This window comes from Cornus florida, unplaced genomic scaffold (assembly GCF_030987335.1).
Source record: "Cornus florida cultivar Cherokee Brave unplaced genomic scaffold, ASM3098733v1 CherokeeBrave_3.0.0_Hap2_Chr04, whole genome shotgun sequence".
Lineage (NCBI taxonomy): Eukaryota > Viridiplantae > Streptophyta > Magnoliopsida > Cornales > Cornaceae > Cornus > Cornus florida.
In genome coordinates this window covers 41,017,031-41,161,209 of record NW_026775574.1, presented here as the reverse complement: position 1 = coordinate 41,161,209, position 144,179 = coordinate 41,017,031, and the positions used below count along the sequence as shown (strand labels likewise).

Below are 144,179 nucleotides of genomic sequence, written 5' to 3'. Positions count from 1 at the left end.
GCGCATTGCTATTTGTTTATGTTGAACCAATAGGCGGGTGAATTGGTTAAACTTTCTTTTTACAAGTCAGCAAAGTAGGTAGATAATACACATTCAAGCATTAACACGAGATTTACAAAAAAAACCCTTCCAACAAGGGAAAACCTTGGTTCTTGGCTTTAGCCAATAAAGTCCAGTACTAGCTGTATGTATTTTGTTACGCACTCAGCTGTCTCACCCTCTACACACACCCAAGCACAAGAATGAAAGCTAGTTTTCACAACCAATACATACACTAGATGATTTCAGCACACATACACACTCCCCCTGTCCTAAGCACCCTTGCTAGGACCAACAAAGCTCTTACAGCTCATCTCATACATCATTACAAGTTATAAATACAATGTTCAATACCTTCTATAAGTGAAAACAAATCATTCAGCACAAAACACCAAGTTACTGCCTCAAAAACACTCTACTGCTGCAGCTAGGGTTTGAGGGGTAAAGTTAGAATTTCCCTTCGAGATCAATTCACCAGTAGTTTCCATAGTCTTGACTCACTGAATTATCCATGTTCATAACTTTAAACAATCAAGCATAGCATGAATATATAAATCAAGGTTCAGTCTAAGGTCTTAAGCAACACACTACTATGCTGAAATAGGGGTTTTGCAAGGTCACAATCAGGCACTGTCTAACTTTTGCATCATGGTCAATTTCAACAACTGAGATTCATCAAAATAGACTTGGTAGCACATAAATAGTCCATAACATAGCTAGCCTTAACCATTTTGTACTTGAATCACAGCAAACAGCAGAAAATTAAGCTTAACAACTGATCAAAAGTCCAAAATCCAATTTCGCATGTTTCAGTTCAAAAACAGGTAGTGAGCAAACGTGAAAACATTAATTATACCTGTAAGAGTCTTCAAAACTGACAACAGCAGCAGGGAACAAAATCTCACTACTCACACCAGCTCTTTCATCAGTAATTTCAACAGCAGCAGTATTGCAATAGGAGGAATTCACACAGAAGATGAGTTAATCAATTTTCTTAGCTTGGAATCGTCATCAATTAGCTCAAAAAATATTAATCAACATTTGATCTTGAGAGTTCTTGGATGCAATGACAATCTCAGTAATATATTTTGGCTTCTCAACACTAGAGACTCTTTTAACAGCATATATATAGAACAATGCAAATCATTGGCTACATTTCATCTCAGCTCTAGCTGTCACCTCTCAACCAATGATTATGCATGGGCCCTACTAACATTCTCTCAGTGAAAGGACAATATTACCCTTGATTTCTTACCATACAGTGACACCTTATGCACCAGCAGAAAAACACTATATAGGTGAGGTACACTGAAGACCATTTCTTTGCTTAGCCTCTAAGTTCTGCAGCATCATTGGAGGACAATATTTTAGGACCACTACCACGTGTCACGCTCTTGAATATATCAGATCAGCTCACAAACCACCCATGCACCAGCTGTATATACCATACAGTACACTACATATGCTGAGGCTGTATTAATCACAATGTAGACTAAGGTACTGCTCTTCAGTGCAATGCAGCTGAATAGGCAAACGAGACTTAATGGAATACATCTGAGAAAGTACTAAACTACCCCTGTAAGCACCTGTTACAGAATCCTTATATACTGAATTCTGCTGTAAACATCTAATTTAGCTAAATGAGGAGAAAAGAGTCTGTTACAATCATGTAAATGACACTGCTGCCTCATAACATATGATAACCCACAATTCTGATGGACAAGCATTTAAACTTACTGAACCAACACCTTTTTATTGCTTTTTGACATTAACAGGTAAACAAGTCTTTAGAGAACCATAGGACCAACAATCTCCCCCTTTTGCCTTTAATGACAAAAACTTGATGTGAAATGAAATAAGACCTCAACCATGGAAGATTAGATAATAAAGACAATAAACATAATACCACCCAAAACTTATAAACTGATAAGAATAGCCTAACACTATCCTTATTTCAATCCTTGTCTCCCCCTTTTTGACATTGAAAAGGAAAAAGGGAGGAGGACCAACAATGTGAGGTTCAAAAAGGCGGGGGAATAACCCTGAGAAGAGTTCTAAGGGTTGAGAATTTGTGAGGAAGAAGTGGTTTGGTCATGATATCTACAATTTGATCCTCAGTGGGAAGATAAGTAATATCAAGTAAGCCTTTTTGAACTTTATCTCTGAGAAAATGATACCTGATATCTATATGCTTGCTCTTCTAATGCAAGGTGGGGCTTTTACTGATGGCAATGGCACTTTGATTATCACAAAAGAGCTTGGGAGGCATAGAGAAGTGAAGTCCAAGGTTTATCAAGGTAGACTGCATCCAAAGCAATTGTGAGCCAGCCTGAGAAGCATCTATATACTCAGTGTTGACCTTAAGGATTTCATCCAATGACAATCTAGATGTTTTGATGATAACAAACCATTAATGGTGTTTAAGGACTAATGTTTTCATTGAGTGATATATAGTTGATCAATATTCAATCCTCAATGTTGAGCTAGAAGATCCATTCCAAGCATTACAAATACTCAAGCTATGGATTCAAGGAAGCCTTAAAAGTTGCAAGAGATCAAAGGCATATTCAATCAAAGAAAAACTCGAACTTCAAAGATCATTCAAGCATTTCAAAGAAAGAAAACAAGTCTTCATCAAGCCTAAACGATCATGGTCAAGAATGAAGAAAAGGGGTAGATAAAATGGTGAGAGCTTAAGATTTAATGTCAAAGTATTTTTGAATTCATTTGAAGCTCATCTCTATAGGACCATGCATATCATACATCATATGCTCCTACATCATTAGCAATAGACTTTGAACTTCAACACACATATATTTAACATATGAAGTCTTTGCTAAGAATGAGTTAGTTCAAGCTTGCATAAGCTTTGAAAGAACTCAACTTAAGCTAGAAATGCTAGGACCATGCACATTAATCACAATACTTATTTTGGTCTCTAGAAAGAAAAGGAAAAGGCATTGAATTTTGTATTTCATCTTTAAAGCCTTTATTGCCATAATTTGGTAAATGACTCTAGGACACAATGCACTTGAAATTTAACATCTTCATATGTCCCTAGACTCCTAGAAACAGGCCTTAAACTAAATTGAATCATTCATCAAAGTCCTAGGTGCTAGAAAAATGAATATCTCAAAAGAAGCAATTTTCAGCCTAGAAAATTTTCAGACCAGCTTGCACTCAAAATGCTATAACTATTTGTGTAGATGGAATTTTTACATAAGGCCAATGGAATTAGAAAGCTGACTTCGAGCTCTTGAGTTTAGACTCAAATTTCACCTAAAAAGGATTTGAATTGAGAGAGATATAACCATCACAAGATGACTGATTCTGCTCTGCAAAAATTCTGACCAGGTTGCACTAAAATGGCCATAACCATTTCTGTGTTTAGAATTTTTGAACAAGGCTAGTGGCATTAGAAAGCTTACTTCAAGGTAATAAATTTAGACTCAAATTTCACCTCATTTGGAGTTTCATGGACTGAGTTATGTCCATCTGAAGTCATGAACTTTTTCTGTCCAAACCAATTCAGCAGCAGCCTTCATGAAGCAAGAGCCACCTCTATAAGAAATAGAGCCAGCTCTTTCAAGGCTAATAGAGCCTACTCAATGAAATTTAGAGAAGGCTCAATGGGAATTAGAGAAGGCTCAAAAAATAGAGAAGGCTCCATGAAAAATTAGAGAATGCTCAATGAGATGGAGAAGGCTCCATAAAATAAAAGAGAAGGCTCTTTTCAATTCCAGTAGGCTTTTTTTAACGAAGGACTAATGTTTCCAACCAAAGAGAAAGCTCCAAAGAAATATAGAGCAGGCTCTCAAAGCTAGGGAGCCGCCTCTCTTGTTTTATAAGAGACGGCTCTTTCTAAGGAATAAATGAACAAAGAGACGGCTCACTTGTTTTAAGAGCAGGCTCTTTCTGGGTTTTGAACTGCAACGGAATTATTTTCATTAAATGTTTCCCAACAACCTGTAACAGCTATATTGAGTCTCAAAATTCTATAAATACAGAGGGCTAGCATGCTAAATAGACTACCATTATTTTTGAGAGACATAATATTACATTTCAAGAGAGCTTTTGTTCTCTCATCTTCTCATCTCTCTCATTCACTCTTATTCTATCTTGAGAGATTCTAGCAAAGATTAAAAGGGCTTTTGCTCTTTCTTTAATCTTCATAGAGTTTTTGCTCTATTATTTACTTGAGAGATTATAAAAGCTTACATTCTTCACTTATATTATCTTCTCTCATTCATATCATTTATAGAGTTTGAGCTTCACTTATATTCATATATACTCTAGTTGAGAGCTAAAGTTTGTACATCAATCTTTGAGAGATATTTCTTGTGAGCTTGCACTTGTATATCTATCTTGAGAGAGATTCAATCTTGTATTTCAATTACAATTTTTTCTACAAACTTGTAAGGGTTGGTGTGACCCAAAAGAAGCCTAGGAGAAGGGTGTTCTCCTAGCAAGGAAAACAAGCAAGGTCTTGCTTCATGTAAAGGTTTGCTCTCCACCCGCAAGGAGAAGCGATATTGGATTGCGAAGTCTCAAGAGGGATCTTGAGCCGAGGAGTAGGAGTTTCCGAACCTCGCAAAAATCGCCGTGTTGTAGTTTACAATTTCTCTTCCCTTTTCTCTTTTATAATTATGCTTTAATTGCTTATTCCATATCTTGATCTCATAACTTGATTATTGCATAATTACTTAAATTGTTGAATAGAAATTGTATTTCTATATATTGCGAAAATTGTCCATTGTTTGGCATTGACTCTATTCACCCCCCTCTAGAGTCAATTCTTGGGCAACAATTGGTATCAGAGCCTAACTCTAATTAAAGGACTTAATCGTCTTAGAGTACGATCATGGCCAACAATAGTAGTATCACACACTTAAAAGGACAATCCAATGATCAACCTCCTTGTTTTGATGGAAATGATTATATCTATTGGAAAATTAGAATGAAAGTCTTTCTAAAAAGTATTGATATTGATTTATGGAAAGTTATTGAAATTGGTGATCATATCCCAACCAAAGTTATTGAAGGGAATGAAAATCCTAAATCAAAAAGTGAATGGGATGAAAATGATCATAGATTAGTTCAATGTAATGCTTTAGCCACATGTTATCTTTATTGTGCATTAAGCAAAAATGAGTTCAACAAAATTATCTTTCGTAAAACGGCTAAAGAAATTTGGAACTCACTTGAATTAGCATATGGAGGATCAATTCGTGGTAAGGAATCATATATGCCTATGCTTATTGAAAAAGACGTGTCTTCCATCATAAATGAAAATGAATCAAATAGTGAGATGCATTCTAGTTCTACTAACATTACTAATCATTTGAACTTTCTTAGTAGAACTTACTCTTCTTCCTATAGTGAAGAAAATGAAGCAACTCAAAAGATGAGTATAGTTCTCCAAGCGTCTAGCAGAGAAGCAAATGGCATCAAAGAGTTGGACAAACTTTGTCTCATGGCCAATGAAGATGAGGTAGATTCTAATCAGAAATTTTTTGATTTAGAAGCCTCTTATAATGAACTAGTTGATGCACACAATGAATTACTTAATGCATTTAAAGAGTTACAAAGTGTGCTAGAAAAGGTGCTTGTTAAATGTGCTTCATTTAAAAAGGAAAACCTTGATCTCTCTCAAAGACATGAAAAAGTTCAAATGGAAAATGACTCTCTGAAAAAGGAAAATCATTATCTTGTGCAAGAATTAGAAAAGATTCAAATTAAAAATGAGTCTTTAAATAAAATCATTGATGATCAAAATGACATTTTAGTAAAGTGTACCAAAGAAAAGGAACACTTGAGTACTATGCCTAGTAATCAAAGAAGTGTCTTTTACAAAAATGAGATTGTATATGATCCTCATATTAAAGATGCATATTTATTGAAAAAGAGAAAGTTCTTAAATGATTCATTGGACAAAAGTTCTTTTCAATATCCTACATGCAATTATTTTGGACATATAATTCAAAATTATCCATTTAGAAAGAGGATAAAGACTAAGAGGATTTGGGTTCCAAAAGGAACTTATGTTCCATTGCCTAACTTATATGGACCCAAAAAGATTTGGGTACCAAAAGGAGAATATGTAACCTTTCCTTGTAGGGTTACTTGATTAAAGGATTATGAAGGAAGCATCTCTCCTTAGAAGAACTCCAAAGGCAAGGTAATCGGTAAATGCTAAAGGATATTTTCATACTCAAAATTGCTTGTCTATATACTTCCATGATATGTTGAAATCATCTATGAGCATCAAAAATGAAAATGTATTCTATATAAAGAATCCTTGAAATGAGAATTATACTAGACCATTGAAGATGATGTGCATTATCGAATTTTTATCTTCTTGGTACAATTACTCATTATTTATGCAATTTGTCTTTATACATGCCCTCATTGACTGTAAAATAATTGTTCATGTATTACATTATTTGAAATTGCATTTGAAGATTTTCACTTGAATTCAAAGAAAATCACTTTAAAAAGTGTGAATCTTAAGAAGGAACTTACCTTCCCATGAGCTAACACTCTCTGAAAATGAAATTTATTTTTGGAAAGGAAAGCTCTTCTTTAATTGTTGAATCCTTCAAGGATTTCAAAAATGGGGCACTTAATTCATTTTTGCCTACTTAAGAAGAATCTTATTCTTCATATCAATTCTTAAATTTGATCATGGATAATGCACATGGAATTACGTTATGATCCATTTATGAAATTATGCCTTCCACTCAAATGTTACTCATTTCATATACGTTCTTTGGATTGTATTTTGCCATAAGCATACATACATATTGAATTGACAAATGCACTAGCATGCAAAATGATTTAAATTAGCATGTTGAGTTAACATGAACTCTTCTAAGGATTAAAACTCCTTAAGCATCATAAAAATAAAATTCATATATCTATTTGACAATTTAGTCTCGGGAATAAGATTATTCAAATAACATTTTGTTCTAGCTTAGATGACAAATGTGATAATTCAAGTGTAATATGCATTTCTAAAAATCTTATTCAGTATTTAAGGTCAAAGCATATAGAAATTAGGTACCATTTTCTCAGTGATCATGTTTCTAAGGGCGACATTGATCTTATAGTTGTGAATACGAAAAACAATTGGCTGACATCTTCACAAAACCACTCCAAGAGGATAGATTTTGTTTACTCAGAAGGGAAATTGGTATGATCACAGAGCAGAATGTCATGCAGTGAAGTAGCAGTAGCAGAGCCGACTCTAATCTAAATAAGAGCCGCCTCTATAAAGAATAAGAGCCGGATCAACTCATTCAAGAGCCGCCTCTCCAACCTGCATCCAAGAAAATCACAAATTTCATGCTCTCGGCATCTCTAGAGCCGGATCAACAAAATTCATGAGCCGGCTCCCCAAACCTGCATACAAATATTATGTCTCGGGATCTCTCAAAAAACTCCAAGAGCCGGCTCCAAAAGAAAATCAAGAGCCGGCTCCAATTTTCCTTGAGCCGGCTCCAAAAACTAAGAGCCGGCTCCAATTTTCCTTGAGCCGGCTCCAATCAACTAAATCTCTTTATATTACTCTCGGCACTTCATCATGTGAGTTCTCACCTAAAATTCTAGAGAGCAAAACTGACTTGGGGCTTCTTCTTGTTTTGAGCATTTCAATTGAAAGTGAGCTGACATAAAGAACACTCAAGGGACCAAAGAAAGATATTTTTCTGAGTGTTTAATCTGCCAAGAGAGATGAATTTGATCTGCCTATAGCTCTAGCATGCGTGTACAGTTTGAAGATGAATAGTAATGTTGATTGGTGCTGATTTTCTTGTGAAAAGAGAGGCTGAGGTGATTCAAATTTTGCTGTGGACACTTCTAAAGGTTGAACAAAGTCTGAGCACACATAACTTGGTGATATACAACTGCTGGAGGGGCTTAGGACTACATATTGCAGCTGGTATTTTCTATATCTCAAACCTCAAGCTTTGGTTATTTTCTGGTTTAAGTTTCTAGAGCTGAGTATATATTGTCATAATCTTGCTATGCTATGATTTTTAAACATCTGAGCATGATTAAAATGTTGTTTTAAGGCTATCAATGTTGAGTTTTAAACTAAGGAGTGACCTACACTAGTTTTGTACCTTGAACCACACATGTTTTAGCTTGTAGTAGTTTTGCAAGGCTGGTTTGGATGTTGAAAATGCATTATATTACTGTGATTGTTGTGCTACTCATTTGAGCATGAATATATAGTTAATATACACTTGAGAGAACCATAACCCAAAATTTTGAAGTGGTGAAAAACCAAAAATACCCTTATAATAGTGCTGCAGCAAAAATCTGGTATATATGCTGATTTTGGGCTTTATAGTGATGAAACCTTGCTATAATCTGAGAGGCAATGATGTGAGCAAGTGTTATATGATGAAATTCAGCTGTGGGAGCTAAATTCAAGAAGGACCAGCCACGAAATTATAGATTTGCCCTCTAAAACCTAAAGGAAACAGGTGCAGCAAATTCACCTGCTGCAAGCTGTTGTTTGCTGCCCTTTTTGTGCTATAAATTGTTGATTCATTGATCCTAAATTATGTCCAAGCTTCAGTATAAGTGTATTTCATCTATGTCAAGCTGAGGGAACCTTTGACAAAAGAGAAGTTGACTATTTTACCCCTCAAACCATAAAGTTATAGGTGTAGCAAATTGCACCTGCTGTGAGTTATTATTTTATTAGCTGCAGTGTTAAGCCCTTGTTGATATAATTTGTCTTAGCTAGAGAAAAATTTTAATTCATTATTTTCAAGCTGAGGGAGTCCTTGGTTGTTGAAGTGTTTGTGTCTTCTAAGGCAGTGCTTGATAAAACTAAGATTTGTGGTTTTTGGTTCTAATAGTGCTGCTGTGAGCTTAATATATATCATACCTTGCTATATAATTTGTTCTGAATTTATAAGCAAGTGTATTTGGCATATTGAAGATTGGAGGAGCAGTGTTTGGGTGGTCCTAGAGGCTAAATTACAAACTTACCCTTGAGAGGTGAAGTTGAGGGTTTTGAAGAAGAAAAGGCTATTGTGCACTTATTTTGAAACACATTGCTTCATTGTTCAATTAGTTGCATAATCTTTGAATAATATATGATGTAAATGGAAGCATATTGATAGGGGGAGATTATTAGTAATCTCTTGTGAATGAATATTACATGTTATACTAAGCTTAAAGGACTTATCTTGTTTTTTGTTAAACATGTCTTAAAATGACTTATTGGTCATCATATTCATTCCCTATGAACTTTCATGATTTTGATGATATTTACCTCTTTCTTGAGGATATCAAATGTGAAGAAATATATTAGGGTAGAAGTAGTCTTGAGTTCTAAAATTTGCCTCTAAAAGGTTGTTTGCCTTTAGGCTTATTCTAGTTTATGCTTCATTTTTGTTTCACGTTTGATTATGTATACTTTTGCATATGACATGAACCTTAAATGATGATTCGAACTCATGTTGTCAATGAAATTGGCCATCTTATGATATAATTTCTTATATGTTTCATCCTAAAACATATTATAGTAACAACTACTATTGCCAATTCTTGATTATCATTACGTCACCATGTCAATTCTCTATGCTAAATGATCAATACTAAAAGAAGATGTCTTGACCTCCCACCTTTTTGAGATGCCAAAGGGGGAGAGAAATGTGATGTGTTAAATGATCTAAAATGATTTATGATATATCAAGGTGTGATGTGTTAAATTATCTAAAATGATTTATGATATATCAAGCATGCCATTTTATAACATTATGTTCAATTAATGCACTTTGATAGGGGGAGCATTTTTCAAATGCTACTCCATTTGCTTATGAATACATCAATGTTTTGTCATCATCAAAAAGGGGGAGATTGTTGACCTTAAGGATTTCATCCAATGACAATCTAGGTGTTTTGATGATAACAAACCTTTAATGGTGTTTAAGGACTAATGTTTTCATTGAATGATATATAGTTTATCAATATTCAATCCTCAATGTTGAGCTAGAAGATCCATTCCAAGCATTACAAATACTCAAGCTATGGATTCAAGGAAGCCTTAAAAGTTGCAAGAGATCAAAGGCATATTCAATTAAAGAAAAACTCAAACTTCAAAGATCATTCAAGCATTTCAAAGAAAGAAAACAAGTCTTCATCAAGCCTAAACGATCATGGTCAAGAATGAAGAAAAGGGGTAGATAAGATGGTGAGAGCTTAAGATTTAATGTCAAAGTATTTTTGAATTCATTTGAAGCTCATCTCTATAGGACCATGCATATCATACATCATATGCTCCTACATCACTAGCAATAGATTTTGAACTTCAATACACATATATTTAACATATGAAGTCTTTGCTAAGAATGAGTTAGTTCAAGCTTGCATATGCTTTGAAAGAACTCAACTTAAGCTAGAAATGCTAGGACCATGCACATTAATCACAATACTTATTTTGGTCTCTAGAAAGAAAAGGAAAAGGCATTGAATTTTATATTTCATCTTTAAAGCCTTTATTGCCATAATTTGGTAAATGACTCTAGGACACAATGCACTTGAAATTTAACATCTTCATATGTCCCTAGACTCCTAGAAATAGGCCTTGAACTAAATTGAATCATTCATCAAAGTCCTAGGTGCTAGAAAAATGAATATCTCAAAAGAAGCAATTTTCAGCCTAGAAAATTTCCAGACCAGCTTGCACTCAAAATGCTATAACTATTTGTGTAGTTGGAATTTTTACATAAAGCCAATGGAATTAGAAAGCTGACTTCGAGCTCTTGAGTTTAGACTCAAATTTCACCTAAAAAGGATTTGAATTGAGAGAGATATAACCATCACAAGATGACTGATTCTGCTCTGCGAAAATTCTAACCAGGTTGCACTAAAATGGCCATAACCATTTCTGTGTTTAGAATTTTTGAACAAGGCTAGTGGCATTAGAAAGCTTACTTCAAGGTAATAAATTTAGACTTAAATTTCACCTCATTTGGAGTTTCATGGAATAAGTTATGTCCATCTGAAGTCATGAACTTTTTCTGTCCAAACCAATTCAGCAGCAGCCTTCATGAAGCAAGAGCCACCTCTATAAGAAATAGAGCCAGCTCTCTCAAGGCTAATAGAGCCTGCTCAATGAAATTTAGAGAAGGCTCAATGGGAATTAGAGAAGGCTCAAAGAATAGAGAAGGCTCCATGAAAAATTAGAGAAGGCTCAATGAGATGGAGAAGGCTCCATGAAATAAAAGAGAAGGCTCTTTTCAATTCCAGTAGGCTTTTTTAACGAAGGACTAATGTTTCCAACCAAAGAGCAGGCTCCAAAGAAATATAGAGCAGGCTCTCAAAGCTAGGGAGCTGCCTCTCTTGTTTTACAAGAGACGGCTCTTTCTAAGGAATAAATGAACAAAGAAACGGCTCACTTGTTTTAAGAGCAGGCTCTTTCTGGGTTTTGAACTGCAACGGAATTATTTTCATTAAATGTTTCCCAACAACCTGTAACAGCTATATTGAGTCTCAAAATTCTATAAATACAGAGGGCTAGCATGCTAAATAGACTACCATTATTTTTGAGAGACATAATATTACATTTCAAGAGAGCTTTTGTTCTCTCATCTTCTCATCTCTCTCATTCACTCTTATTCTATCTTGAGAGATTCTAGCAAAGATTAAAAGGGCTTTTGCTCTTGCTTTAATCTTCATAGAGTTTTTGCTCTATTATTTACTTGAGAGATTATAAAAGCTTACATTCTTCACTTATATCATCTTCTCTCATTCATATCATTTATAGAGTTTGAGCTTCACTTATATTCATATATACTCTAGTTAAGAGCTAAAGTTTGTACATCAATCTTTGAGAGATATTTCTTGTGAGCTTGCACTTGTATATCTATCTTGAGAGAGATTCAAACTTGTATTTCAATTACAATCTTTTCTACAAACTTGTAAGGGTTGGTGTGACCCAAAAGAAGCCTAGGAAAAGGATGTTCTCCTAGCAAGGAAAAGAAACAAGGTCTTGCTTCATGTAAAGGTTTGCTCTCCACCCGCAAGGAGAAGCTATATTGGATTGGGAAGTCTCAAGAGGGATCTTGAGCCGAGGAGTAGGAGTTTCCGAACCTCGCAAAAATCGCCGTGTTGTAGTTTGCACTTTCTCTTCCCTTTTCTCTTTTATAATTATGCTTTAATTGCTTATTCCATATCTTGATCTCATATCTTGATTATTGCATAATTACTTAAATTGTTGAATAGAAATTGTATTTCTATATATTGCGAAAATTGTCCATTGTTTGGCATTGACTCTATTCACCCCCCTTCTAGAGTCAATTCTTGGGCAACACTCAGCTTCTGAAGTAGATAAAGAGACTGTGTCTTGTTTTTTACTGAGCCAAGAGACAACATTAGAACCAAGAGTGTAACAGCAACCAGATGTACTCTTCCTATCAGGTAAGGATCCACCCCAATCAGCATCTAAAAAGGCAGCTATAGACATTGTACGTGAGTAAGTGTAGTGTAAACCATAAGAGATTGTACCCTTAACATATCTGAGAATTCGTTTGGCAGCTTGAAGATGAGACATTTTTAGATTATTTTGAAACCTTGCTACCAAGCCCACTGAGCACATTATGTCAGGTCTTGAGGCTGTGAGATATAGTAGACTCCCAATGATAGATCTGTATAGTGTTGAAGGAACTGGCTCTGAAGTACACTGAAGTGACAGCTTGATGTTGGGACATAATGGTGCTGAAACAGACTTGCTATCACTCATATTGAATTTCTTAAGTAGCTCTGAGGCATAATTCTGTTGTGAAATGAAGATCCCTTTGAGTGTTTGAGCAATTTACAGCCCTAAGAAATATCTAAGAGTACCCAAGAGTGACATTTCAAACCTGGTTTTCATAAGATTGGCAAATTCTGATGCTAAAGAAGTGTGTGATCCACAAAACATGATGTCATCTACATAGATTTGTAGAATCAGAAATTGTTCTTGATGAATTCTGACATACAATGTGTTATCAACCTTGCCTCTATGAAAGCCTTGTTCAATTAGGAACTGATGAAGTTTTTCATACCAGGCCCTAGGAACTTATTTGAGGCCATATAAAGCCTTACTCAGTTTGAATACATGTGAAGGATATCTAGAATCTTCAAAACCTTCAGGTTGCTCTAGATTAACTTCTTTATTTAGATCTCCATTCAGAAAAGCAGATTTGACATCCATTTGGTACACTTTGACTTGTTTGTGACATGCAAAGGACAATAGCATTCTTATAGACTCCATTCTGGCCACAGGAGCAAAGGTTTCATCATAGTCAATACCAGCTTGCTGTGAATAGCCTTTACAGACCAACCTTACTTTATTCCTGATAACAGACCCTTTTTCATTCAGCTTGTTTCTGTAAATCCATTTAGTGCCAATTACATTCTTATCTGCAAGCCTAGGAACAAGTGTCCAAGTATCATTCCTGTTAATCTGATCAAGCTCTTCTTGCATGGCTACAACCCAATCCTTAAACTTCTGAGCTTCAAAATAGGATTTAGGTTCAATAGAAGACAACATTGCAAAGTGACTGTATTCTTTACCATCTTCAGCTTCTAACTCAGTAAGTAGCTTCTTACTCCTTGTTTGAACTCCAGCCTTTTGTGAGCCAATTATGTTTTCAGCTTGAACTTGCTTCTGCAACACTAGATAAGTAACTTCCCTTAAATCCTCAGGGTGAGTTACAGAAGAACTGGTTTCACTTGAGCCAATTGAATTACAACTATCCTCAGATATAGTCAGTTGAGGATTCTCATCAAATTTCACATGGATTGATTCGACCACCTTAGAGGACCTAAGATTATAGCATCTATAGGCTTTGCTTTTTGTAGAGTAACCCAAAAATATACCTTCATCAGCTTTTGAGTCAAACTTCCCCAGGCTATCAATGTGATTAAGTACATAGCACTAATATCCTGAAATAGTGTACTGTTCCAGGCCTTCCAAACCGCAGCTCAAAAGGTGTCTTTGTTAAGTTTGGTCTAAGAAGAACTCTGTTTATAATATATACAGCAGTGTTCACAGCTTCTGCCCAAAATTCCTTTGTTAAACCTTTTTTAAGCAACATTATTCTCCCCATTTCTTGTACAGTCTTGTTCTTTCTCTCCACAACTCCATTCTGTTGAGGTGTAGCAACAGCAGAGAATTCCTTCTTGATCCCCTTGTCATCACAATAGTGTTCAAATTCTTTCATAGTAAACTCTTAGCCAAAATCAGACCTGAGTTTCTTCACAGTACAGTTTCTTTCACACTCCACAAGATTAATAAACTTGATGAAATGAGTAATTGCCTCAGACTTTTCTTTTAAAAAATAAACCCACACCATTCTGCTGAAATCATCAATAAGGAGCATGAAATACTTACTTCCACCAATACTGGTGGTTCTGGTAGGACCACACAGGTCCATGTGTATCAAATCAAGAGCCCTTGAGGTGTTAATCTCTTTAGAGGGAAATGAAACTTTGGTTTGCTTACCTTGCTGACATGCCTTGCAGAGATGATCATCCTTGAAACTGACCTTAGGCACCCCTTTGACAGCTTTCAGCTTCAGAATCTTGGATAGGTTTTTTGAGTGAAGATGTCCTAGCCTTTTATGCCACAGTTTAGCTTCATCATAAGTTGTTAAGTTGCATTGAGTGGGCTGTCTTTCGTCAGTGACAGTATACACATTCCCTGAAGATCTACATGCTGAGAATAGAACTTGTTTTGATTTAAGATCAACTACCTTGCATCTTTCTTTATTGAAGCATACTTCCTTTCCACTGTCACACAATTGACTCACACTGAGAAGATTATGTTTAAGTCCTTCAACCAGTAGAACTTCTTGCATTTCAGGTAATTCTTCAGTCTTGGTCACAGTACCAATACCCACAATTTTAGCCTTTTAATTGTCTCCAAATATTACATTTCCACCATTAAACTGCTTTAGAGAATTAAACTTTAAACTGTCACCAGTCATGTGTCTTGAACAACCACTGTTAACATACTATTTATCCTGTGAATTACAAGCTTTAAAAGTTGTGTACACAAGAAGACTCACAGAGTTCCACTTCTTAGGGATCCACGTCATTTTAGACTTTACCAATGACCCTTTATCCTTGGCTTTCTGAGCAAGAGTTAAGTCAGACTTCTTCACATACATCTTAGTGACCTTGTAGTTTCTCATGGCTGAGGTGACAAAATCTCCTTGATTGAAACTTACCTTGTTGTCAAGAGGATCAAGTTTATATCTTAGGGTTTTTAAGATAGGGAACTTGGCATACACTTCACCTGTTGTAGCTTTAACAAAAACAGAATGATTTTATTTGATCTTTGCTGCTGAATCACACACATAACCAATTCCAGTCTTCCCAATTTGCTTGGTAGATTGCTTCCAAATTTCAGCCATCTTTAAAGACCTTCCTTCAAGTATAAGAGACAATTCTTCTCTGCACCTTTTAGTAGACCACTGAGTGTTAACCTGAGACTTAAGCAGACCTAGAAAGATAAGAGAGATTGAGCACAGGGTTGACAGCTTTAGTTTGAAGTGCTTAATGAGAATTTGTCTTGACTTTAGCAGTTCTGAATTGAGCTTTCTAATTTGAGACTTCTGTTGATTGCACTTCACTGTAAGTCTTTCACATTCTTCCAGAATCTCTTCAATCTCTGCATCACTGTCTTCTTCAACTTTAATTGCATCTTGTGGTGCTTCAAGAATAGCCATGAACAAGCATTCATCTTCTTGAGTTTCTTTAACTGTTTCTTCCTCTGGAGTTGTTTCCCAATCAGACAACAATGCTTTCCTTCCAAATCTTCTCTTGTTGTTTGGTCCTTCAAACCTTTTCTGAGGTTGTCCCTTAGAAACAGGACAATTGGACATAACATGACCAAGTTTTCCATAGCCATAACATGTAAGATTTTGAACCTAAGACTTCTTTTTAAACCTGAATTTTCTGAATTTCTTAGCAAGGTAAGCCACTTCATCATCTTCAAGATCATCTTCAGATTTAGAATCCACTTCCTCAACAGCTTCTTTGGCCTTGAGAACTACTTCTCTTCTGTGTAGAGATGGAGGACCAATTCTCATCTCATAAGTTGTGAGTGAAGCTTGAAGTTCATCAATCTTCATGTTAGATAAGTCTTTATCTTCGAGAATAGTAACCTTAGCATTGAATCTAGAAGTAAGAGACCTGAGAATCTTCTTGCACACATCAGAATCTTTAATGTCTTCACTAAGGGCTTTCATGTTGTTCACAAGATCATTAATTCTGAACATATATTCTGCAACAGTCTCTTTTTCTTCCATTTTACAAACTTCATATTGCACCTTGAAGAGTTGAATCTTGTTCTCTTTTATAACATTATTTCCTTCATGAGCAGCTTGAAGAGAGTCCCACATTTCCTTAGCTGTTTTGCAATTTTTAACTCTTGTAAACTCCTGTTGCTTTAAGGCACAAAAAAGAACATGTTTGGCCTTCCCATCATTAGCTACAGCTAGCTTATCTTCAGTAGTTGGATTCTCAAGATTCAGAATAACGACACCATGTATAGTAGCATGCCACACATTATAGGATTGAGACATCAAAAAGGCTTTCATTCTAGTTTTCCATGAGTCATAGTTAGAACCTTCAAATCTCGGAGCTTTATTAATAACTTGGCCTTCATCCATAGCTAGGATCAGCTGCAGGCTTGTTAGAACCTTCCAATGCAGACCAAGCTCTAATACCAATTGTTGAACCAAGAGGGGGGTGAATTGGTTAAACTTTCTTTTTACAAGTCAGCAAAGTAGGTAGATAATACACATTCAAGCATTAGCACAAGATTTACAAGGAAACCCTTCCAACAAGGGAAAACCTTGGTTCTTGGCTTTAGCCAATAAAGTCCACTACTAGCTGTATGTATTTTGTTACGCACTCAACTGTCTCACCCTCTACACACACCCAAGCACAAGAATGAAAGCTAGTTTTCACAACCAATACATACACTAGATGATTTCAGCACACATACACACTCCCCATATCCTAAGCACCCTTGATAGGACCAACAAAGCTCTTACAACTCATCTCATACATCATTACAAGTTGTAAATACAATGTTCAATACCTTCTACAAGTGAAAACAAATCATTCAGCACAAAACACCAAGTTACTGCCTCAAAAACACTCTACTTCTGCAGCTAGGGTTTGAGGGGTAAAGTTGGAATTTCCCTTCGAGATCAATTCACCAGTAGTTTCCACAGTCTTGACTCACTGAATTATTCATGTTCATAACTTTAAACAATCAAGCATAGCATGAATATATAAATCAAGGTTCAGTCTCAGGTCTTGAGCAACACACTACTATGCTGAAATAGGGGTTTTGCAAGGTCACAATCAGGCACTGTCTAACTTTTACATCATGGTCAATTTCAACAACTGAGATTCATCAAAATAGACTTGGTAGCACATAAATAGTCCATAACATAGCTAGCCCTAACCATTTTGTACTTGAATCACAACAAATAGCAGAAAATTATGCTTAACAACTGATCAAAATTCCAAAATCCATTTCAGCATGTTTCAGTTCAAAAACAGGTAGTGAGCAAACGTGAAAACATTAATTATACCTATAAGAGTCTTCAAAATAGACAACAGCAGTAGGGAACAAAATCTCACTACTCACACCAACTTTTTCATCAGTAATTTCAACAGCAGCAGTATTGTAGTAGGAGGAATTCACACAGAAGATGAGTTCATCAATTTTCCTAGCTTAGAATCATCATCAATTAGCTCAAAAAATACTGATCAACATTTGTTATCGAGAGTTCTTGTATGCAATGACAATCTCAGTAATATATTTTGGCTTCTCAACACTAAAGACTCTTTTAACAGCATATATATAGAACAATGCAAATCATTGGCTACATTTCATCTCAGCTCTAGCTGTCACCTCTCAACCGATGATTATGCATGGGCCCTACTAACATTCTCTCAGTGAAAGGACAATATTACCCTTGATTTCTTACCATACAGTGACACCTTATGCACCAGCAGAAAAACACTATATAGGTGAGGTACACTGAAGACCATTTTTTTGCTTAGCCTCTAAGTTCTGCAGCATCATTGGAGGACAATATTTCAGGACCACTACCACGTGTCACGCTCTTGAATATATCAGATCAGCTCACAAACCACCCATGCACCAGCTGTATATACCATGCAGTACACTACATATGCTGAGGCTGTATTAATCACAATGTAGACTAAGGTACTGCTCTTCAGTGCAATGCAGCTGAATAGGCAAATGAGACTTAATGGAATACATCTAAGAAAGTACTAAACTGCCCCTGTAAGCACCTGTAGTAGAATCCTTATATACTGAATTCTGCTGTAGACATCCAATTTAGCTAAATGAGGGGAGAAGAGTCTGCCACAATCATGTAAATGACACTACTGCCTTATAACATATGATAACCCACAATTCTGATGGACAAGCATCTAAACTCACTGAACCAACACCTTTTTATTGCTTTTTGACATTAACAGGCAAACAAGTCTTTAGAGAATCATAGGACCAACAGTTTAACCTCTATGTGATAGGTGGTTTATTTGGTTTACCTTATATGTATTGTGCTTAGTACCATGATATTGTTTGATTTATGTCATTTAAATTTTGTGAGCATATACTATATGAGTATTTGGTTTATACTGTTTCATCTTTCCTGCACTTATGTTGGGGTTTTATGACCTTGGTTGTCGAGATTGTCATGAGTGAGTTACGTAGTAGACTTGTGTTTTGAGGTTTTAGTTGTCCACTATAGGGATTTTAACCCAACGTTTTGTCTTCTGTATGTAGCCTTACGGTAGGTCTATTACAGATCTGTACTTAGGTTTTTAGTTTTGTGGGTCCGATCCATTGGCTTGAGGGCACAAACTTGTCAGGCTGTGGATTCGAGACTGGTGTTGTTGTTGTTGTAGTGCTTTCAAATGTGGGGGTCGTTAGTACTCCAGTGTTAGGGATCTAAGGCCTTAAGCGTAACGGCACCAGTGACATTGTTGTTAGTGTTTTGGGATTAGCTACCCCAATCTTCGCAGATGCCTGGTTTCCGTAGTACTTTTGGTAATAATCATTTCTAACATTAATGTCATTGGTATCGAAAAAAATTTCTTTCTGTGGTATATTATGAACTAGTGCCTTATACCGTCATGCTACCTTACTGACGAGTAAGTATGGGCGGGTTATGGTCATTGTTCGTGCTGCCATATCATTTTTAGCCATTTGTCATGATTCGACTTGTCGTTGTCTTGGGGATCCTCTCAGTGATTGACTTTGAGTTGATATGTCGATTCGTTTGGGGAGTGTCACTCAGTCTTTGGTTTTCGCATTCTTTCGGAAGACCAAGCAATGAAGTTGTCTTTTCACACCTTAGGGGTTGTCCTTTGGTTTGATCTTGTTTCGATCTTGTTCAGTTCTTTTGTCTGTTCTGGATTTCGGGGATGAAATCCCTTTAAGGAGGGTAGGTTGTAATGACCCGGTCATTTTTCTTTCTTTCCTTTTCTCTGATTTTCACGGATATTTTTCTTCCGTTGATCTTTTCCTTTTTGAGTTCAGTTTCTCATCACTTAGTGTCATCTCGAGTGCTCAAAAATAGTTTCTGAGACTCTTTTCTTAGGATTGACAACTTCCTTTAAGGACCGAGTCATTTCCGTATTTTTAATTTTTCGACACTATTCTCTTTTCGTCCTTTTCCCTATTTCGTCTTTTCCCCATTCGTCATTTTTTGGCAAAACCTCACTTCTTGTGTTCGGAGTTGGTTTCTGACTTCATGTCTCTTCATTCTTAGTGGTTTCCACAAAATACGTATATTTACTTTTGCAGTAAAGTACTCTGGTTGCTCCCGGTGTCCATAGGGGCATGGATGCATAATTTTTCAGAATCTTTTTCTTTTCTTGGGGTGTTTTTCATAAATATCTTTTGAAGATATTTTATTTCAAGGGTTTTTAAGAAAATATTTTTGAAAGATATTTTCATTCTGGGCCATTAGTGTAGTTTTCACTTTTGGGGGGGCCATTGTGCAATTAATGAAAGTTATTGCTAAATGTCTTGTTTTAAGCCTGGACCCTCGTACGAGATTCATTTTCACTTTTCGTCGAATCGTGTACTCTTAGAATTTCCTTCTGGTCGTTTTTCTCCAGTTCTAGGTTTTCCGGCCCTAGTTAGTGCCAAACTTATTTGGGGCATATCACTCTGCTTGGGACTCAGTTTTCGACGTCGTTTCTTCCATTGTTCATATTTTCTCATTTTGAATCTTTTTTATTCATAGAGTTTTGTCGTTTGAGCGTGTCTGCTCAAATTTCACTTTTCCGGACCCGGCGGGACCCATTCGGGACACTTTTAGGGTTTTTCTATAAATAGGAGGTCTTAAGATGAAAAATTAGATTTTTCTCTCTCTGTCCTCTCTCTTGGCCAGCAGCCATGGCAACCAAGTGCCACCCTTCTTCTTCATTTTTCGGCCACTTCCCTTTAGTAAAAAGGTGTAGTGCCTTAGCATTTTATGTTCGTCTTGCCGTGCTCTACCTTTCCCCCTTATTAGAATTCGTTTTTGGCCATTTCTTAAGTTCGAGTTTGAGGCCAAGTTGGGATTTTCATGGTACCTCCTTGGTGTTTAATGATCACCTTGTTGTCCCCGACAAAACCTAGAAGTTTCGTCGGATTTGGAGCGATATCATTTCGGTGGGGATTTGAGATTTCATCTCAAATAGAGGTAGGGGATGTTTTAGGATTTTATATGTGTTGTATTAAGTGTTTTCCATGGTTATACAACTTGTTTGTATGCCTTGTATCAAATCTAGAATATTAGTAATATTTAATTCTTTGCATGAGATTTAATCTACAATGATGTATATAGCTTAGAATTGAATTGTGGCATGATGATAAATTATGATTTGATATGCTTGTTAACATATATTAAATTGGAATTATTTGAATAAGAATTGCACTTTTTATTTAATAATTATCTTTTGTGGAAGTTTAATTCTCATTGACGTACCTTGCATGAAATTAACTTATAACATGCTTTTAAATTAAGTCTCGGCATGTTCTTTAACATACTTTAATTTGAGAGCATTTGGATAAGTATAAAAATCTAAAGATTTTGATTAAAATGATTAATTAAAATCTATTTTAAAGGTTCCATTGGCTTAATTAAGTTTTAACTTGATATTTGAGATGACTAGGACTTATATACTAGCATATGTTGTTTTGGGACCATTTGATGTTGTTTTACAATTTAGGGATTTGATTAGCATGATTTAATTAAATTTCATTTTGTTGTTCAAATGGCCTAATTGAGCTTTTGAATTGATTTATACAATGATCACGCTATGTTGTCTAACATGTGTTAATTAGGGGTCATTTGATTGAGATTTGAAACCTAGATAAATTAATTAAGCTATGTAATTAATTTCCGTTTCTATTGCATTAAAAATTTAATCATGTGTTGACATTGATAGTATTTTTAAAGCATGATTTTTTACTTGTAATGGATTTATGAGTTTATGTTTTTAATATTGGATTATATTGTTATAACGTGTAACGAATCGCACACTGAAGATTTGACATGTAATGTTATTATAGCGCGTAACGAATCGCGCTCTGAAGATTCGACATTGTCATCCTATAGTAGTTATGGATTTAGAGCATGTGTTGTGTGGTTTCAACCTACTTGTGCATGAAGGTAGTTTCATGTACTATTTTAGACGTATATAAGTTGTTAACTTATTTATTTTGGAGTCACTTTGGACATTGTTACTGTGATATGGCTAGAGTTTGGCTCTAGTGCAGGAGGTATGAGTTCTCCCCATTTGAGATAGTGCGCACTAGGGTGGTCTTCCCAGCGGGTTAATGCTCGGAATAACCGTTGAGGTCTCGGCAGAATTACGAGCGTGATGTCCAAGTCTTCCACTAATTAATTTCACACTTTTAGATTTCTAGTTAATAATCTAGAGAATCTATGTCTTGATGTGTGGTATTCTATATTATAATTATACTAAATTGCTATATTTAGTTGATTTCGCACTTTTAAATTTCAAGTTGATAACTTTGAGAATCTATATCTTGTTGCTTGGTATAACATGTTTCTATGTTGGTTAAATTGCATAGATATTGTGATTCGCGTTTTGTTGTTCAAATGTAGCTTAGGAATGATCCTATAGATTCATTTGGAACATAGACGTTAGGTGGCATAACCCACTTTGGTTGTTTTCGCATTTTAGATTTCAAGTTCATAACTTTGAGAATCTATATCTTAATACCTTGAATAACATGTTCTTATGTTATTGAAATTGCATGAGTGATGTGATTTATGCTAGCAATGATCTAAGGTAACTTAAGATACTCCCTGAGTCTCATCTTGATATAGACGTTAGGTGGCATGAGCCCCTTAACATGTTTCACCTTAAGGTGATAAAATTGTAAAATGCTAGATTGATGCATGCGCATTTCCTACAAGTAGCTTTATGTTACTCACCCACGTAGTAGGGACATTTTTCAGGTACAAGAATTAAAGTTGAGACTTGGATGGTTTGTGGACTTGAAGGTTTCCATTCGTGTGGAGGTTGGCTTGAAATACCACTTGTAGCTTTATATGTCAAAATGTGTATATTTGATTCTAATCATGTAAAGTGTACATAATTACGCTCTTTCCAATGTATTTGATATGTATGACAAGAGGCCAAGGGCCAAGCATGTTTAAATTTAGTACTTGTACTCATTTGGCACCACATTCTAATTAAAGATGTATTTTTATCAACTTTGGAGGTTTGGCATGTCAAATTTTGTAAACGTTGTGTAATTAGGCCATAGGCCATTGTAACATGTTTCAATGTATAAAGTACACTTGTGAACATGCTTGTATAGCTTAAAATCATCTTTTTGGTCCACATTCATGTTGGGGTTTGAGGCTTGGGTGAAGCCTCAACAATTCATGTGCTTAGCAGGTCATTCAACAGCTTTTCAAGGAGTTTCGGTCGACCGAAACTCCAGTTCGGTCAACCAATGGCTCATTTTGGTCTATCAAACCAACCAAGCCTTAAAACCATTTTTTTAGAAAGTATTCTGTGAGTTTTGGTCGACTGAAACTCTATTTCGGTTGACCGAAATATCCCTCATTTGTGCAGTTCTTCAGTTCAGTTTTAGCATAGTTGTTCCGACTTCAAACGGCCATAACTTCTTCATTTCTAACCCAAATGGGGTGATTATTGAGCCTAAATTCATGAATTTTGAGTCAAATTTCCAATGGTATTAATTTCATTCCCATATTCAAATCACAGTGAGAGTTATTCATGTTTTAGTAAGAGGGTGTCAGTTTTTGCTTAAACCGGGAAGGGGCATTTTTGTGGAATTCTTGTCCAATGTTCTTAGATACTCTTGGAATGTTGTGAAATGATACAATTAGGTTGTATTAACCTTGTTTGACTTGTTTAGAGTCAAGTTCCTCATTTTAATTGTGAATTGACCATTTTACCCCTTGGTTCACAGATTTACCCGTTTTGACCCTTATTTCCACTTTTGTTCTCTTTAAGTTCCGTGACTTCATGGAAGGTTACATTGGTGTCTTAGAGATGGTTTATATCTCTAAATACTTTAGTCTATCTTTTCCTTCCGCATTTTGGGTGCGTTATCGGATCAACTTTCAGTTCATCACTGACACCGGGTTGAAAAACTTGGGCCGTCACACCTATTACACATCAAAATGCATATAACTAAAATACACGTATATCATATGTAAATAAATTAATATATTAGTAATATATATATATATATATATATATATATATATATATATATATATATAATATTATATAAACACTTTCATAGGCCTTAAGCCTAAGTAGCCCCTCAAGGCTCTCTCTAATAGGTTAAAACTAACTTTTAAAGTCTAACCTTTAAACCCAGTTCATTAACATTAAAATAAAATAAAAACAAATAAATACACAACTAATCAAAGAACCACAAAATGCCTTCTAACAAACACAACAAGGTTCATATAGCATATAATTGTATAGACACGTAAATAAACAATTCAATCACAAAATACACAATTTAATTAGATAAACAGTACAACTTAATTAAGCAAATATTAAACTAATAAAAACAATTTTGTTAAACAAATAATAAATTAATAAAACAATTTAATCAAACAAATATACAATTTAATTAATCAACCCAATAAATGAATTAAAATAATTTCTTTGAAATATAGTGGTATTACAGATCATGTATGTTCTTGAGAAGGAAAATGGCTCGGGAACTCATCTCCATCTTTTGGAGTTCTCAAATGATTTTCACTTCTTATTTCCTTCTTGTAAATTTGGACAAGTGATGTAATGAGGCCATTTTAATGTCAATGTATGTTTTTCATCATTAATTGCACACCTTATATGTATTTTCACGCATATCTTTGTTCACTATGTCCATGCTTTGGTTTATGTCTGCATGAGGGTTGGGATGGACTTTGGACTTAGTTCACAACCTTATTAGGTACCAAGGAGGTTCCCAAGACCTTAAGTACCTTTTTTAGGGCTATTTTGCACTTTTGGGGGTTTTGAGCTCGAGTATTTCTTTTGTGCTTGAGCACAAGCCTGGGGAGCTTGAGCACAGGCGTTGGTGAGCTCGGGCATTTCTCATTCTAAAAAATCATCTCTCGGAATCTCCATTTATGCTCAAGCAATCCATAAAAGCTCAAACTTTCCATGAAAAGCTTGAGCATTTCATGAAAGCTCGAGCACACCCTATAACACTTATCACATTTGCTACACTATCTTTAAACGACCATATCTCCTTCATTGTAAACCCAAATTAGGTCATTTTTGTGCTTAAATTGTAGAGTGTTGAGCTAGCTTTCCAGTGGTACAACCCCATCCACCATATTTGACATAAAATGACCATTTTACCCTTCATTTTTGCATATGACCGTTTTAATCTTAGCTTCCGTATTTGTTACCTGGAATTCTCAGGCCGAGTTTGGATCTACTTAATTAATGCACTGGAACATGGGATTTGGGGCATTACAATAATTTCTTAGTAATTTTCCCCTTTTTACACCATTATAATTTCTTATTTTCACATGTTACTTCAAACCACACGAGTGGAATATTGGGTGTGGAGTGTCGCGTGGGGACCAAACCATTCCTATCGCCATAATGCAGGCCATTATCCAAATGGACATGTGTTGTGGATGCTCTAAAACACCCTTTTTTTTTTCTTTTTTTTTAAGTTCTATAATTTTGTAAGGGTTTTGACATTGGTCCCCTTTTTTAAAAATATTAGAGATTGGTCATATTTTTAAATCTCTCTATTAGCCAACAAACGGTCTACCGTACACTAAATAAACTTAAGAGTATTATTTTATAAAATTCCAAAACTACCCCTTTGCTAAGATATCATCTATCTCTTCTCAACCTATTACCACCGCTCTTGATTGAGTTATGAGAAAAACATAGAGAATTCATGCCCTTGCACTTCCACATGTAAAGTTAATTTTATGAATATTGTTCTTAGATTTCAATGAATCAGTGGATCAATTTTTCTCAATTCTTTTATAAAAAAATCAAAACCTTTGTTCCACACATAATCATATTCAACAACATAGTGACAATGTCTTTGTTTCTCCTTTTCAATCCTTAATTTTAGGTACATGTATCTTATACCCAAAAAGAGAGAGAAAAAAAATAAAGGAAAGAAATTAGCACTTTTATTTATGATGGTGAATAGTCTGTTAGATATTAATACGGTGATGATATGATTATTCTTTTGGTTCAGAGGATTCTATGGTGTTTGCAATGTCTATTACTAGCCAAGAAAAGAAAGAAAAAAAAAAAATCAAATTTATCGTCTTTCATAAGGTCATAATTGAAAGAAAAAAAAAAATCACCAAATATATAATGAAGCAATGAGGTCGTGGGGAAGAGGTTGAGAAAGAGAAAGAAGGGGTAGGGTTCTGATCATCCTCTTTAGAATAGTTTGGTGGAAGCAAATTATGGTTAGTTTTGGAATTTTATTAATTTTTTTTCTTTTAATGTTAACATTATTTATAAGAAAATGATATTATTGACGACTTTAATACCCCGATTTAAAACTGACATAGATAAAATATGATGTGGTTATTCTAAAATTTCAACTTAAATAGGTATCATTATTATTGTTATTTGTTTCCATAAAATACGTCTCTTTTCCCTTCCTTATTTTTTAGTTTTCCATAACCCCTTTTCTTCTCTTTTTAGTTTTCCATTTATGGTTGCATCATCATCATCATCATCTTTTTTTTTTTTTTTTTTTTTTTTTTTTTTCACATCAAATTTCATGGTACTCAAAATATAAGAATTTTATTTGTACAAAATCTACAACAAAAATTACAATGTTTCTTTACAATTTTATACTTTGTAATTTTTTAAAAAAAATTGCTCTCCTTATTTTTGTTTTTGGGAGTCAGATAGATTATTAGTTTTGATCAATATAGCAATTAACAAATGCCTATCAAAGTAATTGATGTATATTAATGATCAAAGATTCAGTGTTTTATCTCAAGAGTTCTTACAGAGATGCAATGTGATGTATAAAGATAATAGATACACAATTTGATAAACATAGTGATTGAAACTTTAATTGCCAACAAATATACTAGATTAAGATGAAATGTGGGACTGAAACTTTCTAAATAGTTAATTACCTTATATTTTAATATGAGTACCATTATATTTGACATATAAATAGCACACAGACTTGGTGAAGTAGTAGGTTTTTATTTGTCGGGCTAAATAGCGGTACTCTTATTTATATGGACTATTTGTTGAGCAACAAAAATATCTAAAAATAGGACATATTTTTAATATTTTTTAGGGTAAAGTGCAAAAACTCCCCTTGAAGTATTGGTCATTTGCAATTAACCCCCCTGAACTATAATTTGCCCCTTTAAACTATTGAATTTTTGCAATTAACCCCCCTGAACTACAATGTGACATCTTCGGCCAATTGGTTATAATGGAAATAGTGAAAGATAATTTTACCCCTATATAAAACTACGTTGTTTCACTAAAAATTTCAGCAACCACTAATTTTATTTTATTTATTTATTTTATTTATTTATTTATTTTTTCCGGAAGGTAAATTTTTGTATATATGTAAAGAACTGTACAAGAGCCTTAGCCCTAAAATCGAGTCCAAGTCCGAACCCTGGGAAAACAACCCAAGCCCAAACAGGGCCAATTAAGCCACATGACCTAAATACAGCCACTCAAACATATGACCTAATTAAGGCCATTCATTTTGCTGAACAAAGACCATCAAGCTCTTCGCCGATGTTAAAGCGAACCCCAATCCGGTGATAAACGTTGAGGGTGTAATCTAAGCATCCACTGAAAAATTGACAACGTGCCATCACGTCGCAAACCACCCTATCACCGTTGAGTTCACTCCACCGTCTTTTCCACCGCTGGCCACCATCATTCAAAGCCAAACACCGGCCGCCATCAAACCCAATCACGGCCGAGCTTCTTCATAACAGCCCATAACTGAAATCGCGACTTCTTTAGTCGCTGATTCGCAGTCGTCCTGAACCAGCCGTCTCCCCGGCCAAGCACACCGCCATCTATGTTCCGAGCACCGCCGCAAGTTCAGCGCCGAGCTTTGCCTCATCTGCTGGCCTCCCCATTTCGAGCTTACCGTGACTTCCATCACAGCCGACACCATCAAAGCCGAGCTAGTTGCCGCGAATTCACCATTATAGCCCGCTACTCACCTCTCCAAGCTCTCCACCGCCGAGCCAACAACCAAGTTCTCCATAGCCGGCCGATTCTTGCCCGCCGTCCATCTCCACTAACAACCAAGGAATTCTGGGGCACAATGATTCAGAAATTTTCAATTTTGTTTATATTTTATACAATTGACAGTGTTTTATGTTTTCATGTGTCCATGGAGTGATTTTTTTTGGGATTTTCTCAATTTATGGTTCTAAAAAATTAGGAATTTTTAGGTGTATATAAAAGCATATAAATTTGATTTGTCTTCAAGAATTTCCTTCAAATCAGAAGCTGTTCAGTCAAGAAAGCATTGACCCAACTTTTGATTTTATTTATTTATTATTATTATTTTTGGGAGAAATTAAGATCATGAAGTAGTAAAAGTAGACTCATTTGGGGTCATGTTTAACCGTTCTTGCGGTTTGGGTTGAAGATGATGATGGGGGTGATGGTTGACGATGAGGGTGTGTGTGTATATATATATGTGTGTATTCATGATGGATATAATATAGAAAGAGAAAGAATCAAAAACTTTCACGAGCACGGGAGTTGCTGATGTAGGTGGTTGATGATAGGGGTGTGTATATATACGTATATACATGCTGGATATAATATAGAGAGAATCATAACCTTGATGATAGGGATGAAGAATGAGGAATTTAAGAGTTCTGACCTATTTGGGATTTAACGGTAATAAAAGGGGCATTGTGATCTTTTAGTTTCATAAAGGATTGTATGGTCATTTAAATAAATTTGGGTTGTTACATGACCCATTATGTGCTTCTTCACGGTCAAATTCAAACGGCGGATCACCAGACTGGTTAATTGCAACAAAATGGTCAGTTTATATGTTAAATTATTAGATCAGGTTTTCTGCTAAATAGCCAATAGTTCAAGTTGTAGCTGCCCTTTTTTTTTTTTTTTTTATCCTATTTTTTATAAAAAATTACAGGACAAAGTAAAAAAAGGCCTCTTTTAATTTTCTTTTCTTTTTTTTTTTTTTTGTTTTTTTTTTTTTAAACCATCTTTTACCGGTTTACATTCCAGGGATTTGTTGTCTGCAGATATATATACTGGTCCTCTCATCTCAATTCTGATTTTAGGAATACATAAACACACTTTTATATAGGAAAAAACACACCTATTTCTGTATGAAGGTAAGGATGAGCAATGGCAACAACAATAGAGGCATTTCAGGCAACAGCAATAGACCTGAATGGCTACAACAGTACGATTTGATCGGCAAGATTGGCGAGGGCACGTATGGTCTCGTCTTTCTTGCCAAGGTCAAGTCAAATCGGAGCAAGTCCATAGCCATCAAGAAGTTCAAGCAATCCAAAGACGGCGACGGCGTCTCCCCCACCGCCATCCGTGAAATCATGGTTCCCCTCTCTCCTCTAGATTTTACGTTTAGGGTTGTTATTTTATGGGGATATGAAAATTCTAATATCTGAAGTTGTAAATTTTAAAAGGTTTGCTGACCAGCTGTGGGGGACATTGATTAAACAGAAGAATTTATTCAAGAACCCTCTGTTTGGTTCCATTTAATTGTGTTTTTTTACTGAGAAAATACAAGAAAATGAAGCTAAGAACTTCTCATTTATTGTGTTTCCAAAGTTCAGCTGTAATTGTTGTTTCATGATTTTTATCCGGATATGAAAATTCTTAAATCCGAAGTTGGAAATTTTAGAAGGGTTGCTGACCGGCCGTGGGGAACACATTTATTAAAGAATGCTCTGTTTGGTTGCTCATAAACCCTGAGGACAAACTAAACTAATAGTGTTGAAATCATTTTGTTTCATGCTGCTTTAGCCAACGATTATCTTTTTTTTTTGCTGGGGAACAGAATCTTAGGTTTTCATCCAAATTAGGATGTTATTGATAAAAAATAAATTAATGTTGGGTTTGGGAGCACCGAATTGGCGTCTTAGAATTGGAAATGGAATTGGAATTTTGAACTAAATTTCCTCCAATTCCAAATCCATAATTGGCGTCCTGGATTCGTTGCTCCCAAACATAGCATAAACTTTTAGTTAGGTATACAATTAACTACTTTTGTGTAGATAAGTCGATAATTGGAACCATTTGCAAGCTTATGGGTTATAATTAGGATAATGTTAGTCTATCTATTTTAATTAGGATAAGGCTATGTTGGTTGGTTTTTGTTCAATCAAGAACCTAGTTATGAAATTTTAAGCGGCAAATATCTGCTTACTTTTCTCTTGCTTTTCCTTTGTATTATTTGCTCACCAAATGGAGAATAATTGTGAATTGAAAATCTTAGAAGGAATGTTCGATTCCATTTTTGTAACTTTGAGAACAAATGATGCAGTTACTTCGGGAGATATCCCAGGAGAATGTGGTAAAGCTTGTGAATGTGCACATTAATCACATGGACATGTCACTATATCTGGCTTTTGACTATGCGGAGCATGACCTCTATGTAAGTATATTTGTCCATCTCTTGTTTTCCATTTGATTCCAAGCAAGGTTCGAACATCACGGAATGGGCATATATTTTTTTTTGTGGAGTTCCAATGTAGTATACGTTCTAATAACCATTTTTTCTTTTTGCATATATTACGAGGGAGTTGATATGCTAATATTGAAATCTTGCACACAAACACACACATTATGGAATTATTAAAAAAAGATGTGGGAAGTTTTGGTTGGGGTTATTTTAGAGTCCCAGGGTGCTTTTGTTGGAGGGGCGGCAGATTCTTGACTCTGCTCTTTTTGCTAGCGAGTGTGTGGATTCCAGACTTAGGAGTGGTGTTCGTGGAGTTTTATGCAAACTTGATATTGAGAAAGCTTATGATCATGTCACTTGGAGCTCTTTGTTATACTTGCTTGAGTTGGGTTGCATTTATAAGCTTATTGCCAAAGTTCTTGCTTTGAGGTTGAGGGAGGTTTTGGATGGGGATATTCCCAGAATGCTTTTGTTGGAGGGCAGCAGATTCTTGAGTCTGCTCTTTTTGCCGGCGAGTGTGTGGATCCTAGACTGACGAGTGGTGTCCCTGGAGTTTTATGCAAACTTGATATTGAGAAAGCTTATGATCACGTTAGTTGGAGCTTCCTGTTATATTTGCTTGAGAGAATGGATTTTGGAGATAGATGGAGGGGGTAGACAGATACTTGTATCTCTTCAGTCAAATTTTCCATTCTAGTGAACGGGTCTCTTGTTGGCTTTTTTGGCAGTTCTCGGGGATTGAGACAAGGGGATCCTCTTTCATTATTTCTCTTCCTTATCGTTATGGAGACCCTACATAGGTTGATGAAGAGGGCAAAGGACAAGGGATTCAGGGTGGGTAGAGATTCTGCTTATCTGATGGAGATTTCACATTTATTGTTTGTGGATGATACTCTGGGTTTCTGTGATGATGTTGTGTCCCAGTTGAGATATTTGAGGTGCATTTTTGTTTGTTTTTAGGCGGCCTCCGGTTTGAAAGTTAATATGGGAAAGAGTGTGCTTGTCCCGGTAGGGGAAGTTCAGGACATTGTATCTCTTGCCGCGGTCCTTGGGTGCGGGGTGATCTCTTTCCTTATCTCCTATTTGGATTTGTGATGTTGTGGCCCGAATTTGGTGCCGGGTCGCACTCGTTGGATGAGCTTTGTGTGGGCCCGAGGAAAAATTTTAACCCCCTTTTGCTCATGGGTCGGGGACCCTAATTAGTCTCTTGTAGCCCGATATATAAGGGCGCTTAGGGTTTGGAGTGGGGTAAGAGAGACTTTGAAATTCGTATAGAAATAGAGTGAGGGGCTGAAACTTGTAATCTCCGATTTTACACATAGTGAAAACTTTTGCCAGATCCCAACCGTGGACGTAGGCTGTTGCCGAACCACTTATAAATTTTTATGTTCTTTATTTGGTATTTTTACTTTTTTGTCGTGATTCTTGGTTTTATCTTGAGTTCGTTGCGTTTGTCATAACAGGTTTGCCTTTGGGGGCTTTGTCGAGGAGGGTGGGAAGTTGGGATCGCGGGGGGGGGGGGGGGGGGGGGGGGGGGAGGTTCTAGATTCCATCTTCTGTTGCTGAAAGGATTGAGATGATTCAACAGAATTTCTTTTGGGGTGGACAGGGCGAGGAGTTCGAGTATCATCTTGTCCGTTGGGAACAAATTTGCAGGCTTATTAAGTTGAGCGGCCTAGGTATTAGGAGGTTGGTTCCCTTTAATATAGCTCTCCTTGGTAAGTGGTTGTGGAGATTTGGTAGTGAACGACATCGTCTTTGGAGGAGGGTTATTTCATGCCGTTTTGGGGAGGAGAGAGGTGGGTGGCCCTTTGGTCTTTAGTCTCTATCGCTGGAGGTGTGGGCGTGTGGAAATTTATTCATAAGGGATGGGACATTTTCTCTAATCATATTAGATTCAGAGTCCTGGATGGTAGATGGGTTCGGTTTTGGGAGGACTTATGGTGTGGTGATCCCCCGTTGTCTTGTTCTTTTCCCAGACTTTATAGAATTGCTGATGATAGACATGCCTATGTGGTTGACTGTTACCGGCTTGATAGCGGTAGGCTTACGTGGGATGTGTGGTTTAGGCGTTCTTTTCAGGATTGGGAGGTGGATGAGGTTTGTAGCCTTTTGGATATTTTATATGCCCAGCCGCGCTTTTCGCCTAGATCAGGTGAACAAAATAGTTACGGCTTACAATCATAAAAGGCAGCCCTCTTTTGTACGGGCCCTACGGGACCAAGGAACGTGTACGACTGGCGGCGAAGGGACTTTCTAAGGATGGACTTGCCTCTTCACCGAACCCGCAATCCTACAACGAGGCCGCCCCTTATGAACAAGCGGCTACTCAACAAGCGGAAGGGAGTTAACAACTTGACAGTTCGGCCGATAGGTGTTGATTGTAATAAACAAGTGGGAGAAGGAGATTGTGAAATGGGAAGGGAAGATTGTGGGCCAGCCGAAATTCAGATGGACGTCCGGCCAACTAATGTGGAAGTAGGTCAATGGGGTGCGTTGCTTAAGTTTGTGTCGTGACGGCAATCTTGTTGGAAAGATGACCATGAATCGTCTTCTTGAGCTCAACCCATGATTGTTTTTCTATTGATTGTGTGTGTGTTCGTAGTGTCTCGCCAAACCGCGCCTTTGCTTAAGAAGTAATCCAGTCTTCTAAGTCCAACTCCGGCAAGGAAAGCTAGCTTCAAGTGTGTGGTTCATGAGTGTAATCAAAGACCAATAAGTGGGATTCTCAATCTTCCACTACCAGTGATGTTAGTCAATTTGAGGTTGCTTGTCGGTTCAGTGATAGTCTCAAACACAGCAATCAGTCTTGAGGTACCTTGTTATGTATTGGAAAAGCGTAGCGTTTGGAAGGCAGTTATGGGAGTGTGGGAAGACTCAAGCTAGACGTTCGTATCCCATTGGTTTAAAAGTATGGGCTCTTCTCAAACATGAAAAGTTCAGTCGTCTATAGCAGTCAAATGAGTCAAATCGGAGTCGCTTGCTTTGTTTTGTTTTCCTCAGGGTGAAGCCCTTCCTTACCCATAGATAGTAACAATAAGCTTTTCTACAAGAATGTTAGGAAAGATATACCCATACAGACTGAGTTGCCCTACTGATTGAAAGCGTCAAACCTTTCAAGTTCTGTACTTACCTCGGTTAGAAGGTGAACAAAATAGCAGAAAGGTAGGTCGGGAAGAGAAAAACAAGCAGGAGACGCTTACCCGTTGAGGTCGTTCCTTGGAAACTTGTTTAGTAAATAAAATGCACTCAGAAAATGATTTGAATTTCCACTCCTTTTTGCTAGGTCATCTCAGTCAGCTGGGCTAAAGCCCTAAACGGCCCTTATCCGGTTAGGCTACAACGCCAGAAAAGGACTCTCCTATTCACAGCTAGCCTTTTGGATATTTTATATCAACAGGAGGCGGTTGGTGAAGGCAATGACGCTTTACTTTGGGTACCCTCTACCTAGGGAAGATTTGAAGTCTGGTCCATGTTTTTGTGCCTCTCCAATTTTGTTGGTTCTGATTTCCCCTGGAAAGATAATTTGGCGCTCTAAGGCTCACTTTAAAGTGGCTTTCTTTGTCATTTCTTGGGTAAGATCTTGACTTTGGATAACTTGAGAAAGAAAAGAGAAGACACATTATTGTTAATTGGTGTTGCCTATGCAAAAGGGACGGAGAGTCCGTGGATCACCTCCTTTTGCATTGTCCTGTAGCTCACGACTGCTGGAATCTTATCTTCGGCTTATTTGGTATCCATTGGGTCATGCCTTGGTCCTTGAGGGGTTTGCTTAACGCATGGAGAGGACGCTTCGTGGGCAGGCATGGAAGTGTTGTGGGCTCAGTGGGGGCACTCTGCCCCCACTGAAATTTTTTGTTATTGTATTTTATACCCCTAAATTTGTACTTTTTTGCATTTATATCCATAAAATTTTAAAATTGCCCCCACTGAAATTATGAAAAAACCTCTCTATATAAATTTGGCCCCCCTCATATGAATTCTAGATCCGTCCCTGTTCGTGGGGGTCCTTGCTCAGGATTTTTGGATGATGGTTCCCCATTGCGTGTGGTGGTGCATTTGGAGGAGCGGAAAATAGATCTTTTGCAGGGAAGGAATCATCCGTTGCGGCTTTGAAACTTCATATAATTAGCTCTCTCTTTAGTTGGGTGATGGGGAGAAATTGTACTTCAATTGATGAATTTGTAGATTTTTTGGGCTCTTTGGGTCCGTAGATCTAGATTCGGCTTTTGGTTGTTTTTGGGATGCATTTCCCTTTTGAACGCTTGCTTTCTAATACATTCTTACTTACCAAAAAATAAATAAGAATTGTTGGTTACACAGCCTGTGAGGTTACCCATATAAACATTAGTATGCCCATTGTTTCGCCCTTTTATGTCCTTTTGTGGGTTACAGTTGTTAATTTGTTTCCCACACATATGATATATTTGATAAGGTTACATGCGTGTTTGGTCATCAGTAAAAAAAAGAAGTTATAATATGCAAATGAATAACACGCTCCGGCAGGTCCTTTATTTTATGCATAATATGCGTGAGAAGGAAGCGTCTTCTTCCTTTCAAAGCCCTATTTCCAAACTCCAACCACCATTTTTGATTAAGAGCTTCTTAACACCCTGCGTTGTCAACAGCCGTGTCCAATAGACAACATGAAAGGTTCGACCCATATCCCGTGTTCATGTCCGTCTCGTGTTGTGTCAACATGGACACCCTCGCGGGTGACGACAAGTCCAGGTAACACAGATTATAGGGTTAAGTGCACTAAACCCTCTGGAACTTTCTTCGCTTTCTCAAGAACCCCCCTGAACTATGGAAAAGACACTTAACCCCCTGAACTATGGTGCTTGTTGCAAAAAATTCCAAACCGTTAACTTGCGGTCTCGTTTTAAACGTTAAATGGAGGCACGTGACCATGTGCCTTTGCCAAAATTTGGAATCCTAGATATACCCTTATGACTGTTAGACCATATATATATACACACACGCGCGCCATATATATGTATATATATATTTGAACGAAAATCTCCGAATTGAAGAAACCATAAAATCATTCTCAGCAAAGAATTGTGAGGCCATATTGAAGAAACCCCAAATCGAACCATTGATGATCTCTCTTTCTTCATCTTTAGCTCTCTCTCTCTATCTCTTTCTGCATCTTCATTTTCATTTGCAAGAACCAAATTTAGATTTTGTGTACATGTTTTCAGCTCATTTGCAGCACATTCTCTTTCTTCCCGTGACACAATCAAACACACAACCACACTGCTGACTCTATCTCATCCAAGCTACTGATCGGAATGTCTGCAGAGGCGATCCCTCTCTGAGCAGAGTGTTCTCTTTCTTAGTACTCTTCAAAACATCAGAGCTATCTTTTCTACCACCTCAATGCTCTATCCTGTTAGAAATTCAAGACTCTCACCAACAAAGTGTTCTATTTTCTGTCATTTTATTGGTCAACAAACCATCCGCAAGATGATGGATATATATATATACCCACCATATATATATATGCAGAAAATTAAAAATCCCTAATTGATGACAAGAACTCTCCAAGTGAATATGGGAATGCTCTTTCCATCCCACAAATTTTGTAGTGCTTCTCTCTTTCTCTCTGGTCTTTCACTTAACGCCCACCTCTGCCACTCCGCCACCACCATTCAACCTTTAATTTAGGTTAGAAAAATTAAAACCCTCATGGGATAATATTTTGTATAAGATGAAAAAAATTAAAACTCTAATTTTTCTATTCCAATACAAACTTTTCCATGAGAGAAACAATAAAATCTGAAGAAAAGAAAAATGAATGGATGAAATCGATCTTGACAGTAAAAGAGTTTTGGGGAAGAGTCGAATGGCTGTGACAGAATCCTCTTTGCAAGTTAGCAAGGAACAATTTGGTATATATATATATATATATAAATACAGTTTGTGAGAGCTTCGCGCGAATAACAGAAGGGAAGGATTGTTTGGCTCCAGAAATAGAGACAACCGCAAGTATTGTATACATTCTCTGTTTTATGATAAGATTATGATGTGCTGTCATTTTTTAATTGGTTAGTAGGATTGCTTTGCCACATCAGCATATCAAGTTGGAAAATAAAAGAGACGTTGTAGTTCAAATTAAGGGCAAAAAGGTAAATTACTTTTTCTGTTACGTTAACCGATTGTCCTAAAGTGCAACAATCATATAGTTCATGGGGTTATTTTTAGTTCAAGGGGGTTTATTGCAATCGGGTCATAGTTTAGTGTTTAGTGCACTTAGCTCCAGATTATAACTTAGAGCGTTAGTAAACATATCATCTTCAGGTTTAACAAATAGTGTAGAGATGCCTCCACTCAATATTTTAGCTCGAATAAAGTGAGAGTTGACTTCGATATGCTTGGTCCTCTTGTCACACACAGGATTGGAGGCAATGTGAAGAGCTGCTTGGTTATTACAGAACAACGGATAGGAGTTTTGACTATTAAACCAAGTTCGTCAAGAAAATGTTGCAACTATGTTAACTCACTAAGGTAAGGGCCATCGCCCTATACTCAGCTTCAGTATTAGACCGAGCTATCACCATCTGTTTCTTGCTTTTCCATGTAACAAGATTATCTCCCACAAAAGTGCAATATCCCGTAGTAGATCTCCTATCGAAGGAAGAACCAGTCCAATTAGCAGCTGTAAAACCTTCCATCATGAGATGTCCATTCGATCTATACAATAACCCGAGACCTGGAGCTCGCTTGAGATATCGGATAATCTGAAAACAGCATTCCAATGAGGCACCCTAGGAATTCCCATAAATTGACTGACAACACTAACTGCATCAGGCCGAGTAATGGTGAGATAAATCGATTTACCAACCAGTCGCTGGTATCTGCCATGGGAATAAAATAAATCACTCTCATCAACCAAGAGTTTTGTGGATCCGCAGGAACATCAACTTGATGACCACCTAACAAACCCGTTTCTTCTAATAAGTCCAACACATTTTCTTTGAGACAAAATTATACCTTTTTTAAATCTAGCAACTTCAATGCCCAAAAAATATCTGAGTTTACTCAAGTCTTTAGTGCGAAACCGATGCTGCAGAAACAACTTCAGCTTAGTAATGCCCTCAGAGTCATAACCTATGATAACAATGTCATCCACATACACCACAAGAAAAATGAAACTTGCTTCAGTTTGTTGGTGAAATACTGAATGATCTGTTTGGCGTCTGCTAAGACCAAATTTTAATGCTGCCTCAGAGAATTTTCTGAACCAAGCCCTTTGGGATTGTTTCAATCCGTACAGGGCCATATTTAGGCGACAAACATTGTGACGATACTCCCCCTGAGCAACAAACCCAGGTGGTTGCTCCTATAGACCTCTTCAGCTAAGTCGCTGTGTAAGGGAAGACGTACAGAAACAGCCACATAGGGTGAAGAATACTCTGCAACAGGGTATATGAAGGCAACTCTTTAACTTTTGCTGCTGCCAGAGGATTTGCTGCTGCAAATAGGGATTACTGCTGTATTTCAGACCTGAAATGCAATGCATATTATTGAATAAGCTAGAGCAAACAGATGGGTATATCCTCGTATCAATGAGACAGTCCGGAGGTTGGGAGTCTGGTAGAAGAGCAGGATTTATTGGAGGAGCCTGCAGGAATACTGTTATTGTTTGTTGGCAGCACTTGCCTGCCATCTCAAGAACACAGGGATATTGGCAAATTGGCTGGTCAGATTGATAGGTACGGAATGCCTGAGTGTAAATGATAACTCTCAGTAAAGCCCCAGGATCTGAGAACGTGTCTAGAGGACTCCCCGGAAACGTTAATGTCTGTTTTGTGTTTCTCATCTTTAATGCACTCTTCCTTATTCTTGTATGCTTGAAATTTTCTTTTAGCAATCTCAAGTTGTATTGCTGATGCGTACTCATTAAAAAAATTGTTTTGTTGATGCGAAGTCTCATTGAGGCTCACTATTCAATGGAGGCAACATTTTCAACCACTAGAAAGTGTGTTTGAATATGGCAAGAAAAAGAACTTAGGATACTATAACTTTTTTTTTTTTGTCCTTCATGCATTTGACAAGTTCTTGGCATTGAGTGGCTTTATTTCCAAAAGTTATGCAGAAGCACTGTAGATGTAGCCATGCTTTTAATCTACTGAAAGTAACTTGACCAATTCTTCCTTCTCGGGCATGTCAGGAAATCATCAGACATCACAGAGACAAGGTTAACCATGCTATCAATCAGTATACCGTCAAATCATTGCTATGGCAGTTGCTTAATGGGCTGAATTACCTCCACAGGTAAAGTTTACTTTTTGCAATCCTGATGGTTCTTTTCAGTTTTATTGTGCCAGTATTATCATTAACTTACATTTGTGTTTACGGGACTTCTGTGCAGTAACTGGATTATACATAGAGATCTAAAGCCGTCAAATATCTTGGTCCAGTTCTGATATCATTGCCCAATTGTTGTCATTCTTATATATCAAATATCTCTATAAATTTTCATTAAATATAATGCAGTAAATTTTCCTTTTCCTTGATTAAACCCATGCACATTGTCCTGTTCTTGTGAACTTTCACTGACCAGGTTATGGGAGAGGGAGAAGAACAAGGAGTTACTAAAATTGCTGATTTTGGTCTTGCTAGAATATATCAAGCTCCATTGAAGCCATTATCTGAAAATGGGGTAGGATGGATATTTTTATTTTATTTTATGTTCTTTAGCTCATCTGCTATTTTGCATCATGGTCTCATTTTTTATATATTTAGATGATGTAGGAAGATAGAATTTGTTTGAGCATTGTTGCATAATATACATCATGTAATACTAGTTTTTCAAATGCTTCAAATTTCACTAATTAGGTTGATCTTTGACTTGCATTTTATGATCCATATAGTTTTCTTTTGAATACCATGCAATGACAACTGTTCATTGGTGTGTTGTTTTGTTACATGTGATGCTATATCCCTTTGTCACTATGCAAGATAATTTTCCAATATTATTGTATTGCTTGCTATTACAGCCTTAGGATTTGTCTTTTTAATTTATCATAAATCATTTCATCTATTAGTACTGCTTCTTTTTTATTATTTATTTATTTTACACACAATATTTAATTTAGTGCACCAAAAGCAGTGTAATATGTGAATGGGATATGATTTTCCTCTTTTTTTGCATATATGTGTGTATATATATATATATATATATATATATGTATATATACTTCTTTTGGTCTTAAACATGAAACGAATTCCTTTTATAAAATGTATTTTCCAGAACTGTACCGATGAACTTCTATTTTTCTTTTTAAGGATATCTGAGAACATATCACTAATTCAACTGATTTTTTCATTCTTCTTCAAAACCGATCAAAACCAGTCGGGACCCCATTCACCAACACCGAGAATCTCGCTGAAGAAATGCAGAACTCAATCGAATTCCTCCATTTCTCCCCAAAACCCATCCTTGCCATCAAGTATAACAAAAAACTCCAACTAACATGATTATAAGCTTTCTCCACATCCAGCTTACACAAAACCCCTGGAACCCCACTCCTCAATCTATCATCCACACACTCCCTTGCAATAAGGACATAATCCAAAATCTGACGCCCCCCTATGAAGGCATTCTGAGATTCCGAAATTACCTCATCCAAAACACCCCTCATCCTCAAAGAAAGAACTTTGGCTATTAGTTTATAAATGCATCCCAACAAACTAATAGGTCTAAAGTCCTTACAGTTCCACCCTTCTTCGGAATAAGCGCTATAAAAGATGCATTCAAAGATTTCTCAAATCTCCCCTGAATATGAAAAGCATGAAATGTTCCCATCACCTCACCCCTGACCACATCCCAACTCTCCAACAAAAACCTCATAGTGAACCATCCGGACTCAGAGCTTTATCCCCACTACAATTTCTCAACGCCTTCAGCACTTCCTCCTCAAAAAACGGAATCTCCAACCCCTCCCTGTTCACCTCAGAAATCCTATCAAAATACAGTCCATCCAGTCGGGGTCTCGCAGACACAGGCTCCGTAAATAACCTCTGATAGAATCGGGCAATCCCCCTACAAACATCTTCCTCCCTACTCAAAACCACCCCATCCACAGTAAGCCTCCCTATGTGATTGCCCCTCGTATGAGCATTGGCCAATGTATGGAAGAACTTAGTATTCTTGTCCCCCTCCTTAAGCCATAATGCTCTAGTTTTCTGTCGCCACGAAATCTCCTCCGACACAGCAATCTCACCCTGGCACACCGCTTTCCTACTTCTCTGCTCATCATCAATACCACCCATGCTTTCCCGGCGATCAATCTCTGCAATCTCCGCCAAAGCCCTACTCTTCCTCCACTCGAGATTCCCGAATACCTCCTCATTCCACCTTTTTATCTATTTTTTCAGCACCCCAAGCTTTCTAGTAAGAATAAAACTCGGGTTCTCAGACACTAGACTCCCTTCCCACCAAGACCTCACACACCCCTGGAAATCATCCGCCCTAAGCCACACATTTTCTCAACAAAAATGAGTCATTCTAGACCTTAATCCACCACAATCCAACCCTAAAGGAATATAATCCGATGTCGGTCTAGCCAAGGCTGCCTGAGTTGCATCCGGAAACTTCTCCTCCCAATCTCCTGAAATAAGAAACCTATCCTGGCGTGATAACGTAGGAGACTCTCTGCCATTCACCCATGTGAAAGAAGCACCCTCCAACGGTAAATCATGAATATGCTGGCCATCAATGAATTCTGAAAACTGTACCTGAGTCCATCTTCTTCCTGTTGCTCTCTCCAAAGGGGATCTAACCATGTTAAAATCTCCCCCCACACACCAAGGAAGACTCCACTGATCCCCAACAGATCCCAATTCCTCCCATAAAAGATACCTCTCCCCATCATCCACTGGACCATACACACCCGAGAACATCCACTGAAACCGATCCTCTTCCATACTAAAACTGCAAGATATGGAAAATCTCCCTCGCCACACATCCGCTTTTGACACCCATCTCTTATCCCACATCACTAAAATACCCCCAGACGTCCCAACAGCATCCAACGCCTCCCATTCAATAAACCTCCCACCCCACAAACTCCTAACCATCCTATCCGAAATAGACGCCATCTTCGTCTCCTGTAAGCATGCCACATGAACACCCCATTTCCTCACTGCCAATCTGACCACCTTTCTTTTGTCCAAATCATTAAGCCCTCGGACATTCCACGAAATGATGCGACACTTCATTAAAAACCAGTAAATGACCCCTCCCCTCTCCTTCTCCCTCTTCCTCTCTCATTGCTTCTCTCCCTCCCCATCCCATTCTTCCCCTCATAATTAATATAAGAAATCAGGCCTCGAACCTTCCTTCCCCCCTCCACGGGAATAATCGCTTCTTCTTTCTACCTGTTCACAAACTCCCAGCATCCTCCCCATTCTTTCCCTCCATAATTGAATGCAACACCAAACGAGCCTACTCCTCATCTGGCTGAAAAGATAGTCCCAAAATACTGCTCACATTTTTGATGTTATCCTTCACCCACTCCACCCCCCTGTTTTCACAACCTATTGCAGAGAACTCCCTCCCCCCCTCCGGCCTTAGAACACATAACGGTTGCATCTCCAAGCAGGTAGAATCCTCACATGGAACCATCTCCATAACATTCCTGTCACTACCCCCTCCTCCTAATCTGTCACCACCACCACTCGAATCCTCAGGCCCATTGAAAGCCAAAGGTGAGCCAAAACCCCCTTCAGAATCCTCCCCTACTGTATTTGTGCCCAAATCCAGCACACGGTTCAGTCCCTTCAAACCATTGTACATTCTCAATTCCTTCACCAACACTGCCGCTGCCTCCTGACTCAACTGAAATTTTGAGTCACATCCCACACGCACCGTAACTCCGTCCAGACCTATCGGAAGTAGACCTTTTATTCGTCACACTACCTGCCCAATCAGCATCGGTATAGGCTTCAATCCTTAGATGGCCGTGGTTTTCAAACAACAAAACTCTTCCAGGTGATCCCTTTAGGTATTTGAGAATCTGGTAGACTGCCTCAAAGTGTTCTTCTCCTGGTGAGTGCATAGATTGACTCACTACACTCACTGCCAAGGTAATATCTGGCCGAGTGTGTGAAAGATAAATGAGTCTTCCAACCAGCCTTTGGAATTGCTCTCGGTTCACCACTTTTTCTGCACTTGCTGCCTGCAACTTTAAATTGGGCTCCATAGGTGTTTCCACTGGTTTGCAGCTAAGTAAACCTGTTTCCATAAGTAAACCCAACACATACTTCCTTCGAGAGACAAATATCTCTCTCTTGGATCTGGCAAATTCCATTCCTAGGAAGTATTTCAAAGCTCCAAGATCTTTTATCTCAAATACCTTTGCAATAAAAGACATCAAATCCTCCAATTCTCTTTTATTATCTCCGGTCAAGATTATGTCATCCACATAAACAATAAGTATGGCTATCTTACCATCACTTGAATGTTTGTAGAACAGAGCGTGATCAGCCTGACTTTGACGATATCCATGACCCTTGATAGCTTCAGTGAATCGACCAAACCATGCTCAGGGTGATTGTTTCAAACCATATAGCGATTTCTTCAATTTACACACCTTTCCAGCTCCATAATCATTTTCAAATCCTGGTGGTAGATTCATAAACACTTCTTCCTCTAGCTCACCATTTAAGAATGCATTCTTTACATCTAACTGCTGCAATGGCCAACTCAAGCTTGCAGCAAGAGACAACACCACCCGTATGGAATTTACCTTTGCCACCGGGGCAAAGGTTTCCTGGTAATCTATTCCATATGTTTGGGTGAAGCCTTTAGCTACGAGTCTCGCCTTGTATCTCTCAATATTACATCAGCCTTATATTTGACCGTGAACACCCATTTGCAGCCTACGGTCTTCTTCTCCTTGGCAACTCAACAATCTCCCAAGTTTTGTTCTTATCAAGAGCCCTCATCTCTTCCATAACTGCTGCCTTCCACTCAGTATGATTCAAGGCCTCCTGCATAGTTCTAGGAATTGAAACACTAGAGAGATTAGTGGTAAAAGCTCTATAATTTGGAGACAATATATGGTAGGACACATATTTAGCAATAGGATGCATGGTACAAGAGCGAGTACCCTTTCTAAGTGCAATAGGAATATCAAGGTCATGAGAAAGGCTCTCTTCATTGCTGGTTTCAGGAATTAAAGATGGATTAGAGACATAAATACCTGTTTCATGCAAGTTGCCTTTATCCGGAGAATTTTCTTGGCAGGTAGTAGGTTGGTGCTCTTTATTTTGATTCTTTCTTCTTCGAGAGTAAACACGGAGCTCAGATTGAGGTTGGATTCGAAGTGGTTCTCCCCCTGAAGTGTAGTCTATAATGTTTGACTCAATAGGCTTCGGAGAGGTTGACATAGTGGGTTTAGTAAGTAAGGTAGAGTTTGGTGAAACACTCGGCAATGGTAAAGAGCCCAATACTTCCCAAAAATGGTCTTCCCTCTCATTACTGTCCCCCTAAAGAGTATTTTTGGTGAAATAGGGTTGAGTCTCAAAAAAGGTCACATCCATACTCACAAATAATTTTTCAGAGGTGAGGTTATAACATTTATACCCTTTCTGTTTAGGAGAGCAACAAACACGCACTTTTCAGCCTTAGGATCAAGTTTTGAACGGTCCCGTGTATGAACATGTACAAAAGCAGTGCATCCAAACACTTTAAGTGGTAATGAGGTGAAGATCCTAATATGGGGACAAACTGACAGCAAGCTATTTAGGGGCGTCTCAAATTTCAACACCCTAGTTGGCATTCTGTTGATCAAGTATGAAGCTGTAACAACAGCCTCACCCCCATAGATATTTAGGAACCCCCATAGTGAACATTATTGCCCTAGCAACCTCAAGTAAATGGCGGTTTTTTCTCTCTGCTATCCTGTTTTGCTGTGGGGTATCAAAGCAAGTGGATTGATGGAAAATACCATTTTCTTTCAAAAAATCACCAAGAGTAGAGTTAAAGAATTCTTTTCCGTTGTCGGTTCTAAATACTTGAATCCGGGTTTGAAACTGGTTTTCAATCATGGCATAGAACTCTTTAAACACTCTTGCAACCTCAGATTTTTCTCTCAAAAGATATACCTAACACACTCTAGTATGGTCATCAATGAAAGTGATGAACCACCTAGTTCCAGTCATATTAGTAACCCGAGAAGGCCCCCACACATCACTATGAATCAAATAAAATGGTTTGAATGCTTGATATAAATGAGAAGGATAAGAAACACGATGATGCTTTGATAATTGACGAGATTCACATTGAAATAACAAAGGATTTAAATTTTTGAACAGGGATGGAAACAAATGTTTTAAGTGAGAGAAACTGGGATGGCCTAACCTATAGTGCCATAACATTATTTGACTTTTAATAGAAATAAAAATATCACTACTACCTGCAGCTTGAGCTTGTCCACTCTTGAAGATTTCATTATCAAAATAATAGAGTCCTTCAACCATCTTAGCACTGCCAATCACCATCCTTGAATATAGGTCCTAAAATTCACAGTGAGAATCAAGAAATTTGACAACACAGTTAGAATCTTTGGTGAGTTTACCAATTGATAAAAGATTGCATGAAAGGTTAGGCACATAGAGGACAGATTTTAAAACGAGGTTTTCTGAGACAACTATACAACCTTTTCCTGCAACCGGAGACAAACTACCATCAGCAATACAAATTTTAAGTGACCAGAATTTGGAAAATATGTACTAAACAAATGTGATAAACTAGTCAAGTGATCAGATGCACCAGAATCAATGATCCAAGGTGCCGGATTTAAAGAACTAGTGAGAGCACTTAAAGAGCTACCTTTTTGGGCAAGAGAACCTGAGGAGACACTTGAAACCTGAGTTTGGTTCAGCAGTTTGGAGAGATGATCAAGCTGCTCCTTACTAAATGGAGATGTCTCGGTTTCAGTAGTAGCCTGCATTCCACTCCCATTCTCGTCTCCAAATCTGCTTACCTTCCAATTTGCTGGTTTTCCATGTAGTTTCCAGCATGTTTCTCTCGTTTGCCTTGGTTTGTTACAGAAATCACACCAGATCTTGGTTTTCTATGCAATCTTCCGCTGTGGGTGATTTGTTGGTTTTGGATTAACTACAGCTGTTGCCATTTCAGTGGCTGTTACATTGAGTGCAGAGTTCTCACTATGAGTGCTAGAAGATTTCTTTCCCATCATCACCAACCTGCGGCTTTCTTCCCTCCTAACTTCCAAGAAGACTTCTCTAGTGGTAGACAGTGGCTCTTTGCCTAGAATACGTCCTCTCACTTCGTCTAACGCAGCATTGAGTCCAGCCAAAAATTCAAAAACACGATCCTTCTCAACTGTTTTCTTGAACTGGGCACTATCACCTGCACACTTCCATTCAAAATCATAAAAAAGGTCAAGTTCTTGCCACAAACCTTGTAATATGTTGTAATACTTTGTAACAGTCTGATCTCCTAGTCTTGTTTCTTGGATTCTTGTTTTAATTTCATAGACTTGTGCGGAATTGCCCAAATCTGAGTATGTCTCACTTACTGCGTCCCATAATTCTTTGGCAGTGGAGAGATACATAAATGTCTGGCCTATCTCCGATTCCATGGAGTTCACTAGCCATGACATAATCATGGAATTTTCTGCATCCCAAACGGCATATGCTGGATCATCTTCCTTTGGGCCTGCTTTGCACTAGTTAAATAACCAATCTTCCCCCGCCCTCGGACAAACAACTTTACGTATTGAGACCACCGTAGAAAATTCTGTCCATTCAGCCGATGAGTGGTAATTTGGAGGATTGGGTTGTCACCTGAACCGGATGAAGTGATCTGGGATTTCCGAGCATTTGAAGAATCGACCAAAACTTCCTCAGTGGAGATTCCAGACATCGCGGATTTAACCAAAGAAATCGTCCAGAAACGACGAAGAGAAATAGAAGAATAAGTCTTTTATAATTCTATAAACGACCAGAATTAACGATGAATATTTGCTAATTTTATCGGATAATGAGCAGAACAATGGAGTAATTTACCGTCCTAGTGAGGGCGGCTTTGATACCATGAACACAAAGGGGAAAAAGAATAAATTATGATATTTTCTTTTCATATATCATATGTTAGTTTACAGGCCTATATATATAGAAGTGTATTACAAATTCTATCTAAGGAAAAGATATATATAGATTATAATTTAAAAAAAGTCTACTATCTAACTATGGATAATTCCTAAAAATCCTCCCTAACTAATTTTCTAACAATTCAGCCTAGATCTTTCCACACGTGTTCAGTAAATACAAGCCATTATCCTCATGTCCACTTCCAATGGTCTTCCCTGTGTCCAAGTCCTAAAACACACAGTGAGATGGAAAAAAGGTTACACTACAATTCAAGCGTTTTGTAATGTAACTGACAAAAAGAGGAGGTTATTGATAAACTTTGGGACAATGAAGAACAGAGGATAAGGTAAGATTAGGAGAGGTAGAAACAGTGCCCTTCCCTGCAATGGAGGTGAAGGTGCCATCAGCCACTCTAACCTTATCCTTACCAGAACATAAACTGTATGAAGAAAAATCAGATGTCATACTAGTCATGTGAACAGTGGCTCCTGAATCAATCATCTAGGGTGGCCCACCATATAATGTGGAAACCTGATGTGCCGATTGAGAGGTACCTGTCTGAGAGAAGTTAGAGGTGGAAATGGAGGCATGTTGTGCTAATAGATGTCGGAGAGCATCAAGTTCAGCCCTAGATAAAGAACTCGGTGGCCCTGAAGAGGCATGACCAGTAGAAGCAGTCTCACGCTGTATGTGTCGTAGATTACCCCCTAAATGGACCAGGCCTTGGCCTACCATTCGATGAGCACAGGAGTTGGAGTAGGGCGATCGTGTAGATTCCAGCATGTTTCCCTAGTGTGGCGCGTACGCCCACAACGATCACACCTCAATTTTCACTTATCATCCTGCTTCCCTCCTTTTGGAGGATTGGGTTTGTTCCATTGTTGTGTGGTAACAGTAGACCTCTTAGACAATGGTACTTCTGGCTTAGGCCTAGTGTATGCCGGTGCAGACATAGCCTTCATTCTACTCTCCTCAGCCTGGATATACGAAAACACATCTCTAATAGAAGTAGGGGCTGGATACCTGCCTAACACTTGTATCTAGCATGCTCGCATCTTGGATGCAAACCACCCAAGAACTCATAGATTTGTTTACTTTCTACCATAGCATGAAATGCTTTAACATCAGCTGCACACACAGGTATGTAGTATTGGTAGTGATCTAACACTTCCTATTTACCACGTAGAGTGTGGTAATATGTAGCAAGAGTTTGGTTTTCCTTCTTGAATCTTGAAATATGTTGTTGGAGTTCATACAGTTTTGCAAAATTACCAGCCGAGGAACACGTCTCTTCCACAGCCGTCCATAGCTCTTTAGCTGTTTTCACAAACATAAACCCTTTGCTGATCTGTGGCTGCATTGACTACAACAACCACGTTATGACTAGTGCATTATTTGCAGTCCACTCTTTGAATTCTGGATCATTCTTGGAGGGATACGTGACAGTCCCTTCGATATGGTCGATCATCCTACGACCAGTGATATGCATATGAGTAGATTGAGCCCACTCCATATAGTTCGTCTCATCCAGCCTAAAAGTGGTAATACAAAGGCTTGGATGGTGATCACTACTACCTCCCAATACTAGAGTCAGACTAGGAGAAGACCCAGCTTCTTTTGAAGTCACCTCTGAGCCAAACATTTTATCAAACAATTTCTGGGTATGCAATCCTCAGAAACAAAAGTAGCAACAAAATACGTAGAGTACCACCTCTCTAACACACAAACTTCAACTAGAAAGATTTCCGTCTTCTGAGATGCATAAAAAAGTGACCACACAGTCACCATACAAACCCTAGAAAGCAACAAAGTAGACTATACCAGGATCCGTGGTACGTGTGGATGTGATTAACACTACTTTCTTGCAAACAAATCCCATCTTGGAATCATTTCAAAACCCTTCACACCCACTAGGGTTTACACAAACTTGCCCTAGGGTTTCAACTACATACCTAGAGCTTTACAAATCATGCTCTGATACCATGTTGACTTTAAGATATAATCAAATCAAGAGTAAAGTATAAGAAGAAGAAGAAAAAGAGGAGGATGATGAGAGAAAAAGAATGAAAGAATACTTTCATCCTTCCATCACATTCTATTTATACTAACAAGTTTCAGAAATTACACATAAGCTCCAACATTATATAAGTAATAACAAATAAGCCCCTGACAACAAATGGTTCCCCTGTCCGAAACCCACCCGGTTGCCGTTCCTATCTGTGGGGTGATCCTAACTTGAAATTTGCATATGACAGTAAGTTATGTAGTCGAGTTTCCCTGCTAAGCAGAAATGCAGGAACAAGTTGAGCTCCTTTTGGAAATCTCAACACTAACTTTTTAAAAATATGGCTTATCCCTTATCCGATTGTGGTTTATCTCTTTCTCTTGGTGCTTGCTTTACCTGATTCGTGGGCAATGAAGTTTGGAGCTGTTATTCTTGGCATTTTGCAGTGCTGCATAATTATTGGCATCTTGCCAAGTCATGGAAGTTGGCACAATTGTCCAATTCAGATTTAAAATAACTTAAATTCGTTACTTATCAAAAAAAAAAAAGAAATAAATCGGTGGATATGAAAAGAAAAGGAAATTAAGAATTGTCTGATATGCTATATTTAATTGGGAGTCAACACCAGTACCTAACTTCTCAAGAAGAGTCTGATATGCTATATTGAATTTTTGACCTCATAGAGTTTCATCGATTCTGATTAAATATTGCTTCTCTTTTTTATATAAGGTTTTGGTGCCATGACCACTAAATATAGTTGTATGGTAATAAAAGTTTTGGCTACTTTAGTAGAGTTGTTCTGTGTGCTGGTTATTTGGTACTGATTGTGTACATTCATAAGAGATTTTTACTTCTATGTAAAATATGTTTGTATTTACAATTACTGGCAGGTTGTGGTAACCATTTGGTATCGTGCCCCGGAATTGCTCCTCGGGGCGAAGCATTATACTAGTGCTGTCGGTATCCTTGGCACTAAATAATGCGTTGTTTTCAAAATATCGTGGGGTTGTTTTATGATTCAGTGTGTGTTCCTATGACATAAAAGAAATGTGAAACTAATGGTTAAATTAAAATTATTGTATTTCCTTAAAGTTGCAATCAGATATGTGGGCTGTTGGATGCATATTTGCCGAGCTTCTAACTTTGAAGCCTCTATTTCAAGGGCAAGAAGTTAAAGCCACACCAAACCCTTTTCAGGTAGATAGGAATTTCTGATATGGCATTCTTTAGTGATATTGCTTCCCTGTCTAAGTTTTCGTCCCAAGTTTTCACTAGTAATTCTTATATGCATATGCGACAGCTATTCTGTTTTCTAATATGAATTGCCACTTTTGCAGCTTGATCAACTAGACAAAATATTTAAGGTTTTAGGTAAGGAAGTCAAAATGGTGATTATAATCGTTCTTTATTTGCTTTGAACTATATTACCATCAGCGATCTCATTAGGTCATCCTACCCAAGAGAAGTGGCCAACACTTGTGAATCTTCCACACTGGCAATCAGATCTTCAACACATTCAAGGACGTAAATAGTTAGTCCATTCCTATTTCTCTCATCTATACGTTTGATTATATATTACAGGGATTTTGTTGTTTTTACCAGGCTTTATTTGCTTTTATTTTCCAATTGATTGATTTTTTTTCCTTTTATTTGCTTTATGCTCCTGGCAGTGACAATCCTGGACTTTATAGTGTTGTTCATTTATCTTCTAAAAGTCCTGCATATGATCTTCTCTCAAAGATGCTGGAGTACGTGTCATCTTTTAAGTTTATGATAATTTTATGTTTACTACGTGATTATTAATTTTTGATTATAAATTTTGACTACTACACATTTTTAGCATGATTATAACTGCAGTTGAAATTGAAATGTTTGCGATATTATAAATTTGTTTCATCATATGGGAGTTTTACACATCAATGTGAATTGCTTAGGAGAAAGAAATACAGCATATCTTCTTCGCTTTACACATATGATTTACAGAGTTAGTTTAGAATATTATTATTATTATTTGCCAGGAGAATGACTAGTGGGAACAAAAGTGTAATGTGTAAGTATTTAGTATTTCTATTTAGGTTCTTCTCACCAATATTGTATATGTACACATATGGAGAGAGAGGGGGAGAGTACCTATTGTAAAACTCGCAACTCTTTCAAATTAGAACCTTATGTTATATTCTTCCTGGAAATGTGAGTTTGTGGCTAAGATTGTGATCTATTTTATCCTTTGTTACTTGGAGTTGCTATTGGCTTAGATCATCGGTGCATTTTGTGGATTACCTTAGTGAAATTCTATTTTAAACCTCCCTAACAATAAATGAATGCACCCAAATAAATAATTTTTTGTTCACCAACTTTTTACCTCATTTACCTTTTTAGTATATGTACCTGTATTCAACTGTTGAACATTTCATGCACATGTTGTCCTAACATTTGAGGATTAAAAAAATATTGAACACATTTTCACACTTCACATACGTATTTGAGCCTATGTAATATAGGTTCCATCAAGTAAATATTTGGTGCACATGATATTATACAAGGATGTATCATCATTAGTGGGCTCGTTGGTGTATAGTTACTATAAGGTGTGAAAGTGGCAACACCTCTGTCCATTTGTTTCTAAGGGATGTAGGACTCTGATAGAGAGTAGTGCAAGGCCCATGATCTAGATCTTAAGGAGTGGTGAATAGGTCTTGCCAAGTTAATTGACCAATTTTAACAATAGGTCTTGTTATGCTAATTGACTAATTTTAAATAACTTTTTATTTTTATCTTTTTGATAAGTAAAGATTGTATAAAAAGCGTTCAAAGTGGTAACGCATCCCTCGAAAGCTACACAACGCTAAATACTAAACCCTCAAAGAGTCCAAAAGATCAACAAGCTCTTCCATAGATTTACAATTTCTCCCTAGAACCCAACAAAAAAAGGAACTTATAATGGAGAAATTTAAAATTCCTATAGGGATTCTCCTTTCCTTCGACGGATTTTCTATTTCTTTCAAGCTATAAACACCACTAGATGCACAAAAGGCGTAACCCTCCAGAAATTACGAACTTGGGATGGTAGGTTTGACCCCTGATGATTTAAAATTGAAACACGTGTTGGACCAAAAGAAGGCCACACATGAGGGGGCGTGTTGAAGGATTTAAATATTAAAGTTACATCATCTCTGACAGCTTAAGCCTTTTGGAGTAGATGGTTGTTAACAGACTCGTTTGGCAAAACTTTTGCTTTTGCTTTTGCATAAAAGAAAAAAGAGAAGAATAATGGCGTCGGATGTTCGGGATTTTCGTCCTATCAGTTTGGTGGGGAGCATCTACAAGTTAATAGCCAAGGTCCTTGCTTCTAGATTGAGGAGAGTTTTGGATGGGGTTATCTCCGACTCTCAGAATCCTTTTGTTGGAGGCTGTCAGATTTTGGATTCAGCCCTTATTGCTAGTGAATGTGTGGATTCCAAATTGTGTAGTGGGGTTCCTGGTGTTCTTTGTAAATTGGACTTTGAGAAGGCATACGACCATGTGAGTTGGAGCTTCCTTCTCTATCTGTTGGAGAGGATGGGGTTTGATGTGAGATGGATTCAATTTTGTATTTCCAATGCTCGCTTCTCAGTGCTTGTGAATGGAGCTCCGATGGGTTTCTTCTTTAGTTCGAGGGGTTTGAGACAGGTGGATCCGCTTTCGCCTTTTTTGTTCCTTATCGTGATGGAGGCCCTTAGTAGATTATTGAGAGGGCTGTTGACTTGGGTTTTCTGAGAGGCTTTAGGGTGGGCAGGGATGCTACTAATCTGTTAGAGATCTCCCACTTGATGTTTACGGATGACTCTTTAGTGTTTTGTGATGCGGATGTGTCCCAGATGAGATATCTGAGATGTGTTTTGATTTGGTTCTAAGTTGTCTTCGGGCTCAAGGTGAATGTGGGGAAGAGCGTTTTGGTGCCGGTTCCCTGAGATTGTGTCGTTAGCAGATATCCTTGGATATTGTATTGGTTCCTTTCCTATCTCTTATTTAGGTTTACCCCTTGGATCATCCTCGAGGTGTGTGGGGAGTTGGGATTTGGTTGTGGAAAGATTCAAGAGGAGACTGGTGGGATAGAAGAAGCAATACCTCTCCAAGGGTGGCACTCTGATAAAGAGTAACCTGTTTTGGTGCCGGTTGGGGAGGTCCCTGAGATCGTGTCGTTAGCAGATATCCTTGGATATTGTATTGGTTCTTTTCCTATCTCTTATTTAGGTTTACCCCTTGGATCATCCTCGAGGTGTGTGGGGAGTTGGGATTCGGTTGTGGAAAGATTCGAGAGGAGACTGGTGGGATAGAAGAAGCAATACCTCTCTAAGGGTGGAAGGGGCACTTTGATAAAGAGTACCCTTTCAAGCCTTCCCACTTATTTCCTCTCTTTGTTCCAGATTCCCTTTTCTGTGGCTGAGAGGATTGAGAGATTGCAATGGAATTTTTTTTTTTTTTTTTGTTAAGGGGGGGGGGGGGGGGGGGGGGGGGGGGGGGGGGAGTTTCATCTGGTACACTGGGAGCAGGTGCGTAGGCTGATTCGGATCGGAGGCTTGGCCTTTAGAAGATTGGTGCCTTTTAATAAGGCTCTCCTTGGGAAGTGGGTTTGGAGGTTTTGGATGGAGAGGCATAGGCTTTGGAGGAGGGTGGTAGTGAGTAGATTTGGGGAGAATAGAGGGTGGAGCTCTCTTAAGGTGCGTATTCCAAGGGGTATGGGGGTTTGGAAATTCATTCGGGAGGGGTGGGATAGTTTTTCCAAACACATTAGATTTCAACTTAGGGATGGTAGGAGGATTTGGGGAGAATAGAGGAGGGTGGAGCTCTATTGAGGTGCGTATTCCAGGGGGTATGGGGGTTTGGAAATTCATTCGGAAGGGGTGGGTTAGTTTTTCCAAACACATTAGATTTCAACTTAGGGATAGTAGGAGGATCAATTTATGGGAGGATGTTTGGTGTGGGGATCGACCTCTTGCTCTTGCTTTCCCCCGGCTCTTCAGGATTGCCACAGATAGGTAGGCCATGGTGGTCAACTGTTTTTCGGCTTGATCGCCAGAGATCGTCTTGGGATGTTCACTTCAGGAGGCATTTTCAGGATTGGGAGATTGAGGACGCCATTGGTTTTTTGGAATTGCTGTATCGCCAGGAGATCATGGGTGGACATTCTGATGGTTGGGTGTGGGCCCCTGCTTCTCAGGGTCGTTTTGATGTTCGATCTTTCTAAAGGTGTCTTACGGAGGTGCCAGGGGCTTTTTTCCCGTGGAAGGCTGTTTGGCGCTCCAAGCCCCCCTTCGAGGTGGCTTTCTTTGCTTGGACGTCTGTTTTAGAGAAGATTTTGACACGGGATAACTTGAGGAAAAGGAATCAGGTGGTGGTCAACTGTTGTTGCATGTGCCTTCGTGCTAAAGAGACGGCGGATCACCTCCTTTTGCACTACACCATGGCTAGGGACTATTGGGATTTGATGCTTGGTTTGTTTGGGGTTCAGTGGGTCATGCCCAGATCCTCCAGAGGGTTAATTGAGGCTTGGAGAGGTTGTATAGTGGGGGTCGAAGTCCGGGATGCTTGGAGGGTTACGCCTTTTGTGTGTCTGGTGGTGTATTTGGCTCGAGAGGAACATGAGATCTTTCAAAGGAAAGGATAATCCTTTTTCTATGCTTAAGTTCTCTATTTTCTCCACTCTTTTTTGTTGGGTTGTAGGGAGAAATTATACATCTTTAGAGGATTGTTGATTTTTTGGACTCTTTTTGAAAGTTTAAAGGCCCTCTTTGGTCTTGTGTAGTTCTTTTGGGCTTCACTCCCCTTTTGAGCGCTTCTATACAATTGTCTTACTTATCAAAAAAAAAAAAAAAAAAAAAGAAAAAAGAAAAAAAACTCAGTACAACAAAAACAGAATACTTATCTATCATCTATAACTTCCATCTCACTATCACCCACAGGTCACAGCGAACTGAATATCTAACTTGCCGATGTTTCCAAATAATCATTTTTTTTGATAAGTAAAATGTATTAGAAAGCGTTCAAAAGGGGAACGCGTCCCGAGATATACACAAAAAGAATCTATGAACTCAAAGAACCCAAAAAGTCCACAATGTCCTCTAAAGAAGAATAATCTCTCCCCCAACCCCAACAAAAAAGGGTACAAATAATAGAAAATTTCAGCTCTCCACTAGAGGACTCCTTCCCATCGAAAGATCTTCTGTTCCGCTCTTTCCAAAGACTCCACCAAACGCAAAGAGGGGTCACCCTCCAGAAGTCTCTAGCCTGAGCCCCCATCCATTGGTCCCTCCAGATATCTAGCAATCCTCGAGAAGTCTGAGGCATGACCCAGTGAATGCCAAACAAACCAAGCAAAAGACTCCAACATTCATAAGCAACAGGACAATGCAACAGAAGGTGATATACGGACTCCCCAAAACACTTGCAAAGAGAACACCGATTAACAATGATATGTCTTCTTTTCTGTAAATTGTCCAAAGTCAGAATCTTACTCCAAGCTACAGCCCACACAAAAAAGGCCACCCTAAGGGGTGCCTTAGAGAGCCACACCGTCTTCCACGGGAAGGGCAACCCATGAAACTCAGAGAGGCGCATAAACAATGACCGGACTTAGAATGTCCCATTAGAAGAAGGCACCCAAAACAAGGAATCCACACCAGTGCCATCCAAATCCTGTCCATACAAAAGGGCCAACAAGCCAGTGACATCATCCAACTCCCAATCCTGAAAAGGTCGCCTGAATCGCACATCCCAAGACAATGTCCCGCTATCAAGACGATAGCAGTCAGCAACCATAGTATGTTTGTCCACAGCAATCCTAAACAATCTTGGAAACAACAGAGCCAAAGGCCTATCTTCACACCAGGAATCCTCCCAAAACCTGACAAATCTTCCATCCCGAACTTTGAATCTAATGTGTTTGGAGAATTCATCCCACCCCTTCCCAATGGACCTCCACACCCCCACACCATAAGCAGACCTAACATGCCTAGCTTACCACCCCCCTCTCTCCTCCCCAAAACGACAAGAAATGACCTTTCTCCATAATCTGTCTTTCACTGCCGAACCTCCAAAGCCACTTGCCTAGAAGAACATTATTAAAAGGGGCCAGTCTTCTAATTCTGAGACCACCAAGCTGAAGAGGCTTGCAAACCTGATCCCATTTGACAAGATGATATTTAAACTCCTCCCCACGTCCCCCCCAAAGGAAATTCCGTTGGAGCATCTCCAGTCTTCCCACAATAGAGGCTGGAATCCTAAAAAACGAGAGAAAGTATGTTAGAAGGCTTGACAAAACACTCTTCACTAACGTGACTTTTCCACCCTTGGAGAGATATTGCTTTTTCCAACCAGCCAATCTTCTCTCGACCTGCTCAATCACCGGGTCCCAACTTCCCACCCTCCTTGCTGAGTCTCCCAGCGGTAGACCCAAATAAGAAATAGGGAAGCGTCGCGTCCCACAGCCTAAAGCAGCAGCCAGAGAATCCACATCCTGCACCTCCCCCATAGGGACAAGCACACTTTTACCCACATTGACTTTCAGACCAGAGACGGCCTGAAAACAAACCAAAACACATCTCAAATACTGCAACTTGGACACCTCTGCCTCACAGAAAACAATAGTATCATCCGCAAAAAGAAGGTGAGAAATCTCCATCTGCTGAACCAATTCAGGGCCGAGCTTGAAACCCCTAATAAACCCCAAATCCACAGCCCTTCTCATCAGCCTACCAAGGGCCTCCATAACAATAATAAACAAAAAATGGGAAAGAGGGTCCCCCTGCCTCAGACCTCGAGAACTACCAAAGAATCCCGTAGGAGACCCATTAACCAAAATCGAAAATCTGACAGTGGAAACACATCTAGTAATCCATTTCCTCCATTTCGCACCAAAACCCATCCTCTCCAACAGATACAACAGGAAATTCCAACTGACATGATCGTAGGCTTTTTCGATATCCAGCTTACAAAGAACACCAAGAACACCACTAAAAAGTCTAGAATCCACGCATTCACTGGCAATGAGAGCCGAGTCCAGAATCTGTCTACCCCCAATAAAGGCATTCTAAGACTCAGAAACAACTCCATCAAGCACCTCCCTCAGCCTAAGCGCAAGGACTTTCGCAATGATCTTATAGATACACCCAATCAGACTAATTGGTCTGAAGTCCTTGACATTAGAAGCACCACCCTTCTTAGGAATAAGGGCAATAAAGGATGCGTTCAGTGATTTCTCAAATCTCCTCATGGAATGAAACTCATGAAAAGTGCTCATAATCTCAAGCCTAACCACCTCCCAACTTTCCAGCAAAAATCTCATAGTAAAACCATCGAGGCCTGGAGCCTTATCGCCATTACAACTCTTGAGAGCCTTCAGCACCTCCTCCTCCGAAAAAGGAACCTCCAGCCCATCCCTTTCCAAAACGGAAATAGAGTCAAAATGAAGGTCATCAAGCCTTGGCCTCCATCGAAGAGGCTCAGAATAAAGCCTTGGGTAGAAAGAGACAATACCATTTCGCACCTCCTCCTCTGTAGACAAGACCGTACCATCCACACACAGTCGCCCAATATGGTTGCCCCTCCTATGAGCATTAGTAGTTCTATGAAAAAACTTGATATTACTATCCCCCTCTTTGAGCCATAAGGCCCGAGATTTCTGGCGCCACGAGATTTCCTCCGATAGAGCAATTTCCACACATTCTACCTGACAAGCTGCTCTCCTAGAGCGATGAGACTCAGAAAGAACACCCTCCCCTTCCATTCTATCGATCTCGGCAATATCAGCCAAAGCCCTATTCTTCCTCCACTCTAAATTCCCAATCTCCTCCTCATTCCACCTTTTGAGCTTATTCTTCAGGAGTCGAAGCTTGCTTGCAAGAATAAAACTGGACGTACCCACCACCAGGTTCTCCTCCCACCAAGAAAGCAAAGAAACCTGGAAATTATCCGCTCAAAGCCACATGTTCTCAAATCTAAAAGGAGTGCAACGAGATCTCAAACCTCCACAATCCAAAACCAAGGGGATATGGTCCGACGTAACCCTAGCCAGCACAGCTTGAACAACATCCGGGAACTTCTCCTCCCAGTCACCGGAAATCAGAAATCTATCAAGCCGAGAAAAAGTTGGCGATTCCCTCCCGCTGGACCAAGTAAAAGAAGCTCCCTCAAGAGGAAGATCAATAAACTGATGACCATCAATAAAATCAGAAAAATGCATCATAGCTTGAGTCCACGAACCACCTGTAGATCTCTCTGCCGGTGACCTAACCACATTAAAATCACCGGCCACACACCAAGGAAGAGACCACCTCCCCTTCACCCCACTCAACTCCTCCCACAACCCATCCCTCACACCATCATCAACCGGCCCATACACCCCAGAAAAACCCTAAGAGAACCCATCCTCCTCCAAAACAAAAGCACAAGACAAAGAAAATCTCCTCCTGCAAACCTCCATCTTAGCCATCCATCTCCTATCCCACATAATGAGAATACCACCAGAAGCTCCAACAGAATCCAGCGCCTCCCACTCGACAAATCGATTCCCCCACAAACTCCTAACCACTTTCTCCGTCATAGAGTCCATCTTTGTTTCTTGGAGGCACACCGAATGCACCCCCCATTTTCTAACTGCCATCTTCACCACCTTCCGCTTGCCCGGATCATTGAGACCACGGACATTCCAGGATAGAATTCGTAGCTTCATGAGGAAACAGACGCCCCCATCACCCCCTTACCTCTCCCTCCCCCCTTACCACTTCCCCTCTCCTTCTCCCCCGCAAACTTTCCGTCATAGTTCATATCAAAACACAAGTTCCTTAACTCCCTTTCCCCTCTTCCTGGAGTAAGGTTCTTCTTCTTCCTGCTTCTCCTTCTAGAAAACTGAATCATCTCCCCCCTCTCTCCCCTCAACAGTAGCTTGAAGAATGGCCAAGGCTTGTTCACTATTCCCCTTGCAAGAGACCCCCAGCTTCTCACTAGTAGCCCCAATATTAGCCATAACCCAATCCTTACCAGTATCCTCACCTCTCTGCCTACAGACCATACTACCCAAATCCTCTGGATTAACGACAACCAAGGGATCCACCACCCCCAAACTAGCATGACCTTCCTTTTCCCACAAAATCAGATCAAGAGAGTTACCCCGTTCCACCCTGCATCCATCATTCTCACCTCCCTTGGCCTCCATTTCCTCCTCAGCATGAGACATCCAATCATCCCCATAATCTAACATGCCTTCCTGAATGGAAAAATTCGGGTTGCAATCAGCAGTTTGGTTTTCATGAGAGGCTCTATGCTTTTGCAGCTCCTTCACCAAAAGATTGGCAAATTCATCACTGAGAGAGATTCTGATGTCTTTGCCCACACAACCAGTCACCAACTCAGGCACAGAACCCTTCACGCAATGCACTGGACCACCTTTCAAAGAAGAACACAGCCCATCCATACCACCCAACAGGGGCTCAGCCGGCCTACCCATCTCCTTCCCTGAAGTCCTAGAGGAGAAGGAAGCCTCCGAACATGTTTCAGCAATCCCACCACAAAAATGGTCAACTTCCTTGTCGTCGGACAAACAAACCGTCCCATCCCTCTCTGACGGCCCAACAGATCCAGAGTCAGAACCAAACGTAGAGCTCACCACATCCATCGAGCCCATCTCAATGACAGGCGATAACATTTGCTGTCTCCCACCGAAAACCTTCCCCCTTTTGCTTCTCAACATTATGCTAGAAGGAGTAGGAGTAGAGAGAGGAACAGCCATAGAGTTCTGAGCATGAGATGAATCGGACATACCTAGACACGAATGGGGAACCTTGTTGGCAACCCATTTCTGTTTTTCATTTCTGGACCATCTCTTACTGGATTTCTTCGAAGAAAAGCCGTCTTCTTTCATAAGAGCGCAGACACCATTCTCATCATCCCCCAAGGATTCAGACTGAAGAAGCTCGAACCTATTGCCCGAGATCAGGTTTTGACAGCACGTTCCATGTCGGAAAGTCTTCGGACAAGATCCGGTCCCCTTCGTCTTGCTCAAACTCATCTTTGCCCAATTCATCTTATCCTTCTTCGACCAAACACGCACCTCTGACTTTCTCTGTGACGTGTCCGAATGGTGATCCTTAACCACCGAGCTTTGAACCTCTTCTGAAAATGATTTGGGCTGCCCACCATGCAAAGAAATTGATAGGCGATGGTTTGGGCCCCATCGAACCACCCTATCTTTAGCCTTTCTTAACTTGTTCTGAACAGGCCCAGTAGAAATAGGCCCAGAGAACTTAAGGCGTCCATCCCTCTTGACTGGTTTGGGGTATTGCCCCATCCCAAATGATGACCCAGGCCCAAACCCACCCCTCTCATGTGTAGCCTGCCCAACCACGTTCAAGCCCACCATACGATCCCTACGCTGAAAAGGCCCAATCTCGTCTGGCCTAACATAATTAACTTTCAAAAAATCCCGAGGCTCACGTGCCACAACACGTGGTGGAGGAGCTGTCTTCCACTCACAATGGACCTCATTCCTCCTCTAACCACGTGTCCCGACAGCATTCTTTCCTCTTCCACTCGCCTTAGGCGCGTGACGACTCACCCGTCCCTGATCTTGAGACCGGTTGGCCTGTACCGCTTCCTTTTGGATCACCGGTGAGAATCCATTCGCACAACCAGACCTGTGCGACGGATGGGAAACTCCAGCCGATGCCGCCGGTGGAAGCACGGCACCCTTTACGGAACTGGTTTTAGTCAGCGGGACCAAGAACGGAGCGATTTCTTCAGATAGCGAAATTCTGAAAGCCCACCGTCCATCCTCCACAACAAAGCTCTTTGGGATCACACAGCCATCAGCCACAGTGATCACAATTCTTTCCGTATCGCTTATCTTAAATGCCTCCACGTCCCGGAATCCTCCACACAAATCTCCAATGGCAACAAACAACTTTTGGCACCAAAGATGCAGCGGCAATCCATACACAATAACACGCCGGTGGTTATCCCTCAACCTCAACCCATAGCAACCAACTCTTTAGTACCAAAGGTCGATGAAAAGCTGTGCCTCACCCCAAGATTTCTTGCCCCAATCCAGAACCTTCTGAGCCTCCAAAACTGACGGGAACCGGAACAGCAAAAGCCCATCCGGCAGAGAGTTAACCCTAACCCCTCCCGAGATCAACCAAGCCTTCGTGGCCCAATCTTCAATTTCCTCGAAAGACCCCACCTCTCTGTCAAATCTCCCAACCAGGCAAGCTCTAAGAACACGTTCTCGAGAGGAGGTACTGAGGTTGTCCACCCTAAACACTAGATCACTAGGAGAAGGAATCCGTTCCACCTCCCCTTTCAGATCCAGGCGTGGAAGACGAGCCACCTCCAAGTAAGACAAACTCTGACTATCAAGCGCTTTCATGAACAGAACCACAGGATTGCAAACCAACAAGATCAACAGAGAAAAAGAACGAAAGAAAGAAAAAATAGCAGAGGATTTCACCGGAATTAATGACTCCGGTGACTAGTCGGAGCAGTAGACTCCGGCCACATCTCTACCACATTTTTGATCCTCTGAAGATCCATAGTCTTGATTTTTACCTCTTCGCCTGCTTTCACTTTCCAAATAATCCTCATTGATTGAAATCTAATATGTATCTCGTTCTCAACTTCACTTTCATTATTTATCACGAAACTAAAAATATATAAAAAGGTCATATAAAAGAACAATTTTCCATGTACCACCAAGTAAAATTGTTCAAGTTGCGAAATATACCATCTACAAAGCTATTAAAGCAGCACAATATGCTATTGTTGAATTTCAATCTTAATAATATATATATATATATATATATATATATATATTTTGTGGTGACAATCCCAGATTAGTGAGTTCTATTAACATGGTAATCCTCTGTATATTCCAGAAAATTAGAAAATGGCAGCTCAGTGTGTCATCTAGCACATGGAAGACCCCAACTTTCAACCTTCAGTATTACTACTCATTGTAGAGGGCAAGATTGCTAAGAGATCCAAAGATAAATGCACATAGGAATGAAATTCCATGGAGCAAGCTTGGTCATTAATAGGCTAATCCAGCAACCTACAATACCATCTAACAAAAACTATACTAATCTGATACATCACAACAGAAGATCAACTGAAAGAATATTTTAAAGTAACCCAATACGCAGCATCTACCATTTATATTTTGAGGGCTTATGTTTTCCAAACTTCCTATTATACATATTATCAGTTGTTGTTGCTACAATACATACGTACTACATACATATATATTGCTTCTGGGACAAATCATTAGGTAAAATATCACAACAGCAACTGATAATATTGTGTTTTCAGTTGTTCATACCCAAAATTGAAGAACAACACAAACCATGAAAAAAATCACGAGTCGCTCAAATATGGGATGGTTTTTCATCCTTGGTGGAGGCCGCCAGTGGGCTCCATAGAGTCCCCACCTATATACATGTGAACAATGATGCATGCATTTCTGTGACTCACCTCACAGATTCCAAACAAGTTTCTACTGGGACCAGGCAAGGTAAGATTCTGACCAATACCCAACCCTAAAACAATGAAAAGAATGGTGTCGTCCAGCAGTATTACTTGTATTCTCTCTCTGAAATGTGTTGATTGCAGCTGGTGCTGTGTCCATTGCCATGTCTACCAAGTTCTCTCTTCCGTTAATCATCCACTTCCCAGTGTATGAAGTCCCTCTGATGTGGTGGTTAACTGTGCTCTCAGTGGCTCAAACGTCCTTATCTCTACCTCTTGTTGCCGTTGTCAACAAGAGGAAAGTTATGAAGTTGAAAAATCAGAGAAATCTTAAGAGAACATGAGCAGAAAACCAAGAAGAAACAAATCATGAAATTTGGGGGTTTTATTTGGGATAGGCTTGGAACAAAGAATTGTTTACTCATAGAACAAAGGGCATTATAGGAATTAAATTTTTTCGATCAACTCGAGTAACGGCTTCCCGTGTTTCCCGAGGAAGAGTGTTTCCAAAAAGCTGGTGGGTATCAGCTTCGGCGGGAAGAGCTTTCAAACGCTAAAATCTCTTCCCCTACACAATCCAAACAGCTCCACAAATGGCTTTTGGGCTCCAAAAGCCAAAACCGCGTTTGAAAACCAATCCAAACAGGATTTGGTTAATTTTTTCTTCTTATACATGCATCAATTGGTATCAGAGCCCTTTGTGTTATACATCAAGTGGTATTAGAGCAATCTTAATTGGTTGTTGAGAGAGAGAGAGTGAAAAAGAATATATGAAAACTTATATGTTATTGAGTCAGTAATACAATAATACAATGGTGTGTATATAGGAGAAGCTACAAGAGTAGGTGAGTGGAGAACAATAATTCTATATATGGTAATGAGGGGTAGGTGACAACTCATACAATACTAATTGTACACGTGTGACAACTCATACAATACTGTACAACACTCCCCCTCAAGCTGGAGAGTAAATGTCAGTAACTCCCAGCTTGCTACATATGGAATCAATAGAGTTCTTGGGAAGCACCTTAGTGAAGATGTTTGCCAGCTGTCTACCAGAAGGAACAAAAGGTGTAACAATCTCATTCTAGTCAACTTTAGATCGAATGAAATGGCAATCTATTTCAATGTGTTTAGTCCTCTCATGATAGACTGGATTGCTAGCAATATGAATAGTTGCGTGATTATCACAATGGAGAGGAATTGGGTGCTGGACTGAAATCCCAAGTTCTTGTAAAAGAGTTTTCAACCAAGTAAGTTCACATGTAGTGTGTGCCATGGCAAGATACTCTGCTTCAGCACTGGAACGAACCACAACTGATTGTTTCTTACTCCTCCAAGTTACTAGATTTCCTCCTATAAAGGTGCAGTAACCTGTAGTGGACCATCGATCAGAAGAACTGGCCCAATTTGCATCTGTATATCCCTCAATCCGAAGATGTCTAAAAGATCGATAAAGCAGACCACGTCCCGGAGCACCCTTGAGATACTTCAAGATGCGTACAACTGCCTCCATGTGAGGTACTCGGGAGGTACCCGAGGACTGGTCATGAACTGGCTCACAACATTGACTGCATATGTAACGATCCGAACCCAAGGGTCCGAACCGTTAGCCGGGTCCTTACCCGAACCCGAGGTCAACTAAAGGTACTACCGTCCTTATCTATGTCACTGCAAACCTTAGACCTCGTCCCAAAGGTCCACAACATCTCAACTTTCAACATTACAGGAGAAACACAACTTGCAAGTGAAAGGAGGTGATTGAAGCTGGCTGGCAGCCTTATATCGGCCTGTTGACACCACAGGATCGGTCGGCTGACCTATAGGGTTGGCCGGCCGAATCGATGACCAAGACTGCAACCTCTCAGGACTTCCAGAAAATGATCTCTCAGCCGACTGAACATCTATTGTCGGCCGGCTGGAGGGAGGGATTCGGTCAGCTGACAGGGTTTGTCGGCTGGCCGAAACAACCCAACTCACACCCCAACTCTCTGTCTAGCCCAAAAATGCACTGTCGGTCGGCTGACACCCCTTGTCAGCCGGCCGACAGACCCTGGAATGCTGCAACTGCAGCTGGAACACAAGAAAACTGGGCTCGTTGTGAGCCAACCCTGCTATGTAACTTGTCCCGAATTCACAGCAATCATACACAACAATCCACAATCACATACACTAATAATTTCCTAAAGGCAACCCATCATAATCCCATTCTATATGAGGATGTCAACATAGTTACAAGTTACATCAAAGTTCTGTAAAAAATTGTAGTTACAATACATGGTTATGCTTTACAAAACGAGTACATCTCCATATTGAAACTTTACAAATAAATGAGTTCAATATACAAAAGACGGCAAAATAACATCAAGTCCCGTCAAGCCTGTGGTGGATCATCATCCGCTACTTCCTTCCCGTGCCCTGAAAAATGTTAATAATAAAATGGGGTGAGCCAACCGCTCAGTAGGAAGTGTCTAAGACATACCTCTTATGACCCCGTGAATCCACACAAAGAATAGAGTGCAAGTGAACGAAATCATACCTCAGGAAGTAAGTAAAACAACTACTATAACAAGAATGTATATCAGTCATCCGACCACCAAATGCACAACATATGCCAATGAAATGCAATGTCATGCAATGTGGCTTCCCATTTCCCAAACAATACCGTTTCACCCTTTTAAACCATTAGTGCAATCCGACCCATGGCAACTCCGCGTCACTAGAGGAGGATTGGCTAACTATCCACGACCACATGGCAACTTTAAAGCGTCGTATCCAGCCTAGGTAGCTCAACCATGCTAGGGTCTCTCCCTAGTCCCCTCTAGACCACACTAACGCCATAGACCACTAGGCGACTCCTAGGCGTCCAGTTTTCGCAAACACTTTTCGAAAACATTTTCCCAAAACAATTTCATTTGTTTTAAAAACACTTTTCCCCTTTTTCTTTTCCAATGAATGCCTCATGCTTCATAATTACTGTGCTAACAATGAAATTTCACATAAGTCATCAATTACTAACCACATACTTATGCATTATGCTTTCAAATGAACAATTTAAACACGTTGGACATATCATAGCACACTTTGAAGGTATTTTATCACATTAACATAAAGAACAAGAATTTTGGCCAAATAATCACATAAACCAATTTATCACATAAAACCCTAAGTACCATAAGTTAAATACTGAAATTAAACATCTTTGAGAGCAAATTTAAGGGGAAAAATTCACTAGAATCAAAGAAAGTATGGGTTAGAACACCCCTACCCATAATTGTCAAAGGCGCCTCTAGGCGCCATCTCAGCGCCTTTAGTGACTTAAGGCACGGGGGTTAAAGAAGGCGTGCGCCTTTCCAATACAGGCGCCAGGCTACACGCGCGCTAAAGGCGCGCCTGCTTGAAAATGCAATTTTTTAATTGGTTTGGTTCTGTTTGTTTATTTTTTTGTGTATTGTTATATTATTATTATTTATATTTTATTATTTTATTAGTTAATTGAATAGAAAACCTACAAGTTACATTGTTACAACATAAAAAAAAAAAATAAAAAAAAAGAGAACAAAAAGCAAAGGAAAGAAGACAGAGGCAGCGACGACTTGGACTCTCGGTCTCGGAAGTCGGATCTGCGTCTGCGACTCTGCCGGTAAGTTCTCCAACTTCTCCTTCTCTCTCTTCTTCTTCTCTTCTTCTTCTCTCGTCCTCTTCTCAGATTTGCTTCTTCTTCTTCTCTCTTCTGCGACTTTGCAGATTTTTTTTTTTCTTCTTTTCTTCTTTTTTTTTTTCTTCTTCTTCTTTTCTTCTCTCGGCTCTCTCGGCCGAGTCGAGTTTGGCAGAAAATATTTTTTATTTTTCTTCTTTTTATTTTTTTATTTATCTTTATTTTATTATTTTATTTTTTTTCTCGAGTCTGGACTCTGGACTGTCTGGCAGCTCTTCTTTTTATTTTATTATTTTATTTTTATCAAATTAATAAATAAATAAATAAGAAAATTTATAAATTTTGAAAGACTTCAGTTTGTTTGTAGAGTTGGAGTCGTTGCCAAATCGATCGGATGCCGACCTATTTAGTCCTTATTTAGATTGTCTTTTGTTTTGTTTTGTTTTGTTTTTTTTTTTTTTCAGTTGTCTGTATTTGTTATGTACTGTTCTTTATTTCATATAACGTGGCAATAAAAAGATCGTTGTTTGCATTTTGTATATACAATTTTGTGCATGTGGATGTATTTTAAACTTTTGTTGCACTATATTCAATAATTGGGTATCAGAAAGATGTTGGACTTTAAGGTGAAGTCAAAATTTGATCTTTCTCATCATACATAACCTTCTGCATGAACAGGTAACAATAAGATTAATGCAAGTAGACACTTTGAATTGTTAATAATGACAGCAAAATGCAGTAACATTATAATGCATTTTTTCTACATCAACCCCAATTTTTGAAGTAAATATATTTTATCATACTGAATTTTAGAGATTGAATCGTCGATTTATTTCCATGATATTCTTCATCAATACGAATAAAAATATGATTCTTTTTTTTTTTTTTTTTTTCATAATCATCAAGCTTAATTCGTGCTTAATGAAAATTAGATTTTTTTTTTTTTTTCCTAAATGCTTAATGAAAATTAGATTTGATTTGACTTAAAAATAATAATAGCACATCCATCATATCCATGTGATTTACTTGGTTTTGGCATATTTATATTGAATATTGAACTTAAGTAATTCATTTAGTTGACTTTTGCATCTTTATATATACTATTGCATCTTTAATACTTTATTGGGTGGGTTTTGTTGTTTTTTTTTTTTTTTTTCAACGTGCGCCTTGCTTCAGTCGGGCACGCGCCTCGCCTTGCGCCTCAGGCTTCAGGAGGCATTTGCGCTTTTGTGCGCCTTGAGCCTTTAACAACTATGCCCCTACCTCAATTAGAAGAAAAAGCCCCAAATTGAACCCAAAATTCGAAATCCCAATTGGTGGCCAAATTAAACTTTGCTCCAATCAAAACGTAGGCCTCAACGCGCTCATTAACTTTGCCTTTTATGGCAATATCAAATTCTAAGTGCAATGAGAGAGATCTAGGCTTGAAGTTTTGTAAAAAAGAAAAAAGAAAAAAAAGAAAAGAATGAGAGGAAGAGAGAGCCAGCCTGAAAGAGAGTGAGATTTAGTGGCTGATAATGCATATGCACAAGTGGGTCCCCCAAGAGAATAAATATCTTCCTTTTAGTAACATATATATATATATATGCACAAATTAAACACAATCTACTATACAATCATGAAACTATGCGCAAAAGTAATAGTGCATGAAATGCAATGAACTTAAGACACAACCCCCGTACTTAACAACCCCTGCAGTGGGTCCCACCTGGACCCTCCGAAATGGCAAGCAATTCATTTCCAAAACCCAAGGGAATGCTCCAACCAACATTCTGAATACATTCGGCACACTCCACGGTGTTCGACACGCAAAACGAGGCAAAACGAAAATGATCTTGATAAGTCAAGAAAACTCCAGAAAATAGAAAATGACGAAAATCGGAAACATTACAGCATAGGAGATGTCTGACGAGTGATTGTGAGGTAAATAAGTTTACCTGCAATTCTTCAATACGTCTCTGGATCATCGAGTAGGTCACCATCATCTACCTTAAGTTTTACATTAGTCTCCATGGGTGTAGCTACAGGTTTCGAACCAAGATACCCAGTATCCTGTAATAGATCAAGAGTATACTTCCGCTGAGAAAGACTAATGCCTTGCTTCGACCGAGCCACCTCAATTCCTAGAAAATATGAAAGTTTGCCCAAATCCTTAGTATGGAAGCTAGAACTCAAGTTGTGGATTAGAACTTGTATCCCATCTTTGTCACTGCCAGCGATAACAATATCATCTACATACACCACAAGAATCACAATTCCACATTTCGTTTTCTTAAAAAAGAGAGAGTGGTCAGCTTAGCTTCTGGTCATACCATGAGCTATACTAAACTTATCAAACCATGCATGAGGGGACTGTTTGAGGCCATAGATAGACTTCTTGAGATCACACACACACTCCGCTTTATACTCAAACCCAAGTGGTTGAGTCATATAGACCGTCTCATTAAGGTCATTGTGCAGAAAGACATTTTTAACATCAAGTTGATGAAGTGGCCGTGCTAGATTAGTTGCAAGCGTAGTTGTTAAAGGCGCACCTAGGCTCCATAAAAGCCCCAGGTTCGTCAAGGCTCAGCTAGAGCGCCTTAACCTACTACGGGCCAGACCCCTTCAATCAGGCTCACTTAAAGCCCCCAGGCTCACACTTTTTAGTAGGCTGGAGGCAAAAAAAAGGGCGCGCCTTGTATTTTTTAATCAATTATTCATATCATTTTCTTTTTTATTTGATGACTAGTAAATTAAAAGGTTCTATATCATATATCTTATTATTTAACTTTCTGAAATATTTGACAAAATTCATAAATTTATGGTTCACTTCTTACATTAATTGCAATTACTGCTTGATTATGAATATATATAATAATATATGTTTAAATATGCATTATTATATACACACGCCTTACTTTTATCAGGCTCATGCCTTGTATTGCGCCTTGTGCTTAGGCTCCAGAAGGCATTTGGCGCTTTAGTGCGCCTTGAGCCTTTAACAATTATGGCTGCAAGAGAGATTATCACATGAACAGAATTCAGTTTGGCCACAGGAGAGAACGTCTCAGTATAATCAAGGCCGTAAGTCTGAGTGTAGCCTTTAGCAACAAGTCGAGCTTTGAGAGGTCAACACTACCATCAGGCTTCTGTTTAACAGTAAAAACCCAATGACAACCAACAACCTGAGTATTAGCAAGCTTAGGAATAAGGTCCCAGGTATGATCCAATTTTAAAGTGTTTATTTTTTCTTCCATTACTTTCCTCGACCCTGGATGAGAAAGTGCCTTCCTGTAGGACTTAAGAAGAGGAATAGAGGATAATGACAAAGAAAAAGCTTGAAAGGAGGAGGACAATTTATTATACGATACAAAATTAGAGATAGGGTGATTGGTACAAGACCTTTACCTTTCCGAACAGCAATAGGTTGATCAAGATCAGAGTTTGGAGAGACGGAAGAATCTCCAAGCGTTGAAGCGACTGGTGGAAGTGGCAAGGCTGGGTTTACTACTTCAGTCGTTGGAACATGATTAACTACTCTTTTCCGGCGACGAGCATAGACACGAAGAGCTGGTGGGATGTCAGAATAAAAAACTGGAGTTGGAAGAACAGACTCTTGAAGAACAGAATCCTCTAGGCGACTGCCTTCCAGAGAATAATAAGGAACATCCTCAAAGAAAGTTACATCTGCACACAAAATGTTTACGAAGAGTTGGACTGTAACATTTATATCCCTTTTGAGTGCGAGAATAACCTAAGAAAATACATTTGTCAGCACAAAGGACCAAGTTTGTCTCGTCCCGAGCTTAGATTATGAACAAAACAGACACACCCAAACACCTTTGGAGGAATGGAAAAAGGATTTTTGTTAGAAAACATCATTTGGAAGGGTGATTTTCCTTAAAGGACTCTAGAAGGTATTCGGTTTAAAAGATAAGCAGCAACCAGAACTGCATCTGCCCAAAAATGTTTTGGAACATGCATTTGAATTGTTAAAGGCACGAATGATAGCTAGGAGTGGGCCATTCTTCCGTTCAGTAACTCCATTTTGTTCAGGGGTATCAACACAAGATGTTTGACGGATAATGCCCCTCGACTCAAGAAACTTTTGAAAAACATTAAGTTTATATTCAAAAGCATTGTCAGTTCTAAGAACAAGTAATTTTGCATTAAACTGATCTTGAATTTTAGTATAAAAGGATTGAAAAATAGAGAATACTTGAGATCTATCTTTAAGAATATAACCCAAGTTGAACATGAATAATCATCAATAAGTGACACAAAATAACGAGCACTAAATAAACCAGTAGTATGAGCTAGTCCCCAAACATCTGAATGTATTAACTCAAAAAGTTTTAAACTTTTATCAAAACGAGACTTAAAAGTAGCCCAATGATGTTTACTAAGTTCGCAAGTAGTACAATTAAACTTAGAAAAATCAACTAAAGAAGGGACCAAGGCTCGAAGACTATTTGAAGAGGGATGTCCAAGGCGGCAATGCCACTGGTAAGTTGAAGAAGGTGGAAGGTAGAGTTGTCGGAATAGTAGTTGGTTGGAAGTAGTAAAGACCATCCTTCTCCAAACCCCCACCAATCGTCTTCTTCTTCTTGAGATCCTGAAAGACACAACGGGAAGGCGAAAAAGTAACTGAGCAATTTTAATCTGATATGATTTTACGAACTGACAATAAATTGAATGAAAATTGAGGGATATATAAAACTGATGAAAAAGTGAGACCCGAAGTGCGGAAGGTACCAATTCCATGAATAGGTGATTTGGCACTATTTGCTATAGTAACAACCAATGGTGAGAAAACATGAGAAATATCTGAAAGAAGAGATGGGTTACCTGTCATGTGATTGGATGCCCCTGAATTAATGATCTAAGGTGTAGAAGATGAAGCATAGAGACATACATTACTTGAAGTAACGATATTAGCAGTGGAGGAAAGGGTTGATTTGCACGCTCACGCTTTACCAGTTTAGTGCTGGTGATTGACCGAAGAAGATGAGATTCCTTAGTATCCATTACAAGAGCTGTTGAACAAATAAGATATAGTAGCGAGAGGAGCCGAGATAAGAGAACCAAGATCTATCCGAGATGAACTCGAGAGAAATTATCGAGGAGAGAGCTGAGGAGGACTTCGAGAGAGATTGCTGAGACGAGAATTGAGATCATCGAGTAGAGATTGCCGAGACGAGATTGAGAGAAAGCCGAGATGGAATCAAGATCGGAGTCTACATAAGACTAAAAAAAAAAAAAATTTAAAGAGGGATCGATTTATGCTTTGATACCATGTTGAGAGAGAGAGAGTAAAAGAGAGTATATAAAAACTTATATGTTATTGAGTCAGTAATACAATAATACAATAATACAATGGTGTTTATATAGGAGAAGCTACAGGAGTAGGTGAGTGGAGAACAAGAAAACCCTATACATGGTAATTTTATATTTGGTAATGAGGGGTAGGTGACAACTCATACAATACTAACTGTATACGTGTGACAACTCATACAATATTGTACAATAGTCCTATATCATTGTGTCAATAGAAAATGCCCGTAATAGTAAAATTAGAAAGAAAGAAGGGGATGGGAAGGAAGGAGATGAGATATGACTAGAAGGAGGTGAGAAGACATATGAAGGGGGTTAGAAGACATTGAAAAGATAAACTTGATAGATTGAAGTTGAAGGAGAGCAAGAACAGTGGAGAGAGGATAACAAGAAGAATTTGAATCACAATAATATTCCAATAATCCAAAACTTTTATTTTTTAATTTTTTAATTTTTTTTTTTGATAAATAAGCAATTCATTAAAAAAGTGTTCAAAAGGGAAACACGTCCCTAACAAAACCACAAAAACCTGGGTATCTTAAGGCCCCAGGGAAGACAAAAACTCAACTGTCTCCTTAGCAGAAGAGCAGAGTCTGCCTAAACCCTAAAAACAAAGAGAGCTAATAACAGAAGATTTCAAAACACTGATGGAAGATTCCTCTCCTTCCAAGGATCTTCTATTCCGCTCCCTCCACAAACACCACCAAAGACATAAAGGCGCCATCCTCCAGAACCCTTGAGCCTGTGCTTCCACCCAACTCCATCTCCAGGTGCCCATCAGGCTTCTCGTAGATCTAGGCATGACCCAACAAACTCCAAATAAACCTAGCAAAAGGTTCCATTAATCAACCGCCACTGGACAATGCAATAGAAGATGATCATCCGACTCGCTAGTGCACTTACACATGCAACACCAATTCACCGTGATAAGCTTTCTCCTTCTCAAATTATCCAGTGTCAAAATTTTACGCCACACAACCATCCAAGCAAAAAAGGCCACTTTCAATGGCGCCTTAGTGCGCCACACAACCTTCCAAGGGAATACCACCCGATCCGAGTCCACAAGGCATCTGAAAAAAGATCTCACACTAAACATTCCCCTAGGAAAAGAAATCCAAACAAGAGAATCCCTACCTCCTCCCTGGATCACCCGGCTATACATCAACTCTAAAAAACCAAACACATTATCCATCTCCTAAGAAGCACGGACACGGATACGGGACACGGATACGACACGACACGGACACGGCGACACGGCAAATCCAAAAAAATTAGGACACGGACACGGCGAATAGTATATATACATATATCAGCATTAATAATTTAAAAAAAAAACACTGATATGTTTAGGTTGGAATATATATATATATCACTGATATGTTAGTATATATATATATCAGCATCTTTAGGACACGGACACGGCGAATTGTGGCATCTTTAGGTTAGTATATATATATATCAGCATCTTTAGAGTAGTACAAAACAAAAAATAGAACATATCAGCATTAAAAATTTAAAAAAAAAATTCCAGAAAAGTGTGTCCGAGCCGTGTCCGAGCTGTTTGAGCCGTGTCCGAGCCGTGTCCGAGCTGTCTGAGCCGTGTCCGTGGCGTGTCCGAGCCGTGTCCCAGCCGTGTCCGAAAATTAAAAAAAATAAAAAAATTCCAGACACGTTTTTTGGCGTGTCCGACGCGTGTCCGTGTCCGACACGTGTCGGACATGGATTCTTCGCCCATTTTGGAGTGTCCGTGCTTCCTAGTCCATCTCCCAATCCTGAAAAGATCGCTGAAAAAGCACATCCCAAACCGGTCTCCCGCTATCAAGACGATAACATTCAGCCACCAAGGCATGCCTATCCACCGCAATCCTAAACAGTCTAGGGAAGGAACATGCTAACGTGCGGTCTCCACACCACACATCCTCCCAAAACCGAATCTCCCTACCATCATGAACTCTTGAATCTGATATGCTTAGAAAACTCATTCCATCCCTTCCGAATGTCTTTCCAAACACCTCCAGGTAAAGACACCACAGCTGAACCCCACCCCCCACTCTCTCCTCCCCAAAGCGACACAATATCACCCTCCTCCACAATAAGTGGTTGTGGAGGTTTGGTATTGAGCCAATAATCCAAAACTTAAATCTTAAGAAACCCTAAAACAATAAAATACTGAAATATCCTTAAAATTAACAACATTACCAAAATAAGAATAAAAATAAGCAAAATAAACCAAATTAGATGAAATCCTAATTTAATCTATTTTTGCCTCTTCTCCAAAAGTAAAGACCAATAAAATGTTGCTCATGCATTCGAGTTAGAGAAGAACTCTCTTTTGGAGAGTTAAGCTGATACTATCACGTTAAAAGGTCAGGATGAGAAACATTACTCTAATGCTAAAAATTATCCCAAATCTAATACAATTCATAGTGGCTGAAATGATGGGAAAACTAGTACTGTTACTGAAGATGTAACTCCTGTCAGAACACAAGCTAACAAAATAGGAGTCTCAAAGATGCCTCGGTTAGGTGATGTTGGATTTAGGGTTTACAGAAAAGAAAATAAGAAATAAAGCTTTTGGGGAATTTTGTGAGTCAATCTTATTTCTTCTGTCACGTATGTGAATATACAATTACTATTACAGCCAAATGACTGTATCGCCCTTTAGTGAAATACCTACTACTACTACTAGTACTATATATATATATATATATATATATGTAAAATACATTCTAACAGGTGACAAATAATTCACATGGAAATCTGGACGAATACTATTGTCTAATGGCAAGTCCACTATATAGTATTTTTATTGAAATATCAGGAACCCAAGCCCAACCCAAACCTAAACTCATGTTTAGAAAGAAATGCCTAGTTGGGTTCGAGCTTGGGTTGAGAATTTTGTACCTTGGGTTGGGCTCAAGTTTACCCCCTCAACCAGTGAGTTGCCTTTCTTATTTCTATTTTTTATTAAATTATAAAATTAAACATAGAAAGATTTATTTATATATTTTTGTATCTGTAATAGCACCCACTGGAAAACTTTTAGATGTTATTCCAGAACAATTTGACCTTGATTTTTGGTTTTCAATTGTGTGAAAGATCCTGTAATAAATCCAAATAAGCCTGAATTGGTAATCTCTTCTCTGTGTGTTTTTATCTTTTTTGGTTTACTTTTATGTTCTTATAAATTGTTCCAAGTTCTCTAAACCGTTAGTTTTGTGGCTAAATTTTTGTTTCCCTCATTCTATAATTGTAAACAAATATATATATATATATATATATATATATATTCCTTTTCTTTAACAATTTAAGGCTTATCTTATTTGCAGATACGATCCTCGAAAGCGAATAACAGCAGCACAAGCTCTTGAACATGAGTATGAAATCCTTCTTTTACCTTTCTCCTTTTTGGTAACTATTTATGTAGCTTCTCATTAACTTGTTGATGAAAATATGTGGTGAGCTATATAATATGAATTTCAGATTTCATAAACATTATATTCAATGAAGAGGTCCTTAATATATAAGCACATTACACCTGTAGTTATTACATAAGGTGTGAAACATAGAATTATGCCTACTTTGGAATTTTATTGAGAAAAGCTATAACATTGCTTGCCTTTTTTTAACTGTTTCTAGTTTGACATTTTCTAATAGTCATGCAATTTATATGGCAATAAATATTTTAATCTACTATCTTCGTGGATTTATTAAATCATTAACTTGTTTTAAGCATCTCAATTTTTTGCTTCCTAGGTATTTTCGGATGGAACCTATACCAGGACGTAAGTAAGTGTTTCATCCTTTTATTTGTTTTATTGATCTATATTTAATTGAATTTTGTTCCTTTGATGGTGCAAATTACATGACAATAGAAAAGAAAATGATCTCCTAGTAGATTTCATGGGGAAGCATGTATTTCGTCCATATTTCCTTCTTTTTGACTAGGTAAATGTAACATCAATGCTCAGTGCCTTGGTACCTTCCCAACCTGGAGAGAAAGTTGTGAATTATCCTACTCGACCAGTGGACACGACCACAGATTTTGAGGGAACGACTAGCCTTCAACCTTCTCAACCGGTAAACCTACATGATTCGGAACTTCTTGTTTGTTGTATTAATCTAAAGCTGCATAAATTTGAACTAAAGTTCTTGGGCATGCCTGTGTTTTTGGATGATATTATATTCTTTAGTAATTAGTATGATTGCTTGCAGAGATATTTTCCAATTTCTTGACCATGATGCAATGGACTTTGTTTTGACCTAATAGCTCAAAATAATAAATTTTGTGATGCATTTCAACTTATCATCTTATTCCCTTAAACATGGTATCAAATGATTACTTTCTCTACTTCCTACCCTCAAAGCCTATGTTACATGGACTCGAGTATGTGTGTCAGGTGCAGGTATGTATAGTGTTAGACGTGTCAAATTCAAAAACAAAAGGATACAGGGACATTGTCAAATATTCATATTATTTAATATTTTTATTCTATTTTCTAAGCAAAAATAATTATATAACACGGTGTCCAATATAGGCGTTTTAGTCATTTTAAAACAATAATAAAATGAAATTGGATTATACGACATCATTTTTAGGTTCCTATCCAACCAAAGTGTTGGACACATATCCCATACCCATGTCTGTGTAATGTGTATCCGACACGGGTACTAAACCTACTTTTGAAAAGTCCATGTAACATAGCTCAAAGATTCCTTGCAGACATCAACCTCGTGTATAATTTTCTGAAAAGTGAGTTTTTTATTTTCCCTCCCGTAAGTGAGGTGATTCCAATAAAAGATAAACAATGACAGTGAGTTTGTCTCTTTCACATAGTCTATATGAGGTTCGTCAAGTCTAAAATTGATCAATATAATGTTTACTGTTTATAGGTGGGATACTTTCTCTAATATGGGCAACTGTCCCATCCTAGACTTTTGGTGGTTTGTATTTGTTCAAAATCATGAGATAGAGAGAGAGAGTGTGCAGACATCTGTGTATTTCATATATCACTTAAACCCTAAGCCTACATAGGCTTATATAAAGATACAAGACTAACCTAATAACATAAGGGCCCTACCAACTATATGTAATTACATAATGACCTAACATAAGTATATATATATATATATATATATATATATAAACATTCTAACACTCCCCCTCAAGCTGAAGAATATATATCAAATAATCCCAGCTTGGAACAGATAGTCCTTAACCGGTTATGACCCAATGCTTTGATAAACATATCAGCTAATTGATCTTCAGACTTTACGAATGGAGTAGAGATGCTCCCACGTAATATTTTTTCTCGAATGAATTGACAATCAACTTCAATATGTTTGGTCCTCTCATGAGACACAGGATTTAATATAATGTGAACTGCTGCTTGATTATCAATTTATCACAGAATAATGGAGTCGGAGCTTCAACTGTCAACCCAAGTTCTTTTAGAAAATGTTGTATCCATGTTAACTCACTAGTGGTATGGGCCATTGCCCTGTACTCAACTTCAGCACTAGATCGAGCTACCACTGTTTGCTTTTTATTTCTCCATGTAACAAGATTTCCTCCTACAAATGTGCAGTAGCTTGTAGTAAATATCCTATCTGAAAGAGAATCAGCCCAGTCAACATCTGTAAAACCTTCCACCCTGAGATGACCATTTGATTTATATAGTAACCCAAAACTTGGAGCTTGCTTGAGATATCGGATAATCCGAAGAACAACAATCCAAAGTGGCATTCTAGGAGCTCCCATGAACTGACTTACAACGCTAACTGCATATGAAATATCAGGTCGAGTTATAGTGAGATAAATTAATTTCCCACCAAGGCGACGAAATCTGCCCGGGTCATTAAATAGATCACCCGCATCAGACACAAGTTTTGTATTTGAATTCATAGGAGCATCAACCGGACGACCACCCAACATACTTGTTTCTTATAATAAGTCCAACACATATTTTCGTTGAGATAAACTTATACCCTTCTTAGATCTAGCAACTTCAATACCTATGAAATACCTAAGTTTACCCAAGTTTTTAGTGTGGAATCGATGTTGCAGAAACAACTTCAACTTAGCAATGCCTTCAGAATCATCACCTGTGATCACAATATCATTTATATACACCACAAGAAAAATGAAGCCAGCTTTAGTGCGCTGGTGAAATACCGAATGATCGGTCTGGCATCTGATAAGACCAAATTTTAATGCCGCCTCAGAGAATTTTTCAAACCAAGCCTGTGGAGATTGTTTCAATCCATACAGGGCCCTTTTAAGGCGACAAATAGTGTGACGATACTCCCCTTGAGCAACATACTCTGGTAGTTGCTCCATATAAACCTCTTCTGCTAAGTCACCATGCAAAAAGGCATTTTTAACGTCTAACTGAAACAGAGGCCAATGTTGATTAGCAGCAAGAGAAATCAAAACACGAATAGAAGAAATCTTAGCAACGGGGGCAAACGTCTCATCATAGTCAACACCACAAGTCTGGGTATAACCTTTGGCAACAAGACGTGCTTTTAAATGTTCAACGGAACCATCTGGAAGATACTTCACAATATATACCCATTGACAACCAACAGGTTTGGCACCTGGAGGTAATGGAACAAGATCCCACGTGCCATTTTGATGCAAAGCATCCATTTCATCTTGTATTGCTTTCCTCTAGCCCGAATCAGACAAAGGAGCCTGTATAGTCTTAGGAACAAATGTGGTAGACAACCGAGATGAAAAACATGAGAAGGATGGCGATAAGGAATTATAAGAGACATAATGGGCAATGGGATGATTAGTGACACAAGATCGAGTACCTTTACGAAGTGCAATAGGCAAGGAATCAGACACAGTGGATGGTGTTGGATCCAAAGACTCTGAAGAAGACTGAGGAGGCATGATAGCAGACGGCTTTGGCCTTCAAGTGTAGACCTGTAATGGGGCAGTCGAATGAGAGCTAGGTTGAAGAGAGAGTGAGGGAAGAGGAACCTCAGGAAGAGGCGACTTAGGAGTGATATCAGGAAGTGAATTAGTATCTAAAAAATATGGGGTGGACTCACAAAAAGTTACATCAGCGCTAATAAAGTACCGTTGAGAAACAGGACTATAGCAGCGATAACCTTTTTGAGAAAGAGAGTATCCAAGAAATACACATTTTGTGGCACGTGGGTCTAGTTTATCAAAACCAGGACCAAGATTGTGGACATAACATACACATCCAAAAACTTTAGGAGTAAGAGAAAATAAGGAGGGAGAATCAGGAAATAAAATAGAATGTGGAGATTTGCCATCTAATACAGAGGACGGCATATGGTTAATAAGATGACACGCAGTAAGAAGAACATCACCTCAAAAACGTTTAGGCACACGCATGTGAAACAAAAGAGCACGAGTTACTTCCAATAGGTGCCGATTCTTACGTTCTGCAACTCCATTTTGTTGAGGAGTATAAACACATGAATTTTGATGAATAATTCCTTTATCACTAAAATATGTATCAAAGGGGGCTGAAGAATATTCCTTAGCATTATCAGAACGTAGAACACAAATCGGGCATCTAAACTGAGTTTTGATTTCTTTTTGAAATTTTTGAAAAATTAAAATTAACGCAGAACGATCTTTTATTAGAAACAACCAAGTCAGGCGAGAATAATCATCCACAAATGTCACAAAATAATGAAATTTATTGATTGAAGAATACTTTATTGGACCCATACATTTGAAGGAACCAAATGAAAAGGAATAGAGGCACGATTATTAACCCTAGACTTGAAAGACACGCCATGGTGCTTGCTAAGTTGACAAACTTCACATGACAAGGACTTCAACTGACTAAGACGAGGAACTTGACGTTGCAAAACTTGAAGTGACGGGTGACCAAGATGACAATACCACTAGAATGGAGACAGAGAAGACTGAAGAGCCATAGGATAAGGTGCAAAATCAAAGTAATATAAGCCACCAGCTTCATGCCCCGTACCAATCGTCTTCTTCGTCTTGAGATCCTGAAACATACAAGAAGTAGGATAAAATGTAACAGAGGACTGGAGAGATTTAGTAAGCTTACTGATAGACATTAAATTAAAGGGAAACTGAGGAACATATAAAACAGACGAGAGAGACAAGGAATCACTAAGTTGAGTTGTCCCCAAACCTGAAACCTTAGTGGATGAACCATTAGCAAGAGTAACACTTTGAGAAGGAGGTACATAATTAAAGTCAGATAGAAGAGAAGAACATCCAGTCATACAATCGGATGCTTCAGTGTCTATGATCCAAAGACTGCGAGTGGAAGATAATAGACATGTGGGTGCAGTACTTGACTTGGCAAAGTAGCCGTGGAAGATGAAGATGAATTAGATGCTTGCTGATAAGACAAAAACTGAGTATACTCATCACGTGGAACAGTGATCGTATCTGATTCAGCTACATGGTGAGATCCAGAAGAAACATCATTTGTAGAGGAAGCTTGATTTGCATAACTAGATGGTTTGCCATAAAGGTCCCAACAAAAATTCACAGTATGATTAGAAAGGCCACAATGAGTACATTTTCGTGATTCCCTGCCACGGCCACATCCTCCCCGTGAATCACGACTACCATATGTGGAGCGTCCCCCACGACCTCCACGGTAAGCATTATGTTCACCCTTTAAAACTACCAATGTTGAACACTCACCACTCTGCCCATTATTCAAATTTGAGGTGCCACTTGCAAGTGTAGTTCACTGAGTCGAGAAAACACATCAGCAAGAGACGGAAGTGTGGGATTGCCCAAAATTTGTGCACGAATAGGCTCATATGCTGATGACAAACCAGTAAGAAAGCGGACAACATTAAAGTCCTCGCGTTGTTGCATACTTCTAACATCAGAAGTAATGGGCTGATACATATTCAACTCCTCACAGACTCCCATAACTGTTGAATAATACTCTTCTATACTGTGATTTCCCTGTTCAAGATTGAAGTACTGCTTACAGAGCTCATAAACACGGATGATATTACCTGTCCCAGAATACAATTGCTTCAACCTCTCCCATATTTCCTTGCAGTATCCAAATAAAGTAATGTTGAACTTATTTGGGGTTCAATACTGGTTAACATCACAGAGATGGTCTGAGCATCTTCCTTTTCCCATGCATCAAAAGAAGCATCAGTTTCCTTTGGTTTATCTTTAGTCGGATGGCTACCAAGACCTTTACCTTTGAGAAAAATTGTAACAGATTTAGCCCACAATATGTAATTCTTCCCATTGAGTTTAACAGAAGTCATGGGAGAATGACAACTTGATATGGGAGAAAGCAAATCTGAATTGGACGACATGTTGAACCCAAAAAAAAGAAAAAAAAAATCAGAATATGTATTCTGGCCGAACCTGGAAAACGGGCCGGATATAGGCAAATGGGCCGGATCTGGGCAAACGGGTCGGATCTGGGCTATCCGGTTTAGTAAACTAGGGTTGGAATAGCATAATCGTGTAGCCATACACGGTTCTTCTTCTTCACAACTTCACAGACACCGGGGAACAACACAGTGGAGGCAATGGCGACCCAATCACAAGCAACGGCCGAATCAATAAGCAGCGACCATACCGAATCAAAACCTCTGCAACTTCCGGCCAAAAAGAACCACGAATCAATGAACCTCACCTCTGCAAATAACGACGGTAGATGTCGGCGAGCTTGCTGACAACCAAAGCGGCAATGACGACAACGAACGAGGCTTCAGATCTGACGACGATGAATGAAGAGCTTTTATTCCTGCCCACGACGACGAACGAGGCATAGACACCAACACCACAATCGTGATTCCGATCATGATTCTGATCTTATACAAGAACAACACAATTATAGTTTCCCACACCCATGAATTCGTATAGCTCTGATACCATATTCAAAATCATGAGATAGAGAGAGAGAGTGCAGACATCTGTATCTTTCATGTATCACTTAACCCTAAGCCAACATAGGCTTATATAAAGATACAAGACTAACCTAATAACACAAGGGCCCTACCAACTATATGTAATTACATGATGACCCAACATAAGTATATATATATATATATATATAAACATTCTAACAGTATCGTTTACCATAGGATTGAATAAACTGAGTTCCACGGGGTCAACTAAGAAATTCATGATGCCTCGTTCACTAACTGAATCATGCAAGCTAGAGCTTAGGGTTTTAGCTTGATGGTTGTCTTCCTCCTTTTCTTATTTAAAATCCTCTGTATCCTAAAAGATCTAAATTTGTGAAACAGTGAGCTTGGCATAATCATGGTGCCTGTAACTGGGATTGGTGTTCTATGTTAGTAAAAATCCTAACTTCTACAAAGAGATCACTGGAAAAATAAACTTACAGGTGATAAAGAGCTATTGAAGGTATCCAGAAAATCAAGGATCATTTGGAATATATTTGATTGCTAATTTCAATAGTAAATATTGTGGGGATGAATTTGATGCAGATATTGGATTTTGGATTAGGTGATGTAATGAACTTTATAAGGATTGTGTATAAATTTGAGTTGGAATTTTGGTGTTCCACTAATTAAGTTATGCCTCCTAACATCACTAACCTTCAACAATGGAAGACTCCGAATCACAATGGACTGATGGAGGATTATTTGACATGGGATCCGCAAGAAGGTTGCATGGAATGTTAGTGGTTATGTTTCTATAGCAGACTTGAAAAGATTGTTATTGTAGCGGACCTCTCAACGGTTGTAAGGTTTGTTGAGTTGTGTTAATTAGAAGTCTTTTATTTGATATTTCTCTATTTACGTCTGATCTTTTAGAATTTTAGGTTTTTGCTATTATAATTTGGGCCCTATTGTGTTGCTCTTTAGGTGCAATTTGGTTTTAAGCATTTAAATGACTTGAGTATTGATTGGGTTTAGCAATTGCTGCATGTTATATGTTGCTCGAGCTGGTGTTGACCTCTGGCCTAACTTTACCCACATTGGTCCAAAAATAGGGGCAGACCAAGTGCACAAGACTCCCGCCATTGCAGGGTCTGGGGAGGGTTAGATGTACGCAGCGTTACCCCCGCTGTAGAGAGGCATTTTCCTTGTTTTGAACCTGTGACCTACAGGTCACAATGGAGCCTAGTATATGATCGATCTTGTAAGTGATGTTTTCACTCACTCTCTTTCCAATCCTTGGAGTCATTTTATGGTTTTCCAATCATTCTTGGAGAAGCGATTAGGATTAGGATTTTCTCATCGGTGTTCCAGAACGTGGAGGCTAACATTCGAAGTTGAAGTAAGAGTATAATGCAATAACGTTGTGAAGTGGAAATGTTCAGGTAAATATTTCAGAGAAAGATGCCTGGATTTCCCTATTATACTGGATAAAATACTAGAATTCCACTAGATGGAGCTTCTCCGTGGCTGAGTTTATAGCGTTGTTCATCTGCATCTGGGAGTGTGTTTTCTTCTAATATGTTGATAAAAATATAAATATGGAATAGTCGATCTTTTGATGGGGAGGAATCTCCCATAGGAACTTTAAAATTCCGCATTGTTAGTTCTTTGTTTTGTTGGGGGATGGGGAGAAATTGTACATCCATTGAGGAGATTGTTGATTTTCTTGGGCTCCTTGGGTCCCTTAGGATCCCTGTTTTTTTCTTTTTTTTGGGGTTCCAGCGTCTATGTATTCTTCGGATGCATTCCCCTTTTGAACGCTTCTAATACATTTTAACTTATAAAAAAAAAAAAAAAAAATTGCATTCCTTGGTTTGTGGAGAAATGATAAAGAAATTTACAAACTATATATAGGGTAAAAAGTTATTTCTAGTAGTGTTTTCTAGTTTCTATGCAAATAATTAGATTTAGATTGTAGTTCTTCGGTTCTTCCTACATATTTGAAAACTTGGGCAAGAGAGTAGCCACTATTTGATTATTATAAACTTTTTCCACTCACTTATGTATGTGTAAATGATTTCATAGTTGAAACAACTGAGATTATTACTACCCAGATTCTTCTCTAGCTAGTTTGGTATTCTATAACGAAGATTTTGATTGGAGTCACCCACATTTTAAGATCCTTGCAACGGAGTGTTAGACATCTTGTACTCCTATCAGACATGTGAACCTGAGTCTCTTCCACTTCTTATATCGATAATTAATAATAATTTTTGTTCAAAATTTTATTATGTGCCTTGTCTTCTTTGCCGGAACTCGTAAATGATATACAGCCTTTCAGCTTGTCTCACAGACAATGATTCTGGAGTACAAGGAGCACCACTGCATCACTCCAAACATTTTCAATCAAGAGAACAAAAGTTTATTTTTCCATGTTGAAATGTGTACTCAAGCATTTGTCCGTCATATTTTGGTTCTTTTTACCAGGTATCATCTGGAAATGCAGTTTCCGGGAGCATGGCAGGTCCCCATGTAATGCCAAACAGATCTGTTCCTCGACCAATGTCAATGGTTGGCATGCAAAGGATGCAACCTCAGGGCATGACAGCTTATAATCTCACTTCTCAGGGTGGGATTGGTAGTGGAATGAATCCCGGTAGCATTCCAATGCAGCGGGGTGTTGCTGCCCAGGCTCATCAACCGCAGCAGGTTATGTCAGTCCAACCTGAACTTGTCTTGTCATGGATGTGTTTATTCCTATTTTTTCTGATGCATATCCCATTATTCTGGAACAGTTGAGAAGGAAAGACCAAGGGATGGGAATGACCGGATACCCTCAACAACAGAAGTCCAGACGCTTTTGAGGTAATGCTACTCTTGCCCTCTGTATTATTGAATACACCCATGTAAGCTTTTGAGAAAGTTACTATTATATTTTTATTGGTTAAATATATGGAAATTTTCAGATACTATTGTCTTGGTTGCATGGAACCCCTTTTTCCCTGCAGCCAGAAATTAATGCTAAAATTTATATTGTTATTCGTTATGTATGTCTCAAATTCTTATTGGGTTGGGGGTTGAGTTGTATCGGTTTTGGAATATTTTGCTTGGGCCCAAAGTAATTATACTTGAGCCCCAAGTGGTTCCATTCCTTGCCCAACAAGGATTTGCATTTTTCCTCACTAAGTTAGGGCTAGGAGCTCTATAAATAAAGTCATGTTTTGTGTTGAAAGAGTGAGTTTAGTTGTGAGAGAGTTGAGTTGAGAGAGTAGAAGAGAGAGTGTGTGTAATCTCCATATTTTGAATAAAAAAAGTTACTCTTTCTTTGCTTGTGGATGTAGGCAATTTGCCGAACCATGTAAATCTTGTCTTATTTGCGTGTGTGCTTTCCTTCTTATTTTTTCTTTGTTGCCATTGCATATTTGTTGTGTGAGATCCTGGGGGATTAATTCCTAACAAGTGGTATAAGAGCCATGGCGGCAACTAGTACAGATGTAAAGTACGCGGTCATAAAATTTGATGGAAGAAAGAACTTCATCTTTGGCAAGTTTGGATGCAAGATTTATTTGTTTAGCAGGGTTTAGAAGAGGCATTGGACGACAAACCAATGGCGATGGATGATAAAAAGGGAGACAAAGATAAATTCAAAGGTAGCAAGTGCTATTCGTTTGACTGACATATGATGTAGTGTACAATATTATAAGAGAATTCACCAACCAACTAATCTTGGAGAGTTGTTGATGTAGGCTGTTAATTATTTCAGATTTTTGTTCAAGACCTTAATGAAGTCGGAATGCTCTGAGATTTTATATTTAGTAGTTTTATTTGATTAGGTTTTTTTATCTATTTTTTTTAGAATTTTTAGAGAGAATTTATTTTTAGGCTTATTTTTAGGATTAGTTTCCCTGTGTTTTTAGTTTCCTTCTAGTGTTAGGTTTTCTTTTATTATAAATACGTGTATAGCAAAATGCAGAATTTAATTTATTCATTCAATTATTCAATACAATATCAAATTTACCTGAATTTATCTATTGTTTTGTAGATTCAAGACACCCTACTTTGTGGATTCTAAGTAACCCGTTCCTTGTGAACAAATTTATCGCTTCCGCTTACGTCAGTTGGTATTAGAGCCTTGATTTACCCTGGGTTGACGACGATTGCTCATTTTGATAGCACCCACTTTGCCGACAATGATCACAGAGTGAAGGCCCCTTGGGCAGCCATGCATATTCAAGATCAGTTGTAGCAACTGGTTTTGGAATTGGTGGCAACTAGGTTAGTGGTTCAGTTCGAGTTTGCGCTGATGACATGTCTCGCAGCCAACTGGATATGGGTTATGTTCTTGATTATCCATGTAGGCCTCCAGCTTATGCGGATTATTTCAATGATTCTTCTGATGATGAGGAGTTCGTATTCAGTGACCGAGGTAGACTCAACAATCGTGAATTTCAAGTAAAATTTGATCTACTTACTTTGTGGAGGGTAAATTCCCCACCAATCAGAATACACCACGTATCAATAAATAACTAACCAAAATCGCCTTGAAGCCTAACACAAGCCAGAAGCGTAATAAGAAAGGTCCAAAAAAATGTTAAGTTAGCCCTATTAACGAAGGAAGTTCCCCTTAACAAGAAGAAGACCAGGGAATGGCCCAAGTTCGACAAGCTCAAATTTTCATAACGCCCACCATAAAAGAGAGGGCTGCAATATAAGGGCCATAAACGCCCACGTCCAAAAACCGCCAGTAACGGTTCCATGTAAATCTCTGTATAGGCTTATAAGTAAAGCATGAATAAGAATAGAAGAAGATCGAATTCCAATGATATAGCTCTCACTATCAATTTTATCTGTGTGTCTTTGTTCTCTTGTTCATAATCTTTTTTCAGTAAATTTTCTCAAGTGTTCGGGTGTGAAAAATTGCACCTACACTTTGGCGCCGTCTGTGGGAATCGTTTACAAAAAGCCTTTTCACTCACTTTCATGCGACATCGCTCCGGGATGGCGACAGGATCAGATGCTGCACGAGCACAACAGCAAGAAATCATTCAAAAGATGCATGAAGAGATGTAGGCACAATTTGACGTCCTTCAGCAAGCCAATGAAGCTAGCGCCGAGCAGATTAACGCACTCAAACAAGCTAACAAAGCCAACATAGCACAAATCAATGCTCTGCGCCAGGAAAAGGAAGGACTTCGAGTCGATGCTCGACAGAATGATCCACTGATCGCCCTACGACTCGAATGCCAGAATGAGCCAGCAAATCCACCCCTGGCGCCCGGACTCAATAATCCTCCTCCGCAGCAGAGGGTTCCATGGTAGCAATTCAACGTCCAAAATGACACTTTGGATTGAAATGATGCCGAAGAGACAGTGAGCCAATCCCGCATCCCGGAAAACTCTATAATGGGAGAACCTCGAACCACCAAGGTCCCAACCTTAGAAGATCATGCTGAGTCAGGAAGAAAAGATGCGTGGGTCCCCATTGGCAATCGCTAGGGAGTGACTTCATCACAAAATTCCGAAGGGAAATGGATGAACGTATCAAAAGGCTGAAGGCCCAAACACCCGAAGACATGGCGAGAGAGTTCACCGCCTCAATAATCAAAATTCCCTTTAAAATAGAACCGGTTGCAAGGCCTAAAAAGTTCACTATGCTGAAGTTCATCAAATTCAATGGAACTGGAGACGTCCTCCAGCACCTAATTCGCTACACTTAGGAGATGACCCTAGAGGCGCGAAACGATCTGTTTATGTGCAAAATATGTCCGTCCAGTTTGACGGGAGTGGCCCTGGAATGGTTCAAGAACCGGCCATGCAAATCAATCTCAAATTTCGAGGCATTGTGTATTGCTTTCTTAGCCAAGTATTGCGGCAACAAGAAATAGAAAAAGACCACCGCCAGTCTTTTCACAATTCGGCAAATGAAGGAGGAAGGCCTACAAACCTTTCTGACTCGGTTCAACATAGAATCCTCGGGTATCCCGGATTGCAACCAAGACATTGCCATAGAAGCATTCAAAATAGCCATGGTACAAGGTACGCGTTTTCATTCTTCGTTGGTGAAAAGACTCCAACCAACATGTCGGAGTTAAATTTAAGAGCGCAAAATTACATTAGATTTGAAGAGAATGAAATGACAAAATAGCAGAGAGCGACTCTGATTATGGTGGAAAGTCGACTGAAGGAACGCCCGAGCACCTCAAGAGCCCAACGGGAACCCTGAGCATTGAAGGAAGAGCTCCTGAGAAAAAATCCCGAACGACTGAGAAGGTAACACCTCTCAAAGTAACACTGGCAAGATTGTATCAGGAGACAAATGGCAGAAACATCTTTCAAATCCCTCTACCAATCAAACAGCTGGAACAGAGGGACCAAAGTAAGCACTGTGCATTCCATAGTGATTTTGGGCACCTAACCAATGATTGCAGGAGTTTGAGAAAACAGGTGGAGGCATTAATAACCAAAGGCAAACTAACCGATTATCTAGCCAACTCAGGCCAGCAGAGGTAATCCGAGCAAGCCAGACCAACCCCAAATGCTGCAACAGATAGTCAACCCGTTTGGGTTGTCAACATGATCCATGGCCGCCCGGAAGAGGACGAACAGCCTGAAAAATCCTACAGGATTCAACTCAAGCAAGCACATAAACTACGAAGGGTAGGTGAGATCAATGCGGTCGAATGTAGGCTAAACTATGCATAGATTTCCTTCCATGAAGGAGACCTCAAGAGGGTAAAGCACCCACATGAAGATCCACCGATGATCAGCCTACTAGTAGCGAATTGCTTGGTCAAGCGCGAACTTATTGATCCTGGCAGCAGTGCCAACATCATAACAAAATGGACAATCGACCAGCTGAAGCTGGCCCTAGATCAGGTCCTACCCACCGGCAACCCCTTGGTAGGGTTCGATGGAAGAATGGTAGAACCTATTGGCATGATCACATTGTTGGTCACTGCGGCCAAAAGAACTTTGAAGGAAAACTTTATGATCGTAGACATCCACCCGACCTATAACCTACTTATGGGTCGAGGATGGATCCATCGAATGGAGGGAGTCCCATTGACTCTACATCAAGTCATGAGATGCGTTGGCCCCAATGGGCGAGAGATTATTGACATATGGGGAGATCAGGTGGCAGCAAAAGAGTGCTACCATAACACTAGATTGATTTTCAACATAATAAGAAGTTGGCCTCGCGTTCAGCAAATACAAGCCATTATCCTCACGTCCAGTCTTCCCCGTGTCCAAGTCCTGAAACCCAAAGGTTACACTACAATTCAAGCCTTTGGTAATGTGATTGACAAAAAGGAGGTTATTGGTAAACTTTGGTGTTACCCAAGTATTTGGGGGCTTTTATTTGTCTTTTTATCTTGCTAAAGAAACAATTCATTAGCCATTCAAGGGTTACATAATAACTTCTTTCAATAAGCACAGTATAAAGAGTACAAGCCATATCCCTTATGGACAATAGTTAGATACTAACTCTTTCTTTTCCCCAGAGCAAACTATGATTCATTGTGATGAATGCCTTTCTCTAGTGGAATGTAGTGTAAAACTTTCTTAACCTTAGGAATGTATAACAATTAGCTTACTACATTTGATAAGTGTGTTGCCTTAGCTAATGGCCATCTCATTTCATTCTTTGAATCATGCAATGTAAGATGTAAAATTAAGTATGAGCATCATTGAATTCAAATTATAAATGAGATTACTTCAAGCACCAATGCATGTAATTCAACTAACCACTAAGGACAAACATTTGAATAATATTGATGTAAATTATGCTCAAGGTACAAATGTCATGAAAAGCCTTATTATAGAGTTTATAAGAAATATATCAAATATTTGTCAAGCATGTAAACTCTAAATATGAAGGTTTAGTTGAATATACATTCTATCAAACACTTGGTGTGCAACAACATTTTGCTAATGAAGAAATGTATTCATGTTTGTGAGGATGCAGTAAATGGCATGGGCCGGTTATAGCTCGCTGGCATGGGATTGGGTCGAACAATTGAAGTATGGCCCGTGCAAAAGCACCACGGAATGGGCCGAGCTTGGAGGATCCACTAAGGAAGATCAAGCCCATTGGAAAGTCAGGCCCAAAAGGAAGAACACCCTTGAATAGAGGCCCAATGTAATCAGTTAGTGAGAATATTTGTAATGGTCTATAAATAGACCATTACGGGTGGATAAGAAGGGTGATTTTTTCTATTGAAGTGTAAGAATTCTAGAGGGAGAAGTGTAAGAATTCTAGAGAGAGAAAGGAGAATGAATTTCTTGCATCTTCAATTGGCGCCGTCTGTGGGAACGACGAAGAAGATCGATTCGAGCCTGATCAGTATCATGTTAGTTCAATCAAGTTTGTGAGCACACAGTTTGATTTCTGGAAGTTGAATCCAGATCAGTGAGATTGTAGTTTGTTCAGAGAGAATTCTTGCTTATTGTGGATTCTGAGGCATTTGCTTCGGAATGACACAACTGTGATTTGTTCAATTGCAGTCAGATCCAGTGAGTTCAAAGCTAGAAAAGCTCAGATCTAGCAAACGGTGACCACGATTCGGTGAAGTTGAGCCCAAATCTAACAGAATTTGCATCGGTGACGCTCAGATCTGTTTCGGAGTTCGTAATTCATGCCTTTGCTTCGATCCGGAATCATGATAGGGGGTGAGAACTCCAATACGGTAGAAAACGTCCAGTAGGTGAAACTTGATGAGTTGATGAGCATGATCGAAGCTCTTCGGAGAGAAAATGCGGATCTAAGGACTGAAATGCAGCTTCAAGAAGCTCCAGTAATTCCGCGACCGCTCCCGGTAGGAGAAGAAGGTGCACGTACCGATGCGGCACATCACGGCGAGGAGATCGGAAATAATTTGATAGATCCTCACCGCGAGGAAATCCGGCCAGACGGTTTGCCACCAAATCTTCGTCGTATTGATGATCGTGAAGGATCGACTCACGTGGATCCACGGCGTGAGCAGATCAGGCGAAGCGAAGCAATGACTTTTGATCCACATCAAGAAACGCTCAGCCGAGGTGAAGCAATAGAGTTGGATCGTCACAAAGCTATGCCTCCATGGCGCAGAGACTTTGTTGAGGACAGATCATTCGATCCGACTTATTGGCCTTCCATGACGACGTTCGATTATCACTGCTCAGAGAGGAGATCTGTAGACCAGAGAGCAACCGCGGGGTTCCAGAGGGAAAATGAAGCACTCCGTTCAGCAACTCGAACGGTTGATTCACCATTCACCGATGAGATTCTGAATGCTCCGAGTCTGAGGAAATTTTCCATGCCCGTTTTCATTCTGTTCGACGGAACGACCGATCCGATCGATCATGTGTATCACATCCAGTTGAAAATGGCTCTGAACACTGAGAATGACTCTTTGATGTGCAAGTGCTTTCCTACGAGTCTAGCTGGACCAGCTCTAAATTGGTTCAAGAACCTGCCAAGGGGCTTAGTGGATAGTTTCCGAAGTTTGTGTGATTGGTTCATAAGCCAATATTATGGAAATAAGCATCCAGCGAAGGACATTTCGAGTCTATTCACAATGAAGCAGCATGCTGATGAGCGTCTCCAGGGTTTCCTAACCAGGTTTAACCTTACCAAGAGCATGGTGATTGAATGTCACCCTTCAACGGCAGTTCAAGCATTTATACTGGCCATGACTCGTGGCACCCAATTCCACACAAGCTTGGTGGTGAACACGCCGAAAACTATGGATGAACTTAATGAAAGAGTCGATGGATTTGTGCGCTTGGAAGAAGAAGAGGCGGCAGACGCTCGGAAGACATCCGTCATATCCACGGAAGAAAAGACCAAAGCAAAGATCAGACAAAAGCAGGTTCAGCCGCAGCGCTCCTCGTGGAAATCTGAGAAGAGGCCCAGAGAGAAAGAACTGGTTACTCCATTGAAAGTTACCTTAGCAAGACTGTACCAAGAAAATAAAGACAAGTTCCGACCTCTTTTACCAATCAGACAACCCCTCGAACAGAGGGATTAGTCTAAGCACTGTGCATTTCATTCTGACTTTGGTCATCAGACTAACGAATACAGGAACCTAAGGAGACAGGTAGAGATGCTGATAGCCAGAGGGGAGTTCGCAAGTTATATTCAAGGCCCAGCGGTGGAACAGAACCGACCAATGGAGCACGTGAAGAGGAATTAGAAGTCGAATTCTCACACCACTCAACCAGTCCGAATAATCAATGCAATTCACGGTCGGCCTGAGCCTGCTGAAGAGTCAGATGAATTGTGTCGAACACGCCTTCGCCAGGCACAGATGAAGAGAAGGATAGGCAGTGTAAACACTCTGCACCAACAGAGCGCATCAACGCAGATAAAGTTTAACGGAACAGATCTATTGCGTGTTCAGATCCCTCATGAGGACCCGTTGGTCGTAAGTTTGACAGTGGCCAAATGCTTGGTGCGCAGAGTTCTGATTGATCCTGGAAGTGGTGCGAACATCATGCCAAGGGATACATTTGATCGGCTCGAGATCAAGTAGGATCGGCTAAAATCCACTGGGAATCCTCTACTAGGGTTTGATGGAAAACAAGTGGAGCCCGTCGGTACGGTGGAGGTAGCGGTACATGCTGCCGAGAGGGTTCTAATGGAAACCTTTGTGGTTGTTGAAATTCATCCCTCTTACAATCTTCTGATGGGCAGAGGGTGGATCCACAGAGTTCAAGGTGTTCCTTCCACTCTGCATCAGGTAATGAGATGCCTGGGGCCAGATGGGACCAAAGTGATTGACATTCATGGGGACCAGGTTGCAGCTAAAGAATGTTATTCAGTAACGCTGAAACATGCCGGAAAAGGGAAAGTTCCCATTCGTTCAGCAAGTCCGAGATAGCAATTACAGGAGCCTCCCTCCAATCAGAATGGGGAGGGGGGAGCCAGTGGACTTGACTGAAGAACCCCTGGTTGATGTGCAGATCGATCAGTTCCGACCGGAACGAGCAACCAGAGTGGGGGAACGACTCGCTGAGGAGGAGAAGCAAGAGTTAGTTAATTTCTTGTCTCAAAACGCAGATGTATTTGCATGGAGTCACTTAAGCATGCCAGGGATCGATCTTTCTGTATCTTGTCACTCCTTGAACGTTAATCCCAATGCAAAACCTGTAAAGCAGAAGCAGTGACGGTTTGCTCCCGAGCGCAACCGGATCATTGCCGAGGAGTTTGACAAGCTGCTTGATGCGGGGTTTGTAAGAGAAGTGTACTACCTTGACTGGTTATCAAATGTTGTCGTTGTGCAGAAAAAGAATGGGAAATGGCGAGTGTGCATTGATTTCACCAATTTAAACAAAGCCTGTCCGAAAGATAGCTTCCCGCTGCCAAAGATTGATCAAATGGTGGATGCAACTACTGGATATGAACGTTTGACCTTTTTAGATGCTTATTCAGGTTATAATCAGATCCCCATGGACCCTGCTGATGAAGAAAAAACTTCTTTCGTTACCGAACGCGGGACGTATTGCTACAAAGTCATGCCATTAGGACTGAAGAACGCCGGAGCAACTTACCAATGACTTATTAGCAAAATTTTTAAAGGACAAATAGGGAAGACAGTGGAAGCTTACATTGATGACATGGTGGTAAAAGTAAGAAGAAAGTTGACCATGTGAAACATCTACGAGACGTATTTGATGTGTTAAGGCAATATGGAATGAAGCTCAATCCAACCAAGTGCTCATTCGGTGTAAGTTCTGGCCAATTCCTGGGGCACGTGGTTAATCTCAGAGGCATCGAGGCAAGCCCTGCCCAAGCAGAAGCTCTGACTAAGAATGCCAAGCCGATGACAGTCAAAGAAGTGCAAACACTTACGGGATGGCTCGCTGCACTGAGCCGGTTCATTTCCAAATTGTCAGATCGCTGCAAACCATTTTTTGACACAATACAAAGCCACGGCAGGCAAGTTTGGGGGGATGAACAGCGCCTAGCGTTAACTGCTCTGAAAAAGTATATGCAGAACCTTCCGGTCCTGTCAGCTCCAGAACCGGGCGAAAAACTATTTTTATATCTCGGAGTATCCAGCATCGCGACAAGTGGTGTTTTGATCCGCTATGCAGAAGGGAAGCAATATCCAGTGTTCTAGGTTAGCAAGACAATGATTGAGGCCGAAAGGCGTTATTCAAAGGCGGAGCGGGTGATACTCTCGCTAGTGCATGCGAAAAGAAAGCTCAGGCATTATTTTGAATCCCATCCTATCATCGTTCTAACCACTTTCCCTATCAGAATAATCTTGCACAAACCAGATCTCTCAGGAAGAATGACGAAGTGGGCCATAGAGTTAAGCTCATTTAATATCACATACGAACCCAGAACAGCAGTCAAAGGGCAAGCGGTGGCAGATTTTTTACTAGAATGTGATTCAGAGGACATGGAGGAAGACCTTCGTGGTTGCTTATGGAAACTCTTCGTCGATGGATCCTTAAATCAGATGGGTGCAGGCATTGGGATCAAACTGCAGACGCCAGAAGGTACATCCTTAAGTCAAGCGCTTCGGCTTGAATTCGGAGCCACGAACAATGAGGCGGAGTATGAAGCACTGCTGGCAGGAATTAAGCTTGCCAAGGAGCTGAAGGTCAGGAATTTGACTGTTTTTAGTGACTCACAGTTAATTGTTCGGCAAGTGAATGGTGAGTATGAAACCAGGGATGAAACGATGGAAGCATATCATTCTGCTGTTATGCGGGAGGCCAAAAACTTTGAAAAAATTAAATTCATTCAAATTCCGAGGGAGCATAACGAGGATGCCGATCGGCTAGCATATAGTGCCTCGGGTTCTGGAGAAACATTGGCAAGGGTGATTCCAGTAGGAATATTAAACCAGCCATCCATTTTCGAAGAACCTTCGGGCTCAGATCCTTGGCAAGTGAATGTTATTCCATATGAGCCAAGCTGGATTGATCCGATCATAACTTACATCCGGGATGGTACTCTGCCTGAGCAAAGAGATGAGGCTAGGAAAATCAAATCGAATGCTGCAAAGTACGCCATAGTGCATAACCAGTTGTACAGAAGATCTTTTTCCGAACCGTACTTAAAGTGCGTCGCCCCCACAGAGGCTCGGCAGATACTACGAGCTATTCATGAAGGTGTATGTGGAAACCACTCAGGGGGGAGGTCTTTAGCGCACAAAACAATGACGCAAGGGTACTTCTGGCCGAACATGTCGTGAGATGCGGAAGAATTGTCCAGAAGGTGCGATAAGTGCCAAAGGTTCGGACCACTGATTCACCAACCACCTGAGGACTTGCACGTAATGGCCACACCATGGCCTTACGCACAGTGGGGGATAGATGTGGTTGGTCCTCTACCAACTGCAAGAGCTCAGAACAAGTATGTGCTGCTGGCTACAGATTACTTTATTAAGTGGGTGGAAGCAGAGCCGTACCCGAGCGTTACTCAAACTCATGGGAGACGATTCATTTGGAGTAATATTATTTGCCGGTTTGGTGTTCCGAGGTCAATCGTCATGGATAATGGGACCAACCTTGACAGTAAGCAAGTAAGAGGGTTGTTGGAGGAATATGGAATTAATCAAAAGCTGGCGGCAGTAAGTCACCCCCAGGCCAATGGACAGGCGGAAATCACAAATAGAATAATCTTTGCTTGTATCAAGAAGAAACTTGAAGAAAAGAAAGGAAAATGGTTAGATGAACTGCTGAATGTCCTATGGGATTACAGAACGACCCTAAGGCGACCGACCGGAGAAAGCCATTCACCATGGCGTATGGTACCGAGGCAGTTATACCGGTCGAGCACTTGGTTCCGACTGTTCGAAGCTCGGCGTGGAACCGAGAGCATAATGACAGTATGTTGAGGTTTAACCTCGATTTGTTGGAGGAAAAAAGAGATGCAGCGGCGGTAAGGCTCGCATCCTACTAGCAGACGCTTACGAATAGCCATAACAAAAAAGTAAAGCACAAAGACTTTACACCGGGTGATCTAGTTCTGAAAAAGAAGGTGGGGATAGTAAAAAAGATGATGCCACCATGGGAAGGTCCATACAGAATTGCAGAAGCCATAGGAAAGGGGGCATATACCTTATAGACCATGGCCGGAAGGCTGGTTAACAAGCCTTGGAATGCTACTTCTCTGAAGAGGTATTATCAATAAAAAGTTGAATTTCAATATTGAATTTTGTTCATTTTCAATTTAATACAGGCGAATGTACAAGTTTCTGAGATTTATAAAAATAATATTCCTCTTTAAGAGGTTGATTAAGTAAAAATAGCAAAGCCAAGTGGCAAGTGGCATTCTAGCCGAGCGCCAGGCACCTAAACAAAGTAAGTGGCAGCTGGCACTATGAGCCGAACGCCAAACACTTGCTAAGAAATAAAAAACTAAGTGGCAAGTGGCAAGTGGCATTCTAGCCGAGCGCCAGACACCTAAACAAAGTAAGTGGCAGCTGGCACTATGAGCCGAACGCCAAACACTTGCTAAGAAATAAAAAGCCAAGCGGCAAGTGGCATTCTAGCCGAGCGCCAGGCACCTAAGCAAAGTAAGTGGCAGCTGGCACTATGAGCCGAACGCCAAAAACTTGCCAAAAGAAATAAAAGAATGAAAGTGGCAAGTGGCATTCTAGCCGAGCGCCAGACACCTAAGCAAAGTAAGTGGCAGCTGGCACTATGAGCCGAACGCCAAAAACTTGCACAAAAAAATACTTTTACTGTGACACATTAGCTGAAAGCCAACCACTGACATACAGGGAAGAACCAGATCATATCATTAAATCAAAGAATTTACAGAAAGAGTTTGATCAGAAGTCGGCCATCTCATTAATAATAAAGTTTAAAGAGTTACAAAAACGATGAGGTATACAGATGGTAAAAATACAAAAGAAGGAAAGTCAATACATCAAAAAGGTTCTAACTAAGAAGCGTTTGCCTCGTCAGCTTCTTGATGGTGCTAGACAGTCTCCTCATCATTGTTGGTGTCACCATCCTCACGAGGAGGAGAGTCGAGGTGAATGACAGAATCGTTCTGTTGAGCCCTACCCTCAATAGCGTTGGAAGAATCATTCCGCTGAGGGTTATCTTCAGCAGCAGTAACAAATGGAGTCACGGTGGACAGAGGAAGAATGTCCAAAGTCAGAGCAGCAGAAGGAGTAGGAGTGATCCGGGAAGAGGCAATCTCTTGGCACTCATCAAATATGCCCTCAGCAGCGGTGGAGTCTGGATCGGCATAAATACTCGGAGGGTTAATCTCCAGCTCCCTGTCAACATCATCAGGGGTAGTCACAGTCTGACCCTCATCCGGAACACGATCGGCATAACCCTCTCGGAACCCCTGATCATATCTGAAGGCCCCAACTCTGGAAAACCGAGCTAGCATACCACCATTTACCCTACTAATGGTGTCGAGTAAAGCATTGCACTCGTCCAAAGCCCTTTTCTCAAAGGCCATCCGAGCGGATTGCTCATCACTCAGAAGGCATAGCAGTTCTTCCTTTTCAGCCTTAAGGGATTCCCGCTCGGTATGCCAAACGCTCTTCTCGAGCTGCAATGCATTCCTTTCATCTTGAAGAGAGTCGGTCTCCTTCCTCAGCGAGTTCCTCTCCTTTTCAACCTTACCAAGCTGAACCATCAACCCGGTCTTCTGAGCAGCCAAAGCATCGTTCTCCTTGTTCGCTGCATTAAGGCTGTTAGAGAACGCACGAACCTTGGCGTTCACAAGCTCAACCTGCTTCTGCATAGCCATCATCCCGTACAGGGTCTGTAGAGATATACAGGACAACTGGTTAAACGGAGTAGATGGTTAGAAGAAACTAAGTGTAAAGACTGTGTAAAGATTTATTGACTAAGAGACAGAAGTTATCTCCATGACAGATAAGGGAAATCGGCTGAACATTGGCTACCTCAATGTCCTTGGGAGTCCACATGCTCCTGTAGTATGTCATAGTGGTCTGACCATCCTTGAACATAGTCTCGTTCGGTTTTACAGACGATCCGTCTGTTCGAATGAAGCGAGGGTTCCATGGTGCCGTTCCTGAGGCAGAGGCATGCCCAGAAGGGGTAGGGGGCCTAGTCTGAGGAGGCCTTGCTAGAGATTTCACATTCGGCCCAGAGGGCCTAACCCTCTGTGACAAAGGAACATCATCAACGCTGAGGGCACTATCAGGCTGGTGCTTTTTTCCTCTTGCCTTTTCCCGTGCGGAAGCAGTAGTAGAGCCGGGAAGATTGCTGACAGAGGGGGTCACGTTCGGACTGGCGGTCGCTGTGTTGGCGACCGGGTCAATAGCCGTCACGGTCGGATCGGTGGAAGGAGTGGTATCAGAAAGGGTAGCAGAGGAAGATGCTGAAGCTGGTGGAGAATTTGCTGCAGGGATGATAACAGGCCTGGGGGCAGTTTTCCTCCTGCCAAAGGAAGGGATCTGGAGTTGACTCATTGTCTTGCTGAGGGCTGAGAGAGCAAGGAGGTTGTCTAAAGGAAGGAGGTCCGAGCAGGAGGGAACGTTGGTTAGAACGTACTGCTTCAGGTAGTTATCCCTATCCCTGCACACACCGTAGCTCAAATCATCACAAGGAATGCCTAAGGAACGGCACAAGAAAGTACAAAAACGGGGAATGCAAATCTCGCAAGGACAGTCACTCTTATGGGTTTTGTATTTCTTATAAGAAGAGACAGAGCACTCTCCAAAAGCGCTCGGGATAGGGAAATCCTCCGTAGCTGGAGGGAACCAAGCTCCCCTAACCCCAATTATATTTTTCCTCCAACCCTTCTCGGATTTGATTTTATATGTGTAGATGGACCTCTTCTCAATGGGAAAAAAGTGGTAAAACGGTTCATTAGTTCTGATCTTGCTAACCTTGTAACAGAGGGGAAGATCTATGAGGTCCAGATCTAGACCTCTGTCACGGATCAGAAGTAGCATAACAGACAAAATCCTAAGGAAATTTGGGTTTACTTGCAAAGGGGAAAGTTTTAGTTTGTTGAAAACATAACAAAAGAAGGGATGCAAAGGGAACCTAAGGAGGTTAAGATGAAGGTGTGAAAACAGAACCTCGCCGGGAAGAAGGCCAGCACTGGTTCTAATATTCACCTCTCTAGGGCAATTTCTAATTTGTATATCGTCAGGGAGGTGAAGTTTCATGCGAAGAACATCTAGATCTACAGTCATGGTGAGAATGAATGAAGATTTTTAGGAAGAGAAAGAGGTCTTCCGAAAGAAAAATACAAATGAAACTAACCTCAGAAAGTGAGAAACGGCAAAGAGTACTGCAAGGTCGCTGGAAGGAGGATCTTTTGCAAGAAATCGCCGGAGAAGATTCGAACAACAGAAAGTGAGATAGAGATGGTAAAGAGAATCGATGGAACATCTATGAGGCTTATAAAGACAAGGTGGGCCCGAGGGCCGAGGAGTCAGGAAAGCGAGGAGTTTTTTGAATCTCGAAACGCCGACCCCCAAATCTAACCATCCATTCTCCCACGCGATCTTCTCGAGCCGTCAGGTCATGATTAGCAGCCTCTAATAATTACCCCCTAATCAATAGGGAGTAATTATGGGGGCAGTTGAGGATGCAGTAAGTGGTATGGGCCGGTTATAGCTCGCTGGCATGGGATCGGGTCGAACAATTGAAGTATGGCCCGTGCAAAAGCACCACGGAATGGGCCGAGCTTGGAGGATCCACTGAGGAAGATCAAGCCCATTGGAAAGTCAGGCCCAAAAGGAAGAAAAACCCTTGAATAGAGGCCCAATGTAATCAGTTAGTGAGAATATTTTTAATGGTCTATAAATAGACCATTACGGGTGGATAAGAAGGGGGATTTTTTCTATTGAAGTGTAAGAATTCTAGAGGGAGAAGTGTAAAAATTCTAGAGAGAGAAAGGAGAATGAATTTCTTGCATCTTCAGTTTGATATCTTCAAGCAACTATCTCAATACAATCCACTTAATCCAAGCATACATCCCATCCTGCTCATAAATTCAAATTAAGATGTCCATCTCATAACATTCATAAATAAAGCATTAAGATTATGAAATGGAAAATGCTAGGGAAATAAAGAAAGTAAGATTTAGAGAAATTGCAAACCAAAGGACACGCGATGTACATGGTTCGGTACAACCTCGGCTTACATCCATGCCTTGAGAAAACCTCTCAAGGATTCCACTATGGCACGTCCTTATGGGTGGAGAGCAAACCTTCACAAGAAGCATGACCATGCTTCTCCTTGCTAAGAGAACAACCTCCTTTCGTCTTCCTTTGGATCACACCAATTCGGTGGGTCAAACCAACCCTTTACAATAGCTTAAGCAAGCTTTCCCTTACCAAGATGACCTCTTGGTCTTCTTCTCTCAAGAATAGATATATAATGAAGCTTACAATGAATGTCTCTCAAATAGACAAATATACAAATCAAAGCTCTCATACTTAGAGTTACAAATAAATTAATCAAATGAAAGCTCAACTCTAAGTTTGCAAGATGAATCACATGAATGATATGCAATATGTATTTCAATGGTGATTCCTAGAAGATATTTCTATCTAGAATGATAGTTAAGTTCCATCCCCAAAGGGAGGTCTCTCTATAGCTCTCTTGCATACCCACAATGTCCAAACATTGTGTATTTATAGCCCCATTGAAGAATATAGCCACTTGGGGGCATTATGGTAAAGTCCCATTAGGTTAAATGGTCAAACTAGCCGTTATTTCAAATTATGTCTCAGTGTCGGTCGCCTGATGGTACACTTTTGGTCGACTGACAGCCTTCTTCGGTCAGTCGAAATGATGATTCTCAGAACCCAACTCTTAGTTTTTCTGTCGGCCGGCTGCCACATACTGGGCATTATCACCAGTCGACTGACCCTCAGAAAATCTATGCTTACAGTTTTGTTTTCAGATTAGACTCTCTGCCAGAATTTCTGCATACCTTAGTGTCATTGAAAACATTTAAGTATACTTTAAGTTTACAATGTAAATAAGGAAGTACCCCCCATTTAGATTCAATAAAAATATAAGAAAATTGAAATCCAACTAAATCAAAATGTAAAATTTTGTTTCAGTACAAATTGGGTTCTTGACAGTTTTGGTAAAACTTGATTCTTCATGTAGGCCAATGTAGAATGGATAATAAATTCTTATAAAATCACATTAGGCTATTTAAAATGTAAGGAGTAATTACCAGAAAAAATTATTTTGAAAATATGTTTGCTTCAAAAATCCATTTTTCATACTTAGCTAAAAAAAAAAAAAAAACAGTTTATCATGAGATGTATGAAAAGTGTCCTGAGTTTATTTACTGAGTCATGGTAATGAAGGCTTTATAAATGAGTAATTTAAGTTCTAAGCCTTAACCTTTACTTTCTAGACACCAAAATGAATAATGTGATTGATGTGCATGGTCCTAGCATTCTAGCTCAAATGTTGAGTTTTTTCAAAGCTTAAGCAAGCTTGAACTAACTCATTCTTTAGCAAAGACTTCATATGTCTATTATATATGTGAATGAAGTTCATAGTCTATTGCTAATGGTCATTGGAACTCATGAATGATATAATGATAAGCATGGTCCTATAAGAGATGAGCTTTCAAATGAAGTTACTTCAAAAATAATTTTACAATCTAAGCTAGCACTCACCAAGCTATTTACCCCTTTCTTCAAGTTTTGTCCATGATCGTTTAGGCTTTAAGGTAATCTTGTTTTCTTCCTTTCTTTGAGTTGCTTTCGTGTTCGTTATAGTCTAAGCTATCTTTGGATGGACTTTGCATTTGGTTTCTTGCAACTTTAAGTCTTCTTTGCATCCATTGCTTTTCTTGATGTGATTTTGAGTAATGGAATACTTGGAATGATCTTTATTTCTTCATTGAGGTCATTCTTTGAATGTGAATATTTATAACACTGAATGTAAACATTAGTCCTTAAACATCATTAATGATTTGTAATCATTAAAACAACTAGATTGCCTTTAGATGAAATCCTTAATGTTAACATTTGGGACATGAAGAATAGAGGATAAGGTAAGATTAGGAGAGGCAGAAACAGTGGCCCTTCCCCGCAATGGAGGTGAAGGAGCCATCAGCCACTCTAACCTTATCCTTACTCGAACATAAACTGTATGAAGAAAAATCAAATGCCATACTAGTCATGTGATCAGTGGCTCCTAAATCAATGATTCAGGGTGGCCCACCAGAAAATGTGGAAACCTGATGTGCCGAATGAGAGGTTTCTTTTTGAGTGAAGTTAGAGGTGGAAATGGAGGAATGTTGTGTTAGTAGATGTCGGAAAGCATCAAGGTCAACCCCATACAAAGAACTCGGTGGTCCTTAGGAGGCATGACCAGTAGAAGCAGTCTCACGCTCTGTAGTATTTACCATAGATAACCCCCTGAATGGAGCAGGCCTTGGCCTAGCATTTGTATGAGCAGGAGCTAGAGTAGGGCGACCGTGTAGATTCCAGCATGTTTCCCTTCACGGTACGTGTAGATGTGATTAACACTATTTCCTTGCAAACAAATGCCCACTAAGGTTTACACAAACTTGCCCTAAGGTTTCAACTACACACCTAGAGTTTTACAAACCATACTCTGATACCATATTGACTTTAAGATATAATCAAATCAAGAGTAAGTGATAAAGAAGAAGAAAAAGAAGAAAAAGAGAAGAAAGCAGATGAGAGAAAAAGAGAGAAAAAATAAAAGAATACTTTCATCCTTCCACAACATTCTATTTATAATAACAAGTTTCAGAAATTACACATAAGCCCCAACATTATATAAGTAATAACAAATAAGCCCCTAACAACATGTCCATGGAATGTTGGTGTCCCACATGTATATGGCTCCTTCATCCAAGTCTCTATGCTTCCTAGTTGACAAGCAATGTTAAACACACTAATGGTCCATCAGAAAGAATATGTGCACTAAAGCATTCCTCTTAGTGGAATAGTTTAATTTTCTCCCATCATTTTACTGGTTGGAAAAACACCCAAGAATAGAAGAACTCAATGGAAAATCGTGAAAGAGATGTACACAGGTTCATTTTAAGAAAATGGTACACTTCATGAATTCTATTCATGATATAGAGCTCGAATGATAAGGCTGCTGATATGCAATCATACAAATTTGAGATTTTAACGGCAAAACCGAGTTTTAACAAGTAATGCAAGTAAAATAAATTCGACTTTTTTGACTTTTTTACCTTTTTCCTCTCTGTCAAAGGCGATTTTTGGGCGATTAGGGATTCCTGGTGATTGTTGATGCGAACATGGATTAGGATTTATGGGAGGATCGTTCCTTGAAGTTGCGAATCTACCACGTCTCATTCTCAACGGCGAGGTTGAAAGCTTCCCAACTGCAGATGGTAGGACCTTTAGGGTTGATTATCAAAGTACGGCTAGGCGAGAATCAGTTTTAAAATCTTGCTTTGTTGGACGCTTCGATAGAAATATGTTAAGTATTGATTTGATCGAGATGTAGGCAACGCAAACGTGGAAGATCGCGTATAGGGTAAAGGTTTCAACCCTGCCTGATCGTTTTCTTCTGTTCAGACTACCATCGGAGAAAGAGGCACAAAGAGTTCTCAGTTATGGCAGGAAGATTTGGGGCGCTGCTAGTTTGTCCATTGATGTATGGTATTTTGCAGTCGGTTGCTTGGCGGTGAGACCAAGGAGAAGGGGAAGACGAGTGGTGATGTACGGATTACCCCTTCATCTTCGATGTCAGATGTTGTTCGAAGCAATAGGGAATTTGTGTGGTGGTTTTCAAGACGTGGAGGTGGATGATATGGTGGTAGGAGAGAAAATTGTTCTTTTTGTTGCTAACAAAGATTTGATCCCGGACTTTGTTTTCGTTGAAGATCAGAGAGTGGCCTTCAAAGTTAAATTGGGGGAGGAATTATCACCATCCATCCTTCTGAAAGCCTCCATCGACTCATATGTTAGATCCATACCATAGGATGGGTGCGAGGAGCCGAGCAATAGAAGGCATCGTAGTCCTTTCCGGCCGGAGTTTCAGATAATTCTCAGTTCTCAAGGAAAGAGACGCGTGTGTTTTAACGCTTCGTCTGCAAGTGGGGTACAGGGAACTATAAGTAGTATGCATGCGCATACTAAGGATGTCCACACACGTGGACAGGCTTACGACAGGCTGGGAAATGGTTATGACGGGACTGTTTTAAATAATGGGCTTCATAGGCCCAAGCCTATTGGATCATTGGTTTGGTCTGGGCTCCGGGTCCCCCAAGGGATTAAAAGGAGGGTCTAGAGAAGGCCCGATAGTTCCTTGTTTATTTCATTACCAAATAACAAGCCCATCCCAAATGTTTTATTGGGGCCACGTGATGGAAGATCAGCCCAGGACCAAGCCCATTGTCACGGGCTTAGAGTTTCAGCACCACTCTAGCTGCTCCCGTGCGGCACCAAGACGTTGCTTTCACTCTCGCAAGTACTTGGTCAGCCTAACTCCCGTGCACACCTTAGCCAACACACTCCCCTCGTGCGCTTACTAGTGTTGTAGTTGCCCTCGCCCTCTCCTCACTTGGCTTGCACACTCACACACACTAAGGCACTTAAGTTGGCAAGGAAAGAACACTTCTATTACTTCAAAGAATGCTTTGTACAAGGCTAACACTCAAGCTCTCTACAAGGCTCTCAAGACTCACTCCAGGACTTGTTCCCTACAAAATGAAGTCCTACCTCTATTTATAGGCATCCCCATCCCTAATGGACGGCTAGGATGCATTCTAACCAACGGTGGAGATTGATTATCTAGAATCTTCTCCCACCTTCTTCACACTTCCATACTTATCTACTAGTATCTACAACATTCTAGAATTCTCCATACTACTCCACACAACTCTGGAGAACTCTAGAACCTTCCACACACTTCTACACATTTCTACACATATCTAGAAACTTCCACATAACTCTAGACTATTCCGGAAGACTCTAGAAACTCCACTTGCCATGCAGTTGCCATGTAGCGTCCTCCTCAGCGTCTGCGTGTCGCCTGCGTGGCACAACCTCCATAGGCGGGGCGTGACATTCTCCCCCACCCATTTCCGTGACGCCCTCGTCACGGTTTCTTCAGCTGACCCAGCCTCTCGCAGGTCATCAGCACTTGCGCATATGTCCTTGGCCCAAACGTACGAGCGCCCTTCGGGAGATGTGAAGTCCTAACGAGCTCCATCGTGTTGACTGCCACCTCTAAACTCTCCTTCCTGCCCACGAGCGGCACCATGCATGCGGCCTTGCCTTCCTCGCCTCCAAGTATCATCAACGCACCAAGGCATGGTAGTGGCGCGGCGTTGTTCCTGTCCATGAACTCCAGCCCCAGCACCATGTCGTGGTCGTCCATCTCCGCAACTTGGAAGTCAGCCTTGCCCTTCCATCCTTGCATGCATAGCTCCACCTCCTTGCACACTCTACTCACGCGTGCCTCCTCGGAGTTGACGGCCTTGATCCAGCCCTCCGTCTTGCGCATCTCCAAGCCAAGTCGTTGCGCCTCCTCCGGGGTAATGAAGTTGTGTGTAGCACCCGTGTCTACCAACGCTTGCACGGCTTTGCCACCAACCTGCGCATTCACATAGCGCACCCCAGCTACCTTCTTTGCCTTGCCCTTCTTCTTGGTGTTATGCGCCATGCTACTCAGCATCTGCATAACCCCCATGCACCTATCTTCATCGCTGCCCGCATCGTCCACCCTGCCCTTGCCCTTATCCTTCACAAGGGCGCTCATGGTCTTCTTGTTGGGGCAGTGTCGCAATATGTGCGGCCCTTCGCACAAGTAGCACTTCGGCTCCCACTTGCCCTTATTGCGGCGCTCCCCTTTGCCACTAGCCTTAGACCTCTCTCCATGGTCCTTGCCCTTATCATGGCGTGGGCGTCTCTCCTCATCGCTGTGCTCATCATCACTAGACTTGGGCGAGCCCCGTTTCTTGAAGCGCCGGTCTCTCCCACCTTTGCCGTGGTCCCTCCTGGGAGACGTGGCCCTCTTGTCATCGCGCCTAAAGTCTTCGAGGCGCTCCGCTATAGCCATTGCGGATGCCAAGTCTCTAGGCTCCCTCCTCCTTAGCTCCGTGGCCACCCAAGACTGCAGCCCATCAATGAACAAGCACACACGTTGCCGCTCCGGCATCTCTGGGATCTCCAGCATCAAGTTGGAGTACTCCTTCACATACTCCCTTATGCTGCCCTTCTGCTTCAGGCGCCTTAGGTTGATCATGGTGAGGTCCTCAACGCACTCGGGATAGAACCGCCTCTTGAGCTGCCTCTTGAACTCCTCCCATGTGTCAACTGCTCTTGCGCCTCTACCGGTGAAGTGCTGCCTCCACCATAGAGCGGCAGTGTCCGTGAGGTACATAGTGCCTGTCTGCACCTTCTCCTTATCATCCTCGATCTCCATGCACTCGAAGGACCGCTCCATGTGCCAGAAGAAGTTGTCAATCTGGCGCGCATTCCTTGCCCCATCGTACTCCTTGGGCTCCGGCGCCTTCTTCTTCCTTGGCTTCATCACGACCTCGCGCGCCTGGGAGAACTCCTTCTTGCACTCGGCAATCTCCATGCGCAAGTCGTCTACCTGATCATACAAGTCCCTTTCCTTCTCTCGCGCCTTGTTGGCAATGCCGTCAATCAGCTCGTAGAGTTCCGCTATCTTTCTCTCAAGCCTGTTAAACTTGGTCTCCGTGTAGACTAAGTGTGTGGCAAGCTTCTCCTCCAAGCTCTGCTCCAAGACGTGGACTTGGTGGTCTCCTCCGCTAGCCATGTCTACTCCAACAAAGCTCCCTTGACGAACCTGCTCTGATACCAACTGTCACGGGCTTAGAGTTTCAACACCACTTTAGCTGCTCCCGTGCGGCACCAAGACGTTGCTTTCACTCTCGTAAGTACTTGGTCAGCCTAACTCCCGTGCACACCTTAGCCAACACACTCCCCTCGTGCGCTTACTAGCGTTGTAGTTGCCCTCGCCCTCTCCTCACTTGGCTTGCACACTCACACACACTAAGGCACTTAAGTTGGCAAGGAAAGAACACTTCTATTACTTCAAAGAATGCTTTGTACAAGGCTAACACTCAAGCTCTCTACAAGGCTCTCAAGACTCACTCCAGGACTTGTTCCCTACAAAATGAAGTCCTACCTCTATTTATAGGCATCCCCATCCCTAATGGACGGCTAGGATGCATTCTAACCAACGGTGGAGATTGATTATCTAGAATCTTCTCCCACCTTCTTCACACTTCCATACTTATCTACTAGTATCTACAACATTCTAGAATTCTCCATACTACTCCACACAACTCTGGAGAACTCTAGAACCTTCCACACACTTCTACACATTTCTACACATATCTAGAAACTTCCACATAACTCTAGACTATTCCGGAAGACTCTAGAAACTCCACTTGCCATGCAGTTGCCATGCAGCGTCCTCCTCAGCGTCTGCGTGTCGCCTGCGTGGCACAACCTCCATAGGCGGGGCGTGACATTCTCCCCCACCCATTTCCGTGACGCCCTCGTCACGGTTTCTTCAGCTGACCCAGCCTCTCGCAGGTCATCAGCACTTGCGCATATGTCCTTGGCCCAAACGTACGAGCGCCCTTCGGGAGATGTGAAGTCCTAACGAGCTCCATCGTGTTGACTGCCACCTCTAAACTCTCCTTCCTGCCCACGAGCGGCACCATGCATGCGGCCTTGCCTTCCTCGCCTCCAAGTATCATCAACGCACCAAGGCATGGTAGTGGCGCGGCGTTGTTCCTGTCCATGAACTCCAGCCCCAGCACCATGTCGTGGTCGTCCATCTCCGCAACTTGGAAGTCAGCCTTGCCCTTCCATCCTTGCATGCATAGCTCCACCTCCTTGCACACTCTACTCACGCGTGCCTCCTCGGAGTTGACGGCCTTGATCCAGCCCTCCGTCTTGCGCATCTCCAAGCCAAGTCGTTGCGCCTCCTCCGGGGTAATGAAGTTGTGTGTAGCACCCGTGTCTACCAACGCTTGCACGGCTTTGCCACCAACCTGCGCATTCACATAGCGCACCCCAGCTACCTTCTTTGCCTTGCCCTTCTTCTTGGTGTCATGCGCCATGCTACTCAGCATCTGCATAACCCCCATGCACCTATCTTCATCGCTGCCCGCATCGTCCACCCTGCCCTTGCCCTTATCCTTCACAAGGGCGCTCATGGTCTTCTTGTTGGGGCAGTGTCGCAATATGTGCGGCCCTTCGCACAAGTAGCACTTCGGCTCCCACTTGCCCTTATTGCGGCGCTCCCCTTTGCCACTAGCCTTAGACCTCTCTCCATGGTCCTTGCCCTTATCATGGCGTGGGCGTCTCTCCTCATCGCTGTGCTCATCATCACTAGACTTGGGCGAGCCCCGTTTCTTGAAGCGCCGGTCTCTCCCACCTTTGCCGTGGTCCCTCCTGGGAGACGTGGCCCTCTTGTCATCGCGCCTAAAGTCTTCGAGGCGCTCCGCTATAGCCATTGCGGATGCCAAGTCTCTAGGCTCCCTCCTCCTTAGCTCCGTGGCCACCCAAGACTGCAGCCCATCAATGAACAAGCACACACGTTGCCGCTCCGGCATCTCTGGGATCTCCAGCATCAAGTTGGAGTACTCCTTCACATACTCCCTTATGCTGCCCTTCTGCTTCAGGCGCCTTAGGTTGATCATGGTGAGGTCCTCAACGCACTCGGGATAGAACCGCCTCTTGAGCTGCCTCTTGAGCTGCCTCTTGAACTCCTCCCATGTGTCAACTGCTCTTGCGCCTCTACCGGTGAAGTGCTGCCTCCACCATAGAGCGGCAGTGTCCGTGAGGTACATAGTGCCTGTCTGCACCTTCTCCTTATCATCCTCGATCTCCATGCACTCGAAGGACCGCTCCATGTGCCAGAAGAAGTTGTCAATCTGGCGCGCATTCCTTGCCCCATCGTACTCCTTGGGCTCCGGCGCCTTCTTCTTCCTTGGCTTCATCACGACCTCGCGCGCCTGGGAGAACTCCTTCTTGCACTCGGCAATCTCCATGCGCAAGTCGTCTACCTGATCATACAAGTCCCTTTCCTTCTCTCGCGCCTTGTTGGCAATGCCGTCAATCAGCTCGTAGAGTTCCGCTATCTTTCTCTCAAGCCTGTTAAACTTGGTCTCCGTGTAGACTAAGTGTGTGGCAAGCTTCTCCTCCAAGCTCTGCTCCAAGACGTGGACTTGGTGGTCTCCTCCGCTAGCCATGTCTACTCCAACAAAGCTCCCTTGACGAACCTGCTCTGATACCAACTGTCACGGGCTTAGAGTTTCAACACCACTTTAGCTGCTCCCGTGCGGCACCAAGACGTTGCTTTCACTCTCGTAAGTACTTGGTCAGCCTAACTCCCGTGCACACCTTAGCCAACACACTCCCCTCGTGCGCTTACTAGCGTTGTAGTTGCCCTCGCCCTCTCCTCACTTGGCTTGCACACTCACACACACTAAGGCACTTAAGTTGGCAAGGAAAGAACACTTCTATTACTTCAAAGAATGCTTTGTACAAGGCTAACACTCAAGCTCTCTACAAGGCTCTCAAGACTCACTCCAGGACTTGTTCCCTACAAAATGAAGTCCTACCTCTATTTATAGGCATCCCCATCCCTAATGGACGGCTAGGATGCATTCTAACCAACGGTGGAGATTGATTATCTAGAATCTTCTCCCACCTTCTTCACACTTCCATACTTATCTACTAGTATCTACAACATTCTAGAATTCTCCATACTACTCCACACAACTCTGGAGAACTCTAGAACCTTCCACACACTTCTACACATTTCTACACATATCTAGAAACTTCCACATAACTCTAGACTATTCCGGAAGACTCTAGAAACTCCACTTGCCATGCAGTTGCCATGCAGCGTCCTCCTCAGCGTCTGCGTGTCGCCTGCGTGGCACAACCTCCATAGGCGGGGCGTGACATTCTCCCCCACCCATTTCCGTGACGCCCTCGTCACGGTTTCTTCAGCTGACCCAGCCTCTCGCAGGTCATCAGCACTTGCGCATATGTCCTTGGCCCAAACGTACGAGCGCCCTTCGGGAGATGTGAAGTCCTAACGAGCTCCATCGTGTTGACTGCCACCTCTAAACTCTCCTTCCTGCCCACGAGCGGCACCATGCATGCGGCCTTGCCTTCCTCGCCTCCAAGTATCATCAACGCACCAAGGCATGGTAGTGGCGCGGCGTTGTTCCTGTCCATGAACTCCAGCCCCAGCACCATGTCGTGGTCGTCCATCTCCGCAACTTGGAAGTCAGCCTTGCCCTTCCATCCTTGCATGCATAGCTCCACCTCCTTGCACACTCTACTCACGCGTGCCTCCTCGGAGTTGACGGCCTTGATCCAGCCCTCCGTCTTGCGCATCTCCAAGCCAAGTCGTTGCGCCTCCTCCGGGGTAATGAAGTTGTGTGTAGCACCCGTGTCTACCAACGCTTGCACGGCTTTGCCACCAACCTGCGCATTCACATAGCGCACCCCAGCTACCTTCTTTGCCTTGCCCTTCTTCTTGGTGTCATGCGCCATGCTACTCAGCATCTGCATAACCCCCATGCACCTATCTTCATCGCTGCCCGCATCGTCCACCCTGCCCTTGCCCTTATCCTTCACAAGGGCGCTCATGGTCTTCTTGTTGGGGCAGTGTCGCAATATGTGCGGCCCTTCGCACAAGTAGCACTTCGGCTCCCACTTGCCCTTATTGCGGCGCTCCCCTTTGCCACTAGCCTTAGACCTCTCTCCATGGTCCTTGCCCTTATCATGGCGTGGGCGTCTCTCCTCATCGCTGTGCTCATCATCACTAGACTTGGGCGAGCCCCGTTTCTTGAAGCGCCGGTCTCTCCCACCTTTGCCGTGGTCCCTCCTGGGAGACGTGGCCCTCTTGTCATCGCGCCTAAAGTCTTCGAGGCGCTCCGCTATAGCCATTGCGGATGCCAAGTCTCTAGGCTCCCTCCTCCTTAGCTCCGTGGCCACCCAAGACTGCAGCCCATCAATGAACAAGCACACACGTTGCCGCTCCGGCATCTCTGGGATCTCCAGCATCAAGTTGGAGTACTCCTTCACATACTCCCTTATGCTGCCCTTCTGCTTCAGGCGCCTTAGGTTGATCATGGTGAGGTCCTCAACGCACTCGGGATAGAACCGCCTCTTGAGCTGCCTCTTGAACTCCTCCCATGTGTCAACTGCTCTTGCGCCTCTACCGGTGAAGTGCTGCCTCCACCATAGAGCGGCAGTGTCCGTGAGGTACATAGTGCCTGTTTGCACCTTCTCCTTATCATCCTCGATCTCCATGCACTCGAAGGACCGCTCCATGTGCCAGAAGAAGTTGTCAATCTGGCGCGCATTCCTTGCCCCATCGTACTCCTTGGGCTCCGGCACCTTCTTCTTCCTTGGCTTCATCACGACCTCGCGCGCCTGGGAGAACTCCTTCTTGCACTCGGCAATCTCCATGCGCAAGTCGTCTACCTGATCATACAAGTCCCTTTCCTTCTCTCGCGCCTTGTTGGCAATGCCGTCAATCAGCTCGTAGAGTTCCGCTATCTTTCTCTCAAGCCTGTTAAACTTGGTCTCCGTGTAGACTAAGTGTGTGGCAAGCTTCTCCTCCAAGCTCTGCTCCAAGACGTGGACTTGGTGGTCTCCTCCGCTAGCCATGTCTACTCCAACAAAGCTCCCTTGACGAACCTGCTCTGATACCAACTGTCACGGGCTTAGAGTTTCAACACCACTTTAACTGCTCCCGTGCGGCACCAAGACGTTGCTTTCACTCTCGCAAGTACTTGGTCAGCCTAACTCCCGTGCACACCTTAGCCAACACACTCCCCTCGTGCGCTTACTAGCGTTGTAGTTGCCCTCGCCCTCTCCTCACTTGGCTTGCACACTCACACACACTAAGGCACTTAAGTTGGCAAGGAAAGAACACTTCTATTACTTCAAAGAATGCTTTGTACAAGGCTAACACTCAAGCTCTCTACAAGGCTCTCAAGACTCACTCCAGGACTTGTTCCCTACAAAATGAAGTCCTACCTCTATTTATAGGCATCCCCATCCCTAATGGACGGCTAGGATGCATTCTAACCAACGGTGGAGATTGATTATCTAGAATCTTCTCCCACCTTCTTCACACTTCCATACTTATCTACTAGTATCTACAACATTCTAGAATTCTCCATACTACTCCACACAACTCTGGAGAACTCTAGAACCTTCCACACACTTCTACACATTTCTACACATATCTAGAAACTTCCACATAACTCTAGACTATTCCGGAAGACTCTAGAAACTCCACTTGCCATGCAGTTGCCATGCAGCGTCCTCCTCAGCGTCTGCGTGTCGCCTGCGTGGCACAACCTCCATAGGCGGGGCGTGACACCATGCTCAGTATGTTTCACAGCGTGTTACACCTACAGACTTGTTGTCTGTAAGTAGACATTGGTCCTTGTCTGAGAAAACGAGGTGGAGGAAGATGGGTGTAAGCAAGACTGGCTCGAACGCAGAAGAGACTATTTCCCAACATGATAAGCGTTGCTGCACTGCTTACACAAAAGGGTCGCCCCTCTCTAATTTTGATTCGTCGAATGAAAGGTGCCTTAGATCTTCAAACCGGAGAAATCAGCCGTCCCGCCATGGCTCCCGATGGTCTCACAATGATAAACAGAAGTGGATAGCATGCTCTCATGCTTTCGTCAGTCCAAGTAAGTCCAGGTACGTCCTCTGTCATTCATCCTCGGAGCTCTCTTTCTGCTCCTTCTTCTTCTTTTCCTCCTTCTTGTGGGGTGTTGAGAAGTGGTGGTGGTGTGGAAGACTAAGGCTGATGGGTCAGTGACTAAGGCTGCAAAGGAAATGTCTAGAAGTGCAGGAAGTTTTGATGGGGTGACGGTTTGTGTGGGACGAGATCTCCACTTTAGATTGACTGACGAATCAATTGTGTGGCCTTGCTTAAAGAGCTTAGGCTTTTTGTAGCTTTGAAATGTCTAAATTGCTTGCCTTCTGAAGGTTCAGAGGTGAACGACGACACATGATTCAGGTGATTTTGCTACAGATACGGATTTGCAGATGGATATGTATGTTAATGGCAAGGAGAGTGAGGGGGAGGAGAATGGAGATTGGGCTTCCTTTCAGCAAGACTGCTCCAATGATTTAATTCCATGGATGGAGACGGATCAATCTGTTGTGGGAATGATGGAACCTTTGGTAGTAGTGCGACCCGATATGTAACGACCCTAAAATGATACAAATAAAAAAAAGAAAATTTTGGCATGACCTTTGCTAAAAAGGGGTCCTACAACAACCTGCTTAAATGCAAAAAAATGCAATAGCCTCTTTTGGGCTTTCAAGACTTATCCAACCTGTCCCAACACACAGTACAAATATTATATTTCAACATCCATTTCATCCATTCATTATGCCTCAACACAGATCATCTCATGGTGGAACAACTACATGCTATTTAATCCAAATATCATAATTACAGTCCCAAAAATATTATTAAGATCAAAAGTCCATGTCATACAACGTTTAGATAACTTATATCAAAATTACAGCCCATGAATATAACTACAATAACAAGAGTCCATAAGTCTCAGTACATAATACAATATGCTAAGTTTTACAAAAATAGTGGGACTTAGATACAAAAATAACAAAATGATCATCTAATCCATACTAGGCTATGGTGGAACGTCATCCACCACTTCATTCCCGTTTCCTGAAAAATGTTAAAATGAAGGGGTGAGCATAAGCTCAGTAGGAGGTGCCTAAGGCACACTTCTTGAGACCCCGTGAATCCACACAATGAATAGGAATAAGGAAATTGGGATCATACCATGCTGGGAAAAAAAAATATAACCACAATACCACATCATTAATCCAATACCACAAATGAATATGCCATGCAATGATATGCCATGCCATGCCATGCAATGTTACTCCCCATTTTCCAAAACCATTTCCATCATCATTTCCAAACTGTTAGTGAACCCGTCCCATGGCAACTCCATGGCGGCACGAGAGGAGGATTGGCTATTGTCCCTGACCCATGGCAACTCCATGGCGTCATTTGGGGCCCAGGTAACTCAACCACACTAGGGCGATCTCCCTAATCCCCTCTAGGCCTCACTAACGCCGCGGTCCCTAGGCAACTCTTGGACGGCCGGGTTTTTCACAAAATCCTTTTCAAATTTTTTATTTTATTTTTCCCAAAATCCATTTCATTTCTTTCAAATCAATTTTTCTCATTTCTTTCCCAATGAGTGCATGATTATTTTATACATTTCAATGCCATGCCAATGTAAAAATTTATTCCTTACAAGTCAAACATTTACACTATACATGTCTCATAGAAGATTCATAAATATATATATATATATATATATATATATATATCATGCTTCTAAATCACCAAATTCAACACTTAACACACAATAGGCATGGAATTTATCATTTAGGCATGCTTTCTCATACAACATCAACTAACACATATAAACATGTACTTCATTTTGAACAATTAAATCATGCTAAAAGGAAACAACACAAATTAGCATGCTATGCAACAATTCAAGTAGAAATTCACCAAAGTGCAAGAAATTGTGCATTAAGAACCCCTACCTCAAAGGAGGAGAAAAACCTCCAAATTTTGTGCCCTAATTTCGAAATCCCTAGAGTTGGCCAAACAAAGAATTGTTTACACCCACGCTTAGATCTCGTCGTGCTCTCCGATTTGCCGTAAACGGCACCCAAAAATTCTAAGTGGTTGAACATTAATCAAGTTTAAATTGAGTAGAAGAAAAAAGAAAAAGAAAAGAGAAGCAAGCGGGACAGAGAGAGACGTAGCAGAGAGGAGGAACTGATGGGTTTTGTAATGACCAACCCTTGGTCATTTGTGATGGCAAAAAGTGGTGGTGGGTCCCAGGCCAATAATATAACTTTTAATATATATATATATATATATATATATATATATATTAACTCATAAACTTTATATTCTCCCCAACTTTAAAAGATTTCGTCCTCGAAATCAGGCCATACCTGAGGGAGAAAACAACTGTGGATACTTAAAGCGAACCTCCTGTTCAAGCTCTCAAGTAACCTCTTTAACTCCATGATGCCTACAAAGAACTTTCACCAATGGTATCGTCTTGTTCCTCAACACCTTCTGCTGTGTGTTAAGGATCTGAACTGGTCCCTTCTCGTAGGAAACATCCTCATCAATGTCCACATCAACCTAACTCAAAATGTGAGATGGATCTGGCTCGTACTTCCGTAGCATCGATACATGGAAAACATTGTGGACCCTGTCCAACTGTGATGGCAAAGCAAGTCTGTAGGCAACCTCTCCTACCCGGTCTAAGATCTCAAAAGGTCCAATGAATCGTGGCGATAACTTGCCACTCTTCCCGAACCTCAACAAACCCTTCCGTGGAGAAACCCGTAAAAAGACGTAGACTCCCACCTTAAAGGATAGCGGCCGTCTCCGCCTATCCGCATAACTCTTCTGTCGGCTCTAAGTTGTGAGCAACCTCTATCTGATCAGCTTAATCTTCTCAGTAGTCTCGAGTACTATGTCGGGTCCTAAGGCGACTGTCTCGCCCACCTCAGTCCAACAAACAGGGGACCTACAAGGTCTACCATACAACGCCTCAAATGGAGCCATCTGAATACTCGCCTGATAACTGTTGTTGTAGGCAAACTCAATAAGTGGAAGGTGATCCTCCCAACTACCTCCCAAATCAAGTAGACATGCCTGAAGCATATTCTCCAAGATCTGGATGGTTCACTCCGACTGGCCGTCCGTCTGTGGATGGAATGCCGTACTAAGGTGTAACGATGAACCAAATGTTGCCTAAAGTCCTTCCCAGAACCTCGAAGTGAACTTGGCATCCCTATCTGAAACAATAGCCACTAGAACTCTGTGCAGCTTCACATTTTCTTTCACATAAAGAACACCAAGTGCCTCCGCATCATTTGTTGCCTTAATAGGCAAAAAGTGAGCCGTCAATCTATCAATAATGACCCATATGGCTTCATTTCCCCTCCATGATCTAGGAAGACCTATCACAAAATCCATAGCAATCTGCTCCCATTTCCACTGTGCTACAGGCAATGGTTGCAACAAACCAGCTAGTCTCTGATGCTCGGCCTTCACTTGTTGACAGGTAAGGCATCTAGCCACAAACTGTGCAAAAGGTCCAATGAATCGTGGCGATAACTTGCCACTCTTCCCGAACCTCAACAAACCCTTCCGTGGAGAAACCCGTAAAAAGACGTAGTCTCCCACCTTAAAGGATAGCGGCCGTCTCCGCCTATCCGCATTACTCTTCTGTCGGCTCTAAGTTGTGAGCAACCTCTGTCTTATCAGCTTAATCTTCTCAGTAGTCTCGAGTACTATGTCAGGTCCTAAGGCGGCTATCTCGCCCACCTCAGTCCAACAAACAGGAGACCTACAAGGTCTACCATACAACACCTCAAATGGAGCCATTTGAATACTCGCCTGATAACTGTTGTTGTAAGCAAACTCAATAAGTAGAAGGTGATCCTCCCAACTACCTCCCAAATCAAGTGCACATGCCCGAAGCATATTCTCCAAGATCTGGATGTACACTCCGACTGGCCGTCCGTCTGTGGATGGAATGCCGTACTAAGGTGTAACGATGAACCAAATGTTGCCTGAAGTCCTTCCCAGAACCTCGAAGTGAACTTGGCATCCTTATCTGAAACAATAGCCACTGGAACTCTGTATAACTTTACATTCTCTTTCACATAAAGAACACCAAGTGCCTCTGCGTCATCTGTTGCCTTAATAGGCAAAAAGTGAGCCGTCAATCTATCAATAATGACCCATACGGCTTCATTTCCCCTCCATGGTCTAGGAAGACCTGTCACGAAATCCATAGCAATCTGCTCCCATTTCCATTGCGCTTCAGGCAATGGTTGCAACAAACCGGCTAGTCTCTGAGGCTCGGCCTTCACCTGTTGACAGGTAAGGCATCTAGCCACAAACTATACAACATCTTTCTTCATTTCGTTCCACCAATACTGACGTCTCAAATTGTGATACATTTTAGTACCACCTGGATGAACTGCAAAACAGGAAGTGTGGAACTCCCGTAAGACGTCCTCACGACATCCTATGGAAACAACCAACAAGCCTCTGTACCGTAGACCTCCATCTGCATGTAAGGTCCAATCTTTCACTATCTCACCATTGAAGATCAAGGTGTAAATGGCATCCAAATCCGGATCCTATCTCTGCGACTCAATTACTCGTCTGACAAGAGTAGGCTCAGCCACAAGACTAAACAAGAATGCCGACTCACAGCAAGCATCGTCATCAAAACATTGCAATCCCTTTTCTGCCAAATCCTCAAGCATCTTCCATTTTCGAATAGTCAAACCGGCCAAAGTCCCACGAGATTTCCGGCTTAAGGCATCTGCTACCACATTTGCCTTACCCGGGTGATACTATAAGTCAAAGTTGTAATCTTCTAAGAATTCAACCCATCGCCTCTATCTGTTGTTCAAGTCTTTTTGGGAGAAAATGTACTTGAGACTTTTGTGATCCGAGAACACCTCAAATCGCTCACCGTACAAGTAATGTCTCCAACACTTCACAGCAAATTCAACTGCCGCTAACTCTAAATCATGAGTAGGGTAGTTAAGCTCGTGAGTCTTCAACTGTCGAGACCCATAAGCCACTACTCTATCATCCTGCATCAACACAAAACCCAAATCATCACGTGAAGCGTCACAATAAATCACATAACCCAAGCCACGCTCGAGTATCACCAACACTGGAGCCGTAGTCAACCTTGTCTTCAATTCCTGAAAGGATGACTCATAGGCTTTATTCCATGTAAACTTGATCCCTTTCCGGGTCAAGCGAGTCATAAGCGCTGTTAAGCGAGAAAAATCCTTCACAAATCTTCGGTAATAACCCGCTAGACCAAGAAAACTGCGGATCTCAAACGCATTCTTGGGTTGCTCCTAATTCAAAACTGCCTCTATCTTTGATGGATCAATCGATACTCCACCTTCCGAAACAACATGCCCTAAAAATTTCACCTCTTGTAGCCAAAACTCACACTTCTCATATTTGGCATATAATCGGTGCTCCCGCAAAATCTGTAACACAATACTTAAATGGACCTCGTGCTCCTCATGAGTCCGTGAATACACAAGGATGTCATCCACGAAAACTACCACAAACTGATCCAAGTAATCATGAAAGATGCGGTTCATCAAGTCCATGAATGCCGCTGGCACATTAGTTAAGCCAGAAAGCATAACGAGGAATTCATAGTGTCCATACCGAGTATAGAACGCCGTCTTTGGGATATCCTCATTCTTAACCCCTAACTGATAGTAGCCTGACCTCAAGTCAATCTTCGAGAAACAACTGGCTCTCCTTAACTGATCAAACAAATCATCTATCCTTGGCAAAGGATACTTGTTCTTGATGCTGGCATGATTCAACTTCCGGTAATCAATGCACAACCTTAAAGAACCATCTTTCTTCTTAGCAAACAAGACCGGTGCGCCCCATGGTGACACACTCGGTCGGATGAAACCTTTCATCCTCAAATCATCAAGCTGCCTCTTCAATTCTTCCAGTTTAACTAGTGCCATACGATACGGTGCTATAAAAATCGGCGCTGTACCGGACATCAAATCAATAGTAAACTCCACTTCTCGGTGTGGAGGCAACTCTGTCAAGTCCTCTGGAAAAACATCCAAAAGGTCACGAACAACTGCCGGATAACCCCTTTCCACAATATCATCTTCTTCAGCTAAAAGACTAGCCAAGAAGTAATCACCACAACCTCTTCCACGAGTTCCATAAAATGATGAAGTGTGGGAATCGCTCCGATCTCCCACGAAAAAGAAGCAATCCCCTTCGGGAGTGCAAACTGACTCTACCTCTGAAATAGTCGATCGTGGCATGAAACGAAGCTAACTAATCCATCCCGAGAATGACGCCAAAGCTAGTCATCTCTAGGAGGATAAGGTCAAACACAAAAGTCCGCCCGGCTATCACAATGGAACAATCCCTCACAACTTGGCTCAAGGACATTGAAACCCTAACTGGCGTATCAACACATAACGCCCGATCCATGAAACTGACCTCTAACCCTGATGCAAGTGCAAATGATGATGAAATGAAGGAATGAGATGCACCAAAGTCAAACAAAACACGAGCCCAAGAACCAAACACTGGAAAGATACCTCAAAGAACTGATGGACCAGAAGATGCATCGGCCTGAGCAAATGCATAGACACGTCCCTGTGGTGCTTGTGCTTGAGAACTGCCAACCTGAACACCTGACTACTGCACTGACATAGTAGGAGTATCTCTCCTAACTGGCCGTGAACCCTGAGAAGACATGGCTGGCTGTGGTGGTGGCGGTGGTCTGAAACCTGACTGAGCTGTAGTTGACTGTGATGGCCTCTGCTGTGACCCTCTGCCATTACCGGTGCCTACTCCCCGACTAGGACAATCCCGAATCAGATGGCCCTGCTGGCCACACCCATAACAAGCTCTAGACGAGTTCATAGGACATTTAGACTTGTAATATCCAGGCTGCTGACACTGATAACAAACAATCCCACTCTTATCTGACCCAGTTGGGATAGGAGTAGTAGGAGTGGATCGTGCTGACTGCTGCCCTTGAAACTGAGACGAACCACCCCTGTTCCTCTTCCATGAAGGTCCTCTGAAGATGATCCTGCATTCCTATTTTGCTTCCACTGTTCCCTTCTTGCATCTTTATCTTTGGCCTCCGCCTCTAGCATTAATGCTCTTTCCACTGCCTCAGAATAAACCTTGATGTACTGTGCCGTTATCAGCGGCCTCATTTTGTAATCAAGCCCGGAGACAAATTTCCTAGTCTTTTCGACTTCATTGCTCACCATCTCTGGAGCAAAGCGAGAGAGAAAGGTGAACTTGTTCTCGTACTCCGTCACTGACACATTGCCTTGGATAAGGCCATTAACTGGTCCCTTAGTTCCCACCTCTTGGAAGCAGGGAAATACTTCTCATAGAACAGCTCCTTGAACCTATCCCAACTCATCTCTTCAATCTTATACTGATTTGTGACCGACTTCCACCAGAGCTTGGCGTCCTTGGAAAACTTGTAAGTGGCTTGGATGATTTTCACATAGTCATCCGTCACATCCATAGAGGTCAATTGAGTTTCATTTTGATCCATATAATCGTCCGCTTCCATTAGATCCGCACCACCCTCAAACATCACTGGCATCAACTTGGAAAACCCTGAAATCAACTTAAGACGTTTCTGCGCTGGACTCTCCTCCACCTGAACTACTGGTTGTGGTACCGGCTGCGGATGAGTAACAATTGTAGCCCTCAAGGCTCTCTGTAACAAACGGTTTAATGCTAGTTCCGCCGAACCTTCACCCTCTTCAATGGGTGTTTCAACATTGTCCCTTCTAGTAGTAACACTTCTTGGGAGAATCAAGTCCTTAAGAAGCGTATCCTCGTTGACATGCTCCGCTGGATTGGAGCTCGAGCTTTCACTAACATCACCTCTTGTCGGCATATAGCCAACACCTCTGGGTTCCTTTCGTGGCGGCATCGTACTATAAAACAAGAAAACGGTTCAATCACGATAACATTAAGGTCTAACCGTGAACAACTTAACACAAAAGGATACTGCACAAACACTTAGCATGCAAGACCATGCAATAAACGCATTAATATAAGCATATAGGCACATAAGCACGTAAGCAAGTAAATAGTTAAGCATGCTTTTTCACATAGTAAAACACTTTTGCAAATAATGAAATAACAATGCAAATGACTTCCCAGACAACCCTAGGTAGGCCGCTACCCGTCGTCCTAATGGTTTTAGAACCAAGGCTCTGATACCAAATTTGTAACGACCCTAAAATGATACAAATAAAAAAAAAGAAAATTTTGGCATGACCTTTGCTAAAAAGGGGTCCTACAACAACCTGCTTAAATGCAAAAAAATGCAATAGCCTCTCTTGGGCTTTCAAGACTTATCCAAACTGTCCCAGCACACAACACAAATATTATATTTCAACATCCCTTTCATCCAGTCATTATGCCTCAACATAGATCATCTCATGGTGAAACAACTACATGCTATTTAATCCAAATATCATAATTACAGTCCCAAAAATATTATTAAGATCAAAAGTCCATGTCATACAACGTTTAGATAACTTATATCAAAATTATAGCTCATGAATATAACTACAATAACAAGAGTCCATAAGTCTCAGTACAGAACACAATATGCTAAGTTTTACAAAAATAGTGGGACTTAGATACAAAATAACAAAATGATTGTCTAATCCATACTAGGCCTATGGTGGAATGTCATTCGCCACTTCATTCCCGTTTCCTGAAAAATGTTAAAATGAAAGGGTGAGCATAAGCTCAGTAGGAGGTGCCTAAGACACACCTCTTGAGACCCCGTGAATCCACACAATGAATAGGAATAAGGAAATTGGGATCATACCATGCTGGGAAAAAAAAATATAACCACAATACCACATCATTAATCCGATACCACAAATGAAAATGTCATGCAATGATATGCCATGCCATGCAATTTCACTCCCCATTTTCCAAAACCATTTCCATCATCATTTCCAAATCGTTAGTGAATCCGTCCCATGGCAACTCCATGGCGGCACGAGAGGAGAATTGGCCATTGTCCTTGACCCATGGCAACTCCATGGCGTCATTTGGGGCCTAGGTAACTCAACCACATTAGGGCGATCTCCCTAGTCCCCTCTAAGCCTTACTAACGCCGCAGTCCCTAGGCAACTCTTAGGCGGCCGGGTTTTTCACAAAATCCTTTTCAAATTTTTTATTTTTTCTCCCAAAATCCATTTCATTTCTTTCAAATCAATTTTTCTCATTTCTTTCCCAATGAGTGCATGATTATTTTATACATCTCAATGCCATGCGAATGTAAAAATTTATTCCTTCCAAGTCAAACATTTACACTATACATGTCTCATAGAAGATTCATAAAATATATATATATATATATCATGCTTCTAAATCACCAAATTCAACACTTAACACACAATAGGCATGGAATTTATCATTTTGGCATGCGTTCTCATACAACATCAACTAACAGATATAAACATATACTTCATTTTGAACAATTAAATCATGCTAAAAAAAAACAACACAAATTAGCATGCTATGCAACAATTCAAGTAGAAATTCACCAAAGTGCAAGAAATTGTGCATTAAGAACTCCTACCTCAAAGGAGGATTATTAAACCCCCAAATTTTGTGCCCTAATTTCGAAATCCCTAGAGTTGGCCAAACAAGGAATTGTTTACACCCACGCGTAGATCTCGTCGTGCTCTCCGATTTGCCGCAAACGGCACCCAAAAATTCTAAGTGGTTTAAATTGAGTAGAAGAAAAAAAGAAAAAGAAAAGAGAAGCAAGCGGGACAGAGAGAGACGTAGCAGAGAGGAGGAACTGATGGGTTCTGTAATGACCAACCCTTGGTCATTTGTGATGGTAAAAAGTGATGGTGGGTCCCAGGCCAATAATATATATATATATATATATATATATATATATATATATATATATATATATTAACTCATAAACATTACACGATAGTTTAGAGATGACTACTGATTTGGGTAAGGAATAGGTGGTAGAGAATATTGGTACCACTAGTGAAATGTTGGGTGTCACTTGTGAGGGCAGGAGTGATCAGGCGCTAACCATCCTTCAAGCTATAGCAGGAGGGAGGGAGGGAGGCTGAGGGTATCAACCAGGGTACGAGGGGAGCTAGAACCAAGAGAACAATTCCTTCTTGGAAAGGGGAGCAAGAGGTCTGGAATCTTATTTCATATGTTAACTATGAAAGGAAAGAAGGGGTGGTGAAGGAGGGGGAGGACTAGGAGTGCGAGGAAGGGAGGAGGGGAGATAATCTTAGATGTTTCCTAACGAAGCTACGAATTATTTCTTGGAATGTCCGAGGTCTCAACGACCTTGGCAAAAGGAGGGTGGTGAAGGCTGCTTTGAGAAAGTGGGGAGCCCATGTGGTCTGTTTGCAAGAGACTAAGATGGCATCGATGACGGATGAGGTGGTCAAAAGTCTATGGGGAGGTAGGTTTGTTGAATGGGAGGTGTTGAATGCCTTAGGAACTTTTGGTGGTATTTTAGTCATGTGGGATCAACGATGGCTGTCAAGGATGGACATTTGGAGGGGGAGGTTTTCTATTTCTTGCGTGTTCAATATGGAGGAGGACAATTTCAGATTGGTTTTTTCTGGGGTATATGGACCGGTTGATGACAGTGAGAGGTCTTTCCTTTAGGAGGAGCTGAGCCACGTTCAGGGACTGTGGTCTCTTCCGTGGTGCCTGGGTGGGGACTTTAATTCTTTCAGGTCTCCACTAGAGAGGTCTATAGGGGGAAGATGGTCCTCGGAGATATTTCAATTTTTGGAGTTTTTTGATGGTCACTTTCTCATTGATTTGCCTTTGGAAGGGGCAACATTTACTGTTAGTGGAAGGGAGTCTGCTACTTTCTCAAGACTGGACAGGTTCTTGATTTCTGAGGAGGGAAGAAAAATTTCTGGATGTCGTTCAGGCGGCTTTAGTCAAGGTTACTTGAGATCATACTCCGTTGGTTCTGGATTGTGGGGGTTTGAACTCCAAGCGTTCTCCGTTTCAATTTGAGACTATGTAGCTGCGGGTGGAGAATTTCCAAGGGTCTGTTCGTTCGTGGTGGGAGGAGGCCACGGCCATTGGTTCCGCCAGTTTTGTGTTAGCCCGGAAACTATGGGCCCTTAAAACCGAATTGAAAAGATGGAATAAGGAGGTGTTTGGGAATCTTGAATGGAGGAAAAACAAAGTCCTTGCTGAAATTTCTGAAATTGACCGCCTTGATGAGGTGGGTGGGGAGGGAGACTCTCCACGTTCTAGGAGAGCAGTTTGCGAGGCGGATTTTGCCGAGATTGCTTCAATGGAAGAGATTTCATGGTGTCAGAAGTCTAGGGCCTTGTGGCTCAAAGAGGGGGATCGCAATACGAAATTTTTCCGTAGGCTTGCAAATGCCCATAGAAGGAGTAATCATATTGAGCGAATTCGGGTTGATGATCAGGAGCTGTGTAGGGAGGTCCATATGGGGATTGTTTCTTTCTATAAGAGGCTCTACACTGAGTCTTTGGACTGGAGGCCTAAGCTTATTGGTCTCAATTTTGATGTTATTTTTGAGATTTAGAGAGATGATCTTGAGGCCTCATTTACCGAAGAGGAGGTGTTAAAGGCTTTGTCGAGTTGTAATGGTGACAAAGCACCGGGGCCTGACGGGTTTACTATGAGCTTTTTGTTGGAAAGCTAGGAAGTGGTTAGAAGGGAGGTAATGGGTAATTTTCAGGAGTTTCATTCTCACGAGGTGTTCGAGAAGTCGTTAAATGCTTCTTTTATTGCCTTTATTATTAAGAAGGGTGGCGCTACTGATATTAAGGACTTTAGACCAATTAGTTTGGTGGGCTGCATCTATAAGCTCATTGCTAAGGTTCTTGCTATCAGGTTGAGGGTTGTCATGGATAGGGTTATCTCGGATTCCCAAAACGCCTTTGTTAGGGGAAGGCAGATCCTAGATTCCGTTCTCATCGTTGGTGAATGTGTGGACTCTAGGCTGAGGAGTGGTGTAACGGGAGTGTTATGCAAGCTCGATATTGAAAAAGCGTATGGCCACGTTAATTGGAGCTTTCTGTTGTATCTGTTTCAGAGAATGGGCTTTGGAAGTAGATGGTGGACTTGGATAGAGACATGTACTGTCAACTTCTCCGTACTTGTGAATGGGGCTCCTGATGGTTTCTTTGGAAGTTCTCGGGGGTTGAGACAGTGATCCTTTGTCATCTTTTCTCTTTCTCATTGTTATGGAGGGGTTGAGTAGGCTAATGAAGATGGCACAGGATTTGGGTCTTATTAAAGGCTTCAGAGTGGGCAGAGATTCAACTCATCAGATGGAGATATCTCATTTGTTGTTTATAGATGACACTTTGGTTTTTTATGATGCTGAAGCCACCCAATTGAGGTATTTGAGGTGTATTCTTGTTTGTTTTCAGGCAATTTCTTGGCTGAAAGTTAATGTTGGCAAGAGCGTGCTTGTGCCGTTGGGGAAGTTCAGGGCATTTCCTCCTTAGCCGCAGTTCTTGGGTGTGGGGTGAGTTCATTCTCCATCCATTATTTGGGTCTGCCTTTGGGGGTTTCCTCTAGAAGGGTGGGGACGTGGGATCCTATGATTGCCAGGTTTGAGAAGATATTGGCGGGGTGGAAGAAGCAATATTTGTCGAAGGGGGGGGGGGGGGGGGGGGGGGAAGGTCACTCTTATTAAGAGCACTCCCTCAAACCTTCCCACTTATTTCCTATCTATGTTCCAGATCCCGTATTCTGTTGCTGAAAGAATCGAGAAAATTCAAAGGAATTTCTTGTGGGGTGGAAGGGGAGAAGAGTTCAAGTACCATCTTGTCAAGTGGGAGCATATTTGCAAGCCCGTTAAGTTGGGAGGTCTGGGCATTAGGAGGCTGATTCCCTTTAATAGAGCCCTCCTAGGCAAGTGGTTGTGGAGATTTGGAAGAGAAAGATACCACCCTTGGAGGAGGATTGTTTCATGTAGGTATGGGGAAGAGAGAGGTGGGTGGTCTTCATGGCCAGTTAATGCCGGAGGAGTGGGCGTGTGGAAATTTATATGGAAAGGATGGGATGTTTTTTCCTCTCATATCAAATTCAAAGTTCAGGATGGTAGACGTGTTCGGTTTTCGGAGGACTTATGGTGCGGCGAACAGCCATTGTCTTGCTCTTTTCAGAGGCTTTTTAGAATCGCTACTGATAGACATGTCTTTGTAGTTGATTGTTATCGGCTTGATGGTAGTGGGATTACGTGGGATGTGCGTTTTAGGCGTTCTTTTCAGGACTGGGAGATGGACGTGCTTTTCTGGATATGTTGTATCAACAACAGGTTGGTGGCATAGGTGATGATGCTCTTCTGTGGGTCCCTCTTCCCATGGAGGTTTCGAGGTTCGTTCTATGTTTATGTGTCTGTCCAAGTTTGCTAGTGTCGCTTTCCCTTGGAAGACTATTTGGCGTTCTAAGGCTTCACTTAGGGTGGCATTCTTTGTGTGGACTGCCATGTGGGGGTAAGATTTTGACTTTGGATAACATGAGGAAGCGAGGCGTTATTATGGTCAATCGGTGTTGTCTATGCAAAAACGATGGTGAGTCTACGGATCACCTACTTTTACACTACCCTGTGGTACATGATTGTTGGAATCTTATTTTTGGATTGTTCGGTATTTCTTGGGTGATGCCCCGGACCACAAGGGGCATGATTGAAGCGTGGAGGGGATGTCATGTGGGGGGTCATGCTTGTGCGTGTTGGTGGACCATTCCACATTGTGTTTGGTGGTGTATATGGAGAGAGAGGAACAACAGATGTTTTGAAGTATTGGAAGTGTCTACGGCAACTGTGAAACTTCATATTATTCAATCCATTTGTAGTTGGGCGTAGGGGAGACATTGTTCTTCTTCTGACGATGTTGTTGATTTATTGGATTCATTAGGTCCATGGGTCTTTGTTTTGTTCTTGTAAATGGGACACGTTCCCCTTTTGAACGCTTTTTATTGATTCTTTACTTATCAAAAAAAAAAAATGATCAGTTTCTTTACCGAAGTTGTTTTGTTTTTCCAAGTCTGTAATGCCAAAATATTTGGTTTTTCCGCCAAAGTCCAGCTTCCTGCCTTCATTTGCCTCGATTCGAGTTGGCACTAATGCACCTATGTGAGGGCTCGTAGATATGTCCAGACTTTTGCTTCTAACTACTATTGATGGAAATTTCTCCTTTCAAACAAAGACTTACTACTCATTCTAAAATTATTTATTTTATCTTTCTGAGTTTCTTGTTCTACAGGTATATATGTATATAAAAATCTAAATCACCACCAAATTCAGGATGGATGGATTAACATGAACAGCAATCTTTGAGTTTTAGATTGCTTCCTTTCTTCAATTATAGTAGAGAAGAAAGGGTGGATTAGATAGATATACTTTGACTCGTGCTTCAATCTTGCCCGACGTAGACACTAACGATTGCTTCCTTTCTTCAATTATAGTAGAGAAGAAAGGGTGGATTAGATAGATATACTTTGACTCGTGCTTCAATCTTGCCCGACGTAGACACTAACGATATCTTCATGCAAGATATGTAATATTCTAGTGACTTTTTTTTTTTTTTTTTTTTCCTGAATGGAATAAATTTTAATAAATGAAAAAGTACAGTACAAAAATATTCTAGTGACTTGCAATTGATTGATGAAGGAGTTGGAGAATTTAAGAATTGGAAGGGGAAAAAAAAGTTATTTTTATAGAAATAAATTCCATAGAAGTTTGTATTTTGAAAATAGCTCAAGTGTGTAGCGTTGCTCTTCATATTAATATTTATGTTTTCGGTTATTTGTGGTGCACAAGTTGTCCAAACTACATTCATAACCTTGTTATTGTTTCCCATTCCCATTCCTCTGACTACTTTCTTTGTGTTTCAGAAACTTGTCTGTTCCAAGATCTTCTGTTATCCTGAATAGGCTAGTGCAGCGAGATGGTGGTTGTGGAATGTTCACACATAAATAGGGTTCAAAGCACGAACACAGAAACTTAAATTCATTCAGTACTCGCCAATTAGCAGAGTACAGGGGGAGGTTTCGATTATTTCAGACGTTAATTGCATGTCAGGAAGTCGATTTCGGATGTGATGCATATGAACCTGATTTCTTCTCAAGCAGCGCTTGGTGTAACGTTACTGAGTCTTAAAGTTAGTTTCATGACCAAGTAAAACTATTCTTATGTAGTTACCAGGCAAGTTGTATTGGTTGCATATACGAAATATATATATATATATATATATATATATATATATATATATATAGCATGAACACCAAGGAATCCTGAGGGGAGCAATATATGTACTCTTCTGGTATGAAATTACATTCCCAACTTTGACAAATTTTAGCCAGAGGCTTTTGGTGGTGATGTTGATCTGTGTTGTATTAGTTACTCCCTCGGTCCTACATAAAATTGTTTAACTTTTGTCCTAAAATAATTGTTCTAATTTAAAATGCAATGTACTATTTTTTTTTAATATTCCTAATCTATCCTCGTGTCTTGACGCTATAAAAGAATATGGACCAACTATAGAAGGGGATATTTGGAAATTCATTACCTACTACTATAATAATAATAAACATTAAAAATACTCATAGATTTTCAAAAAGGGACAATTTTTTGTGGGACAGATGGAGTATATATTTAGCGTGCTTATTGGACTGCTGCTGAAAATGAAAAATTAAATTTCTGGGAATTTAGATTCACAATCAAGAATAATAATCAAGACAAATTGGACCAGACTTAATGATCATGGAATTCTTTAAACTTCACAATTTACTTTTTACAATTGAATTTCAATATAGCAGTTTTCTTTTATTAAGTTTTCTTATAAATATGTTTAATAAAAATGTCAATTTGAATATAGAAAACTTAACAAATGAAAATTAAACTTAATAGATACTATTAGCAAAACTTCATTTCAAAATTTTATTAGATATTTTCCCTCTCAAAAGGAAAAGCAAATAAAAAATAAAAAAAATCAAACAAGAGTTTATTGTTATGATTCTATATCTATAAAATAAGCGTCAAAAGGCTATAGTCAAGTTTTTGCCTTCTCGACATATATATACAAGTATATATACATGTATCTGAGTTTCTAATAAAGTTGCTTCATTCACAATTTACAGAATTTACTATTTTCCTGCACAATTTTCATCCATAAAGACAACTTTAAGTTTAGAAAAGAAATATCATGCAGATTAAGAGCAGGAATGGCAACGAAGGCGGTTTTGGGCGGGTGGACCCTCCCCCACCCTGGTAACCGTCTAAATAGGGACCTTTCCACTTCATCCCCACCCTGTTTAACTTTTTCACCCGCGAGCATCCACCCTGTTGTGCCCCGTTTAGTTATAGAATTTCTCTTCCATTTTTAATTTTTTTCTCAAATACAATTATCTATTGAAAAATTTCATAAAAAATGGGCAATCAATAATTTAACATAAAATTTAAGGGTATGAGCGTTCTTAGTTTGTAGGGCTTCTGCCACTTTCTAAAACAGTTAAGAAAGTGAGTGAATGTGACATAAGATTTTCAAAGCTAACTATATATACTAATAAAATAAAAGTAATTTAGTAATTTACCTACCTAAACAGAGTAGGACGACTTCCCCCCGCCAAACCCGTGCGGGTTTTCAATAATAAAAACCATCTCTGCCTATATAAGTTAAATGGTTCCCCAAAACTGCTATACACGGGGTGGGGTGGAGCGGATACCCCCGCGGGACAAATTGCCATCCCTATTTAAGATATATGATACAGAATGTAATGCAAATATTCGAAACCCATGAAAAACAGATAATCCTTCCCATGACCCAAAAAACAAAAATTGCAAAAAGCAATATATATATATATATATATAAAACAAGAGAAATCTAATGCCAAGAAGTCTGATAATAGAAATAGATTACTAGGAATCCTACATTAATGACCACTTCAAAAGACAAGCTAAGTTATGACTGCAAATTTCATTTCCTTCTCTCATTCTTTTTCTTGGCAACCAATCAGGAAAAAAATTATTTTCCTACTTCTGGGAACATCCAAAAGGTCCAATGCGCATTATGAAAATTTCAGCACTAAGTACAGTTCTAATATTTGACTAGCAATCCTATTATATAACCCTTATTATATAACCCACAATGAGACTCAGTTCTTCCTCCTAGGAAACCAACCAGTAGATTTCACACAGCAATTTTCTCACTGTGTGCTTCCTTCGTTTGGAATTCTGACTTGCTCATAAGCTTCCAATATCTCCAAACTAAAGCTCTCCAAAGCCTTAAAGATTAGCACGGGACCTTCACGCAAACTACGCGAAGCACCATCATTTACTTGTCGGATTGCTTCCCCGTGCCTCGCCCTTTCTTCATTGAATCTATTCCTCAAGGTCTCTAACTCCTCATTTACTCCTCCTGGAACCGGAACTGGAACTACACTTTCAGCACTACCCCCTGAGTCAGCTGCATTATTTGCTGATGCATATTGATCCCACTTCACTCCTCTCTCCTCACAAAAGTATTTGAGCCGTTTTTCGAGATCCTTAGAAAGGTACTCAGCTTTAAGGAACCGGCACCTTTCCTCATCCAACTTCTCCCAAAACTGGTGCAACGTCGTGGCAAAATCATGTATGGCTTTCGATACTCCAGTTTCTGATATCTTCTCCATTGTGTGGCACCAATCGTTACAGACAGTAAAGATTGCTGGAGCCCCTAGACGGCCTGGAGAGAACGGAGCACTTCCATCGGAGGTTTCCTCTGGTTCTTGAAGCAGGCACTTGATAAGCCACCCATTCAAGAGCATGATAAATGCTTTTTGGCAGTTAATCCAGTCAGTAAAGCTTGTACCCCAATTCAGGACTGACTTTTCCAGTTTTTGTGTGGCCTTCAAACTTGAGTTTCTTTGGATGGTTGCATTCGCCATTTCAACACGAGCTTTGGCCTTCATCATGGCTTGAAATTGTCTCCTATGGCACTCAACCATGAACTTCCACATTCTTCTCAATCTGTTCATAAAGTCATAACAATGTGAGGTAACACAACTGCACAAGGAAATTTCGATAACATATGAAATAATATCATTGCGAAGTATTTGAAAGTAGTTTTAATGTTATCTCATCTGAGAATATTTCAAAGTTTGAGTCCTTCATATTCCATTTGTTGTTTCAAATATCACGACTTTTGATAATGTTGGAGATGTCAAAAGTCACCTACCAAGTTTCAGAAGCCCTTGCATTTTCCCATAGTCGACAACATACTTATTAATCTTCTAGAAAAAATTTACAATTAAAAAAAGGTTGAACAAACTACAAGTACAGTTATAGGCACACCAGCATTTCTAATTAATACCCATTATCAGATGTAGAATGGCCCAATTCCAAAGTGATATATGTTGATGATCCTTTAATCAACTTGTGTTTGGAACTATTTCAATCAATATTATAGAGATGCTTTTCCCAATTCAGGTTGATGACTGTTCAATCAACAGTGATAAATCTTGATGACCGTTCAATCAAACATTCAATATTCTAGACACTTAAAGACATCACAATCTTGTCCTATGCTTCTAAGTTTTTTAGTTTCAAATTTAAGATCTTTTTTTTTCTTTTTTCTTTTTTCGTATCAATCTAATCGAAGTTCATCTTGTTCATTTCTACTATTTTAAGTATTGCAATGACACTTTGCCCTTAAGTGTCAATACTCTCCCGGATAATGCCTTAGCTAGAAGAGTGTAACTGTAACATGCCGGTTCTCCTACGGTTCCTAGTACAATCCTTACCACTATGACTACCATACCTGGGCATGCACCCTGCTAGGCTATCGCCTTATTCCTTAATTTTCTCGGTAGCCAGTGACCCCAAACGGTGTTGTCAAGGGCTTATTTGTTATTACTTATATAATGTTGGGGCTTATGTGTAACTTTTGAAACTTGTTAGTATAAATAGAATGTGGTGGAAGGATGAAAGTATTCTTTCATTCTCTCTCTTTCCCCATCTCTCTCTATTTTTCTCTCATCATCTTTTGTCTCTTTTTCTTCTTCTTCTTATACTTTACTCTTGATTTGATTATCTCTTAAAGTTAACATGGTATCAAAGCATGGTTTGTAAAGCTCTAGGTGCGTAGTTGAAACCCTAGGGCAAGCTTGTGCAAACCCTAGTGGGTGTGAAGGGTTTTGAAGAGATTCCAAGATGAGATTTGTTTGTAAGGAAGTAATGTTAATCACATCCACACGTTTTTTGGACCTATTTTTTATCGATTGCAGTCTCGATTGGTGTTTTTGAACACATCAAGTTTCCACATTATCTGGTGAGCCACCTTGGATCATTGATTCAAGAGCCACTAATCACATGCCTAGTATGGCATCTAATTTTTCTTCATGCAGGTTATGTATTGGTAAGGATAAGGTTAAAGTGGTTGATGGTACCTTCACCTCCATTGCGGGGAAATGCACTATTTCTACCTCTCCTAATCTTACCATATCCTCTGTTCTTCATATCCCAAAAGTTTACCAATAACCTCCTTTCTGTCAGTCACATTACAAAAGGCTTGAATTGTAGTGTAACCTCTTTCCATCTCACTGTGTGTTTAAGAACTTGGGTACAGGGAAGACGATTGGAAGTGGACGTGAGGACAATGGCTTATATTTGCTGAACGTGAGGCCAACTTCGTATTATGTTGCAAATCAATCTATTGTTAGAAATAGTAATGTCAGTAAAGATCTGTTAATGCGATGGCATAATAGACTAGGTCATTTACCTCTTCCTGTTCTGAAGCACGTGCTTCCCCAGTTTGATTCTATTGAATCTTTTGAGTTCAATTGTGATACAAACATTCTTGCCAAACAATGTCGAGTTTCTTATCCTACCAGTATTAATAAAAGTCCAGCTCCTCCGTAGCTTATCATTCTGATGTGTGGGGTCCTAAATCTACTACTTTGTTACTTTGTTTTCATTAATTTGTTGTGTTTGTTGATGACTTTAGCCGATATACTTGGCTTTATCTTATGAAAACCAAGGATGAAATTCATTCCATTTTTAAAACCTTTCATAAGATGTTATATACTCAGTTTGGTTATCCCCTCAAAATCCTTCGATCTGATAACAGAGGAGAGTTTATGTATGGTGGTCTTCCCTCTTTTTTTGCTGATAACGGGATTGTCCATCAAACTTCCTGTGTCAATACACCACAACAGAACGGTGTAGCTGAAATAAAACACCTTCATATTACGAAGGTGACCCGTTCTCTTCTAATTGGGATCGGAGTGCCTAAAAGTTATTGAGCTGATGCAACCTTAACAGCTACATACCTTATCAATCACATGCCTTCTAGGTTCTTGGTTATCAATCCCCTTTCTTTGTCTTACACCGTCACACTGCCTTATTTACTGTCCCTCCGAAAGTGTTTGGTTGTGTTTGTTATGTTCACATTCATCATCGTAAGGACAAAATGGACCCTAAGGCAATCCAATGTGTCTTCTCTAGATACTCCGCCACTCAGAAAGGGTATCGATGTTATAACCCTACCACTCGTCGTTGCTTTTTCTCCATAGATGTTACATTCTTTGAGTCAATTCCTTTTTTTTTCACTGCTTGGGATTCTCTACAGGGGAGACTACTATACAGGTAGAGAATCCATCGTTTATTCAGAGGGAATGCCCTTTTCCTTTGCATATTCCCATTCAAGGGGAGGATCCCATTCAGGGGGAGCTTCTTACTTAGGTGCCTATGTCTAGTCCTTTTAACACTAATGATTTGCAGTAGGGAAAACAGCCAATTGTCTACACTAGGAGGGAAAAACAAGTCATTGACTCACCCCAAAACCAAGATGTCTCCCTCGATCCAGGTAATTCCTCAGTTGACATTGATACTCCTGATTCTTTTGCCCAATAGCATTCATGTTAGGCAATAGGGACATTAAGATCATCGTAAGGGGTGTTCATAGTTGTACAAAACATCCCATATATCAGTTTGTATCCTATGATGCCTTATCTCCAACATATTGTGCTTTCACTTCGTGTATCTCCTCTGTATCCGTTCCTTCTAGTGTTTCAGATGTTCTCAGTCAAACTCCATGGAAGGAAGCCATGCTTGAAGAGATAAAGGCCCTCGAGAAGAATAGTACTTGGGATATTGTTCCGTTACCTAGGGGTAAGAAATCAGTAGGCTGCAATGGGTCTACACGGAACAATTGAATGATATAAAGCCCGATTAGTTGCAAAGGGCTTCACTCAGATCTATGGGATTGATTATCTAAAAACATTTGCTCCAGTTGCCAAGATGAACTCTATACGTGTCCTTCTTTCTTTGGTAGCTAATTTAAATTAGCCTGTACATCAGCTGGATGTAAAGAATGCTTTCCTTCATGGTGACTTGGAGGAAGAGGTGTATATGACTATGCCACCAGAGTTTAAGCTTGCCAATAGTCAGAATTTATAGAATAAGCTAAATAAAGCCTTGTATGGGTTATAGTAGTTGCCGCATGCTTGGTTTGAGAGGTTCAGCACTGCTGTAAAAAGAGTAGGGTACACACAGAGTCAGTCAAATCATACACTCTTCATCAAGAAGCAGTAGGCACCACTGCCTTATTGTATATGTTGATATTTTTATCACTGGAAATGATCTTAGGGACATAGTACGAGGTTGAAGACCTCGGGTCATTAAGATACTTTCTTGGCATCAAGGTATGCAAATCGAAGAAAGGGGTGCTCATTTCTCAATGGAAGTATGTGTTAGATTTGTTGGCTGAAACAGGCAGGCTTGGAGCTAGACCTATTGATATTCCCATTGAGCAGAACCATTGGCTTAATGATGTAGATAGAGACCCATTAGATAACGTAGGAAGATTTCAGCGATTGGTTATGAGAATGATTTACCTATTTCTCACGCGCCCGGATATTGCCGCTGTTGGTGTGATTAGTCAGTTTATGCATGCTCCACGTACACCTCACCTTGAAGTAGCTCATCGTGTTCTTCGCTACCTCAAGGGTTCACCTGGTAAGGGGATATTGTTTGGCCATCATAGCCACTTGCGTGTTGAAGCCTATACTGGTGCTAATTGGCAAGGTATGTGACAGATCAACGATCTACTTCAGGATATTGCACATTTGTTGGAGGTAATCTTGTTTCATGGCGAAGCAAGAAACAGTTTATAGTAGCTAAATCTAGTGCAGAGGCTGAGTTTGCATCCACGGCACATAGAGTTTGTGAGTTATTATGGCTACGAACGATGTTAGGTGAGTTGGATTATCCTGTTTGTAATATTTCCCATATTTTCCATTTTTCAGGGAATTTTTTTATTTTTTGGATTTATTTATTTATCGCCTCATTTTGCGTGCCGAGCATCGTTCGGCTTGCCGTGTGAGTCCCGAGAGTTGGTTTAGGTGTTTCTTTGAGTTTAGAACTCTTAAAAATGCATTTTGAGTCATTTCTTCATTTTTTAGATTTTTGGTCCGGGAGGTCCCGAGCGGGTCCCACGCCCGGAATTGCGTGTCCCAAAATTATTTTCTGGACTTAATTAAATGTTTTATATATTATTTGATGCATATGTGAGGGTACATTGGGAAATTTGCATGGTTGTGGCTTAATTGTAATTTAGTGGGCTTGGAAGGGTATTTTAGTCATTTACTAGGTCAAACACCTTTTGACCACATGTGGGGAACAATAATTCACCCCCATTCTGTAGTTTCTCTCTCTAAATCTCATCCACACCAGCTCCTTCTTCTTCCTTCTCTTTCCTCCATAATTTCTCCATTGAAGGCCACATGAAAGCTCATTTTTTAGCACGTTTTAGTATAAATTTGACCATGCCCTAGAAGGGAAAAATGATCCTTATGGTGAGAGCTATCTATTGATACTAAGAACAGCCCCTATTAGCCACTTCGAAATTTTGGGTTCTCCTTGAGGTTGGATTTTTGTTGAAGCTCCAAGAGGAAATCTTGTTCCTCTTGTCCTCTTCTCTCCATTGGTGTGCTTAAACTTCAATTTGGTGGACATTTGCATTTGTTGAGAACTAGGGTTTGAGCTTCAAGGAGGTAGGGTTGTCTAACTTGTATATTCCTTTAATTTCGTAGTCAATTTCATGCTTTTCCCTAAATTTTGCATGCTAAATTGGTGTAAAATTTTAGGAGTATGTTAGGGTTTGTGTATATAACGAATGGTACCAAATTGTTGTTGTTATGTGCTTAATTGCAAGCTTGTGAGCAAAATTTTGATCAATTGGGTGGATTATGTGATATAAATGTCCATGAGAATGTTTATTGCCAATTCATGTTGTTATTACCTTCATGATCATATGTTGACATGTTAGAGAAGTTGCTTTGTTGTCCAATGCCATGTATGATGTTTAAAAGATGATGTTTAAAATGTCAAGTTCTTGTGAAGTTGAAATTGTAACTACGAATGATTAAGGATGGTTAATGAAGTATGTTTTACATTGTGAGCATGTCATGGTAGGCATTGCATTGTCATTGGACTTTGGGTGTGTTGTGAGGAAAGTGTGGGATGTGTATGTTGAATTTTGAAGAAGTTTTGGTGAAAGATTTTTCCTAAACCCGGTAGTTAGAGGGGTACTCTTTGCCGGTGGTGTTAATATGGAAGGTGTTACTTAAACCCGGTAGTTGGAGGGATACTCCTTTACCGGCTATGCAAACTAGTTAATAGGGACACAGGAGGTACCTGTGAGTAATTTAGCTACCTCGGGCCCCAAATGGTAGTTAGGAGTCACCCTTTGCCAGGGACGACTTGCAAATTCTCCCTACGGACGGCGGAGGTACCAAAGTCCGGCTAGTTAGTACGTTTTCGGTATGTAGATTGGGTGTGTGTGTGTGTGTGTGTGGAATGCATTGCATAAGCCATCACATGCATTGCATTATTTCAAATGGTTGATAGTAGATTATTTGTTAGTTATTGATGATGTGTAATCCCAACATGATCCCTATTCTCCTACTCTATTCATTGACGCGTCTAAGCATGCGTTTCGTCTACTTAATTTTAGGAGATGCCTTTTAGGCAATCTCTACTAGGCCTTGTGCTCATTCCTCTACATTTTTCAGGACACGGAAAAGAAGTGGTGGACGACAATCCACCACAAGCTTAGCCGGGTTGAAAGAGACTTGGACTTCTTTTTTGTTTGATGTGTATATTACCCTTTTGTGGTAAATTGTATTAGGTGCCATTTTGTATCCATTTCATGGGTAGAAATAGTTCTGAGACCATCCTCTTGTATCTCATGGTCTAATTATGATTTCGAAATCCATGTAAGGCCTTAAGGCCATATTTTGACGTATTACGGACTTGTTTAACTTTAAATAATGTAATGGACTGATTTACGGTTTATATGAATGTAAGGATGCCTAATTATGTTTTATACACTGCCAAATGTATGATTCGGGATAGGTTAATACTTTAAATAGGGTCACCAAGGGACCAAAGGGGTGCCCATGTGCACAAGTACTCAGTTTTAGGCTTTTCTGGGCTATTTTTAGGGTTCTGGTCATCTGGAACCAGTTCAACATTCATTGAACCGGTTCAAGGGTGAGCTCGGTTCACATTGTGGGTATTCTGCCCATGTTGAACTGGTTCAAGAAGTCTTGAACCGGTTCAGGTCCCCAGTGTTCACACTTGCCTTGACAGTTTGTCAGCTTTGAGCACCTAACTTCATGCGGTTATAACTTCTTCGTTTCAAACCCAAATGGGTCATTCTTGAGTCCATTCTCAAGATTTTTGAGTCAGCTTTTCAATGACACCAACCTCATCTTCAAATTCCATTCGTGCTAAGAGATATGGTTGTTTTAGTGAGACAGTGTCGGGATTCCCCTTGAACCGAGTAGGGGCACTTTTGGACAATCATGACCAATGACCGTAGAACCTCTCGAATGTCATGGAATGACTAAGATGATCATTATAAACTTCATTTGACTAGCTTAAGGTCAGATTATCCATACTTATTATAAAATGACCATTTTACCCCTAGTGTGTCCTCGGGTTCGAGTAAGGACCCGATTAGCGATTCGAACCCCAGGTTCGAGTCGTTACAATGAAGATGTATTGTTACAACAAGATTGCTATTAGCATTGCCGATAATCCAGTTCAACAAGACAGGACAAAGCACATTAAAGTCGATCGACACTTCATCAAGGAAAAGCTTTGTCTTGCGCTGATTTATACTCTATACGTCAATACACATGATCAAGTTGCTGATGTTTTGACTAAGGGTGTGAGCAAGACTTGCTTACAAAATATGTTAGTCAAGCGGGGCATGATAGATATCTATGCACTATCTTGAGGGGGGAGTGTTGTCAGGAGCCTATTTGTTATTACTTATATAATGTTGGAGTTTATGTGTAATTTTCTGAAACTTGTTAGTATAAATAGAATGTGGTGGAAGGATGAAAGTATTCTTTCATTTTTTTTCTCTCTTTCCCCATCTCTTTCTCTTTTTCTTTCGTCCTCTTTCTTCTTTTTTTCTTCTTCTTCTTATACTTTACTCTTGATTTGATTATCTCTTAAAGTCAACAGACTGTGTGATTAGCCTCGCGTCTTTCATGACATGTCAAGTCAATACTTGGCGCTTCTTCATTCACAGTCCTTCCCCAAATCCCATCGTGGTTCTACCTTTGGTCCTCTCTGATACCTCAAGTATTTTGCTAAGCCCGTACTCAGCCCATACTCAATACTAAGGACATTACCTCTCTTTCTAACCTGTGAGGTTGGGGGGAATGCCTTGGAGAAATGGTGAAGTTCTCCTGAATTGTCATCACGCCTGCCTACTCAAAGCTTACGTCCCAAAAATGAGACGCCAACTTAGCGAAGTTGGCGTTTCAATTTTGGGACACCTAGGCAGGCGCCACATAATTAATGGCATCCCATTTTGAGACATTGTATTAAATGGCATCCCATTTTGGGACGCCACTTAAATTGGCGTCCAACTACGTGGCGCCTACCCCCTCCTTTTGATGGCATCCCAATATTGGGATGCCATTTAATTTTCCAGAAGCTTGGGCAGGTGCCCCGTGGCACCTGCCCTTTTCTAAGTCAGTCTCATTGAGACACCAATTTAAATCATGCAACTGTTCATACACTTCTACACCGAGTATGATGGACAACAAAAAGATCTATTATTCTTCTTCTTTTTATTATTATTATTATTTTTTTTCATCCTATAGGAACACACCACCCTAACTGCCTCTTGCACCCACTACTGACCCAATGGGGACTTGAGTTCTAAGCCTCTCATATGGGAGGAGGAAATACCACTAGGCTAGACACTTGGTATTAAAAAAATTTATTCATAAATGGAACAAAAAATACATTTTAGCAGTGAACATAAATTAGGGAATAACATGAACCACCTTGAAAGTTAAACATTTCCTAGATAAATTATGTCCTTGTATTGATTTGGTTGATACCAAAGAATCCGATAGGCAGAGACTAGAGCGAGGTTAATATGTCTTGAAATATGATTAACTTACTACTAACAAAAGTTTAAATTAAACTACTTTAACAAAATTTCAATTAAAAATTTAACAAGTAAAAACAGGCTGAGAAAAAGAATAAGCATACATATATGAAAGCTGATTTTTACGTGGAAAATCCCATAGGGGAACCACGTGACCTAGTACAGGCATACCGAATCCACTATGCTAATAAAGGTTTACAAACCTAGGTTACTAGATTCAAAAACCAAGAATCCCCTAGTTACCTATGACTCTGATTCGCTTTAGACATTCTCCTCAAACTCATCCATTCCTTATGCAATCTGCTCTTCATTTTGTGCTTTGATCTCCATGACTAGCCGTGAAATCACTTTTGGTTGTGCAGAATTTGTTGTTGTGTCCAAGTCCTTATAGCCTTTAATTTATATCTTTAACACTCAAAGTCACTCAACATCTATATGAATGGATGATTAATGAAAACAAGGAAAACTCTAGCAATCAAATTGCTCGCATGCACTCAAATTATGCCTTCAATGCTATAGGATCTAAATGTATAAGAAGAAATATAGTATAGAAGAAAGAAAAGAGAAATATGTAAAAGGTTTGAATGACATAAATCACTCATTCACGGCTCTAGTATTTATAGATAAAAAGAGCACATGCTTATATTACAAGAAAGGAAATTAAAACAAATCTAAATCAAATCACAACATATTCTATGGTATATTCTATAACATAATCAATTCTTGGAAAGTCATTCCCCCCCCCCCCCCCAATAAATCCTGACTATCATTTATGCTAACACCCCCCCCCCCCCCCCCTTTAGTTGGTGCGTGGATATCTGAGATGCCCAACTTAAATAATACATCTTCAAGCACAGTCTTGCTAGCACTCTTCTTCAGAATCTACAAGTTGCAGAGTACAAATATGACTAGCAATGGTTTTTTCTCAAATGAAGTGTCGATCAACAAATCAAAAATGTCTCCTCAGACCATAAACAATTAACAATGTCTCCTCACACCATAAATAACCAATCATGTCTCCTCAGACTAAGCAACCAATAATGTCTCCTCAAACCATTTCCCTTCATATGTTTAAAACATGTAGATGGAGAATCAACAATGTCTCCTCAAACCATTCCCCTTCATATATATGTTTAAACAATGTAGATGAAAGAATCAATAATGTCTCCCATAGTTGTTAAAGGCTCAAGGCGCACAAAAACGCAAAGGCCTCCTGGAGCCTGAGGCTCAAGGCGAGGCGCGCGGCTGACTGAAACAAGGCGCACGTTGAAGGAGAAAAAAAAAAAAAAAAAAAAAAAAAAAAAAAAAAAAACCCACCCAATAAAGATGCAATAGTATATATAAAGATGTAAAAGTCAACTAAATCAATTACTTAAGTTCAATATTCAACATAAACATGCCAAAGCCAACTAAATCAAGTACTTGAGTTCAACAGTGAATAATCATAAAGATGCAAAAGTCAACTAAGAAGAATTATGAGATAAAACTAAAACAAACATAGACATCATTTCTTCCTAAGAAGACAACACCAACGAATCTAAATATCCTCGTTATCAATAAGCATAACATCATCTTGATCGTCACTAAATGATTCATAATTCTCAAGATCCTCTTCTATCTCATCTGAATCTGCCTCTTCCTCTTCCTCATCCTCATCCACAAGTCAAACTAGAGAACTTCTTACTCCCTTTGTTGGTAATAGTGAACTAGAACTACAACTAGCTTTTCATATAGACCGACGCGGCCTGCTATCCTCTCTAATACCAGTAACACTAGCAACATCACCCCATGTCAAGGAATCATCTTCAAAGACTAGATCATTTTCTGCATCAGAATCATCATCCATCCTCCCCGTCAACCACTAGTTGCTCTCATCAATGTCATCGAGTAAAATGGGATCAAGAGTGTCACGCATATTATATCGACGCCTCAATGCCCTATTATATTTGATGAACACTAAATCATGCAAAGTTGTTTGAGTGAGCCTATTTCTTTTCTTGTTATGAAGCTACAATAAATTCAACTTTAACTAGTAAGTATAAAAAATTAAAAATTTAATTTTTAACAATTAAATTACAAACCTAGTTAGTAGATAGTATATACTTACATGCTCAAACTCGCTCCAATTTCATTCACAACCAGAAGAACTACAAGTAAGGCTTAAAACCTTTATAGCAAACTTTTGGAGATGTTTTGTTGACTTGCCATAAGCTTCCCACCAATTAGCTATTAAAAAAAATTAGTAATGATGTTTAGCAACTTTAGCTTCATCTTTATATCGACTCTATTGTCAAAATAATTTTAAAACTTAGCTAAACTAACTTAATATACTTTACCACTTTACCTGGTCCTCGTGTACGTCTCTATCTAATAGCAAAGGCATTACCAAAGAGGCCCTCAGCTTTAGAATATAAGGACAGCTCCTCAGTAATTTTGTCTTGTTCTTTGATGTCCAAGACTAACCCTGCAATGCATTCATACAAACCCTTTGCAATGCCTTCATCTTTTTCAATTTTCGGATTTGAATAAAAGAACTCTGGGTTCAAATAATAACCTGCTGCGTGCAAAGGGCGATGAAGTTGAACATTCCACCTCTTATTAATTATTTCAAAAAAGTCCTCGTATTTCTCTTTTACTTCCCCAAGTGATTTTGCAATGGCTTCTTTAGCCGTATCCATAGCCGCATAAATGTATCACATAGGAGGCTTTTTCTCGCCATCAACTAATCTCAAAACCGGAATAAAAGGACCGGAAACCTTAAAGCTAAAGACAATGGTGTTCCAAAAGGCAGGCATCAAAACATAAGAAGCAACTCTTTTACCGGCTTGCTCTTTCGCCCATTTACTACGGCTCCATTCTTCCGAAGTAACATCTTTCTCAAGTTATTCTTTTGCTTGTGAATACTTGATAATGTGATGAAACAAGTAGCAAATCGAGTCTTAGCAGGCCTAAGTAACTCCTTTTTGTGAGTAAAGTGCCTCATAATGTTCAACAACTTTGGACGCATATAAATATAACTATTCAACTCCACTGCCCTCCTCATTGTTCTAGAGATGGACTGTATTTTCCCAATGTCTTCCAATATCAAGTCTAAGCAATGAGCAGCACATGGTGTCCAATACAAATGTGGGTGTTCTTTCTCTAACATCCTCCCTATTTGAAACCAAACGGAAAAAAAAATTATATAAAGAGAATGAGTAAATCAAAATTGATTTAAATTATATATTTGTAAAGAATGTAAACTCTAAAAGTATATAAAACATTGAACATTCTTACCGGCATACTTATTGCTTGATTCACTATCTGTGACAACTTGGACGACATTTGCTACTCCAATGCGGTTCACAAATTTATTAAGTAAGTCAAACATCTTTTCACCATCCTTTGAAAAAGAAGAAGTATCTATCGATTCAATAAACATGGTTCCCCTTGGACTATTTACTAGGAAATTAAGCAATGTTCTCCCTCTCTTGTCTGTCCACCCATCTGCCATTAATGAGTATCCAAATTTTAACCACTCCTCTCTATAGTCATTCATCGAAGCGTTGGTATTTTCCAATTCCTTCCTAAGCAAAGGAACTCTCACCTCATGATAACTAGGTGGTTTCATGCCAGGACCATATTGTCCAAATGCTTCAACAACCTCGGCAAAGCTATCATACTTAACAACATTGAATGCAATTCCTGCATCATGCATCCACCTTGCAAAAGTAGCACACGCTCTTCCTCTCAACTCTTTATTGCATACATCATTAATGGTTGTCTGTTTTCCCCCCTCCTTTCTTTTTGTACCACAATTTCCGGTCTGGGAGTGAAATATAAATCAATCGGTGCCTTTTGCTTTTGCCTCTTTGAGGAATTGACACTAGCACTACCTGCACTAGCTACCCTTTTTCCCCAATTGGTAACTTCCACAACGTCATCCTCATCCTCTCCATCAATGAAATTAATGTCATCATTAGGTAACAAATTCATTTGATCTTTTTCTTCCTTTTTCTTACTCATGTACTCTTTGATTTCTTCTCTAACACTAGATAGGCATCTTGTGCATGCACTCACATTTCTATACCCTCCAGCTAAGTGTTGCTTAGCCCGATAAATATCTCCTTTTGTAACTTTTGCACAAAAGTTACAAGTGACGGCATTTGTATCATTTGGATTCTCCAAATGTGAGTAATTCCATGCCGGATCCTTTCTTGAACCATCACTAGGCATCTTTTAAAGTACAAACTACATTCAAATTCAAGATAACAAAATAATAGCATCATGTAATCAGTGTCTGCAACTCTAACAAAAAAAAATACAGAGCTTCAAAGCAATATTACCATTTCAATTTTTAAAAAAAAAAATATAGAGCTTTGACAAAATGCAAAATGCAAAAAGCAGAATATTATATCCTGCAAAAAGCAAAAAAACATCTATTTGTCTATGACTCCATGTTGATGCAGAAAGCAGAAAGCAGTGTTGATGCAGAAAGCAGAATATTATTTATTAATATATAGAAATTATTTCGATCTCAACTTTTATATATATATATTTAAATTGTAATTCAACTACACAACTATGAAAAAAAAAAACCATCTGAATATTGCAATTTGATTGAATTTATTTAATTTTTAGTGATTCAATAATTTCAATGAACACTTGAATTTTATAAATTGATATATGTAGTGAAGCACTTATATTCTCTAGTCAACCAGTTTTTCTCAATGACTGCAATTTTTTTTTTGGTAAGAAAAATATGGTAATATGGTAAGAAAAATAATGTTAAGAAAAATAATGTCAAAACATATAACAAAACTAATATGGTAAGAAAAATAATGTTCAATTGATTTATAATTTTTTAAAATTTGTTTGGCTACAAACACGTGTGCGGTGCCATCAATATATCTATTAAATGTGTCCTTATGAAATACAAAGCAAAAGTCCAAAGGCATACACAATTACACACCCAAAACTGGGAACCAAAAAAGAGAGAGAAAAGAAGAGAGAGAAAAGAAGAGAGAGAAAAGAAAAAAATTCTGCCGAGACTCGAGAGAGCCGAGCGAAGAAGAAGCAAAGAAGAAGAAGAAAAGAATAAGAATTTTGCCGAGACTCGAGAGAGCCTAGAGCCGAGAGAAGAAGAAGAAAAGAAGAAAAGAAGAAGAAGAGAGAGAAAAAGATGCCAAGAGAAGAAGAAGAGAGAGAAGAAGGAGAGAAGAAGAAGAGAAGAAGAACATACCGTGAGTCGGCAAATCCGGCAAATCCGAGATTGCTTGGCCTTCACGTTCGCTGCGGTTCGCAAGCCCTAGCCTCAGTCTCTTTCCTTTTGCTATTTTGGTTTTCTTTTCTTTTCTTTTTGTTTTGTAAGTTTGGTAAAGTAATAATAATCAAATAGTTACCAAAAATAATAATAATAAACAATAGCAAACAAAAATAATAACAAACAAGCAAAAAAAAAAAAAACCTATTTGAAGCAGGCGCGCCTTTTATGCGCCTGTGGCCTTGGGCCTTTGTAGCAGAGGTGCGTGTCCACTTAAAGCCAATCGCCTTAAGTCCTTAAAGGCGACATGATGGCCACCTTGCACCTGAGGGGCATGCCTTCGACGCCTTCGACAACTATGATGTCTCCTCAGACCATAAAAAAGAAACAACTATGTATCCTCAGACCATTTCTGAATAGGTGGTGCCAAACTCGCAACACCCTCACTGAGGTCGAACCACCTTGCCAAACCCGACACCTCCCGAATGGGCAATGTCACCTTAGACCATTCCCGAATGGGTGGTGCCGAACTCGCAATGCCCTCATTGCAATCGGACCACCCTGGCTCTGATACCAAGAAGAAATACAATATAGAAGAAAGAGGAGAAATATATAAAAGGTTTGAATGAGACAAATTACTCATTCACAGCTCTAGTATTTATAGATTAAAAGAGCACATGCTCATATTACGAGAAAGGAAATTAAAACAAATCTAAATCAAATCACAGCATATTATATACCATATTCTATGGCATATTTTATAACATAATCAAATATCTACTAATATGGTAAGTCATTTCATAAATCGTGACTATCATATCTGCTAATAATATACCTAGTGTTTCATGTTTTTATAACTTTGGAGGCTAAAAAAGATTAGAGTGTTTGGAGTTCGAATCACATTTGGAAACTACTACTCTGCAGAACCCAGTCTAGTGAGATTCAAGTAATCTTCTGATTGATCAAACTCCCTTGTCCTAGTTCTTTTAGGATTTTTGAAATGGAAACAATGTATTGAATTATATCACACTTTTATAGATCAGAACATGCAAGTTTGTTGGGGGAATATCACATGAGTGATT

The 144,179-nt window shown here is 40.3% G+C and overlaps 3 protein-coding genes across 3 annotated transcripts; 2 read left to right on the top strand and 1 right to left on the bottom strand.

Moving 5' to 3' along the window:
- The first annotated feature begins 28,905 nt into the window (after positions 1 to 28,905).
- On the top strand, positions 28,906 to 126,848 carry LOC132303192 (cyclin-dependent kinase E-1-like). The gene is made up of 16 exons (XM_059800352.1): positions 28,906 to 29,207; positions 30,158 to 30,268; positions 38,472 to 38,575; positions 38,673 to 38,715; positions 38,865 to 38,963; positions 49,322 to 49,391; positions 49,534 to 49,628; positions 49,769 to 49,802; positions 49,878 to 49,962; positions 50,102 to 50,179; positions 74,229 to 74,276; positions 74,656 to 74,688; positions 74,871 to 74,979; positions 83,254 to 83,475; positions 83,562 to 83,631; positions 126,295 to 126,848. Exons 1-15 carry the CDS (start codon positions 28,977 to 28,979, stop codon positions 83,628 to 83,630), a joined length of 1,431 nt encoding a protein of 476 aa, XP_059656335.1. The 5' UTR covers positions 28,906 to 28,976; the 3' UTR covers position 83,631; positions 126,295 to 126,848.
- LOC132304928 (uncharacterized) lies at positions 121,819 to 122,968 on the top strand. The gene is made up of 3 exons (XM_059802628.1): positions 121,819 to 122,048; positions 122,133 to 122,370; positions 122,435 to 122,968. The coding sequence occupies exons 1-3, from the start codon at positions 121,819 to 121,821 to the stop codon at positions 122,966 to 122,968; spliced, it is 1,002 nt and encodes a 333-aa protein (XP_059658611.1).
- A 14,613-nt stretch (positions 126,849 to 141,461) lies between the features above and the next one.
- Positions 141,462 to 142,070, bottom strand: LOC132304927 (uncharacterized). The gene is made up of 2 exons (XM_059802626.1): positions 141,648 to 142,070; positions 141,462 to 141,539 (listed from the first exon to the last, which is right to left on the bottom strand). Exons 1-2 carry the CDS (start codon positions 142,068 to 142,070, stop codon positions 141,462 to 141,464), a joined length of 501 nt encoding a protein of 166 aa, XP_059658609.1.
- Positions 142,071 to 144,179: the final 2,109 nt, after the last annotated feature.

Bases quoted from the DNA above. Each gene is read 5' to 3' on its own strand.
- LOC132303192 (XM_059800352.1), top strand. From the start codon at position 28,977: ATGAAGGTAAGGATGAGCAATGGCAACAACAATAGAGGCATTTCAGGC. The intron at 30,269-38,471 runs GTAAGTATATTT...CGGGCATGTCAG, and splicing joins ATGCGGAGCATGACCTCTAT to GAAATCATCAGACATCACAG. The intron at 38,576-38,672 runs GTAAAGTTTACT...ACTTCTGTGCAG, and splicing joins GGGCTGAATTACCTCCACAG to TAACTGGATTATACATAGAG.
- LOC132304928 (XM_059802628.1), top strand. From the start codon at position 121,819: ATGACGGATGAGGTGGTCAAAAGTCTATGGGGAGGTAGGTTTGTTGAA. The intron at 122,049-122,132 runs GTCTTTCCTTTA...TAATTCTTTCAG, and splicing joins CCGGTTGATGACAGTGAGAG to GTCTCCACTAGAGAGGTCTA. The intron at 122,371-122,434 runs GTTGGTTCTGGA...GAGACTATGTAG, and splicing joins GTTACTTGAGATCATACTCC to CTGCGGGTGGAGAATTTCCA.
- LOC132304927 (XM_059802626.1), bottom strand. From the start codon at position 142,070: ATGCCTAGTGATGGTTCAAGAAAGGATCCGGCATGGAATTACTCACAT. The intron at 141,540-141,647 runs GTACAAAAAGAA...TGCATGATGCAG, and splicing joins CTCCCAGACCGGAAATTGTG to GAATTGCATTCAATGTTGTT.